General features: G+C 39.1%; 8 protein-coding genes and 1 non-coding gene across 17 annotated transcripts in view; 6 read left to right on the top strand and 3 right to left on the bottom strand.

Moving 5' to 3' along the window:
• The window catches only part of vcla (vinculin a), a 61,031-nt gene extending 2,608 nt beyond the window's left edge, over positions 1 to 58,423 (bottom strand). The window contains exons 1-20 of one of the 4 annotated variants that reach the window (XM_017696542.2): positions 58,033 to 58,423; positions 42,802 to 42,872; positions 34,558 to 34,708; positions 31,930 to 32,038; positions 30,230 to 30,352; positions 28,233 to 28,393; positions 18,864 to 18,957; positions 18,150 to 18,297; positions 15,363 to 15,516; positions 14,188 to 14,363; positions 13,715 to 13,905; positions 12,596 to 12,795; positions 10,765 to 10,893; positions 10,391 to 10,540; positions 9,981 to 10,089; positions 7,469 to 7,771; positions 7,149 to 7,273; positions 6,098 to 6,283; positions 2,530 to 2,721; positions 1,152 to 1,355 (exon numbers count right to left, since the gene is read on the bottom strand). In XM_017696542.2, the coding sequence (XP_017552031.1) occupies positions 1,152 to 1,355; positions 2,530 to 2,721; positions 6,098 to 6,283; positions 7,149 to 7,273; positions 7,469 to 7,771; positions 9,981 to 10,089; positions 10,391 to 10,540; positions 10,765 to 10,893; positions 12,596 to 12,795; positions 13,715 to 13,905; positions 14,188 to 14,363; positions 15,363 to 15,516; positions 18,150 to 18,297; positions 18,864 to 18,957; positions 28,233 to 28,393; positions 30,230 to 30,352; positions 31,930 to 32,038; positions 34,558 to 34,708; positions 42,802 to 42,872; positions 58,033 to 58,200 (3,144 nt within the window). In that variant the 5' untranslated portion in view covers positions 58,201 to 58,423. The remainder of the gene's footprint in view (positions 1 to 1,151; positions 1,356 to 2,529; positions 2,722 to 6,097; positions 6,284 to 7,148; positions 7,274 to 7,468; positions 7,772 to 9,980; positions 10,090 to 10,390; positions 10,541 to 10,764; positions 10,894 to 12,595; positions 12,796 to 13,714; positions 13,906 to 14,187; positions 14,364 to 15,362; positions 15,517 to 18,149; positions 18,298 to 18,863; positions 18,958 to 28,232; positions 28,394 to 30,229; positions 30,353 to 31,929; positions 32,039 to 34,557; positions 34,709 to 42,801; positions 42,873 to 58,032) is intronic. The other 3 variants (XM_017696543.2, XM_017696544.2, XM_017696545.2) reach the window with 3 other exon arrangements.
• Positions 4,022 to 4,204, top strand: LOC119263531. Its single transcript, XR_005130337.1, has one exon. It is a non-coding gene; the product is annotated as a U2 spliceosomal RNA (small nuclear RNA).
• Positions 58,424 to 66,407: 7,984 nt separating the features above from the next.
• plaua (plasminogen activator, urokinase a) lies at positions 66,408 to 73,247 on the bottom strand. Its single transcript, XM_017696481.2, has 11 exons — positions 73,133 to 73,247; positions 72,068 to 72,152; positions 71,876 to 71,942; positions 71,607 to 71,766; positions 70,542 to 70,639; positions 69,906 to 69,953; positions 68,995 to 69,175; positions 68,532 to 68,671; positions 68,275 to 68,418; positions 67,313 to 67,467; positions 66,408 to 67,113 (listed from the first exon to the last, which is right to left on the bottom strand). Exons 2-11 carry the CDS (start codon positions 72,113 to 72,115, stop codon positions 66,916 to 66,918), a joined length of 1,239 nt encoding a protein of 412 aa, XP_017551970.1. The 5' UTR covers positions 72,116 to 72,152; positions 73,133 to 73,247; the 3' UTR covers positions 66,408 to 66,915.
• Positions 73,248 to 82,552: 9,305 nt separating this feature from the next.
• On the top strand, positions 82,553 to 93,942 carry chuk (component of inhibitor of nuclear factor kappa B kinase complex). Of its 2 annotated transcripts, none has more exons than XM_017696540.2 (22): positions 82,553 to 83,107; positions 83,368 to 83,472; positions 83,803 to 83,897; positions 83,993 to 84,110; positions 84,225 to 84,294; positions 84,405 to 84,493; positions 84,575 to 84,664; positions 84,921 to 85,045; positions 87,032 to 87,139; positions 87,253 to 87,388; positions 87,502 to 87,696; positions 87,814 to 87,916; positions 88,168 to 88,291; positions 88,689 to 88,840; positions 88,930 to 88,991; positions 89,169 to 89,278; positions 89,372 to 89,421; positions 89,595 to 89,703; positions 90,191 to 90,338; positions 91,333 to 91,451; positions 91,522 to 91,633; positions 92,918 to 93,942. In XM_017696540.2, exons 2-22 carry the CDS (start codon positions 83,368 to 83,370, stop codon positions 92,975 to 92,977), a joined length of 2,280 nt encoding a protein of 759 aa, XP_017552029.1. In that variant the 5' UTR covers positions 82,553 to 83,107; the 3' UTR covers positions 92,978 to 93,942. The 2 variants fall into 2 exon arrangements, with proteins under 2 accessions (XP_017552029.1, XP_017552030.1); XM_017696541.2 differs by having other exon boundaries at positions 82,556 to 83,107; positions 91,534 to 91,633.
• A 2,082-nt stretch (positions 93,943 to 96,024) lies between these two features.
• On the top strand, positions 96,025 to 100,151 carry LOC108426760 (glutathione S-transferase omega-1). Its single transcript, XM_017696479.2, has 7 exons — positions 96,025 to 96,157; positions 96,400 to 96,445; positions 97,473 to 97,581; positions 97,724 to 97,946; positions 98,954 to 99,055; positions 99,237 to 99,343; positions 99,763 to 100,151. The coding sequence occupies exons 2-7, from the start codon at positions 96,415 to 96,417 to the stop codon at positions 99,911 to 99,913; spliced, it is 723 nt and encodes a 240-aa protein (XP_017551968.2). The 5' UTR covers positions 96,025 to 96,157; positions 96,400 to 96,414; the 3' UTR covers positions 99,914 to 100,151.
• Positions 100,152 to 100,563: 412 nt separating this feature from the next.
• On the bottom strand, positions 100,564 to 107,337 carry LOC108426799 (inositol 1,4,5-trisphosphate receptor interacting protein). The gene is made up of 2 exons (XM_017696538.2): positions 107,074 to 107,337; positions 100,564 to 104,511 (listed from the first exon to the last, which is right to left on the bottom strand). The coding sequence occupies exon 2, from the start codon at positions 104,495 to 104,497 to the stop codon at positions 102,884 to 102,886; it is 1,614 nt and encodes a 537-aa protein (XP_017552027.1). The 5' UTR covers positions 104,498 to 104,511; positions 107,074 to 107,337; the 3' UTR covers positions 100,564 to 102,883.
• A 5,589-nt stretch (positions 107,338 to 112,926) lies between these two features.
• calhm3 (calcium homeostasis modulator 3) lies at positions 112,927 to 115,006 on the top strand. The gene is made up of 3 exons (XM_017696478.1): positions 112,927 to 113,213; positions 113,363 to 113,618; positions 114,560 to 115,006. The coding sequence occupies exons 1-3, from the start codon at positions 112,927 to 112,929 to the stop codon at positions 115,004 to 115,006; spliced, it is 990 nt and encodes a 329-aa protein (XP_017551967.1).
• Positions 115,007 to 117,393: 2,387 nt separating this feature from the next.
• On the top strand, positions 117,394 to 130,929 carry LOC108426744. Its single transcript, XM_017696466.2, has 4 exons — positions 117,394 to 117,942; positions 125,643 to 126,137; positions 127,295 to 127,840; positions 129,631 to 130,929. Exons 1-4 carry the CDS (start codon positions 117,394 to 117,396, stop codon positions 130,045 to 130,047), a joined length of 2,007 nt encoding a protein of 668 aa, XP_017551955.2. The 3' UTR covers positions 130,048 to 130,929.
• A 1,973-nt stretch (positions 130,930 to 132,902) lies between these two features.
• Positions 132,903 to 140,102, top strand: si:dkey-51a16.9 (RING finger protein 122). Of its 5 annotated transcripts, none has more exons than XM_017696532.2 (7): positions 132,903 to 133,404; positions 133,982 to 134,052; positions 137,356 to 137,506; positions 137,719 to 137,761; positions 137,837 to 137,878; positions 138,076 to 138,158; positions 139,298 to 140,102. In XM_017696532.2, exons 2-7 carry the CDS (start codon positions 134,028 to 134,030, stop codon positions 139,416 to 139,418), a joined length of 465 nt encoding a protein of 154 aa, XP_017552021.1. In that variant the 5' UTR covers positions 132,903 to 133,404; positions 133,982 to 134,027; the 3' UTR covers positions 139,419 to 140,102. The 5 variants fall into 5 exon arrangements, with proteins under 5 accessions (XP_017552021.1, XP_017552020.1, XP_017552022.1 ...); XM_017696531.2 differs by having other exon boundaries at positions 133,881 to 134,052; XM_017696533.2 differs by lacking the exon at positions 133,982 to 134,052 and having other exon boundaries at positions 132,907 to 133,404.
• Positions 140,103 to 143,545: the final 3,443 nt, after the last annotated feature.

The raw sequence follows: 143,545 nt of genomic DNA, 5'->3' as shown, positions 1-143,545 counted from the left end.
GTAAAAAAGTACATGTAGTAAGTACATATGGCTGAAAAAATAATGCTGAAGCTTTTCAGCAAAAACTGATTTTATATAGCATTCTTTATCATTTTCGCCAGGACTGGATTGAGAACCACTGCTGTATAGTACCAAAAAAGGTTCCTTCATATGTAACATAGTGGGGCTATTCAGAGCCATTTTAAAAGAGATTCTTTAAATAACCAACACCTTTTCCATCACAGAGAAGAATCATTTTACAGTTCAAAGAATCATTTAAGCATTCAAATGGTTTTTGAGTGTTCATGGTTCCATATAGCTCCACAAAGTCAGAGGGGGGTGGGGCAAACACCTTTTGAAATGATGTGAGATCATTTTAGGGGGTATAAGATAGTTGTTGGAAAAATGTACATAGCTGAGTGGCAAAAGAGCTTTCAATTATAATGTAGCTGCCAAGTACATTTAATGACTTTAACTAAAACCAAAATAGATGTTATTTTGTTTATTTATAGCCGGTAATGACAAAAAGAAAATCGTTTCCACACTTTTTGACTGTACAGTGATTGTTGACTTATGGCCTATCAGTTATTAATAATCCTTCCCTTTTATTGTTAATTATTATCATAATTGTCATTGTTTGGGTATTTTGCACGACAGTATGCAGATTAAGATTAAGAACAGACAAAAATTCTGGTGACACAATGGAAAGGAATGACCCATGTAATAAGCAACATAACAATCTTCATACAGAATATGTATGGCTTAAGTCATAACTGTTTTTACCCAGTTTTGTTTAAATTGTTTTATGTAAGCAATAGAATCATTAGCAATAGAAGCATTGCTTCCTCCCCCATTTGTTAAAAATTCAGTACCCCCATGCAGCACCATTGAATAACCATTTTTAAGGGTGTGCTGCATGAATTGGCTGCCCAGATGAACTGACTAACACGTCTAGTCGTAGAAGACATACTAAACTGACTCAACGTCATGAAAGAGAAATCACTGAGAGTCGCTTAACTATAATAATAATAGTAATAAAACTAAGTTATAGAGATATTTGTTTCCTTAAAACTGTGCACTGAGCTTGATTGGATAACAGAAGGTGAAACTGAGTTCCACAGTTCAGAAGCATAGTGGCTAGTAACTAGGCCAGAAGATATGTACGAACTGACCTGGAGTAAGTTTGTGCGGATCCGTTTGTCAGTGCACTGCTTGGCCACTTCTTTAGCTAGCCGTGTGACTTCATCAGAGGCTTTAGCGATGTCTTTGGCACACTGGATCAGAGCGCGCTTGTTGCCGCTTCCTCCACGCACCAGACGGGACATCTCTGCCATCAGCAAGGCCATTCTCTTAGCTGCTGCAATAATGTCATTTCCCTGAAAAGAAAAAGACCCAAGCAAAAAAAAAAAAAAACAAGCATGGAGAGTGATCAAAGTATGTTTGGATGGATTTAGCCAATCTGATGATAGTAGATCTAATAATAGATAATAATTAGCATGATCATTTAAAGGCATATAATCTGTTTCTAGTATGCAGTCTTCAATAACAAGTTATGTAAGCCATATAGTTTGGGCATTAATGTAAAGGACCAAGGTGTCCTTTCATCTGCCTCAATTCTGGTCAATGGGGTTGGGTTAATCTTTAGGATTTTATTGTACACCAACAGTGCTGTGTTTGCAAATGGGTTAGACAAATCAACAAACAAAGTGTTAATTATCTCAGGTTCATCCATAGCAGTTCCATTCCTGCATCATGCCTTACGTGAAATTAGTATTAGAAACCAGGTGACGATGAGAACATTTCATAAGAGAGGATAAAGATCGCATTCTATACCCCATCACTTGTAAATCTTAACCTGCTTATTTCTCACCCTACATTTCCACGGAAGTTCTCCATTGTGAAAGAACCTCTTCTTCATATGATCAACACTTCATTTCTAACTACCTATGACCTGTTTGTCTGCAAAAAGTAATCATTATTACATATGCACATATGAAAGCATACATATATAAAAAGTGAAATTGTAGTGTTTTGCAGTGACGGTTGAATGATGACACTTTTCCTAAAGATAAGTCGCACACATGCTGACCTCCTTCTGTTGTGTTAATATAGGTCACTGTAATGTTGCAAATTTAGTTGGTTAGAAAAAAAGCAAGTGCACAAAAAGAAAAGCAGGCATGTGACATAACCTCATCACAGTGACCCTAAAGTCAGTGAGAAACTGTCATCCTTGGCTTCACAGGTTGGCAAAAGCAGATTGACTGACAGCAGACACTGAGTGAATGTTCCTCTTTCAAACCAGAGGCCAGAGGTGTGATAAGCAAAAATAAGCACAGGATGGACTTGTGAAGCCAGTTTCAGTTTGTCCAAGAAGTGCACAACAAACTCCAACAGCCATTCTAACAGCAACAGGTCATGGGCAACCTCAGCAGCCAAAAATTTACACTGAACCCAAGTGTGATGCAGCAGCAGCTGTTTTCAGCGTTCCTACAGTAACATCTGGATGCAGACGGGATGCTGCAGCCCGCGGGGGCCAGGAAGCAGAAGTACCTTACTGGACCACTTGCGAGCTTCCTGGTGCAAGGACTGCGCGGCAGCCAGAATGGGCTGGTTAACAGGCTGATTGGAGGGCATTAAGAGCAGCTCTGGCTCGTAATCGTCCTCGTTGTCTGTGAACTCGTCCTCATCGTCTATATCTACCTCCGCCTCAGCGGTCTCAAAACCCTCGTCTGTCACATCGGGCTGGGGGAGGGAGGACCAGGAGCGGGAGGAGGAGCAGAGGGAGGGAAAGAAAGGAAGCGGCATGGAGAAAGAAGGAGAGAGTTAGTATGAGAGGCACTGGTTGGAGATCTACAGGAGAGGAAAGGGTAACAGAAAGGGTTTAGGATAAGGAAGGAGAGGCAGCATTGTGGTTCTGTTTTTTTTGTCCAATCCAGATTCCAGGTCTGCTGGGTAAGCTAGCAGGATTGCTACTGGATACACGTTATTCCAAACTCAAGCTGCATAACCTGCGAAGCACTACTGGAAATCCATACTACTGCAGCAATATCATGTTTTCTATTCTTACATACACTATCAGGAAAATTCATGCTGTATGGATACATTTTTGTCTCCCAAGATACAATGTAAATGTACCCTTAATAAGGTGCAACATGGACATTATGATCCAATAGTGTAACCTTTAAAGGTACACTAAATTCACTTTCCCAGGGCAAAGGTGCAAAACTAACTTAAAGCCCAATGGTTATATTAAGCAAGATTCATCATATCAAACAATTTAAAAGACAAAATTCTTGATTTTCTCATATTCTGTATCAAAGTGCACCGATTTTTGCTTCTTAAACTTCACAACGATGTTTTAAAATAAGGATTCTCAAGGATGCTTTTGGGTTGGACTTAATGTTCTAGAACATCTAGGAGATCTTTAATTGCTCTTGAAACTTTACATTATTTGGAAGTGTTTTAAACATTTAAAAGTCATCTCAAATATAAAGGAGCTTATGACAAATCATACACTGAAAGGTGCTTTAGAGACCCAGAAGTGGTTCTTCTGTGGCATTGCGAGAACCCTTTTGGCACCTTTATTTATAAGAGTAGATACAGAAAACATGATAGTATTGATTTCCAGTGCATTTTCATGCACTTGAGGTTTCACTTGGTTTTAAAGGCGAATTCCAACAATTTTTCAAAATTTCTGCATAATTAAATAGATGTAAACAAAGTCATCAAAGTGGTTTGATGCAAAACGCTACATTCTAGAGAAACTTACAATCAGATTTGTTCACAGTGGTGGTGACAGGAACTGGTGATAGGAAGAGTTAAATGCCTCTAAAAGCTCCCTCACAGAAAGTTATTACACAAAATGATTATCAATATGCTGCCTGACTCATTTTTACATAAGACCTTGGCCTAAAATTATTTATTTTTAAATCCACTTATGACTGAGAGGTTCATGGTTGTTCTAAGGCAAAACAATCCCCATAGAAGCATATTTACCACTAATTTACTATTAGACTTTCACCAGTGGTTTTGGATAGTAAGTTTCGCTTCTCGGCTAAGATCAAGTGTAGTATCTGTTCTTATCAGTTTAATATCTGATACCTCCTCTATATGACGACTACATATTAAATAGATTTTTAGAACAGGGAGACGGAAGAGGGGCTTGCTCCGTCCGCTCCACGCATCGACCTGGTATTGCAGTACCTCCGGGAATGGTGCACCTCCTCAAAGTGAGGGCAGTTGTGGGCTTGAGGTTAGGGAACCAGCCCTGTGACCGGAAGGTTGCCGGTTCGATCCCCTTGGCTGACAGTCCATGACTGAAGTGCCCTTGAGCAAGGCACCTAACCCCCAATTGCTCCCCGGGCGCCGTGGATAGGGCTGCCCACTGCTCTGGGCAAGTGTGCTCACTGTCCCCTAGTGTGTGTGTTCACTAGTGTGCATGTATGTGGGTGTTTCACTGCACGGATGGGTTAAATGCAGAGGTCTAATTTCACAGTGACAAATGGATGTAAATTCTATTCTATTAAATGGTGTTGTGGTGAATAAAATGGATAGTAAATAAAATTTGTGTTGTAGACATTGTGACCTCTGGTTCCTATCACCACCACTGTTAAGAAGTCAGAGACAGATTCTCTACAATGAGCCACTTCACATAAAAATGTGGAAGTCCCCTTTAAGTTTGTTTGTTCCCAAGGTGCATTTCTATAGGGAAAAAAACAGCGTGCTAATAGCAAACTGGATACAATGATGAAACATTACAAACACATTAGTGACAAGTCACATTTAAAATGAGAACGATTTTAAAAGCATGCTGAAGCAATAACATTCATCAGCTTTTGATGTACATCTCCAGTTCATTCACAAGATCCTGGAGATGCCTAGTTCCATAGCCCCTTTCCAAAGATGTGACTGGGTGACTGTTGATTGCAAAGTGTTTATCTATTGTGGTCCAAGTGTCTTCAGAGGAGAGGATCAGCCCATAATAATCAAGTTTTAATCTTCACCATCCAAAAAGTGAATAAGTGATAAATTCTGCACCTGAGAACTGGAACATTCACTGAATTTCCAGAAGCACCCATGCTGTACTTCCACTGATCTTCATAAGAGAATTCCAATATTGATTCCATCTTGACTCATATCTTCTGTAAGTAGCGCAATCTGCTGTTCAGTTCTGTTAATAAAATTCGCCAATCAAGAATATTTGGTGTCTTCAAGGAAAAGGGCACATCTACATGATGAAACATCAGACATGACAATCAGTATCAGGACCACAGGAATGAGTCATGGACACAGGGACATGCATGACAAACAGGGAAAAGGCCCTGGACACACCAGCAGAAGCAATAAGCAAGATTCTGAACTGAGTCAGGGCTTGAAAAGGGAGAGGTGATACGAGTGGGAATACACAGAGGTAATTACCAACATGACAGGGTTTCTTGATTTTGTAAGTACATGTCGCTCAATGAAGATTCATGTACATAACTTCCTTTCGCCTGGAAGTACATTTTGTTTTGATGCATATTTGTTTAATACTAATGGAGTGTCTTTTCGTTTGTTCACAGACGAAACATGAAAACAGACTGGAATAAAAACAGTCAATAAAAACAAAAAGGTACCAGGCAATCCTCCCTCTCCCTGTGCTAGAAATAAAAATCCCTGAAGGTTATTAAGGTAAGAAAAGGTTAGACGTCGAGTCGTTAAAAGCATGCAAACATCTTTTGCAAATGACAGGTTCCATTTCTTTGCTGAAATTGGAACCATCCAAAAGATTTTCTTCATTGCAGGTCCACACATAAAAAAACAACTCGGTTTCAATTAATAAAAACGTCACTAGCTCACATCATTGCGTAAGTGTGCAATTCAGAACACAAACCACATCTCTTTCCAGTATCCTCAGTGCTGTATTATTGAAAATGCAAACAAGCTGTTGGGACCAGTGGATCTCCACAAATACTGTAAACATTGAGTTTTGAGGCATTTAAAGCACTAACCTGATAATTACTCATAAGTGATATTTCGTAAGGGTGTTTTAGCACTAGAAGTGCCATACAGCAGAAGTTTCTAATGACTATGTTTAAGAATCGTGAAATAGTGCAGTGCGGGTAGCAGAGGCACTCACCTTGCTGGACCACTTGCGGGCCTCGTCGTGTAGTTGCCTAGCAGCCACCATCATTGGCTCGCTCACCATCTCACCCGCCTTCTGCTCTGGGAACTCCTCGTCCTTCTCCTCAGGAGGAGGGGGTCTGGGAGGAGGCACCTCTCCCTCTGGCAGGGGTGGTTTAGGAGGTGCTTGCTCATCATTTACCTGACATAGAGACAGAAGTGTGATATGCAGAATGGCTCATATTTCAAAAGCAAGTAAGTTGACCAATTACCTAGAAATACTGAATAAATAATCTATTGGTGTCTGGTACACAATTTTTAAATATTTGTTTATATAAAACAGTGCTATAACACAGTAATAACACAAGTGACTCCAAACTTAAAAAGGCAGTGTATAAGCAGTATCTATGGCAGTTGTCATTGGTTTAATATTTTCATTCTGATGTTGGACTAGAAGGCCTGGATTGCAATCAACATTCCAGTTCTTCCCAAAAGTGTTCAGTGTTTAAAGGTCAGGGTTCTAGAGTCCCTCTACAACAAACCCATGCCATTATCCTCTACCAAACGTTACTGTTACCACTCTGCACCATTTTGTGGATAAGCTGCTGTTGCTCCTAAATGCTTCCATTTCACAATAATAGCACTTACAGTTGACAGGGGCAGATCTACCAGGGCAGAAAACTAATGACTTGACTTTAGGCAAAGGTGGTAGCCTATGACATTACCATGTTTAAAGTCACTGAGCTCTTCACTAAGACTCATTCTACTGCCAATGTTTGTCTATGGAGACTGCATGACTATGTGCTTGATTTTATACACCAGTTAGCTTTGGGTCTGGCTAAAACACTTGAATTCAATAATTAGGAAGTGGTCTACATGATTTTGGGCAAACAGTGTATGCTCTAACACTATAAATCTGGTCATCTGTCCTACCCTAATCTATCTATTAGGTCTAATATTCAGTCATATTAATTTTACATGACCTCCCTTTGTTAGCAAATACCAAAACTCTCAACCAAGCTGACACACTGATCGATCTGTATCACACAGGTAGCTGCAACACTAACATGCAGTTGATCCAGGTCTGGAGGAGGTGGAGGGAAGTCTGGCTCTTGAGGTTGAAAGGCTTCTCTCACTTTCCCCACAGCAGCCAGGATCCTGTAGCCTGAGTCCAAGAAGTTCTTCTGAAGACCTGTTCACCAAAAACATGATGAAAAATCAGGCTCAGAATGAGCTTATGCTTTGATCGAATGAGGTGAACATGTAACTGTATTCTATACATTTACATTTACAGCATTTAGCAGATGCTCTTATCCAGAATGACTTACAAGAAGTGCTTTGTCTGTCTAGAGAAAGTACATAAAGCTTACAGGTCTGTCTTCTTTACCTGGATCCTGGATGTTTCCTGCCACCGCTTTGGCATCCATAACCATAGGTGAGATAGTTTTGCTCAGTTCATCTGAGGCTGCTTTCACCATCTCCCTGAATTTCGGGTCTTCGGAGTTCTCCACCTCCCTTTTGGCCACCAGTAGCACCCGGTTAGCCCGCCTGGCAATGCTAGTGGCCCCAGCAACAAGCATCTGAGGCTGGACGTTCGCCATAGCCACACGGCATTTATCAATATCCTTTTTAATGGCCTCTTCAGAGGCATCCAGGAGAGATTTAGTGTCAATCGCCTCATCTACCAAACCTGTCACAGTGGGGTAGAGATACAGTTTGATAAGTAATAACCTCTGAGAGAGTCCTTTAACAAAGCAATGTGAACAGTTCATTATACTTCAGCACATGTTAGGTATTAGAATAATTGAGTAACACATTATTACACACTCTTAAAAAGATAGGGCTTCAAGGGTTCTTTAGTAAAGAAAATGGTTCTATATTGAATTATTAACACTCGAGGAACCCTTTGCATGATTAAAGGGTTCTTTGCATCATGAAAGGGTTCTTCAGTCTGATGCAGAATGTGTTGTTGATGGTTCTCTATAGAACCTTTTTGAAAATTGATCTATATAGCACCCAAAAGGGTTCTTCTATTGTTACAGTGTCAAGCTTCAAACAATAGAAGAACCCTTTTCAAAATGGTTCTATATAGAACTGTCTGTAGCACATTAATGCACGTTTTACATCAATCTGAAGAAACCTTTCATGAACCCTTTAAGCATCCAAAGGGTTATTTGAGTGTTCATGGTTCCATGTAGAACCATTTTCTTGAAGCACCATGTACAGTACTGTGAAAAAGGCAGCCATGAAATTAGTTTATAACTGTTTTTCTCAGCAGCTAGTTGCCTCTTTAAAAAATGTTTTAAAAAACAGTATAATATTACACACATTTTCTAAACCACGTATCCTTCTGGGTCACAGGGTAGAACAAATACATAAAAAGTATTTGGACACTTAAACCAAGTTCTTTAGGTTACATGATAAAATGCTAAACCTCTTTATATGTATATTTTGGTTTTTCCATGTGAATTTACATGACCAAATCATAAGGCAAATTATTCAGTAACTGCATGAAATAAATGCAATTTTTTATTTTTATTTTTTTTGTAAAAGCTCCCCTCAAATGAACAGAAAATGTGTTTTATGATCATACACATGCTTACAGTTCACTGCTGAAAGCCAAAAATCTTAAGACGCTCTTTGTATAAATTTTTTTATAAAAGTTTATCACTGAAGAGACACCATCTGTTTATAGTTTATAGCCCAGATTGTAAGTTCAGCTTCTTCTATTACAAGGGTTTAAAATTACATTACCAATCTATTTGACTGGAAAGAAGACATTTTGACTGTAGCTTATATATAAAAGTTATGAAGAATATGACAAAGTGCATTTTGGAACCACCAGTGGTTCCAGGAAGTTTAAGAGGCTGCACAATGTATTTCAGAAGAAAAACACTTTTAGTACATCATCAAACTGACGGGAGACTTTTTGTGTGGAAAAAGCCTGGAGAGGAATTCCAACCAGACTGCACTAAGAATACTGTAAACTCTGAGGCTGGTTTTCTAAAAATGAGCTTGTGTTCATTGATGGGATCAGAAATTTTAAAGTGTACAGACGCATTTTGGAAGCCACAGAAACAGTAACAATCTTAAATACACCAGCCAGAATACTTTGCTAAAAAAAAACTGGGACATAATACATTTTTAAGTGTGGCACAGATGTCCAGATACTTTATTGGCCCACTGTAAATATAATAAAACAAGACTGTTTAAACAGACAAAGTTATCCATACTGACTGGCATTGTCGCTCAACACTACCACTGGAGCCAGGTTGTTTATGTTGCCTGGGAGACGCCACTGTCAATCATTTTGTGTTTTTACATGCCCACATTTTATGAACAAGCAGCTTTGAATTTTTGGAACATTTGTCTATGATTAAATGGTATTTACTTATATATATTTCTTGAGTGCATATTGCTGATGATGCAGCTTATTTTTACTATTAAAACCAAAATGTAAACATTTGTGCCCTGCGATGGTCTGGCGACCTGTCTGGGGTTTATCCTGCGTTCAGCCCAGTGATACTTGGTTAGGCTCCAGCCCCCTCCCGCGACCCTGAGGGAGAAGCTGCTTAGAAAATGTGTGTATGTGTGTAAACATTTGAAACCATGTTGACAGGGGCTTTAAACAGGGTCTGATTTACTTTAATGAAGTATTGAGTAGCTCAAGCAGGTACTGGATAGTAACTGGAAATACTGGACTTTCTTGAAGAGAGATCTGGAAGCAGTTAAGTAAACATTCTCACACATCAAATTGCAATGTACTGTTTATTTTTATTCACTCTAATTTTTTTTCCTTCCCAGATAAATAGCTGTGCATATCAGTATCAGATGACCTAAGACTTTTGCACAATACTGTATATTAAACTAGAAAAAAGAAAGGCAAACGTTCTGCGTACCAGTCATTTTTTCAATGTTGTCAATCCACTGATTTTTCATGGTCTCAAAATGTTCATAAGCTGCCTGGTTGCCAGGGTTCTTAAGCAGAATACGTGCAGCAGAGGTGACCTGTGAAGAACAATAACAACACAAACACATTGAAAGACTGAACTCCCATATCACACCAGACAATGAACCAGTGTTCATCAAACTTTACATTTTTTTACAAACATATTTTATCATTTAATGATATAAAATTCTCTGTACACAAATCCAGTTCAAGCAAGAGACTTGATCACAGCTGTGCAGTCTCAGTAATGGCCACTGGTCAAACATCTCGTCCGGCTCTGTTGCACGTATACAAACACGTGCAAGGGCATGAAGGATTGCTGCCCCCGCACTTTGGCCCAGAAAGGACTCTCACATGTACCTGAGGTGTTAGCTCCCTGGACGACTTCACTGCAGCCTGGATTCCTTCTACTGTGCTCTTGTTGGCCGTCCCCACAGCAGCAGCTTTCTCCGCTGTAGCCCCCAGTCTGTTGGCGTGGTTCTCAAAATTAGAGGCTCTTTCTTCAAAAACCTGCAGAGCAACAAACAGAAACATTCTCCACTGGTTCTGCACCTTGTGTATTTTCTGGCTGTTGAGTAGTGAATTGCCAGTTGTTGAGTAACAGATTTAAAATAAATTGGATAATCATGTTTAATATGTCATTGAATGTAAGTTATATCCCCATAAATCTTCATAGTGCCCCCCCACCCCCCCCACCAAGTGTTATAGGCATGTGTTCAGCGTATTCTTTATACCTCCACCCGGTTTGGAGCATCAAGTGGAGCTGTAGCTGCCACAGCTAGAAGCTTGATGGGAGTTGTAGTGTCACTGAATACATCAGATACCTCCTGGGTCATTGCCTCCTGCATCCTTGCCTTCAAATCCTGAAAACAGAATAAAATTAGACACTATAATTTTTTTTTCCAACTCCTTCCCTCTGGCCGGTACTTCAGCCAGATGAGGATCAGGACATCCAGGCTACAAAGGAGCTTCTTCCCACAAGCCATTACTCTCTTGAACAGATAAAATATTACATATAAACAATATTCCAGCTTCATACTGCACTTCAAAAATACTGGTATATAGTATAAAGTTCAACTCCAATCCTCTGGAACTGCCGTCTCAAACCATTGTTTGTTCTAGCATCTTACTTACTTGCCATTTTACCCCACTTATCTGACTGTCACCTTATTGATCCCTTTGCCACTAGACACCCTTTAACTGCTGCTGCACTCAGCACTTTAACTTTAGACTCATACTTTGCACATTGTAAGGTTTACAGGTATGAATATGTGTGTGTGTCTGAGTGAGTGATGGTAGGAATGCACGTTTTATTTTATTTTATATTTATCTTATCTTATTCTCTACATGTGAATGTCTGTCTGATACTGGGCACTGTGAGTTCCTGTAACCAAAACGAAATTCCTTGTACGCGTAGCATACCTGGCCAAGAAAGCTTGATTCTGATTCTGATTATACAACAGTTAGTTCCGGCCACACAGGCTGATTGGTTGAGAAGCATTCGAACTGTGCCTTCACCTTCAACCCGTGACCAAATCACAGCCGTGATGTCATTTCGCACTAACACATTCCCTCTTGTGTTCTATTGCTTAAGTAAAACTGTAAAATATTATACAGTTGTGTGCAAAAGTTTGTCAAATTACATTTGTTGATTTTCTAACTGAAATTAAGTTTACCCATCCTATACAGAGAACTTTCGCACATGTACTTAAAAGAAGCACAGAATTCCACACAGAAGTAAAGAATTCCCCATAGAACCATTTACATTTATAGCATTTGGCAGACGCTCTTACCCAGAGTGACTTTACAATTTGATCATTTTTACACAGGTAGGCCAAGGTGGTGTTAGGAGTCTTGCCCAAGGACTCTTATTGGTATAGTGTAGGGCGCTTGAACCCCAGTCTACAGTGTGAAAGGCAAAGGTGTTAACCACTACACTAACCAACCAGAACCAGTTTTTAGCTCCTAGTACTTAGTTCTTAGTAAACCCATCATGTCATCTAACCCTAAGCTAAAAGTAAATTCTTTTCCTAACAGGCATAATTTATATGTAAAATTATTGTCAATTGACAATATTAGTAAGTACATTACAGTAAATGAAATCTATTAAAGTAAAATAAAATGTCTTGAGCTAAACTAAATAAGACGTTACTACTATAACTAGTTACTACCAACCTGTGTATATAAGTTGTGTTTTAAAGAACTTTAATTAAAAACAAAAAACAATGATTAAAAAAGTGTAATTTGCATAAAAATGAAATATTAGTGTCAATAGCAGCCAGGAGATGGCGCTGCTGGATCACAAAGTAAAACATTCTTCAGCAGACCATAGTCTGGTTTCTTTGAAACGAATTAAACTTAACCTTGAACTAAAATGCAACTCCAGCTGTCTTTCACCATTAAATATCCTGCTTAGTCTAAGGTCTAGGCTTAATCTGAGTCTGGGAAACCAGCCATTAGACCCTTCCAACAGCTAGTAGCTTTGCTGTGTTATTGTAGAGTGTATGGTAGGCTTCAGTGTCAAACCAAGCAGCACTCTCCTTTTCTCAAATGTGGGGATCTTACTTTGAGGGTATCCAGGAGCTGGGCAGCTACAGCTCGGGCCTGAGGACTTTCTCCTTCTCCCCGTGCTGCCAGGTCAGCCAGCTGCAGCATCAGCTGCTCCGCACGCTCACACTTAGCCAGCAGCTCCTGCCTGTATGGCCCTGGTAGAGAGTTAGCCAGTCTGCGGCCTTCAGCGATCAGCCCACGAATAGCGGCCTGGCCTGGGCAACCAGAGCAAGAGAGAGACGGAAAGCCAGAGATACAAACAGAGAGTCACAAAACTGTAGTGTCACTACATTAGTTGGGTATTACAGACTTACAGGCTCCACAGGAGTTAACATAATCATTTCTAAACACTGTTGTTGGAATGTAAAGACTTAAAAATAGTCTGGCATCTATGCAGTGTGGAATTTCTTTACTGCTAGCAAATAAATTTCCATCTCTCATGGCCAGCCAGCTTTGCAAGAAATTTATAAGTTAGTTTGAAACAAGTGGCACTTTTACAGTTTCATTTTGTTAACCACTTAAAAAGTAAATAATAGACTTTTAAACTGAAAGTGGTTATAAACAGAAGAGAATTGCATATAGAGCCTGATTCAAGTTATATAATCTTCCTTGGCATTTCTATAATTATATGCTGGGGGGTGGGGGTTGGGGGGGTTGAGGTTTACTCCATGGTTTACATACAAGAGGGTCAGGCAGTAATGTAATTTTGCTATAAATAGGACATAGGGCAGCTATTTACTGTTGAAGGGTAGTTAAGGTGGAATTGCATACAACAGAGACCCAAAGAATCAACCGTCCGTCATTTTTTTGAGAGACAAAGCGCTTGGGCTTGGTTTCTCACAGATGAAGAAGTAACTTGATATGCCAATGTTGTCCTCTGGGGCATGTGAATAGCCTCAAGTGATTGGTCGTTCATTATAGTCTAGCTGACCAACCATTACACAGGCACACATACACCCACATAGATCCCAAAGTACTGTTACATGACCTTAAAATGGCACTGATTAGATTCTCCCATTAAATAATATTTCCCCTTGCCTTATTACCTGTTCAAATGAATGTATATGAGAATGAAATACATACACTAAAATAGGCACTACTGTTCATTCTGTCAGGTTCAGTATGAGAGCTCACCCACTCCATGGTCATCCACACTGGGGTTATTTATCCAGCGCATGGCCTGCTCCATCTTTCCCTCCAGGGTCACCGCAGCCTTGGCTGGCCTCATGTTGGCCACAGCACGATTGGTCTTCGCTTGCAGGTTCTGCAGAGCGGTGCCAATCTGTTTGGCCAGCGACCTGGCTTCAGGAGTATCCCCTTTACCCCTGAGAGTGAAACGGGGGGGGGGGGTATTGGGTAGAACAAACATTTAACATTAACCAAGATGAAATAACCATCTAAAAAAAGGCTGAATGAACCAATAGCAATGCTCAAAAATCCCTTTCAATAAAGCCTCTTTACATCAGCCTACACTTAAAGTAAAGAACATTTTTGCCCTCTCCTGTGAAGTTGCTATTTGGAAAAAATAGAAAACAGGCAGAAGGAAAAAGCTTCATCTTCTTAGCCTTAAGAGAGAATTCCTAATAAAATGATTTTGGAATACATACTGTCTGCGGAGTTCGACAAGCTTTGCGGTGAGGCCAGCAATTTCAGCGATCGAGCGCAGAATGTCATCTCTCTCTTTGGGATCCTCACACAGGTCAGCAATGCGCTTGGCCTCAGCCAGCAGAGCTCGGATGTTCTCCTCCCCTTCAGGACCGCCATGAGGATCAGCCAGCCAGCTCTGTACAAACACAGCAGGCTTACACACCATCCAGACTAAACAGATCATCATCACAGTGCTGCAACAGGTGCTGCTACGGTACAGGACATCCTCACATGGAGTCACTTCATGATCTACACAGAGAAATATCCAAGCAGGCCCATCAATCATTTTTCTTTCATTAAAACTGTGCAAAGCACAGCACAACATCTGAAAGCTTCAAGAGAGATTAGACTGAGTTGTAGGGGGTAAATCAGTGACCATACAATGATTTCAATCAATACATCTTTAAATCTCAATTGTCTTCAGTTTGATGTGATAATATTGTACAACTCAGGACACGTGGAATTACGCACAGTAGTGTACACTCAATTTAATGTTATTATAATCAGTTCTAACATTCCAAAGTCAGTGCAGTTGAATCACCACCACTGCATAGATGCATTCTTCCCTAATCAACAGAAACTTTATTTTTAGGCTAAACAGAGGGTGGGTAGATTAATTAGAGGAAAATAAGGGCAGAAATCATATTTCAAACATCTCCACTATAGGAATTCACTGCAGGAAACAGTCTATCCTCAGCATCTGTCAGTTTAACTGTCTTCCCTCTCTTTGTGTTCAGATTGATGCATCTTCATGGTTCCATTTTTAGTCATATTGTTATTCAGTATGAAGAACATTACATAATCCTATGCTCTGCTGCAGTTTTGGTTGTTTTTCTGCTGTGGTTTGATGCGACTACATCACAACACGTCGCCTCTGACATAAATCTGTACTTCTGGAGCATTCAATCTCCCACTGCCCAGATACCCATAAGTCACAAAGCAAGCAAATTTAAAAACATTTATTATGGACTGTCAGCTCTGATCACCATTTGGAGTCTGCAATAATGAGTCGCTCTGTGTCCTCTGGGATTTGACTTAAACCTCATAAAGGATATCTTGTGGAACAACTGGCATCACCAGAGTGGAAAACAAATTCCAAATCCGTTTTCTTTGTATTGCTGGTTAACAGTCCCACCTGTGCAGCATCTATTCTCTTGGCGATGGCCTGCTTGGCGTTGGTCAGGATCTCCAGTTTGCGAGCAGCATTCTCCACTTTGCCCACTAGGATGTCCAACCCCTGAGCCACCTGCTGGGCCTTCTGCATGCCCATGGGTGTAGGTCCCTGACCTCTGGAAAGCAGCACAGAGGCAATGCCTTCTTACACAGTCAGATACAACGGCTTCAATAGCTTAACAAATCGTTGCTGTCCAAAAAAACATTAACATCCAAAATGTTAAAGATTTACTCTTAATATAGGTTAATCTATTTTATTCCAAAGGGTTGAAATGATGTGGGAAAAAAATAAAACAAAAATACACACACACACACACACACACACACACACACACACACACACACTATATTGCCAAGATTATTCACTCGTCTCCCTTCACATGCATATGAACTTGAGTGACATCCCATTCTTAATCCATAGGGTTTAATATGATGTCAGCCCACCCTTTGCGGCTATAACAGCTTCAACTCTTCTGGGACGGCTTTCCACAAGGGTTAGGAGTGTGTTTATGGGAATTTTTGACCATTCTTCCAGAAGCATTGCTGTGTAGTCATGTTGGAACAGGAACGGGCCATCTCCAAACTTTTACCACAAAGTCGGGAGCATGACATTTTTCAAAATCTCTTGGTGCTGACGCATTAAGAGTTCCTTTCACTGGAAATAAAAGGCCAAGCCCAACTCCTGAAAAACAACCCCACACCCTAATCCCCCCTCCACCAAACTTTACACTTGGCACAATGCAGTCTGACAAGTACCGTTCTCCTGGCAACTGCTAAACCCAGACTCATCCATCAGATTACCAGATGGAGAAGCATGATTCGTCACTCCAGAGAACACGTGTCCACTGCTCTGGAGTCCAGTGCTTTACACCACTTTACACCACTGCATTCGTTGCTTTGCATTGCGCTTGGTGATGTAAGGCTTGGATGCAGCTACTCGGCTATGGAAACCCATTCCATGAAGCACTCTACACTGTTCTTGGGCTAATCTAAAGGCCACATGAAGTTTGGAGGTCTGTAGTGATTGATTCTGCAGAAAGTTGGTGACCTCTACGCACTATGCACCTCAGCACTCTGTCCCCACTCTGTCATTTTACATGGCCTAACACTTTGTGGCTGAGTTTCTGTCATTCCCAATCGCTTCCACTTTGTTATAATACCACTGACAGATGACTGTGGAATATTTAGTAGCAAGGAAATTTCACGACTGCAAAGGTGCCTATCACGGTACCATGCTGGAATTCACTGAGCTCCTGAGAGTGACCCATTATTTCACAAATGTTTGTAGAAGCAGTCTGCATGCCTAGGTGCTTGGTTTCATACACCTTAGCCGTGGAAGTGATTGGAACAGCTGAATTCAATGATTTGCATGGGTGAGTGAATAGTTTTGGAAATATAGTGTGTGTATACACACACACACACACACACACACATATATATATATGATCTCACAAACACAGATGGTGTAGTGTGTGTGCATGATTGTGTAAGCATAAGCATTTTTCTGGTCTTTTGGCTGCAGTCTCTGCTGGGTGAACTGTATACAGGCAGTGGTCTAAAGCGATGGCTGATTACCCAGCGCTCAGCCTTTAATCTGCTTTACTCCAGTCCCTCTAATGAAGCCAGGGCCTCGCCTCTGATCTCAAGGCTATCATTTTCACTTCTGCAGCTCAGCCTCCACACACACATGCCTGCACTATTTTCACTCAGCATTTTAACACAGAATAATTTTTGAGAGTAGGTTTGTTCATCTATAATGTCTATAGTTTAGCTGAAGTAAATTCAAAGATGCAACACCTGCTATCTAGACTACTTATGAATCCAAATCCTACAAGGGATGTGCAAAATGTGCAAGTCATGTAAGTACAACCAACCGCATTAAGATACATAATGATATGCAAGATTCTGCAATTTATTTTACGTACAGTACTGAGCAACAGTAAGAGACGGTCGATGGTAAAATGATCTTTACATATAGGTTTTTTCATTTTTCAGCATCAGGACAAAAAAAACAACAAAAAAAACAGAAAACATATTTAACAGAAAATTATACCAAAGCCTCAAGAACTAAAAATAATTTCACCTTTTTATGTGAATTTCACATTTTGAAAAATAACACAGCATTTTTATCTTGTATGGACTGGACCTTCAAATCTTAGACAATTATAGGACCTCCTCTGATAAAACTAAAACTAATCCAGTTCGAATAGGTCTATATATGCCTGGTTTCAAAAGCTGGAGAAATTATATGAGGTGTAACACCACATGCAAAACCAGCCACCAATGTGGAATATCTCCACCCACAATCCTCCCATGTGTGGTGTGATCCTCCCTCAAGGGAGATATCTCTGTGTTTTTGATGCACACAGTCCATAAACTGCATGTTTAGGCCTACGCATAAGTATTATGCCTAAAATGGGTCTGATTTGTGTCTGAAACTGGCACGAAACATTTCGTTCAAGCCTCCTGAAGCTTAAAGGACATTCTGTGTTATCACAAATTTTTGCCAGACCACAAAAGCAGAACACAGAATCTTTGCATTGAAAATCTTTGTTACGTGGAGACATGACTGTCTGAAGATGTTGTTACTTCTGTTATGATGTGTGTTACACAGAATATGCTTCATAAAATGCTGTCTGATCATGTGCAGTCAGTGATACAATGTCTCTGTATGAAGGCTGGTGAGCTCTATCTCTAAGAGATTTGTGTAGAGATCTGATTCTCCTGTGTGTCCACTGCAGAGCCATACCTGGCACGCACGTCTGACACCTGATCCGTCATCTGGCCCAAAGTCTTGGCCGTTCCCAGGATCTCCCTACGCTCCTTTCCCGCACACAGCTCGCCCACTTTCCCCGCCTCATCCAGAATCTGGCGCAGAGCTTGCTCGCCTGCAGCCCCTGCACAAACACATCCACAGCACTCAAACCCCATCATACACTGTCCACCAAGGTGTGGATTTCCTGGATGTATTAATTCTATTACCTATACTTTATGCAGAAACACAGTTACCACTGATGTTCACAGGGAAGTTAGCAAAAATTTTCAAATTTCTTTATAATGAGTATTGCATTATGACAAAGTATGAATGACATATAAAAATCATCCAGTGTACTGTGCAGGTAGGAAAATAAAGATGGCATTAAACTGCTTGACAGTTTACTTTATTACCTTCCATGTAAAGACTGATAGCAGATAGCAGATACCATACCATATTTACTTTGCTTTTTCAGAATATACAATATTTCAGCCAGTATGGTATGATTATATATATATATATATATATATATATATATATATGTAGTAATGGATGATGTTGAGTTGACATCTCAGTAAACTTATTCCCGGTAACATGTTTCCCTGTTCTAGTTTGAGAAGCACTTGTTTAATCCACATTACTCCTAAGCTCCCAGGGTCACTTCATCCTCCAGCAGAAAGGCTTTTGTGTTTTGCCATGCTTGGTTACCTGGTAGGCCGTTAGGATCTTTGAGCCAGCCTTTAGCCAGATTCATCTTTGACTCAATCAGTGCCAGCGCTCTCTTCATAGCCTCTGTGTCCTTCAGAGACAGAAAGAGACAGAACAGAGGGAGAGAGAGAGGGAGAGAGAGAGAAGGTGAGAGAACAGAGATAATAGAGAGGCGACAGAGAGAGAGAGAGAGAGAGAGAGAGAGAGAGAGAGAACAGAGAGAGAGAGGTTGAGAGAAACAGAAAGAACAGAAAGGTAGAGAGAGAGAGAGAGAGAGAAGGTGAGAGAACAGAGGATAGAGAGGCAAGGAGAGAGGGGTGAGAGAGAGAGAAGGTGAGAGAAACAGAATAATAGGCAAGGAGAGGGGAGAGACAAAGACAGACAAAGTGAACAAGAGAGAGAGAAAACAGAACAGAAAGGTAGAGAAAAGGGGGTGAGAAAGAGAAAAAGAGAGAGAAAGACAGACAGTGAGAAAGAAGTCCATGCAAGAAAGACAGAGAGAGTGAGATAGAAAGAGAAAGAGTGAGAAATGAAGAGAATGAAGAGAAGGAGAGGTGCGAGTGGAGACACAGAACATAAAGCTATCTTCAGGATAATTTATCAGCACTGATGAAATGCAGTCAGATCACAGCTTTAGTTGTTATTATGAAGCAGTTTGTGTGTGTGATGTTTCTTTCGTGGGAAAGATAATGCTGACAGGGAGGGGCTTTGCAGTGTGAGGTGACCCTCACAGACTGAAGGACAGAGAGCTAGCAAGCTACTTTACACACATGCACAACCTCTCTCACAAACACACACACACACACACACACACACACAGGTGGAGGGGGCCACATAATCACCACTTCACACTCCATTGCACCCACTCACACATTTAGAGGAAATTTCAAGCCTGTCTGGCTCGCAGCCTCTGGCTCTCTGTTCCCTGCTGCACTGAACAGTCTGAACCTTCAGCACATACAGGGATGCAGCGTGATTTCAACTGAAGCAACCAAATTTGCTTTTATTCAGATAGATGAAAGAGACAATGAAGGCGGTATGAGGCATCAGAAATCACAGTGATTTAGTTCAGTTATCCACTTACTGCGTATTGTGAACATATTTAACATACAATGCTAATTCAGGTTAGGCTTCACGCAAACTACATGCGTATGAAGTATTCATGGCAAATTTGTGATCAGTTCATTGATAGTCCATTACAACTACAGAATCATTTTGAGACATTCTTTAAAAACATTCATTAATGAGTGATGAACATATAATGTAACAGATAGAAAACATATTCGGTGATGTTTAGTGTTCACAACATGATCATAAAATAAGATCTGTTCAGAGAATAAACAGCCTATGATACTATGAACATATTAAGGCTGCTCAAGAGAGATTCAAAACACATCCAGGACTCTTCAATGTGTTTTCATCATTGATTTATCAATTTATATGACATTCATGGAAATGCCTACAGTACCTACTCATACATGAAGTATTCCTGTATTTCTGTAGCATTACAGAAAAGTTGCTTTATCGCTCTGGTGGAAGCTTTCGTCTATCCCTATTCTGCAATAACAGTGCATAGAGGTAACAGTGTTTCAGCGAAATCTCAGTGATGGTACGATGCTAATGGCTCAGTATCCAGCTGGAAATATTACATTTATATTGAGCTCACAATGTGAGCTTTAGTCAGGAATAAACTGAGCAGTGAGCTGCCAAACGTTTGTGTAATGTAATGGATGCAATTGAAATCTTTTGAATGCCATGTGCTTAGAGGAATGTGTATTTTCATTTATTCATAATCATAACATTAAGTTTACATTAAAAATCACGTTTTCATTTTATTACATTATACTCCCACTACTCACTGATGAACGCATTTAACTGAATGTATAAATAAAAAGGTTACGCAACTGTAATGGGGTGTTACTGTATATGTTAATGAATATGCCATGAATGCTGCGTGTAAAACATTACTCTAATTCATTTTTTACTATGTATACAGTTATTTATACAGTGATGAGTGACACTGTTCTCATACACAATATTACTGTTCTATTGCAGCAACTGGGGGTGAGCAAAACATAACTATCATAATATTTGAAGATGTTTTACAAAATACACAATACACCATGATTTTCATGTACACACGTGACATATGATAAGCTGGAACCGACAGAGCAGCAGTGCCACATTTTATAACATGGTAATTAAAACGAACTGCACATGTTTGAGCAGCTTTAAATTTGCTCTTTCAAACTTCAAAATTCAAACTCACAATCTCCTGGCGACAGAGTGAAATCTTATAAATCTATAATGTGCTCAGAAGCAATTTGTGATAATATTATACTGTCATACTGCCCACACGTTAGTGCTGCTCCCACTAATCAATGCTATTAATTATACTGGTAATAAAAATAATTGGCAACAAATTTTGTTATCTATTTGTTGGTTTGTTGACCTTTTTACCCCCCTTTTACCTCTAATCAACTGGAATGAAAGAGGGCAAAAGACGGAGATGGAGACTATAGTACTAAGATGGCAGAGACTATAGTACAAGTTTATGCATGAAAAAAAATTAGGAATCATCATCTAAAAAGCTGATTTCTGATCATCTTCTTCTTTTGGCTGCTCCCTTTAGGGTTCGCCACAGTGGATCATCTGCCTCCATCTTGCCCTATCCACTGCCTCCTCTACTTTTACACCAACCATCTCCATGTCCACCTTCACTACATCCATAAACCTTCTCTGAGGTCTACCTCTTCTCCTTCTACCCGGCAGCTCCATCTCCAACATTCTTTGCCTAATTTATCACTCCCAATGAAAATCTCAGCATCTTCATCTCCGCCACCTCCAGCTCAGCCTCCTGTCTTTTAGACAGAGCCACAGTCTCCAAACCATACATCATAGCAGGACGCACTACTGTCTTGTAAACCTTCCCTTTCACTCTCGCTGCTATCCTTCTGTCACACATCAGCCCTGACACCCGTCTCCACCCACTCCATCCTGCCTGCACCCTCTTCCTCACCTCTTTTCTACACTGTCCATTGCTCTGGATGGTTGACCCAAGATATTTGAAGCCATCCAGCTTTACGACCTCTACTCCTTGCATCTTCACCTTTCCACCTGCCTCCCTCTCATTCCCACGCATGTATTCCGTCTTGTCTGTACTGACCTTCATTCCTCTCCTCTCCAGTGCAAACCTCCACCTCTCCAGATTCTCTTCCACCTGCTCTCTACTCTCACCACAGATTACAATGTCATCTGCAAACATCATGGTCCATGGAGCCTCCTGCCTGACCTTATCTGTCAACCATAAAACTAAGGTCAGCTTATGATGGCAGTGTGACTTCTGTTTACAAGGATCTAGGGAGAAAATATATATGACAGAAATTCTCAAAAGTTCCCCAGGGTATGGAAGTCCAGAGAGGCAATGGGGTAGTTATAATTTTCTGCACTGCGATCTTGAGACCATGGCTTAATTGTTTTGTGATGTCAAGATAACAAAAGCTGTTTTCTTGAGGTCACAGCTTATTTTTTCTGTGATCTCAAGACAACAAAAGTTGTTTTCTCAAGATCGCAACTTATTTTGAGATTACAAGAGATTACAAGACAAGTAAGGTGTGATCTCGAGAAAACGACTTTGATTTTCTGGACTGATCATCTTGACATCATGGCTTTATTGTGTGGTGATCTTAATATAACAAAGGTTGTTTTTTCAAGATCAAAACTTATCTTGAGATAACAAGACAAGTAATTTGTGATCTTGAGAAAACCACTTTGATTTTCTGGACTGCTATCTTCACATCATGACTTAATTGTCTTGTAATCTTGAGATAACACACACACACACACACACACACACAAACATTTTCTAAGCCGCTTCTCCCTCATGGTCATGGCGGGGGGGTTCTTGAGATAACAGTCCAGAAAATTATAACTACCTCCTGGCCTCTCTGGACGTCTGTACCATGATGAGTAAACTGACATAACACTGTAGTCAAAAGTTGAAAACAGTTTGTCATTGTCTGTTTTTCAGCGAGTTCTGTTTTGGTTTAGCAAAATCATCTGAGATTAGCTCCATTTTTATCTAAACTGTGCAGCTAAATAACAGGTATTCACCGTGGTGCATTAATACACACAGATATGCTTGTCCTCACAGATATGGATATTTCTGATATTTCCAGCTATGGAAAGCAGGCTTTCTTTCTCTATGTTTTGGCATCCCACCCACACAAAAACGGTTTATTAGGACACTGAAAATGGAGCTTTTGGAAAAGGCTCTCCAGAGTGGAGATTTTATAAACTCTCTTTTCTGTATTTTCATGTAGACGGATGTTTTTGAAAATGTTAATATGCATTATTATTACTGCCTCACAAGTGGCGGAAGAATCAAACTACTTCCGTAAAAGGACTTGTACTGCCACGTAAGATCTGTCCATGCTTTGTTCCTTTATTGTTTCTGTTTTTTTATCGTTTCTCCTTTCACACTGGGTAAGACAGCACATTTGAGGGCAATGCAGAAGGCACGTTGTGGCACTGCTCATCTTGAGAAACATATGATTTAGAAGAGAAGGTAGGTGTTATATCTGAATGACATAAAATATCTTGTTACTGACCGACTGCTGGCTGGATTTTTCCCTGATTTATTGATTATTCAATAAATCATATAATTAACCGATTAATCTGTTATGGAAATCATCATTAATGGCGGCTCTACTGAGCATTACAAACCTCATAACATTTTATTTCACAAAACAGCAGCATCCTTATTTTTACGCCATGTAAAGTTTCTTTTGTGTCATTTTAAAAGAAGAAAATGAAACAAAACAAGCTGTGCTAGGTTTGTAACGATGTAGCCTATAGTATTAGTACTCAGGAAGTTTGTGTATTCATGAAATTCATAAAATTTTACAACCTAGCAGTATTCTCTAGCAGTACAACCTAGCACTATTCTCACTTTAATTCATTCTTAGGTGCGGTTAAAAATTGAACATGGCCTGTAACGAGGGCATGAGCCCTAACCAGCAATTCCTCAATCTGCACCTGCCCCCTCTGGTCTGGTGTGATGCCCCCCTGAAACAGTCTATGTGCGTCCCACACAGAACTGCAAGCCAATGTTCAAAACAGTAAAAGAGCAAGAAGGCCTTTCTGCAAAGTAAAATGTGATGTGTGCCAAAATTCTCAACCAAACTGATAAAGCAAAAGGTGTGATGAGAACACATGAGCCTTCATTCGGCAAGAATGAATTTCATCCAGCCCCTCCATCTCCACCAGCTTCTTTTCCCTGTATCCAGTAGCAGCTGCATTCAAACCCTCAAAAGAAATGAGATCAGATTATTTGTTAGCTGATGAGTCATTTCCGTTAGTCTGCATTATTAGCTGGAGTCAGCTTGGAGTTGGGTTGCGTTTGGGAACTGCACAATCCAGTGTGATGCCTTATTAAGCATTAATACCAAAACACTTATGAATCAGCACTGCTTCAGTAACACACAGCCACCGGCAGGCAGTTACACTAAACACTCAAAACAGGGTGCTGATAATGTAGCTCTGGAACTAATGAGCCAGTCTTTTGCTTTATAAGGCAATCTGATGTGCAGTCTGCTTTCAACCACCCACATACACACACACAGTGTTTTCTGTATAAACCTAGCGTGGTGTTTAGAAGAAGGCACCCGATCAATTCTTTATGATGTGATCAGAGGACGCTTTGAACACTCACTCAGTGAATATGCAATGAGCTTCTGCTACAACCTGCTGACAAACACGACTGTCTACCTTTTCCAATTACTACGAGCAATGTGTGAGCAATAGGAAGCATCCAGTCTAGCACGCAGGCTGAAAACAGATGGAGACTAAAGCAGCTAGTAAAGATGCTATTAACTGCCTAAAATGTCCTTTTTCCAGGGAATCTAAAGTTACTCACAGATTGGTAGCAATGCCATATTTTCTTTGGCCACTTAGAATACACAGTATTATGCAGTTACTATAAACTAGTAGTTTCCTAGTACTAGCACTAGTAGGCTCTATATAATTCTCTTTTGATACATAGACTGTTCTAGAAGTACAGACAATACCCATGATATGCTCAGAAATGCACAATGCCATAATTTCTCGCAATACTGAGTAGGTATGCAAGATCAGAATTGGTCAAGATTTTAATTGGCTGTTTTTTCACTCCAAACACATCATCAGCTTGTTATCATTGTTATGTTATTTTTGGCTGATCTGTGTTGCAATTTTATGAAGTAAAAGTGTGAGTTAGATACACTCACTCTGGTTTCGAATTATGCTGCTACAACTGTACCAAACTGTCATAGTATTATTATGCAGGACTCACTGCTAGTCACCTCTTAAGTTAGATGTAGTGCTTTGTTATGATTCATTTAATTAGGCAACTTATTTTTCATTAAAAAATGTAAAAGCCATTTTGGCCCATAGACCAATTAACACTATACAAGTCAAAAAGCTAGCTAATAAAAATGTCCGGAAATGTGTTAGACCACATAAAGTTAAATAGGCTAAAAAATATTCCTCTACTGAAGGAAGATTGCTGGTTTGATCCCTTGTGATGCCACAGCCATCCGTGGCCAGAAACCCAAGAAAGCACAATTAGCCTCGCTCGTTCAGGGTGGGTACGATGGCCCTCCCTCTCCCCCATCTCTGCCAGCCAAGTGATTGGGAAGCCAATACAGACATCTGTTAGCTGACATAACAGAACTGGTAGTTTTTCTGTGCTTCCCCAAGCACAGTGAGCTGTCCAACGACATTGCGTAACTGGCACCAAGATGCAGTCTTGTAGGAAGCATGTGCTAGTCTCAGCCTCAGACGCCCCGCCCACATAGGAATGAAGTGTCTGATACCTTCTGAGCACATAGCTGGCCACACTGGAATTCTGTAAGTTAGATTCTGATTTCAAGCTGCATTTTTTTTCATTCAAACAGAAAATAAAGTTTTGCTAAATTCTAGACAGCAATAGTGAAGAATTGCCAGCACTGGAAGATATATATCTGAGATTTTTACAATAGCCTCTTCCTTCACGCCATGCCTAAACTGTGATTGGTCGGTTTGCATGTCAGGCCATCTTCCAGAAAAGGTAGGTGATTCTTGGCCACGTAATGCAGTGAAAAGCAACAGACTCTCAAGCCAGACGTCTGCTTGCTGGCAGAGAAACTAGCCTTCACCCTCCAAGATTGGTAGCATTGTGTGATAGGATAGGGGAGACCTAGACAGTGGGTGGAACCGGCCATGACTACAACTGTGGAAAAAAACGGTTAAAATCCAGAAACAAGCCCACTGGACAATTTTCTCAGACCTGGAATTGGGCTTTAAAATCCATGATTGGTGCATACTGATAACATACTGTGATATTGCCTTGCGCTTTTACAGGGTGACCAAAGGCTTGGGATTGTTAATTTAATTGTTCTTGAACAAATGTGAAGGCGTCTATCTGGGCAAAACAAGTCTGTAATTTTACACATTAGACAGCACGATAAATGATAAAACATTGTGGGCATTCCCTGACCTTTTCTCCATGATTTTTATTTTTGGGCTGGTCAAGGTCCAGATTTAAAGCCTTCAGAGAATATTTGGTCTAATATTATATTATATTATATATCGATCTAATATAATCTATCAATGCTCCATAGAACAACACTGTCTCTTCTTTCTGTAACAGGTTGTCTGCATATTACAAGCTTTCAACATTTATAGAAATCAAAGGGAAAAGCTCTCCCATACTAAGTTACTGAATCTATTTGTGGAATTACTAATTGTTCAGACGATTAAAAATGTAATGTTTTGCCTTTTGGGCTTAATGTATGTGTTGTATTGATGGCTGTTTGTGCAGGCTGGTGAAAACTCATCAATCCAGCTTTCAATGAGCTAATCAGCGTTCAATCATAGGCCACAGAGGAGGATGCAGCTGAGACCTAGGGAGTTTCACTCATGAAAACAATACCAAAAAGACCATAATATATCATTATCTTTGTATATAGGTAGGCTTTATATATTTATGTATATATGTATGTATATACTGGCTTTTTACCATTCAAATTGTCACACAGAACAGGCATCAAAAAAGACTTGCTGTGTTAGATAAGTGCTAGGAGAGCAGGCTGATCAGGAAAAACAGCATTCATTTGGGGTAAAGCTACACAGGCAGAATGAATTAATATAACAGATTCAGACGGAGAACAAGAGCTACACTGCCATTCACTTACAGAAACAAGTCAGTAAAGTGTAACGATAAGTTATGAGAAGACAAGACAAAAGAGTGAATGGATTAAAAAGAGAGACAGGGTACCAGTGAGGCTCAACGAGAGACAGCAGTGGACAGAGTGTTAAAGGAAGAAAAACATGGAACAATGTAATCATGGCATTCAAAAAGGCGAGGTATATGAAAAGCACAGAGATAGACAGATAAGTCCTGCCTGTTATCTCGCCCCCTTTAGGCTGCTTTTCTGAACTACAGAGCAACCATCCTCCACAGACACCAACATACAGTATGTTGACTGTGTCTGACATACGCTACAACCCACACAATGAATGCAATAAGGACAATCACATGTCCTACGTTATACAGACACACCACACGCACACACACACGCACAGTATGCAACAGCATGAAAGACTTGTCTGCCACATGCTAGAGCATTACAGTGGGAAAGAGGAAGCCTTACCTTCTACAAGGAGGAAAAGAACGGAAGAGTACAGAAAAGAAAGAGAACAAAAAGAAAGAAAATCCTGTGTTTACAGAAGGTTACATCAGGGTCAACAGAAAATCAGACGTGACAGAACAAATTAATACATGCTTCGGAAAAAAGTGTTCAGTGTAGAAAGTATGAGGAATAACCATGCTGAGGAGAAGGGAAGGTACAAACACAGCAAGTAATGAAATAGCTTTTATGTCCTCTAACTTAATTTGCACTTCTCTACCACATGACACATTTTGGCCATTAGTAATTTTCAGGCATTTTCCCCATGCAATAAACACTTGCATGTATGATCTGGAAGTGACTCCCAAGTGTTCAGACAGCATTTATTTATCATATAGCTGCAGCATTTTGACCCAGACCGTGAAATGGGAAATATGCGTGATAATCACGTTTGCAATTATAGCCATATTGATGCACCCTAGCAATGAACAAGCACTCTCCTACTTTATATACACTCTGCTTGAAGGAACTTAGTGTGTGACGATGATGAATAGAAGGAAAAAAAGAACAGAACGGCAGAGAGAGATGGTGGCTGTGTCAAGCCAAGGTGGTGCGGTGTATGTCATCATCCTGCTCACACTGTGCACTTTTTGGTCTACAGTATTCTTGCCTATTTGTATAATGAGAACATATCTGAAATGAATTGAAATGAGTGAAATACTTTGTTAGCCCAGGCATCCTCATCCCAGGAGGTGAGCTGCAGCACTCGGATGATTTCATTGATCTCAGCGCTCATCTTCTCGAAGGTGTAGTTCCTGTTCTTCAGAGCCTCCTCCACACCTTGGCTCTTGGCACACTTGGTGGTCACAAAAATTTTTATAGCTGAGGAATGGCAAAATAGCATTCAGCATTAAAAAATGTGCACAAAATCAGTAGTTTGTGTAGGAAAGGGATGGGTTCTAATGATCTACTGCAGTTTTAACCCAGTGATCATAACATTTCAAACCTGAATTATTCCAGTAGTGTACAATTACTGTCATTTAAATAGAAGTCTATGGCTGCTACATTCTCCACATATGTGCCAGGACAATGCAAGCGCAATATACAGTGTGTGTTCGGGAACCTGCTTGTTTTTAAAACCCATGGCAGAGAGAGTTGATTTTTTTCATGATTTGCGATATAAAATAAAAATCTTCCAATATAGTACAGAAGAGCAGGACAAACTCTAACATATGTTGAAGTGCAATGTGAACGTTTTTTGTAGTTTTTGTAGTTAAACAGATTCAAGAAGGACAGGGCAATACTTAACATCATTAGGGTGATAGTATGTCATAATACGCTTTTCTGAGCATATTGAGGATATTGACAGTACTTAATAGCTGCGTGTTTGATTACAAAGAGAGCATATGTTGAATATAAATCATAGTGTGACATATTGAACATTAATCATTGGATGCATAGTGTTTGATTGTATTTTTTAAAAATGTGGAAGCACTTTTTCTGATGCAACTTGTCCAATATCAGAAAAAATACATACATTGTGACATATTGAATTGCATGAAAACTTCTTAAAGTATCACGATATTACAATTTTGCCATATTGCCCTGTTCTAGGTCCAAGCAGAACATGCTTTTAGTTATCTTCTCATGTTCCTACAGCAATCACATCTGCAAATTTCTACAGCAAATGAGAGCTGTTTCTCGATTCATCCTGAACAATGTTAAGACCTTGAAAGTGAATTCTTTCATCTTAAATGTTTTTTTGATCTGAGCTGTGTGTGTAAGTCACAGAATTCACTCCTATACCATTTTATTTGCAGTGTATATATATATATTATATATATTAAAAATGGGCTACCCAAAGTATTATGAGAGCAATCCACCCATTTTTTTAGGAAGTTCTCATGAACATTATGAGCAAAAATGTACTATAGATGTCATATAGTCAAGCTAATGTTTTCTCTTCTACATTGTGGGTAAAAATAAATATGTCGGATACATATTGGATACATCTCTTTTCACTAATCATATTTATTTTGATGCATATTATTTTATGTATTTAGGTTGGAAAGCTTGTGTAGTTCAAACAATACAGAACTGAATTGAATGAATTGTGTTTGCACTGAGTTACCAGACTGTTACAACTAGCCCCTCCACCTGTCACTACTACATCTGCTACAAATAACCCTGGTATGGGGTAAGTTTGAACATTTGCATGCACGTTACTGGATAAACTGTTTACAGATGATACACACTCAAACTAAAGTCTATTTTCATTTGTAGCAGAGATGTGTAGGTTTCCAATCTTGCTCAAATCACGTTGGGTTGGGCCCCACTCTCCTCTACCCACTGGGAAATTATTTCAATGTATTTTATTGCTTTTAAACATCTTCAGTATATTTTAACAATACTGCCATAACATTGTAAATGTCATAGATTTGGTCTCTAACAGAGACATATTTCACTGTTCTGTTTAAAGAGTCTATGTCAGGGGACCACTCAAGGTCACATTGCATTAAACTGTCATTTCAAAGCCTCTCCACTTTTTCTTATCAGACTCTCAGCTGCTGGTTAAAGCTGCAGATAAAGAGAAAGTGAGGGAAAAGCTCACTAAGCAGCAGCAACTAAATGACTGCAATTATCAATGTTGCCATATCAACTGCTGGTGCCTGACCACAGCATACAGCTCATCTCTGCTGCCGGCTCGCTCTCGCTCACCTGATATCAGCACAGGCAGCAGCTCCTTCACTGTGTTCATGGAGTTGATCAGCATCAGGCGGTGCTCCTGGTGTGTCAGCTCCTGCTGCCGCTCATCAATCATCTTGGCCATCTTTGTCATTCCTAACGATAACGAGGGGACGTCCATATATCAGTATGCAGACGACACAGGGATCAGAAGCTCTGGCTCTGACGGATCTCGAAATTATATTCATTTTAAACATCTGAAGTAGAGATGGCACCAGTGTGATACTCAGTATCAGTACTGAGCTGATATTAATGAAATATGCTGGACTGAATATTGGAACAACACAAAGAATTCAATGCAATTCTGTAACAAATCAAGGCTAAAATATCTCAGAATTACATTTAGAGCAATCCAACATAAAACAAAGTGAAGTAGATAACATGACAACAACAGCAGCCACATGTAGCCCAATGCAAACGTAAGAACAACTAGCCAAGTACTTATTGTACTTATTATAACATAACTAGGATTAGAAATACACTGACTTTGTACACACTTGCACTGTAAGTGAGAGTTTAGCTGCTGTTTTGTATAACTCATGCGTCATTACCAGGCAAAAGTCAGAGGCCACGCTTCATCTGATTAACTTCAAGACCGAACAGTAGAATAGTAGTAAAGTACAAGTTATTCATTTCTCAGTGTCAGGATAAGAAACAGAAAACATATATTTAAGAAAACATTACTCAGAAGCCTCAACAACAAACTATAAAATATTTTTTTGTACTTAATGTGCCCACACATGCCCTTTTTTCACAGCTTTCATTCTTTACAGAAGACTATTTTATGCAAGACTCTTTGTCCACACCTCCAAAGTTTAGTCTTAGAAGCTGGTTATATTTACTGCTTCTCAAGATCCAAGTAATCCCAAACACATTTAATGATGATGGGGTGGTCAGTCAGTTGTTCTGAGATCACCAGCAGCTTTACTGTCTGATTTGCAAATTTTCTTTTCTCTAAGGGCTTCTTGACAGATACACATCCTTTCAGCCCCATACTATTGAGTTTTCTTATGTTGGAAGGATGGACAGAAACAGCTGTAGAATTTTTCAGGTCTGAAGTAAGAGTGGAGCTTGATTTTCTCCTCTGTCTCAAAGATGGAAGCTTTAAGCACTGTTTATGTGAGGTTGACAGTTCTGGTGGTCTACCAGGTCTTGAACGGTTGTTGGGAGTCACATGTTCTCTGTTAATATTTTTTGCACTTAGGAAACTCTTTGTCTCACTTATTTGCCTTGACCTTCCTCTTCAATATGCTTGTGGATTAGTTTTTCTCTGCTAAAAAAATCTCCTGAAATATGACTATCTTGTACTTACTGGCTTACTAACTGGAAGGTAAATAAACGAAGGATGGTCTCTGAAGTTTCACAGTACTCTGTTTCTTCACATTTCTTCTATTTTCTCCGTAGGTGGCTGTTTGAAGTAGTTCACTTAAAAAATCACTTATTTGAAAGCTTAGTCACTTTTTAAGAAAGAATATCAGGAACTATCAGTTTCAACATCAGCATCAGGGGAAGATTTTTTTTTGTTGTGTTTATGCCATGAGAGGTAACTGGGAAACTACAGTAGTTTTAGCTGTCATAATACAGTGTAACTGCCATTCCCTTTCTCAAAGCAACATAATGAACAGAGTAGCTGGTCGAAGCAAAATAAATGAGAAAAGCAGGAATAAAAGCACCTGGTCCCAGGTTTTTAGTGTACGTGATTAAGTCCTCCATGGTCTCCACAACTTCTGCTACTGTCAGGTACTCCAAGATGCCTTTACAGACACGGATGACTTTACGCACCTGAAAAGAAAATCAGACATACTGTATTTCAGTGGAAGAGCACGCAGCAACATCCTAAAGTATTTCAGAGCAAAGCCCTCTCATTTCCCCTCTCAAAAACTACAGGAAAAGGCTTAAATAGGACTGGGACTGCAGACTTTATAAAAACTTATTTTGTCACTTTTCATGGATGCTTCATACGTTACCAGCCAGCCATAGAAACCCACTTATTCTGAATAAGGTTGTGTTTCCACATAGATACAAAATGAAAAGCCTCCTGGTCTTTTTCTAAAAACTATAAGTAACCATATTACCAGTATGTCCAAAGTATCAGTACCTCTCATTCAAGAGTGTAAAGGGTGTCAAAATAACCACAAGTGAATATGACTCTGATTCTCTTTTCTCTTTTGGAGAGTAAATGTTTGAGATAATGTGTTCATAGTGTGGCCACAGGGTTGGGGAGTTTTTATCAGTTCCGTATCTTGTCTTGTGATAGAGTCTTGTGACCAGCTGAAGCTGTTCTTCCACTTCTAAAGTAGCTAAGGCTGATAAAAGACACAATGTGCACTCAGCAGCGTTTGCCTGAGATCATGCGCTCAGGGTGAATTCTATTACACTGGCACAGCACACATGCAGCACACAGTGAGGATTAGGATAATACAGAGCCCAGCAAAACACGAATGCTGAGAGGACACATCCTCTTTCATTTTGCTCATATGTCTGATAAGTCACAAAACTTTAAATCCTATTAGGACAGGATAGGACAAGAGCTAAGGAAAGTCAGTGTTATAGCACTGCAGTAAGAGGCACTACTGTTGCGATTAAATAGTGCAAATAGGGTAAACCGATGATAAAAGTGTTATTTAATGGATTTAATGAGAGATGCTAGGAATAGTTATGAGGAGATTCTTCAGAATTCCCAACCCATTCAACTTGGTCAAATATTATTATTATTCTTCTTCTTATTATTATTATTACATACAGGTGGTGGTCCCAAACCTAAATTTAACATATTTTCTTTATAGTAAAGTTAAAATATTTAGATTTATCATGAATTTTTAAATAATAAAAAAAAATAAAAAAAGATCATCTGTTACATCACCGGACCATTATGAAGAACAAGACCCGGACTCACACTAATATTCCTTGTGTGCACCCAATTTCTGAAACAGCGGATAAACCTGAGCCCATGCAGTGTGAATCTTTCCAACTCACCAATGAGGAAAGACAGTGGCGTATGAAAGAATATCTTCGTCTGTATTGTGGTAAAGAGGGACATCGCATCCGTGAATGCCATGTCAGACCACAAAATTTGAAGGCGCCGACCCCTGGACAGGCTAATGTGGTGAGTATTCCCACAAAGGGGTTGGTCTCTAAATCTCTCATCATACCTGTTACTGTGTACTTTCAGACTTGTTCTCTTGTCATTGCAGCCCTAATTGATTTAGAATAAATCTCGCTTCTCTCAGCATGTGCGTCTGCCTCATCATCACTCCCCCGCATTACAATCCCCACAACAAACCACAGAAAAACACCACCATACTTCACAGTGTTGATGGGGTACTTTTCTGCATGGCTGTCTTTGTGTCTGCACCAAATTCATCTCTGGTGTTCATTGCCCAAAACCCCTATTTTGGTTTTCATCTGACCATAGAACGCGGTCCCACTGAAAGTTCCAATAACAGTGGGCAAACTGTAGGAGCTTGAGTTTATTGGTCCTTTACAGAGATGCTTTCTTCTGGCAACCCTCATAAATAATTTGTGGTTATATACGTGGTGTTTGATTGTAGTTTGGCAGACATTGTGACCCCCTAACTAATGTCTGCAATTTCCAATCTGTGATCTTTGGAGTTTCTTTGTCCATCCTTCCATACTTCTAACTGTTCATGGGGTCAGCATAAACATACATTCTCTTCCCAGCAGATTCTTAACATCTCCAGTTCTTAACTACTGCCACCATAGTGGGAATGGGCATTTTCAACTGTTTAGCTATTTTCCTGTAGGCATTTTTTTATTTGTGCAGCTCAACAACAGTTTGTTGAACATTACTGCTGTTTTCTCTGGTGTGTCTCATATAGATGGATGACACAGGCAATTTGAAGCAATTTGGCCTATGTTGCATGTCATATATATTCCCTGGTGAATCAAGAAGTCATGGCTGACCATTTAAGTGTTCCTAATCGCTCAAGTGAACTTTAAATTATTAAATATGAATGAGAATTCAGTACCTTAAATAATGGTTAAATTTTTATTTTTGAACGAAGGATCAAAAAGAATAAGTAATTAAGAACAAATGGTTTCTTATCATCCAATTCAGCCGTCGGTTGTGTTAACCTTTCACAGATTTGCAGTATTACCACAGTAATGGCAGTAGATGTTGGCAAAGGCTTTCAAGCAAGGAGTCAACTAAAAGCATTACTTCTGAATGACCTCACACAATTACTCAAAAACTTTAAAAGCCATCCATAACTCTTAATAATAGACAGACTGCTGTTTACACCTGAAAGTTCTAGTGCAAGCACAGCTCATTGGCTGCGTACCTCTGCCTCATCAAAGGTCAGCAGCAGGTCTGATGTGCCTGAGAGGATGCCACGGGAGCCATCGATGAGGTAATCTCGGGCAGGGACCGAGTACGGGTCTGTCTTCAGCATCCGAGCTGCTTCCACCAGCTTCGCACAGGCATTCTCCACTCTGAGAAACAGGAAGAGGGAGAGAGAGAGAGAGAGAGAGAGAGAGAGATGGAGAGGAAGGAAGAAAGGAAGGGGGAGAGGAAGTGAGAGGAAGAGTGAGAGGGAGAGGGGGAGAGCGAGAGGGAGAGGAAGAAAGAAAAAGAGAGAGGGGGGGAGAAGAAAGAAAGGGAGAAGAAGAGAGAGAGAGGGAGAGAGAGTTAGAGGAAGAAAGAAAGAGAGGGGGACAGGAAGAGAGAGGGAGAGAAAGGGGAGCAAGGGAGAGGAAGAAAGATAGAGAGGGAGGGGAAGAGAGAGGTAGAGAGAGCAAGAGAAAGGGAGAGAGAGGAGGGAGAGGGAGCAGAAGCAAGAAAGAGATAGGGAGAGTGAGAGAGGGAGAGAGAGAGACAGAGGGAGAGAGAGAGGGAGAGGAAGAGAGAGAGGAGGGAGGAAGAAAGAAAGAGAGAGAAAGGAAGGGAGAGAGAAAAAGAGAGAGAGAGCGAGAGAGAGAGAGAGAGAGGGGAGGGGATGGAGAGGAAGAGAAAGAGGGAGGGGGAGAGGAAGAAAGAAAAAGAGAGGAAGAGGAAGAGAGAGAGGAGGGAGGAAGAAAGAAAGAGAGAAAGGAAGGGAGAGGGGGGGCGGAGAGGAAGAAAAAGAGGGAGGGGGAGAGGAAGAAAGAAAGAGAGAGGGAGAGGAAGAGAGAGAGAGGGAGAGAGAGATTCTTCATTGTAATTCAGAGACAGTGACTGGTATCAAAATCAATAATGGAGGCCTGCAGACAAAAATTGGACAATTACATCATTTTTGTTGTTTGTACTTCAATATAGTGAGTTTGAAATAAAACAGGGACAAAAAGGTTAAAACAAATGGGAAGGCCACAGTGGAATGGTTTCAGGCATAAGACTAACTCATAAGACTAACAGATCAAGAACACTGTCCACAGTGTAGTCACAGAGGTGTTAAAGAGAAGAACACAGCATAACAAGATGCAACCCTCAAGGACAGAAAGATTAGGTTGCAGCTTGCTAAAAAGTGCATAAAAAGCTGGTTTGAATCTCAAGAGAAACAGCTGCAGCTGTGCTGCTGGCCAGTTGTGAGAGTCTGCTGGTTCATGGACACTGAATTGGGCAGATATGCTACACAAAAAACAGATGCATAATATTGAAAAAGTCTGGGTACATAATGCACATTTGCGATTTAATTGCAGAATTTAACACTTTTTAAAGATAAATAGAACATAAAATGTGACCCATGCAAATGTAAGGAACATTTTATATTATGGCACATTACAATGTTTTATTATTACCATAATTTTTGCATATTACATTCTAAGTGTCCTATACAGCACCCCAAAAGGATTCAAGTATTGTTACGATATTAAACTGGTACCAACAGAAGAACACTTTTTGGGGCTATTTAGGACCTTTAGAGCGTACTATGCAAAGATAATGCATTTTAAAAAAAGGTTCCACCCAGAACCATATACAACACATTTCAGAATCAATCCGAGGAACCATTTAATAATATGAATGGTTCTTTGAGTACTCATGCTTCTAGAGAGAACCAGTATCTTTACTAAACAACCCTTGAAGATCCACCTTTTTCAACAATCTATGGAACCTTTTCGAAAAGGTTTCTATATGGTACCAAAAAAAAGGGACTTCTATTGTTACAAACTGATTATATGACAATAGCAGAACTCCTTTTGATGCTATATAGAATCATATACAACACACTCTCCATCAATCTAAAGAACCACTTATGCATGCAAATACATTCAAGGTTCTATACAAAACACTGTCTTTACTAAACAACCCTTGACGAACACTCTTAATCGTGAACTGTATGCCTCTCAGTGATTTTGTGTGAAATCTGTGAAAACTGTGTTGTTGTCCAATTAGGATCTTAAGAGTAGAGGAAACCTGTCAATTCAGAATGTAAATGGAATGTAAGTGTAACAATTGGATTATGCCATTTTTAGTTATTGATATAATATTGAAATAAATAATAATAACTGCATTACCCAAAATCAGAAACTTTAGAGAATAAACCTGCCACGCCTGCTTCCTCAGTGTTGCTAGTGTGGCATCCTCATGCGTAGGTGGTAATGTATTAATAGATAAAGAAGCATGTCTCAGTTCCTTCCCCCACCCACAGAAAGGGCAGGGGTGGAATGATGACATATGTGTGCGCATGAGAAAGCTTCTCTTCACCACAGTGCGTGAGGCGGAGGTCCACATTAACTCAGGCACCTCCCTATCTGACCTGAGGATCACTGAGCACCACACAGCCTATATATAGACAAGTTCACATTCCCTGTCACCAACCACGTGTGTGCTGATTGATGCGCTCAGAGCCAGCTTGTGTTTATGGTGCCAAATGTGTCAGCCTGGGCATTTCTGAATCCCAATGGACCTTTTGCTGCATTTAAGGGAAATCCTATACCTAGCCATTTTATGCCGGATCCAGATACTCATATGTGAGAGAAGTGACGGACCTATTTCTGCATGTTGGTGTCTTAACAACACCTTTTAAGACCTCCACTGCACAGCAATGCACACAAACTCAAACATGGTACGTGTTACTGTCTTTACTGAAAATTGTAATCAATTTCTTCATCAGTTCTGCTGACTTTTAACCATTCATCAGTGGTCAGTTTCTGCACACAGGACGTCTGTTGGCTGGATGTTTTTGGTTGACTATTCAGTAATATTTTAATATCCAAGATTTCACTTTTCAACCTAGTCTTTGGGCTTAATCTTAGAACTGGATACTATTACTAATAAAAAATAAAAAAATTACAGACATTTTTATGACTTTAATTTTGTATGACCTTAAAATCTATTTTAAGATTTTATAAGACTTTTTAAGGATCCACAGGAGATCTGGCTGATGCAGATCTCCACTTCATCTTAAAAGCTGTTTTAATGTCAACTGCATTCAAAAATCACTGCAGCCCTATGAATAGTCCACAGTGTTACCACATAGATATTCGCATATTCATTAGAAAGAAGATAAAAAGAGAAAACATTATTCTGCGCAGAGACTGCTCCATTCAGCCTGGCTTACAGCACTCTATAAGTGATGAGCTGACTGTAGAGCAGAAACTAATACGGTATGACTAATTATGACTCATTGGCCCCTTTTCCAGTCCTATGCTTTGGATCAACAGGGCTGGAGTCCAGCACAGTTTGGCGATTTCCCTCCTCGCGCATCTACTGCATCTGGTAAATTACAGATGAGTTGAACCAGGTGTGTCTGAGCAAAAAAGCTTTAATGCTGGACTCCAGCCCACCAGCACTGGAACTCTGGTCTACTTTATGAGAACCTCTACTTACTAATAAAGTCTTTATAGATACTTCATGAAAATATAAACCATATACCACATGCCAAGATGTCATCAGGAAACAGAACTTCTTTCTTAATGTTAGTCTGGAGGACCACATGAAAAAACAGCATTTTAATACATTTATACACTATAAAGACAAAATTATTGGGATTATAGAGTTATTAATTATAGAGTTCAGGTGTTTCAGCCACTCTCATTGCTAACAGGTGGATACATTTAAGCACATACCCTTGCAGACTCAATAAACAAGCACTGGCTGTTTAATACTGATGAGCTCAGTGACTTTAAACATGGCACTGTCATACACTGCCATCTTCTCCACAAGTCAGTATGTGAAAGTTCTGTCCTGCTAAATCTGCACCTGACAACTGTAAGTGCTATTATTGTGAAATGGAAGCATCTAGGAGAAACAGCAGCTTAGATATGAAGCAGTGAACCACAAAAACTCACTGTGTTGAAGCGCTTCTGTTGAATCACTCATTAACAAGTCCCAAATTGCCTTTGGAAGCAATATCAGATAAGATAAGATGCCTTTATTGTCATTGCACAGTGTACAATAACATTGAGCAGCAATCCAATGGCACTTCACATACAAAATAATTAAACATAATGCTAAAATACACTGCTCAAAAAAATAAAAGGAACACTCAAATAACACATCCTAGATCTGAATGAATGAAACATTATCATTGAATACTTTGTTCTGTACAAATCTGTTCTGTACAAACAAAGTTGAATGTGCTGACAAAGTTGAATGTACCCTCCTACGGCCTCCTCCACGTCTCCTGATGTACTGGCCTGTCTCCTGGTAGTGCCTCCAGCCTCTGGACACTACACTGACAGACACAGCAAACCCTCTTGCCACAGCTCGCATTGATGTGCCATCCTGGATGAGCTGCACTACCTGAGCCACTTGTGTGGGTTGTAGAGTCCATCTCATGCTACTATGAGTGTGAAAGCACCACCAACATTCAAAAGTGACCAAAACATCAGCCAGAAAGCAGAAAGGTACTGAGAAGTGGTCTGTGGTCCCCACCTGCACAACCACTCCTTTATTGAGTGTGTCTTGCTAATTGCCAATCATTTCCACCTGTTGTCTATTCCATTTGCACAACAGCATGTAAAATTGATTGGCGATCAGTGTTGCTTCCTAAGTGGACAGTTTGATTTCACAGAAGTTTGATTTGCTTGGAGTTACATTGTATTGTTTAAGTGTTCCCTTAATTTTTTTGAGCAGTGTATATATAAAATAGTATATACATGTATACACTTGCCTAAAACAATATAAAAGAGAATGACTATAAAACTATATATTATAAACAGACAATAGACAATAGACAAGTGAGGTAGCAGTTAGTTATTGCACATTCCTTGGACAGTTTATAGTTATATAATATTATGCATCTTAAGAATTATTGCACAGAAAGAATGTATATTGCACACTCGAAAACAAATAGTGCAGTGAATAATAAATAGAACAGAGGTGGAGTGGAACAATGGAACAGTGTACAGTGTCCTATGAAGTGCCAGTAAAGAGTTGTAGGGGTGTTCAGTTCACTTCTACTGAGCATAGTGTTCTATAAAAAGTCCTTGTCAGTGTGTGTGTACATTGTACCAACTGTAAAGTTTGGTGGAGGACGGATAATGTTATGGGTTGTTTTCAGGGGTTGGCCTAGACCCCTTAATTCCAGTGAAGTGAAATCTTAACGTTTCAGCATGCCCAGACATTTTGGATGATTATATGCTTCCAAGTTTGTGGGAACAGTTTGGGGAAGGCCCATTTATGTTCCAGTGTGACTGAGCCCCAGTCCACAAAGCAAGGTCCATAAAGGCATGGCTGGTTGAGTTGGGTGTGGAACTTGACTGGCCCACACAGAGCCCTGACGTCAACCCCATCGAACACCTTTTAGAATGAACTAGAATAGAGATTGTGAGCCAGACCCTCTTACCCAACATCAGTGTCTGATTTCACAAATGCTCTTCTGGATGAATGGGCAAAAATTCCTCCAGACACACTCAAGTCTTATGGAAAGCTTCCCAGAAAAATGGAAGCTGTTATAGCTGCAAAGAAGGACCACTCCATATTAATGCCTATAGATTTAGAATGGGAAGTCATAAATGCTCCTGTAGATGTCCCATTACGTTTTTGCCAAGGTGTAAGTAGATAAGAGATTTGTTTTTTTGCCTGTTTCTGGCAGCAGCATGTCCAACATTTTCATCTCAAAATAACGACTCATATTCTTTTTCCTTAATCTGTGGAAAATAATCCAAAATTTCCAAGAGGTCAAACCTAAGCCACAATTTGAGAAACTGCTGTATGAAACTTCAAGGGTTCTTTAGTAAAGACAGGGGTTCTATATAAAACCATAAACACTCAAATAACCCTTTGCATGCTTAAATGGTTCTTTGCATGTTCTCATTATTCAGATTGATGGGGAATGTGTTGTATATGGCTCTAAATAGGGCATTTGTAAAAAATGTTTTATATAGTTAGGATGTCAACCTTGTAACAACAGAAGAACCCTTTGCAAAAAGGTTCCATACACAACACATTCTCCATCAATCTGAAGAACCATTTGACCTTGCAAAGAACAGTTTAAGCATGCAAATGGCTCTTCGAGTGTTCATGATTCTATATAGAACCACTGTTTATACTAAAGAACTATGTTTTTTAAGAGTGTAGCTGGCTAGTGGGCTTCCACACTGTTATATGGGCATCAAAACAATGGCAGTGAAGTTAACAGCAAAAATAGCACACAAAATCAAGTCAGTATTGACTATCAACTTGACCCACTGGACGACTTTCCTCATTATAATAACAATGTTATCCCAAGATGTCGTACACTGATAGGAAAATTCGATAAATGCATATGCCTTGAGGTAAAAGCTCAAAAAAGCCCCCCTGATCTTATTACAGATGTTTAACGGTAGCTGCTTTGAAATAATAAATTGTGACAGTCACAATTTAATAGAAACATACAGTTTGTGACGGCACAGAAAGTTAGCAGATCTGCTCCTTGGTCATCTATTTGCTTTAGCCCACAGTCAGGGATTTCAGAACTAATGTTTTGATCTCTGCGAAAGATGTTTTACAGAGCATAACACCGTTCAGTGGTGTGTTCCTCAGTGAATTAAATGAAATAAAAAATAGATGCTAATTGTGTTTTTAACATTTAAGAAAACCACAAAATTTTCACAATTGGATTTGACAGTGGTGAATATGCTTAGCATGCTGGGCAAAAGTACTCAAATATTCAAGGGAATAAACAAAAAAAACCTTTAATACCTCAGCAATTCTGGACAGAATGTGTCAGTGAGTGAAAAAGGCAAACCTGTGGTAATGCAGATTAGTCTAGACTTGCACTGCTGTCTGCAGCTGCCAGTGAAAACACCTTTCCTCTGGGAAAGTGCCTATTAAAATAACCATTATCCATGCTGTTTGTTGTGAATCCAAGCCAGGAAAGTAATTACAGAGTCATAGGTGGTCATAACTACCACTTAAAGCGCAGTTTCAATGTTTTAATAGACCCAATAATTGACTCCAATTGTACCGAGAATGAGTTTTTAGGATGTAATAATGTAATACTAAATGTAATAGAACTTTGAGCTGTGAAGAACCCCTAGGGGTGGAGGGGTGAACTAACTTGAAATGTTGATCTGCAGGCTCTTTAAAACATTATTCCACTGGGACAATCATAGCAGAGAATAGTTCCCATATTTCCTATTCAGCTATAATGCCTTTGTAGTCAGTGCAAACATGGAAAGACGTAACAGCTTGAGCTCTAAGAGAGATTGAGGGGAGCGGGATGGTGAGAAACACACACACACACACACACACACACACACACACACACAGCATCAATATTAAATAAATTCAACACTAACTGCTGCTCTTCACACCACTTAAATCAGCTTTGCCTGTTGCCCAAGCTCCATTCCTCACAGTGGGAGGAACTCCAGGGAACACTTCAGCATGGTTTCTCTTTCTAGCCAGGGTTATCAATAATGCATCTGCAACTTCTCACAGCAGCATCTTCTAACGGCAGCAGTGTGGCGTCATCAGAGGGCATGAGTCAGCCGTGACAGCCAGAAGCCATTCCAGAGGAGAGAGTGCACCGTATTACAGCTCACCAGCATTATACCACTTATCAAACTCCTGCATCACTTTCAGCTCTTCAGGGAGCAAACTGATGAGAGATGCTGTACAGGGTAAAATATACAAACACAAAGCTCACACTTCTTAGTTCTTGTGATGTGAATTGACAGAGGAAGAAGGAATGTTACTTTAAATTCAGTCATGTTGTCGGGTGCTTTCTTCATGATTGTAAGCCACCAAAATAGAACAAATAAAAGACACTTTGTAGTGAATTCAATTTAAGAAAGGAATTCAAATGTCAAAACAGCTACTCTACAAAAGAATTTAGTATGCAGATGTGATTGTGCAAAAGTATCACAGATGCTATATGTTTAAAATGCTTGCATAAAAGAATACTTGGATTTATGTGGCACTAACATTGGGTGTTTAAAAATATGCTTGACCAAGAACAGAAACAATAAGGTACTTGGAAAATTCCGCCTAATTCATCACTATTTTCACCATTCAAGTGCATGGTCAACTTTATTAGCAGACATTCCTTCTAAACCTGGTGTGCAGTGTGTGTGTGTGTGTGTGTGTGTGTGTGTGTGTGTGTGTGTGTGTGAATGTGATTAAGTTTGATGTATGTTCTCATGATGAGCCCCTGGAGGGAGGCAGGAAGCGCAGGGCTTACTTAATGAAGGCCGGAGGCATGTCTCTCTTCATAATCTGGTCTTCTGTGGTCTGTACCGTCTCCTTCCCCACCTGAATACAACAGGAAAACAGCCTCAGTCAAAATGCAACCCGAAACACAAACACAAACAAAAGGACCGTTCCCTCGAAATGACAAGGCAGGACATTATTAGAATGACAAATTAAAATTCATTCATTTCAATCTGGAGGTTGTGATACTACATGTACCATAAATCTAATACACGTAGATTTTGAGCCATAAAAATATGATATCAGACACACTGATGTGAATTCAGTAATGCTTCAGTGTTCTATTAAAAACTCTTATTAAAGAAATTTCACTGCATGGCTTTCCTAACAGCGACAACCACAGAAGTTACAAATTAAGAAAAACATCCCTGCAGGACACCTGAAACTGATTTACTGACTCAAAAGAAAAAAAGGACACTAAAATGTGGTGTCCAGGAGCTGCTGCAAGTCACCCTATAAACCCTGAAATGATCATTTAAATGTCAGAGGTGCCGGATCGGATTTCGGGGGACTTTTTCGGACCATGTCATGTGTCTCTACATATTAGCTTCACACACAGGGCCTCAAAAAGAAGGAGTGATTCAATGTTTAGGTCTCAAATGCAAAATCAACACTGATGGAGATATGATGACAGCACATAATTCATTTATATCTTCAGAAGAGCTGTCCTTCACAAAGTTTTCTCTTTAAGTACTCTTTCAACATGATACCAGATTCATCCCCTCAGGGAATGGCTCTGAAACGCAGACATTACAAAATGCTCTTTCACACATGACATGCAGACAAATGCAAATCCTCAAATCTTACATAGTGCAGCTTTGCATGTATGTACATTTTTTATATTCTGGCAATTGAAACTAAAAAAATGTTCCCGAGTAACAAAAAAAATGTAAAAAATAAAAAAACATTGCAGTACAAAAAATACAATATACAGTGCAAGAAAAAAATCTATGTATTTTTTCAATCCTACAGAAATCTATTTGTTTTTAATATGACAGATTCAGCTCAAGGCTGTAGCAGTAAAGGCAAACCAGAGCCCTCCAGCACAGTTAAGTTAAACAGTGTCTTGTGGAAAGCCTTTAGTCCTCAAGCAGACGGACACCGCTTGTTAATGGGGTTGCGTGGAGTGGCCGTGGACAATAAGGTCCTGTGTCCTCCAGGATGGTTCCTCCACTGCTGCAGCCTAGGAGACTGCCAGCCAATCAACAAAGCCTGTTGGCTCTCAGTTCATCTGTGGGAAGCAGCTAATGCACCCACTTATTAAATACCTTTAGGGCAAAAACAGACAAATGAAGCAACGAAGCAAAGGCAAACTCTTTTGATTAACTGGAGCGTGAGAATATTAAATGTGGCCTTGCTACTGAAGTGCTATTCCTTACCACACACCATACAAGCAAAGACACTGACACTGTCGTATTAAAAACCTTAAAAATGGAACTATATAATTCAACAAAGGAAAGAAAAATTATTTTAACTTTAATATATGATAATGTAACAAGATTTTATTCCAAGTAATTCTGAGCCATTATTGGTCCATTCATCATTAAATGCTTACACAGTGTTAAGGGCAGCTGCTGTTGATTCATTTGGTCCAGCGTAAGCTGAGCAGCAGAGAGTTGTTTGCTGTGTATGACGACCACATGGCCTGATTACTGAGCTGCTCTTTCTGAATTACAGGAGGAAGGCACTTCTATCTCTCTGAACTTTTAACTGCCTGTCGAGCTCCAAAAGCTGGCAGAGCAAAGGGTCGCTGTGTACCCTCAGCAAATGACAGAGTGCTAAAGAAACAAGAATGCAATAAAAATAGACCTGAGTGTGCGCACTGCAATATACGAACAGGAACTGATGACCTACAATGGGCCATTGATTGCACTGGCACGTGATGCTGTTACGCCTGAGCGATTTAGCTCATCAAAGGCCAAAGAGGGCTTATAAATAATGTTATAAGTCTGGCTAGGCTAAAGAGGTAATGCAGGTCAGGTAGGCTCCTACCCCCTGGAGCATGCCAATCAGGGCACACACACCCACACCCACACACACACACACACACACACACACACACACACACAGTGCTAGTGAGTGAATGGGGATGGACAGAGGCCAATCCAAACAGTCATACAGGCCAAACACAAAAAGGAATGCTGCTCAACTTGCTTGGCAAAGAGACTCCACAGTATCAGCAAGACAAGATCATTCAGTTCAGGTGTCTATCAACTGGACGGGAAAAACTCAAATAAACACAAGTCCAGCACCTATTCCAGTTGTATCAGCATGAGATCAGGAAAAAATAGAAAGCTGATGAGTGTTTATTGTTTTCCCACTTCCAGCTTCTCCTACACCATATTCTTAAAAATAAAGATTCCTACTTGCTTACACTTTTAAAATGGTCTTCACACTCGATAGTCTTCTCTAAATGTTCCTTTAGAGGACACTTCTCAAGCTTGGTTAGCTTTAGCATTGGATCATCTGAAGGGGCAGTGTCTATCACTAAAACCTGTTTTATTAGACATGAAACACTGCCACTTTAATGTTGAGCAGTTAAACACGGTTTCCAGAATCTATTTTGTTCACTTTAAATTGGCGTACATGCATATTTTGTCAGTTCTCACTATATATCTTGTAAAGCCAGTATATTTCTGAATGAATATTGTTTCAAATGTATTCCTCTGTGTGTTTCTAGGTGTTCTATAGGAATGCAGCAATGTGGGAACTTTTTGACCGATGCTGATATCCATTTTTTACCATTTACATATCTGCTAATATCAATGCTGATACATAAACATTTAGAAAATGCAGAAATTAGGATTAAAATTACCTGGATTTAGCAATTCACAGAGATGTAACATTTATATCAAATGCAGCAAAACAAATAAAATACAGACATATATTAGCACAGAAGCCCAAACTCATCTAAATGTTCTGCTGTTCTAGGGTAGAATACATACTTTGTTAAACATCAGTCAAATCTAAACATCCGTCCAATCACGATTTTTTTAAAAGCTAATATCTGTCAATAATTGTATGATTCTGAGACGATCATGCATCACTAATTTTCTCTTGATAGTATGAAAAATGTAATCTGTTACCACAAGTGCTACTGATACTACAAGGTAGCCTAAACTGAAAGTTTGTCAGCTGTATCAATAATAACAAGAGAGGCGGGATCTTCTCAGAATTTTGTAAATGTTCAATTGATATTGCACAATTTCACTTTGCAATAGTGTTACTGAAAATAAGTGTAACTTTGTTGTGTGCTGTGAACGTCCTGACCAACCTGAGATGTTCCAGGTGGGTTTCTGTGGGATGCATGAGGGACATTACATGCTTCTATGTACATAAAGGCTAATCTTGTAGGCTAATCTTTTATCATGTAACATTAAGAGTTCAGCAATGTGTTTTAATACACAGCATGACAGCCATAATATGTAGCAGCAGATCTACAGTCAAGTATTTTGTGCACATGATGCAGCACTGCTGTCTGCCCAACTGCAGTATTCTAATCTGGAAAGACCCAGGAAGGCCCTGCTTAGGGCGCCTCCACCTTACCATCCCCAGAGACAGTGGAACCAGCGACCACATTCCGGACGGCTATTCTTAGCCTACTGTGCCCTGGGTCTGTGCACACCACCCATGGGACAGTTAGTATGGAGGTGACTATGAACCTAAGCCACCTTAGCTGGGCCTAATTTTAAAGTCACTAAAGAGAGTACAGTAGTTATCAAAGAGGAAAAAGCATGTAAACTAGAGAATGCTTTGCAGCACTGGTACAATAAAGCATACATGGCGCTGACTCTGTAGCTCATTCACTGTGACAGGAAACATTTCCAGAGGCCAAATACCCTGCAACAATGGAGACAAACAAGCAAGTGATGATCAAGCAGTCACACTAGTGATTACTCTCATTCTCTTCCTGTTGATTGATCTCCTCTCAGTGAGCATGTCTGTGTGGTGATGTGTTTTTGCGAGGCTCCGGTAATGAGGGGAGCAGATGTGCACTCCTGTTTAAGACCAGGACTGGCGTAGTGACAGGACCAGGCCATGTTTTACACACATCATCTCTGTGAGTGCCATTTGGCAGGTCATCTGTATTTATATGTAAGGCACTTAAAGGTTCCAGATGGAGCACTGATCCTGGCACTAATGATGGACTAACTGTAGATACTGACTACTGCACTAGGTGTAATATAGTCAGACTAATCATCCACAAGTGCATGGGAGTGCCCCATTAACATAAGTAAGTCTTTAAAATATCAATCTACATTTTCATTTCATGACAGAATTTACAATCAATAGGGGTGTAGGGCTTCTTGACATTGTAATACTGCAATGCAAAACTGTGACAATGCATATGTTAACCGCAATGTTTGCCAGTGATTGGCACCAATGAACAACAAGCTCTTCTCCTGCCTTCCTTATGGCTCTAGTGCTGTTAGTAAGCTGTGTAGTAACGTGATTATAGTCCTAAACTTTCTTGAACTTTTGTGCAGAATATTGTAAGAATGCTGAATCGTGATCGTTATCAAATTGTGGTCGTCTGTATTCCATCAAAAGTGAGATATTACAGAACCATAACTCATGACTGTGGTAAAACAATCAGGTCAGTAGCTGTGGTTACAGGCCCTCTCTCAAGATTTTGACATGTGCCTGGCCTGCTTAGATAGTGGAAAAGCAGCTAATCAGCACCGAAGCACATGAGCACTCATACATGAAGAGATTTGTTTTCACTGGAACAAAACCCTTTCAAGTGTCCTTACAAGTCCATGAGCACACACAACAGTGCAGAGTATGTACTAAACTCAGGGGGTTTGGCTATAATGATCTGATTTTGGATCAGCAGTTATGAGCAACTTCACCCAAGAGCTTCTGAGAATGATTACAACCAGACCCTTGAGTTAGACAAAAGGCTGTGACTGGACAGTGATTGCAGGCACCATTTTATACACTCTTGGTGGAAATGCAGTAAAGATTATGAGGTCATATGAAGTAATGCAATGATGTGTCTAGCATTTAGATGAAATGGCGAACTCACTTTGGATATAAATGCTGCATTTAACCTGATAATCAGCATAAGCAAATCCCCACTAATTGCTCTTATGCAAAGTGATCCATCAAAGTCAGAATGTAATGAAGGTAGGCATGTGCTGACATAATACCTTAATAGAATGTTAGTTACTGAACCCTTCATTTTAACAATAAATAGTCTGAAACGCTAACTGCTATATAACTGCTAATTCACCAACCTTTAACCCTGAAGGCTGGTGCACAGACTGCACCATAGCAATGCAGACAACAATCCCCCATACCTAGTGGCTAAGGAAAAGGCAAACAGAGAGATTTAAGATGAACATTGATCATTTGGAGACAAATGGACTTATTTGCATTTATAAGCACTCACCAGCTCGTTCACCAGCTCCTTGTTCGAATTTTCCTGTTCCACCTTAAATAGTTCAGCATTCATTTAAGGTGGAACTGGAAAATTCAAACAAGAAGAGAGCAACAAACATTTTACAAGAAACTATTCTACTTTTGAGGAAAGGTTTCCTGCTGGAGATGTGAGAAAAGTGTCTGTAGCTGAGCTAAAGCTTAAAGCAGAGTAAAGTAAGTTTGCATTTTCATCTATATTATATTTTTTAGACTATACTGGGACATTAGCTAGCATATATTAAGGCAAGCCAAGATGGTAAAATGTTACTTCAATAAAATGGAAATAAAATGTTGGGAATCTCAAGGTGGTTTGATTTTTTTGAAAGACAAAATGGCTCTTCCTAAAATTTGGGTAGCCAACTCCTGGTGTTGACCAGTGTGAAAGCTGTGAAGATGCTTGGACCAATAACACACTTAAACAGCCAACAAACATCAAATAAAACACGAAACCTCATATATGTCGTAGGACCTTGCATGCCACTCTGTATAGCAAAAATCTCTGCAACTACATCCATTTAACTCAAATGCAGTGATGGTAACAATAACAAGGCATGTGTTAAATGTAGCGCAGTATACCCTATTATTCACGATCGGCAGAGTCAGTTCGCCGCTTCTAAAACAAATTAAAGAAATCACTGCTAAGCTAAGCTGAAAAGATTCAGTTCTGAAAGCCATTCAAAGCAAAGTAGCACTCAGCTCCAAAATCACTCCAGTTCAGCACTGATGTGTTCCTAGGTATTACATTTAGTGGGGAAAGAGAGAGAGAATAATGTCAACAGCACACACAATGAAACACCTTTTGTCTAGTTTGTCACCTTTAAGGAAAATGGCATTTAAGCTGCCACACATGCCCCTGCTGCTTAGCATTCACTGAAAAACATGCTGTGTGATAAATACTACAAAGATGTGTTGGCCTTTGCTCTCCTTGATTGGTAGTTTGTTTGAGTAATGACTTCACTACAATGGGAGGTCATGATGAAACTACAATAAAACAAAAAGAGTGTTACAAAAATTGCTTGCAATAGAAAATAATCTTCTATTTAACAGTTCCTAAGAAAGCCTTAACAGTGTGAGCATGTACTGCATGAACTGTTCTGAACGAGTGCCCAGAATGCACCTGCTCCATCAGATAACTACAATTATGCAATTTATTCAAGACTTGCACGTACAAAGAGCCAGCAGGTTTTGTTTCCTTGATCTGAATGCGGTTGTGTGTGCAGTATATATGCATGCAGTGTCTGTGTTTGTGAGTAACATGAATGCCTCTCATTTCTGCTTGTACACACGCCCTAGTACCTGCATTAAGCAGTCACTGTGTGAGCTGACAGTGAAGCAGGCAGGGGGGAATTCTCTCTCAGCGATGGTTTCCATCACATGAGTTTGTCTTCTAGAACTCTCAGCGGCAGAATATCTGTTTACTCTAAAGCTGCAAAAAGCATTTCTCACTGATTACTCCAACCTCCCTGAAGATGCACAACACTTCCTTTAAAGGAAGACTCATTGTACATAACAGCAGACCATAAAAGGTTCTCCACAACTTTGCTTACAAGCCCTCTGCAGACAACTTTCTGGTAATAAAGAATAGGCTACAAAGAGACTGACACAAAGCGCAATGATAGATTGATTGTTTTTAATGCATAATTGATGTAAATGCACAAGCTGTAGCAAGTTGTAGCCTCACTAAAAGGTCGTTTGATCTGACGCTGTGCACTTGCTGTGCTGTGATAATGGATTCAGAGAGAGCAGTCGAGGTCACCAGCTGCTCCTTCCCCAGTCGATGGCACTCCTGTCAGATATCATTAAGCACCAATCAGACAGTTTCAGCCAGTGAAACCTAAGAGCAAAAGCCACACCTACTGTAACTGTACACACAAATGCAAGAGGTATGTAGCTGAATTAGTCTACACTGGCGACCTGTCCAGGGTGTATCTTGCCTTCTGCCCGAAGACTGCTGGGATAGGCTCCAGCACCCCCCCGCGACCCTGACGGAGAAGCTGCTTAGAAAATGGATGGTTGGATGGATGGATGGATAGTGCTGCATAGGTTCAATGTTTATTTCAATACTACAGTGTAGTAATCAGTTGAACACTCTAACTATCAATGTTTTCAACTCAAGACTGTGAGAGTAGTGGAAGTGACTGTATAGACCTCAGTAGTCATGTTAGTCAGTAACCAGTGACCTTGCAATGAAGAGAATCCAGTGACACCCTGGGGAAAAGTCTACAATCAGGCTTTTACATTGTGTGCAAAAGCTTGTGATGAAGGCACCAATAGAAATGCTTCAAAATTGCTTGGATTAAAAACTCTCTATATTGACTTACATTGTTTTTACCTTCTGCTGAAAAATTACCATGGAGTTGTTAAAGATATTTTGGAGACAACAATGAGATGACATACATAAAAGAATTATCACAATGAACAATGAATGATACATAAAAGAATTATCACAATGAACCAAAAGAAATGGCCCATGATGCTGAATGTGCATAATACAGAACATAATACTGAACAGTTTTTGCACTGATGATATAAAAGAGACTGAATTTGAAAATCAGTAATATGAGCCGCTCCAACAAAAATGTTTTACCACAGTTCCCTTTCAACATTGAAAACTGCTACCAGTGACAAAGTCTTGTTATTCTGATATCCTGACAATGCTAATCTGCATACAAATTCTGCATTTCATAATTTTAACCACTACCATAACACACTACAGGTGTTTCCTATAAATGGGGGGAAGCATGGGCTTGGTCGATCCCACCATCATCCTCAGATCTGCAGGTCAGCTCCTAGTACAAGCTCGTACTGATGAGGCCTGAATATCTCCCTCAGTTAGGAAGGGTGGAGTGCTCTTTATATCATTAAGATACTATTAGGATCCTTACTTTGAAACTGATCAAGCTTATGGCTCTATAATTGACCTCACTGGCCATTATGGAGGCCAAATCATGCACAATAAACCAGAGAGGAAATAATTCAATCAGATACAACCTATTTACAGTTAATGACGAATGCGCCATATACTGGTATTATGCAATTAGATATAATCAACTTTGGTCATCATTACATTACAACACACTGTGAACTTCAGTTCAGAAATTTACAATGTCTCTGACTCGCTGTAGCTGATGAGCGCTGAGCATAATTTAGATCTTCCTAATGCTCTTCTTAGAGACTGTTAACATGACACTGCATCTGTTCTTCATATTCCCTTCACACTGTCAGGATGTGAAAATAACAAGCATTGTCAAAATTGGCCTCATTCAGGCTTAGCCCTGTTTGGATTTGCTGAGCGGTTAGTAGAGCTCAGCAAAATGGAATGAATTGAAACAAAGTGCATGTGCTTGAGAATGTACACATAAAAGGTGAGAATTTAGACACAGAGGTGGTGAGAGCTCTGGGAGGAGTAAAGCTGATGAGATTTTGGCAGCGTTCACAGTGTAAAAAGAGCATGTTCATAAAACTCGTTCAGCACATGACAAGGTGTCTTGCAAATGGCAAACAATGGCCGATGAAACTATAAGTAAATCCAGCGCAATGTCAGCGTGGTTTTTAACAAGACATCAAAGAAGATCATGCTGCCCTCTTTTCTAAAGTTCAAAACATTTTAAGCAATTTTCTACTGCCAATCACTTTCATCAGTTCTATTTTTTTGCTCTTCTATGCACTTAAAAATACTGTTAGAACCTCTTAGCACAATTTAGGGATGCAAATAGCTAAGCAACGCTCAAACAAGTACCAATTAGGGTTTTAACAATTGTAGAATTATTGACGTCAAGATGAGGAAGCAGACTGAAGACGTTTGAGAGAAAAGAGAAAAATCAGCTTCACATACAGCTGCGGAGGCCCCAGAGCTAGAGCAGAATCATGATGAGCGAGGAGATGATGACACATCAGACGAGCACTTGGCAGTCACCCAGCCGCATGTTTAGAAGCCTGCAAACTACAGACACGTCCCGCTGGCATGAACTGGAGCTGGAAGTGTGATGATCTATTACTGATTTAGAGCAGATTTTAATGTCATGAACAAAACCCTCCAGGTAGCTGCCCACCTTTTCTGGCAAAACAAGGAATCAGTCTTTCTCAGTCAGCTCTACAGCTGGGTGTTAAAAAACGAGCTTGCGGTTGATTCTGGGTGTATCTTACTAAACTTTCTGTTCCTATTCTTTGTTAAACATCTGTATTCTCATGTTAATTTATTTGGAAATGCTGGACAATCTTACTAACATTGATCAATTCTATCCCTCTTACGACTGGTTGCTATTGTAGTGCACTGAGCACTCTGGTGATCATTGCAATCAGAATCATTTAGTACTTTTTTTATCTCCCTAAGCAACCACTTTGCTCTTTAAGTAACTGGAAGTGGACAGAAAGTGAGTAAACACTGGAGACTGTGTTATAAGTAATGTGTGACTCAATCGAATAGTAAGAGTTAAAAACAAACAAGCAACAGATCAGAAATAGTTTTGTGTTGCTGGCATGACCCCACGTGAATCAGACAGCTTAGCTGCCAATGATGTAAGCACCACTTTCGGGTTAAAAGAGGGGATGGGGCAGGTGTGGATTTTCACCCCAACACCCTGTCTTCAGGCTTTACCTCCTGGAACTTGTCGACAGACTTGGCGAAGGAGGCAGTCGGAGACACGTAGACCATGTTTCGTGCCAGAGCCCTGCTTGGCCCATGCGACTCTCTTCTTCATATGCCATAAAAAGCACACTTGGAGAAGACAGGATGGATGGGAGTCGGAGTTGCCCTGAAAAAACCCTTATGAAGCCATGAAGAGCATCTGGTTACCTGTTCCTCTGTGAGCACATACTGTCCTGTCCACATGGCTTGATAAACAGCAAATAGGACAATTGAAGAAAGCAACCTAGACAAAGGCTGAAAGAACAGTAAAATGAGGTTTCTAAGCATAAATATAAACATAAATATGTCTGAGTTTGGGTGCATGCTAGTTTTCTTTGACTAAATGGATCTACTTCTGATGTTAGATTGAATGAGTAGAGCAGAGAGCAGGGTACAACCACTTAGGTTTTTATTTGGTATTTGAGTAAAATGAATCATATTTAATACAAGCAACCTACACATCGCTGCCTCAAATGAATAGGTAAACTTTTTTCCAACGCCTAACGTCTACAAGCAGCTCAGCCGAAAGTGCCGGGAGCACAGATATCACCCCATACACAAGGTTAATTGTAACAGATTGAGGGGTTAGTTGTAACCATCACTAAAAAGTCTGTTTAAAATTTAATACAATTATATGATTTTTGAACCTGACAAGCTTTTTTTTTACCTAAATATTTTTTTAAAAATTCATCAAAATAAACAGGATTAGTGAAAGGTAGTGTGCCAAGCATTTTTAGGGATCATTAAGTAGAAGAGCAAATATCAGCTCAAAAATTTGAAATATATTTGATTTACAGTTTTTGAAACATAAAAACCTCCAAAATGAACAGTTCTGAATGTGTATATGAGTATATGTGCTTCAAAAAGGGGCTCACCAGGTATCAAGGAGATTACAGTAATGTAGGTATGAAATTTTGTGAGGTATACACACAACTTAGTAATAAAAACAAAGCTTAGGATAAAGTTACTTTTGTGGTAGAAAAACAGGTCTTCAGGGTGAATCTGGAAAAAAATCAGTCCTGTTGCTGTGAAAATTTACAGATAAAACTGCTAGAAGGATACAAGAGCATGAACCAAACCCTGTTTGACTACATAAAATATCCATGAAACATTTTACCCCATGTTACCCTGCGCTCTCCCCTACCTCTACTACTGAAATTTGCCAGAGAAACCAAAGAAAACCTGCCAAACAAGGAATTATGTACTCAGCAGGTACAAAGCCTGGACACTCTGCCTTGTTTTCAAATGCTTGGCCGATATACAGAACGCTTCAGCGTCAGCCGGAACAGGTGCCCCGAGAGGGGGAAGGGGTATTCTGAAGTGCGTCTCCAATGAAGACGCTGACGCCTGAGACTTTCTCTCTCAGGCAGGGAGTCACTTTCCCTGCGCCATGAACGTCCTTCCCCAACCAGTCACCATGAGACTGTGTTACTTCCCAGTCAAGCAGGCCTATTTATTCCCCCTCAAAAAATACCCGCTCTCTATGTGTGACTTAGACATCTAAATTAAGTAGATTTTCTCCTCGTTACTTCATAATTGACAGGAGCTAATTATGCTGTTGTAAAGCACCAAGGAGCAACAAGAACTAGATCCTCTGGGCCAGTTAAACCTGTGCAGTCACAACCTGAATGAAGCAGAACAGCGGCATCCAATATCATTCATTCTTTCTCACAGTGAGACATTCTGTTAATCTCAATTATACATAAGCTACAGCCTGACAGATTCTGATGGCTTTGGACACTGTAGCAGTTTAGTAATTCTGAAATCTGCATTTGATACTTTGATCTTATTTTAAGCAGCTCTCAATACCTCTTATACATCCTCCAACCTGAAGTGCATTATGTATCAATCCAGCTATATCTAGAAGTATTTTCATGACGTACTTCATTTTACAACGAAAACAGTACATTATTGTATTTACATAATCATAAAATTGATCAAGAACCACAACATGAACACAGTACTTGAACACAGTGAGGAACATGTAATTACAGAAGTTATAGCATAACAGGTGCAGAAGAGGAATAACAACATTTAGCGCTCAGTGAGGAGATGTGGAAGCCTTCCTAAAAGAGCACTGAGGCAGAGAGGAGAAGAAAGCTCAACAGTCATTACCTAGGAATCTGTTTATGAAGAGCTGCTTCAGAAATAACAGTAAGAGCTGTGTTGATAAATGGCACTTAGTGAGTCTTATGTAATGATTCCTTATTAGTGCTTGACAGGCCTCTTAAAGCTTAAAGAACACAATCTGACCCCCTACATCGTTAATTAACATGTATCAGCTTTTTAAGTCCTGCATTATTTGTAACTTTTCCAGTAATGACTATACTGCCTGCTATGTAATCATATTGTACTGTTATATTCATTATTTCATTTTTCTCATGTTCTTTGATTTAGACTTATATGTATTCAACTCGATAAAACTACACAGTTAAACAAACCATAATGAAGTTGATAAAGCAATACAATAAAGCACTGTTACTTTTTGATATCGCAGTGCTAAACTGTGCAACATGGAGATCAGGCAATGCATTGTTGGAACATCAAAATTTGCAAACGATCAACATCAATCAGCAGCTCACTCACAGCTGTGCAACAACATGACCACAGTCATTGTTTTTTTTCATTCAAATTTTGTTCAGAATATAGTCAGAATACAAATCAAAATGTGGGTGTATCGTCAAACCTCTACTACACAGGGAGAAAAGAGTCTGTACTCATTCTCAGATTATACCTGAAACCTGTCAACGCATAATTTTTGAACATCTGCCTAGGCAGCACTGTCGAGCACCTCAATATGCTCAGGGGAAATCGTTCATTGCAAGGCTCCAGATTCCACACCAGCTGGAGCGTGTGTTGCCAGCGCTGGAGAGTCGGACTCTGCCATCCTTCACTCCCTCTGAGAACAGAGCTCTTTCTCTCAGCATTAAAACATGAGCCACGCATATACCTGAACTATTTAAATGTCTTAGCTTTATTAAATAACATAAGTAAAGAAATATATAGCAGTTGCATGTTGTTTTAAGTCTGCCTACATTTCATTCACTGCCTGTTTTTCATGAGCCTATCTTCATGAATTGGGGACGTTACTATGAACTGCCGCAAAGCTCGGCTGGAGGACTGCATTTCGATGCAGATCTGTAGGAACCCTTACTTATTTGTATAATAAAACAAAAGTAACCCTGTCAATTGTGGTTGCAATACTTTTACTGTTCAAAATACCTCACAAATCAAACAGAAAAATGGATTCATGCCTAAATATCCATTTTTTTTGGCAGTAATTGCCAACTTGGAAGCAAACGACCCAAAAAGTAATTTATTCTATCATGAACTTCTGCTAAGCAAAGAGCAATTAAGAAACTGATCAACTGGACCTGAAACAGCCAACACAAAGATGTCAATAAGGATCACTCCCTGGATCTACATTCTAATGAAGTGGCTTATCTGCTCACTTCATAACATAAAATGAATAAATTCAATGAATTTTATCTAGAAATTGTAGTTGTCAAACAACTGAACTTATAAACCCAATCCATAGGTAGCTTTTCTCATCTCTGGTTCTGGACGTTCCCTGCTCTACACATTTAGGTGTTTCTCTGCTGCCAACACAGCTGATCTAGCTAATCTTCTCATTATTAACTCCTTACTGAGCTGGAGTGGACATGTTAAAGCAGAGAAAGCACTAAAATGTGCTGGACAGGGGGCCTCCATGACCAGGACAGGGTTGGGAAACTTACTGATGTAAGACATTAATCTGAAAAATAAATAACATCTCCCACTTTCAGTGTAAAGTAGTCACAGTAAGCCTCACTGTGTTTAGAGAGAGGGAAGCATACCAGCAAGAGTGTTTCTTGTTGCTGTGGACACAGAGAGCAAATAAAGAAAAGCAGTCTTGAAGTTTGTGGGATTAATGAGCTTGTTTTTGAAGTTGAAGCTGTGATGAGATACCTTGTGTGGCCCTGGTGTGTCACAGCACGTACTATAACCCACCTTCAGACGGTAGAAGCATGATCAGCCTTGAACTGTATGATGATAACATGATGGCGCTCTTCAGACACGCCATGCATTGACTGTTTTAGCCCAGCTAAAGGGCTTAAGCTATTACAGCCACCAGTGCAACTCTAAACTCGTGCTATTACATGGGCGTCTCATTCCACCGTCCTGCAGCTTTTTCACCCACTTTAGATCAGACCATTGATCTCTTTAATGACATTATACCCCACATAGCAAGAGGATAGTGGGCCACTGTTGGCCCGCTGATGGCAAAGCCTGAGGGTCACCTGAGGGTTTTGCTCAGCATTGTTAGACAACATGCACCTTTTAATCGCTCATTTTCCACTCATAACCAATTTATTTATCTTTCCTAAAGTTTTATCTCACATATTTATAATATTTGTCTTAAAATAAAAGGCTAAGAGCACTTACAATCTGTTTGAGTTGATTAAAAACCATTTAGATTTTGCATGCAGGACAGTAATCTGGGTGCTCCAAGAGTGGATAAGGGTGCTGACCTTATCAAGCCAGTGGACTGACATATGACTGCTATCTGGAAAACTGTAAAAAAGCACGAGGTTACTGTGGCACCATTGGAGGCAGGGTGTTCTAAAGCGGGTATCGCTTCACTCTGAATAGACAGTGAATCCCTGGGAATCTCTAGGCTATTGTCCTCCTCTCCAAACAAGAGGGAACCCCTGACAGAATGCAACACCAACGTCTGCCATCCACTCTGACACCACGGCTGCCCGTTCACACAACACTATTTCTCCCCTACATTGTCAATGACATTTTCATTTATTTAGTTAGGAAGACTCTTTCTCTGACAATCACTTAAGAAGATGATGGTTATTTTTTGGAGTAAGACTGTTTAATGATGCTGGACAGGCAGTAGACAGGTGTAGCCAATGACTGTCATTTGTTTTTGAACATAACTTGTACATAAGCCACCACACCTGACCCACTCAGTGACTTGAAGTGATCAAAAAGTTCCCCCCAGAGAAGTCTAACTGGACATTTCTGAAGGTAAACAAGAAGAAATGACACAAAATGAAGACTAACCACGCACATGCGCGCGCACACACACACACACACACACACACACACACACACACAGATACTGAGTCAACCACGATGCAGTTCAGCAGAGACTCTCACCCGGACCAGGTTGCTGACGGCAGCTTGCACGGCAGCCACGGGGGCGCTCAGGTCAGGGATCGCTTTACCGTCAACTTCGCCTTCCTCGTGCATGATGACCAGGTGGGATATCTGCTGAGCCACCGGCTCCAGAATGCTCTCTATCGTCTTCGTGTGGAACACCGGCATCGCGGAGTCTGAATGTCCTCAGCTCAAGCGGCAAAAAAGATGGGGGGCACGTGTTCGCACCGTAGCAGTCCCTCACTCTCTCGTACTTCCCTCGTTATTTCTTTAAGGCTGACCAATCCGAGCTGCAAGTCCCACAGCTGATCCACCTCATGCGGGGAAGTCCCAGGGGCGCTCTCCCACCGAGCCTCGGCTGTCTGAGACGAGCCGCCCGGCGAGCGGAGGGCCAACGCACCGCTGAGCAGCACCAGCGCTGCTCAGCCAATCAGGGCTCAGGGTGACACCCGGGAGCCATTCTGATTGGTCCGCGCTTCTCCAGCGACGTCATGAATGTTTCTGCCCAAACATGGAGTGGAGTTCTGGAGTGAGGAGTCACGGATTAAAGGCACTAAAGTGGAGAGTCTGAGGAAAGAAAGCACTAGCCCTTCGATACCCGACTGCGACAGTGTCCACTGACCAAGTCCACATGCGGAGATTAAGCTGCAAAACAGCCCGTTTTCGTCAGATAAAAAACAATACATTTGTATCTGCCTGTTCAATTAGCGGCAGTTAAGCCCCGCCCATTCTCGCAGAAGTTATAAGAAGCATTTCAGCCTACAACAAAAAGTTGTTATCTAGTAATAAGGAATTCATTTTCTAGTCATCTTAAGAAAGCAAAAGTTGTTATCTTGAGATAACGAGGTTATTATCTTGTTATCTCAAGATCACAAAGTTAACAGCAAAGTTATTGTCTTGAGACCACAAGATAATTAACTCATCATCTTAAAATAACAATCTAGAAAATTATAGCAAGAGCTCATGGCCTCTTCGGACTTCTGTACTTAAAGGCACAGTAAACAGCTGGTTTAATTCTAAGGCACTAAGACACAGTCTAAAACACAACGGGCTAGTGTGGTAGCTGGTTTTATTTAAATGCAGACCCAATTCCACTTGTTTAATCACTTAGTCCGTTAAAAACAGCTGATAGTTAAATAAGGGCTCCTGCTTGGTTAGAACCTGCAGCCACGACAGCCTTGACAGCGAATAATATTGGTGACCCCTGTTCTAATGAGATGCTAGAAAGTGATGATGTAAAAATCAATCAGAGAAGTCCTAAGTGGACTTTAGAGGGAAAAATACAATGAAAGAAAACAGATACGGGCTCTGAGTGTCAGTGTTTTGGGTCTTCTCACAGTATGGAAGAATTCAGTGAAATGTGGATAAATTAGGCCTGTTATTTAAAGGCCACATTGTTTTAAAGCACGTTTTCTGTCGTCGGTGATGGATTTTTTTTGTACTGACATTTTTAAGGCACAACCAAAGATACATTGGCCTGTTCTTTATCTTATTAGACATTTGATGAAGACCCGTGTCACTGATCATTTGTTTTTACATGTGCTCATTCTATTGTACTTTAAAGCCTATATGTTCATACAGGCTGTTCAGTGCAGCAGTTTTGGACAGAAGCACTGACTTTAGTAACAATGTGGTGAGGTATTCACAAAACTTTCATTTTTGCAAATTTGATGATTATTCTTATCATTTTGCTCTCAGCAGCTTGCGTGTTCTACAAGACGTTTGTGTTGGCATTGCAACATCTAGGAGAGTGCTGTAACTCTATCCAGAGCAGTGTATTTTTAAAGCTCCATGCACAAGCATGCCCTCCCAGTTTCAACATGGGACATGAATACAAACTGTGCATAACTAAAAATTTGAGGCTGGTTATGGGCACAATTTATGTTTATTCTATTCATCAAAACACAATGTAATTCATAGCCATGCAAAGCACGTTGTTTTGTAGGATTTGTGGTTAACATCCAATTTTGAGCCTAAGCTTAACGTGCATTCTTGGGTGCGGCTGAATAAGTGCACACATAATATGTAAAACAAAACAAGGGAACAATTTTAAACCTGTACACAAGTCATAAACTTCATCATTTCCACCAGCCCAGTTCAGTGGTTCAGTTAATCAACAGGACCCTGTAGACCCATGAATGCATGATGATTTTATAGGATGTTACTAAAAAAAAGCTAGATCACAGCATGGCCCGACATAGTTCAAATGACCAACTCGACCAACTGGTCAATCATGTACACTGTATGACCAAAAGTATGTGGACATCCTGAGGTTGTTCAGAGCTCTGTGTAGGCGACTGGAATAATTCAACCCCAGACTGTCTATGTGGACCTCGCCCTGTACATAAGGTAGAATCATGCAGTCAAAGTTGGAAACATATAATTGTCTAAAATGTCTTTGTTGCTGTGGCATTAACTATACTCTTCACAGGAACTAAGAGGTAGAGCCCAAACACTGAAAAACAGCTCCACACCATCATCCCACCCCCACCAAATTTTACAGTTGGCCCTATGCATTCTGGTAGGTAACATTGTTTCTGCCAAACTCAGATTCATCAATCAGACTGCCAGATAGTAAAGCATATCATCACTCCAGTCCATTGATGGTCAACTCTTATCATTGTTCATAGTGATATTAGGCTTGGCCATGGAAACCCAATATATGAATCTACCGACACACACTTATTGTGCTGATATTGCTTCCAGAGGCAGTTTGGAACTGTGATGAGTGATGCAACAGGATAATAATAGCACATACAGCTGAGTGTGACAGGTCTAATAGAGCAAAACTTCACAAAGTATTTATGAAAGTGTCACATTTAATCACTGTGGTCTTCAGAACGACTTATACTACAGCCAATGTTTGTCAATGAAGACTGCAAGGCTATGCACTTGATTTTATACATCTTTTAGTAAAACGTAAGGAGGAATGTCCACATACTACACTGCAGTAAATGTGAAATGACGACACAGAGCGCAATAACACCAACTTGCAGCCTACATTGAGCTCAGGTTTCCCAGCAGGCCTGCATGGTGACATTTTCTGCTATCATCGAGCACACTGTCCCGGCTAGCAAGGACAAAGCAAAGGCTGACTTCCTAATAAGGTCTGAAGGAGCAAAGGGTGTAACTTCCAATTCTAATGTAAATTGTTTATGGTAAGCTCAGCATCTTCCACAGGAGCTGTGAAGTGCAGATTCATTGGGAAGCCTCGGAGTAAAAGTGCTACTGAAAGAACTTCTGGCTTCTGTGATCGCACATTCAGTTTGCAATCTGTATATTATTTTACAAAAAACATGCTTTGTACTTACTTTTGGTAATTCCTTCTGAAATATGTACTGTATTTCTGTTCTGGCACCGAATATTATTTGGTAGTATATCACGCTACATGAATCAATGAAGTGAATTCTGTGGAATTCCTGTTCAAATCTCGTTAGCACAAAACACAACATGAATAGAAGCAGCAGAATGCCATTGTAAGCTTGAGTTGATTTGAGTTGAGTTGAGAAGGCTTCTCTTTGGAAAGTGTTTTTGTGTGAACTGAAAGATGCAAAAACAGCTCCACAGGAATCAGAGCGAGTGATGCTGCATTCAGCGTTTTTTTCCCTCCCACTCTCTCGCTCTGCGTCCAGGTCTTCCAGTGGCCTGCTGCTGACATGACCATATTTGAAGCGTTTGTAAATGCACCCCAAAGGATGATTTATGGTGATCGCACTGCTCTACCACCACCTCCCCCCCACCCCACCCCTTTCTCTCTCCCGCTCTCCTCCAGATGCAATTAAGAAGAGAATAAAGATGACAAGAGGAGTCGTTTGGTGAAATTGACCATTCACATTTGTTTTGCCTTATACGGTATGTACACTCTAGGTGTTCTTTGACTCTCTACAGTTGCCAGAAAGTCAAAGAATTTGTTTGGCTGATTTTTGTTTGACTGTCAGTCCAGACGCACTGTCTTTGCTAACATGTAACCTAATCATATTGTTTACGTGGGACTTTCAGAGGCCTAATCATATTGTTTACGTGGGACTTTCAGAGGCCTTCTTTTAAAAAGGTACTTTATGTTTAGCAGATCAAAGTAGGTCATTTGTTAAGTTAATGTGCTGGTTACACCACTCTGGTTGCGTGTGCTTCCTGGGGTTGTCTCAGTATCCAGCAGTAGAGTAATTAGAGAGGGCCTTCTCCACAGCCATGTCTCCCCCTCAAACCACATGCATCCAAAAATAATTGCAATGGAGTGATTTGAAACCGTCTTCAACCATTGTTCAACTACATGAGCGTCACACTTTCAGAAAAGACATTAGGTATCTCTGGCGCTCCCTTAGTAAAGCAAAAGCCACAGGCTACAACTCCATATCAGGAGATATACTTTATAGAACTAAAACTCCTTGTGTTATTCAGCTCTGCAGGATATTGGTGGTAAGGCACAGCATTTCTGTATAATGAGAGTACTTTTTTCAGTTGTTCACAGTTATCATAGAAAAACTCAGTTTATATAATATACAAATTAATGTTCCAGTATCTTTGCTGTTCATCTGGATTGGGTTTAACAAGGCACACATTTATAGATCTGTAATAATGCTTGTGAAACAGCTGATGTATGAATTGAAATGGCTGAAACTGGGAGCTTGTTTTAAGGCAGCCCTTATTCTTCTTTGATCAATCTGTTGTATAATTTGCCTAAATGTTGTGCAATGATGAATTAATGAATGACGAATTGCTGAATCCTTCTTGAAAAAAATGATAAAAGATGGTCTACAATCTATCTTTCAGGAGTATACTCATTGAATAACATAGTGGTGCCCTCTGGTGGAGCATTAGACTCACTAAAAATGCTCAGCATCTTTTACAGAATTTAATGGGGAATTACGCGGAATTTTCAAAAATCTTGCATAACACAATGGCTACAACGTAAAGAGATTCATTCAGAGTGGTTTGATGTGAACTGTGCTGCTTCAGTCCAAATTGTTCCCAGTGGTGCTGATAGGAACTGGACACCTGACGAGTTTAATGCCCCATGAATCTACGTTACAGAAAATTATACATGAAATGGTCAGAACCCTGTCTCTTAACACATTGTTTTATGATAGCAGTGGTACATGCAGGTTTTTGTAAGGCAAAATAGTACTCAAAGTAAAAAATAAAATATAGACATTTTATTTACAATTCAAAATGACCAATTTCTGAGTTTTTATATGTAATGTTTATAAGGGGAAAATAGTGGTGAATAAGTTTTTTATTCACCACTATTTTATCCTTATAAACATTACACATAAAAACTCAGAAATTGGTCATTTTGAATTGTAAATAAAATGTCTATATTTGCATGCTAGTCATTGTGACCCCTGATTCCTGTCACCACCACTGAAAGGTGGTTGGGATAGTGTAGTGGTTAACACCTCTGCCTTCTACACTGTAGACTGGGGTTCAATCCCCACCTGGGTAAGCACCCTACACTATACCAATAAGAGTCCTTGGGCAAGACTCCTAATGCCACCTTGGCCTGCCTGTGTAAAATGATCAAATTGTAAGTCGCTCTGGATAAGAGCGTCAGCCAAATGCCATAAATGTAAATGAAAGGAAATCTGTGTTTCTCTACAATGAATTTCACTGACTTTGTCTCATCCACTGAATTATGCAATTAAAAATCAAGAGAGTCCCCTTCAAATATATCTCAATATCATGTTACTTTTTACTTCTTCTTTTCTATCTTCTAGAATTGCTTCTTTTTTACTTAAAGCAATGGTGAAAAGTACTTTAAAGGCATGTGTGCTTTCCCATGATGAGATGGGATTACGAACCATTTTCCATAATTGAGTAAAATGCAAAATCCCCAGGGACACAGTCACTGCTCTACTGCTGTACTGAAACACAACTGATGAAATATCATCACTGTCCCAAAAACACCACATACTTTTTTTGTCAATATTTTATTTTTCTATCTCATTTGAACATGGTAGCTGTCCTTTGTATTGTTTAAAATTTTCATGATGATTGGACCAATAGAAATGCCCTAAAATCAACTTTGAATAAAACCTTTTTATATTAACTTAAATTAAAGGTAAGAAAGTGTTTAACTTTTCATGAAAAGCTACTGTTTTGGAGACACTTGTGTTTCTGTAGACTGTGACAGCACATGAAAACATTCAAAAAAAATTTCCTGTAATTTATAAAATCTTTCAGATGTTTCTACATTTATGTTAATCCCTTAAAATCACAGGCTTATGACATATTAATTATCATTATTATTCAGTTACTAAAGAGAAAACAACGCAAACTAGCAGATTTAGGCCTAATCCCATATCACCCCTTACCCCTACCACTTAGCCTTTACCCTTGTGTTGTACGTTCATGACTAGGGGTAGGGTGTCCTGATTTTTGTTGAGATAGAGGGGTAGGATGAAGTGTTAGGAGGTTTTTCAGAGGAGTTAGGAGAAAAAAACAAGAAAAACTGGCAAGTGAATATTTTTTCAGTTGAAAAAGTACAATAAACATTGTTTTATCATAGTCTTATGTTGTTTCAATGTATTATGACTTTCTTCATAAAAAGCACTGAAAATTGTTCATAGTATGCTAATGTCTCGGTAGCTAGCTAGCTAAAAGTCCTGTTGCTCCTTAAATCAGTTGTGATGCCTGCGGCGCCAGAATGTAATTGCTGCTTCATTTAAGGTAGAATGGGAAAATTCGAATAAGAAGCTGGCAAATAGCTGACTTCAGCTTCATATCACAAATGAATTAGGAGTGGGTGACAATAAATAATTGATACCCCCGCAAGGCATATGATGTCCTAAATTTGACTAAAGACCAGCAACGAGGTTGCTGAGGTTCACCATCCTCTGTTATCACTGCAGACTGGATGAGCAGTCTACAAAGCACTAATAGTAGCCTTAATAAAGCAATGTTCTTTTTTATTTGAGGCTTGTCCAATTTTGTGGGGAAGATTTCAGCCACTACCCCTTGTAACTCAGTTCCAAGGCAAGAGGGGAGACTTGAAAACAAGGGGTATGGGTAAAAATAAGAAATGGGATTCAGCTTTATTCTTTGGTTATTGAATTGTGTAGTAAAACATTGAGTTTGCTGGTGTGCACTGGTCATTTAGAGGTTTAGAAAGAAATCCCAGACTCATGTTGTCCAGCAAACAATACTTGTGTCTATTAGTTTTTAATTATATAATTTTAAAGTTATTAGGCCAAAGTGCAATTCCTCATGGAACTTCATGGAAGTTCTGTCTGCTGAGTCATTGATGTCATCACCACCTCCATATTATCACCCACACATTTATTTCTCATCTTCCTTATCTGGCCTAATATCTTTGCCAGGCTTGTGTGATTAGTTCTTCATTTTCCCACAAATACAGACTCATGACATAACCTGTGAACAAGTCTGCAGCTGCCACTGAGTCAGTCTTGGGTGAAGCCTGGCATGCACTAATCCAGGATTTCTTTTTTTAGGAGCCCCTTTCCCCTCTCTGAACCAACAGGCTGGGAAATCCTCTCTGCTCCTACTTCCAGTCACCACTAACAAGCGGATGTGATGAAGCACCCACCCACCAACACACGCAGCTGTGCACAGAGGACATGACAGCATGCTGGATGCGTTCAGCCCATGAGAAAATTCCTGCACCTTCCCTTCTTGAGGAATGAAAATGAACACAGAAAGGAATGAACAGAGATCAGTTACATAACAGCACAAGCTGTGAGACTGTAAGCAACGGAAAGAAGACAGTACAAAGCAGTTGTGACTTAGTGATCATTTTAATGATCTAGGATTCCATGCGAAAGCCAGTAGGTACAGTGATGGCAAAGAATCAATTAACACACACACATTAATACTTCAGCATTACATAATACAGGACATCAAGATAAAAAGAAATGAAAACAAACAAAAAAAGGATCCAGCCTGTTATATTTATATACATATATGAATAAATATATTATAATAACATAAATACAATACAAATATTAGAAGTGCTGCTAATAAATTAAATAGCAAACATGATTTAAAAAATTCTCCTGAAAAATGAGAATGCTACACCTCGCCGTTCAATACTGATTCATTGTTAATATTCTGTGTATAGTACGAAAAAGAGAATTAGAATGTCAACAGTTATTTCACATAACTGTTATGGAATGCAGCGGCATGGTGGCACGGTGGGTAGCGCTGTCGCCTCACAGCGAGGAGGGCCTGGGTTCGATTCCCCTGCCGGGCGACCGGGGTCCTCTCTGTTTGGAGTTTGCATGTTTCTGCGTGGGTTTTCTCTGGTTTCCTCCCAAAGACATGCAGTCAGGCCAATTGGACATGTTACATTGCCCCTAGGTGTGAGTGTGTGAGTGACTGTCTGTGTCTGTCTGTCTGCCTTGCGATGGACTGGCGACCTGTCCAGGGTGTATCCTGCCTTCCGTCCGATGACTGCTGGGATAGGCTCCAGCACCCCCCCGTGACCCTGACGGAGAAGCGGCTTAGAAAATGGACGGATGGATGGATGTTGTGGAATGCACAATCGCCTCCTAAAAGAGCTTAAACTACATGGACGGCAGCATTTGAACTTGGATGACTTGGATTTACAATCAAAACATATTAACCATATACTATACAGCATTATCATTTTTATATAACTCAGTTACTACACAGCAAACAGTTGCATGTTTCAAATTGTCCAAGTTGATTTCAGCTCATCAAACAATCCTTATGAAAGACTAAAAGGGTTGTTTAAATGTGCCCGATTCAACCTGCCTAAAGTATTTATAGGAAGATCATTAAAGGGCATCAGCGCATGAGGTTCTAATGGCAACGTTCATTGCTTTGTACTTTCTTGAGGCCAAAGCCAGTGTCCCAGATTCTAAGATGCAAAGCAACATTTGTGCAGACACAAAGCAAGCAGCACATCTAATCCTTCTGTGGGTACATGATGCCAGTGGTGAAGGAATGCAGGCCCGTGTGCTTTGCAATCCACTTGTTATAGTTGGTGACTTTTGTGTAGACACCTGGTTTCAATTCAGTGGCACACTGATCTCCCCAGCTGATGATTCCAAAGAGGAACATTCGGCCATTCTGTTCATACACTAGAGGGCCTCCTGAGTCTCCCTGCAGAGGTCAAACAGGAATTCATTAAGGGAGAGGAGAAGTTGTATATAACTTATAAATATTATAATAATAATAGTTTCTAACAACAACAACAACAACATAAATAATAATTATTATTGTTGTTGTTGTTATTAGAAAATTGTTAATACTTCCAATGTCATAACAGTCACTAACATAGACAGATTTTTGCCTGATTTACCTGACAAGCGTCTTCTTTCCAGGTTGGGCTGGCTGCGCAGAACATATTATCAGTGAGTGGAATCTCATGTTTCCCGTAGTAGTCTCTGTCACAAGCAATCTGTGAGATGGCATTTACGTAAGTCTCCTTCAGGTACTGGGAATATTTCAACTCAGCTTTAAAAAAAAGGGAAATTAAAATACAGTGATTAGATGTTCATGCTACTTTAGAACACATTAATGGTCTATTATATGATTTTGTATTTTTTATCTTAGATTAACCCAGAGGAGACAATCAAAGAAATGAGAGAAAACATTCATTAAATGTTACATAAAAATGGTCCCTTTTACAGTAGCAATGTGCTGGTCAAATATTGCAGCTGTGCTATCTCAATGATTTAACCCTGGAATATCTCAATGATTTAACCCATGAGCTTCATTCAAAATACACAGAACAGGAGAACAGGTGCCAAAACTCAAAGGACAAGCACCCTGAAGTGTATCATCTGATTTAAGATACTGTATGAAAATTGTTCACAGATGAAGTGAATGATGTGTAATGTACTTAGCATGCTAAATGACTGTCCACAGCATCAAAATGTCTCATAACTGACCAAACGGACTATGTTGTCAGTTAAAATAAAAAAAACTACAAAAATACAACTGTATTTTATATTTATTGTTATATGTTGCTCTCATTACATTACGTTACTTATCTTTGCTGTCAAAACAAAATCTTGTATCTCCAATATATTAACTTTACAGGAAAAGGAAAAACATGTTTGTAATGGAAGTCAATGTAAAAAATATTTTTACCAAATAATTAATTAAATTGGATTTATTCCCATTTCTATTAAACCAGTCATTGTGATTTTTAAAATCTGATTCTAAAGGTAACTTGAGAAGTAAAAAAAAAAATAGAACTAATAGAGATTTCCATAATTACAGAGTAGTTAGGACATTTAAAAAGTGAGTAACACTTACAACTCAACGACACTCTGCCATAGCCAGAAATTTTGCAGGCCGCTCCATAGGGCATCATCTGTTTTGCAGGCGGGAGGCACACCGTCCTCACCGAACTTGTCCTCTGTGCACACTGCCCCTTGCTGTTCACTATCTGCAGCAAAGCTGTAAATAATAATCAGAAATCAGTTCTTCTGTTTGCATACTGTGAAATCTGTCACATTTACGCTGATTGTGTTCCTCTAGTGTGTAGTATATAAACCCATAAAAACACATACCTATATCATTGTTATAATTCTCGCTCTCATAGCGCTCATGAATCATAAGTTTGGTCACTGTAAACATCTGCTCTTTCGAGAGGTCAGTCTCATTAATTGCATTCTTCCCCAGATAGACAGTGTAGTCCTCTTTTCTTTGGCTGTTTAAGACAAAGCATGTTTCAGATTGTACTGCAGTGCATTCATTTTTTGTAAGCGATACATGATTGTACATCAACACTGAATAAAAAATATCATAGCCTCACAGCAAAGCTTTATGTACATTAACATAATAATGAGATTTTATTTTTCTTTAGTCTTACTGGACCATTTCTACTGATTCATTCCTGATATGCATAAAGAAAAGCTAGCATTTTAAACAGTGATGTAACAAGTAATGTAAAAAAAATGACAAAATGGAGATATGATGATTTGATATGACAGCAATGAAATGTAATCTCAGAATTTCAGAAGCATCAAGTACCTGTACAAGAAGCAGTGAGCCGCAGTGAGGACCCAGCAGGGAGCGATAAGTGTTCCTCCACAATCGAAGCCCCTTTTTTTTCTGAAGATGGATGCAACCCAAGGCTGAGACTCTATTGGAGACCTGTATCCTCCTATGATCTTATTCAATACGTTTAGAGATTGTTCGCCACATGTAGTTTCTGTAAAAGTAGAACATAGACACACAGAGCAGTGGGTTACAAACTGCAACCATGACATTTACTGCACATGCTAAACATGTTATGAAATGGCCAAAAAGCTTTATTACACATTTCTATAACATAGGAATAGCTCATCCAGTTTGCACTGGAGTCCTTGTATTTACTGAATATTAAACCATTGTATGTAATAATCCTGGGATTATTAATGGGCCTATATTTTTGAATTTTTCATATATTTTATTTTTTCCCCCCAAAGGTCCACTGTGACGTTTATGTACCAAAAACAGTCCTAATTGATTTTTACATGACCACTTTTCAACCTCTGTTCAGCATTTGGAATTACCCAGGCTGTTTTTGTTACTGTGACTTTAAGAGTATATGTAAAAAACCTCAAGTGTGACTGACTGCCCTGTATTATGCGCCTTTTCAATAGAAGTCCAAGCTGAAACATTTCTTAGAACTTAGTAAGTGTGAACAGGCGGGGCTAAACTGTTGTAGACAGAATAGGAAGATATATTTTATTGTGTTGATTTTCCCGACATCACAAAAATAATGAATTCAAATGTGTCTTTCTTGCAGTTCGGCTTCTGTATGTGGATTGTATGGATTTAGTGGCGAGCATCATGTTTTGAAACTTTAAAAATGAAACATCAAATTCTTTTTTGTTATAAAATTGAGTAAATGTGTTTTTCTATGATTTGGGCCATTTAAGTAATTTAAACTTTCTTACCAGTATCTTGATATGATGCTTCAGGTCCTTTTGGTCTTTGGTCAGGTTCTAACAAATAAGAAGAATAAAAAGCAATGTATCACTGTTGTCTGAACAAAAGCTTGTATCTACAAAATGGTAACTTTACAAGAGAAGGCAAGAGCATCCTAAACTTTGGAAGAAAGTTAATGAAGCAAAATATTATTTAAAGTCATTTTGGACCATTACTATTGGCCAATTCATCATGAACACAATGTAAAATGTAAAAAATAATAAATAAATAATAATAATAACATTTTTTTTTCCAAAAGCAACAATATGGAAGCACAAATTCATGAAAGAAAACATAAAAAGAAATGATGATGTAATGGCTGTAGCGATAGTTATCAATGATTTGGTATGTGCTGTATTTACACAAATAATGGCCTAAAGCAGGCATATCGATGTGGGGACCTTCCAGGCCAAAGTGCTGAGGAGATCAGCCTTAACCCACTTATACTTCTCACTCTTCAGTTCATGAAGGCCTTGCTAATTAGCTGCTGAGCTGAATCAGGTGTGTTTAATGAAACATTGTACAAAAGCCTGCAAACTTTTGGCCCCTTAGGACTGGAGCTTGACGCGTGAATTAAAAGCTTGCGACCATAGTTTGCAACTCACCTGGCCTCGTTTCACACTGTGGAATATTACAGAATTCACGAACGATCCGGGTGCCTCTCTTCACCCCGCACCATGGCATGAGGCTGTTATCTGGATTCCTGCAAAGATGGGTCCGTCCCAGTCAGTGAAACACGCAAATTTTGGAACTTCTCCTTATTAAAAACATTCTCACGCAGAAATGAATCATGAAATGACTAAGCTGATTCTCAGCCATGGGAACCACAACACTTCCCTCTACTAGTTCCCTAATGCAGATATAGTTTCAACAGATAAAAGAAGAAAACTTCTAAAAGCAACTATTCTCCAAATTAATATTGGTTTTCATGAAATAAGTTTGGCTACATATGTATAGACCATTCTAGTGAATTAGTTCAAACTGAATTAGTTCAGACCTTAGATATTTACAAGGATTATGTTATGATCTATATAAACACAAGGCATTAATAGATTAATAAGCTAAACATATGCAAAATCATAATTTATAGAGTACTTCCTAGACTCTTTTGAGATCTTTTTGATTTCTTTAGCAGAGAAGTGAAAAGATTCAGACTGTGATTTAGTTTAATATTTACTATCAAAATCTGGGAATCAGGAAATTTTTTCTGCAATCCTACAAAGTTGTTTGTGTTTTAATGAAAAATATTATGATTTTGTGTGTACAACTGTTCATCTGTGTGTTTGCTTGTTATGTACTGGCTAGTATTTTTGCTTTACATGAACAAAAATTGTCACTACATTTGGTAAAGTAGCTTCAGTAGTGTTATGAATGTTTTTCACAACAAAATGGAATGTTCAATCATTTATTTTAATAAAATAAACAGAATTAAGGTATAGGATCACCTAAAGCAAAAGAGTTTAGTCTGAAGTCCAAGTCAGTTAACTGTCTGAAATGTGTTGGAACTCTGACCTTTAACAAATTCAGCAGAATGGCTCATATAACTAAATGATGCTGTTTGTTATCTTAAATTATTTCAGTTAATCTTACTGGGGGAACTGATCTTTCTAAAGGCATTCTGCAGTGCATGCATGCAAGCACAGCGTTAAAGGAATGTTCTTGAGGTCCACCTGCAGTAATTATGGTGTCCAAGCCCTCTGGAAGCAACTATTCTGTCCAGTGATTGGATTCTGCTCCATCTGAGACATCTGTTTCCTCTGGCTGTTACTGAGACAGTCCCTCTATACTGACTCCCATCACTCCCCTTAGGCACACACCCTGCAGATTCAGCTACAAGAAAAAAAGACCTACATCACCACCCACACACATACATACATAATGATAGCAATCAGGTTTGTACTGTTCCAGAGTTCAGTGATGAGACTGAAACTAGGCTTACCATAGTCTCCATCATTTACTGACAGAATGCCATTCTCTCTCCATGACTTGTGTCTCAGTGTGGATGACTATGGGACAAAAGAAAGAAGCCAGACAGAAGAACATAAATAACACTTCTGTTTTTTTTGGTTTTGTTGCTGTCTATAAATATATAAGGAAGTAACAATGAACAGTTCTGCTTTTATCTTCTTACCGCAGCAAAACAGCACGTTATTAAAAATGCCATCACCAGCTGCTTCATCTTGACTGCAAACTACTGTTTTCCTTATATGGAGTTTCTGAAAAGCAACATTGTGGAGCAGTGAAAAAATAATATATGCATACAGTTCTACACACTGAGAAACACACACACATTGTTTTTCTATTTATATAAATATTACTGTGGCCACAATGTCTATACCTAATAGTAACCTAATCTTAACATAAAGAAAACTAACTGGCTTTTTTGTCTTCTTCAAATTGAAGCTTGTAAATAACATTTTTTCATGAGTACCTGCAAAATGCCCCCACACTGCCCCTCATTCAAACCAGTGAGGATTCTAAATGTCTAAAAATCTGCTCAGCAATCTGGTTTTCTCAATTCAGTTTCAGAATTTCAGAGTTCAGAAAAAGAACACGCACGCACGCACGCACACACACACACACACACACACACACACACACACACACACACACACACACACACACACACACACACACACACACACAAGCCCTCTTGTGTTATTGTCTTTACTGAAATTTCCATTTATTTATTAATTATAAATTTTACTGTAGTTAAAGGCCACAAAGTCTATAGATAACCCTAACCCTAGTCTTAAACTAAAGAACATTTAAGACAATTGGCTCTTTTTTTCAAAACAAAGCTTGTAAACAAAACCTGTTCATAAGGACCTGATAAATGCAGTGTTGGAATTTTGAGCCCACAAAGACTACAACAGACACACACACACACACACACACACACAAGATATTACATAAGTGTTCTTAAGGGCTTATGTTTAAATCATATAGATGACATGAATCCACTTATGAACATCACTGTGATTTCACTTCTGCTCACTAGTAAAAGTCTTTAGTATGAAGTAAAATTGAAAGTGAATAAAACTGTAAACAAACCTGAAATAATGCATAACCCTTAAAATGTTCTCATTCAGGTAGATCTGACTTAATTATGCATTAATGCTAAACAAGCTGACTGTTATATAGTAAATATTTCAGAAATCTTGAATGTGGATTAAATCATAAAAACAGTTTTTACCTTTCAGAAATCTGTGTAATATCTGTTCTCACAGTTGGTATCTTTTGCTATTCTTGCTCTTGTCCCCCTCTGTGAACACCAGAACACCTCTTTGAGCCCCGTTGGATCTGAAATGCTGCTCCCATGCTTTTTATAGCTGTATTGTCCAACCTGATTGGCTGTGAGAGGCGGGCCTATGTAAGACAAAGAAAGGTTCTGTAGAATATGAGGAAGGCATATGGGATATTTTCAGAACATGATGTCATGATTCATGAAATGTGACTCAAGAGCCGTACTACTTTCAACACATTGAAGTGTAAGAGGAAATGTTCCTAATATGGTATTTGTTTCATCTTTATTATTGACAACTGGTCTCAATACTTCTCTATATCATATAAGTTACAGGTTTTGTCACAGAGATTCAATGGAATTCAACAAATACCACATAAAACATGTGCGCTCAAGCACAGAGGGCTGGACAACTGCCTTAAAACACAAAACAGCAATGTGTAAATAGGAGGTGCTACACTAACTCATAAGAAAAGTGTGCCTACAGGGGAAAAGCCCCTAACAAGCCCACATACCATAGAAACCCATTTTAACAATTGGACTACTTAAAAAATCCAGTAAACAGATATCTTCTATGTCTGTTACTGTGAGGTTTGTGGCAAAATATTTCTGTATGGTTAAGATTTGTGTGTAAAAGTGGAGGGATTGTCCTGAACACAGGTTACCATAGTCACCATAATACTTTGCTTTAAAATGTAGTCTTAAAAAAAAAGACTTACAAAAGTCTTTTACAATCTTTAGAGATTGAAGAGTAGATATATTGCGTGTACGACACTGTTCCTCCAAATTTAGACACATTACTTCCTATTTCAAAAGACAGCTTCTCTAATACGCAAGAGTGAGCAATAGCAGTCTGAACAGTTTGGGCTATAACTTAAAACCAAGTACTAAAAAGCTCGATATAATGATTTACAATCATAGCACTCCAGTTCTGTAATTACTGATTCATCAAACTATTATTTCTGTGTGTGTTGTTTGCTTTTATGCTTTAATGTATTTGTGCATTGTCACAGCTAAACTGTATAAACTAATACTAATTCTACCTCTGGGAAAAAAACAACTTTTTATCAATGTAAGTCTAAGTCTGTGTTTTTAATAATATAGGCAAACAATACGATTTCTTAACTTATTGATTCATTTTTGTATGTAATTAAAGAAAACGCTTCAATTTCTATTTGACACTACAGACCCTAATAAGCCAGCTAGCCCATACATTTAATGCATGGCAGCATGACCACACCTCAAACCCATTTTTAAGTGCTAGGCTTGCATCAAATTTAAATTTAAACTTGTACTGTATGTAAAACACCACAAGCAGAGTTTACATTCCAGCTTCTGAGAATCATAGAAGTAGAAGTGCACCCTAATTTTTTCATGTTGCATCTGCTTTGCTTTACAGTACTCAACACATTCGGCGCAGCAGAACAATGACTAAACTTATTCAGAGACTCGCTATCTACAGGCTTCATCTTCTGTTTGCTGAAATACCAACAGCTTTGTAAAAATAAACAAATAAGTGAATATATGACTAACAGAGTAAATGTAATTAGTAGATTGACACAGTCTTATTTCATTGAAGACAGCACAATAAGTCAGCTAGTGGACACTTTGAGGGAGTAGCTCTGACTTAAAATGTTGTGACACATAAAATGTTTAAAATATTTCTTATTATTGGCTCCCCAGTTTTAATGTTTGTTATTAATAATATATTATAATATATTATAATAGTGCCTCTGTTGTTCATAAGCTTATGAATGACTGAAATGAATATATTTCTTCTATTAAAACATTGACAGGCCTTATTAAGAACACAAATGGATTTCAACTTTTCTTTATCTCGTTATTTTTTTAATAAATAATATGAAAGAGTGCTCAAGCCACCAAAATCATATGATTATTATAAAAGAGAGCTTAATCTTCGGTTTCAGTATAAGACTTAAATGTAATCACTGTAATCACTAAATGTAATCAAATGTAATAAGTAAAATGTAAATAAACTGAATAAGGGGCATTGTTTGTCCCCAGTAAATTCCAATTTATTGGACACAAATCAAAATGTTTCAGCCATTGCAGTGGCCTTCATCAGATAAAACATCCACATTTGTAGAAATCAGTCATGCCACAATCAATTTTCATACTGCTTTAGAGCAACACTGCATTAAAATATCTGTGAGCAAATCTTCACTTCTAGTTCTGAACTGTTAAGGGCACTAAACGATCATTTCCCGCTTTTCTTTGTCAGCAGTCCCTTCTTAATCACATAAATAGAAAGGGAGTGCCATTTACTACACTAGCTAAAGCTAATCAGTTTCAGAGAAACAGCTGCTGAGGCACCAAAGGACTTTTCTGATTTATTCTTCAGCGCCTTCGCTTTGAACTGGTGTAAATGGCGTGAGTTGTTCTTGTTTACAAAGGTACGATGCATCAATCAGCGATGTGGGGATTTTTAGTTCAGTCGGATCCTGAAGCTGAATGACATCATCATGCAGACTGTAGGAAACGTGTAGGTGCTTGCAAAGACTTCCTGTTTAATGTATCAGAAAACTTCCCAGTGTTACATTTAAACAGATCTCTTTTTTGTTTAAGTTATGCATCTCCCCTTATGGTTCTAATAACGGAGATGAAATTTAACTGGACAGACACACTGGGCTTGTTAATGGAGTAATAATAATCTTCCTATAAACATTTTTGCTTAAAAATGTTAATAATTCATAACGCCTTCTGAGAAAAGAGAATCTGGCCACATAATTATCAACGTGTCAGAGGGAAATTACATTTATTTTTAGGACTATTGCGGTAACAAACCTCTAGACCACATTTAGTCCCCATACCCATTACCATTACTTAATGTATAGAAAGCAAGCATTAAAAAGCCTGAAGTACACAGCAATATATTTTATCATAGTATTATTTCATGTGTGTTCACTTTCGTGTGTTTTGTCATCTATCCATCCTTTTTAAATTGATTTCCTGTCTATTTTAGGTATGTCTCTTTAGTGTTCAGTAAAAATGGATAAAACAAGGCATTTGCTATAAAATGCTTAATCTGACAATGCCAATGTTGCCAATGTTGCCAATAGATTAAAATAATTCTAACTACTTTTGAGTTTCATCACAGTTTGACTGTATTCCTTTGAAGTGACCAAACACCTTGTCTGTGACATGATGTCATCTGTGTCATCCTGTCTGAGTGGACATCCTTTTCACTGTGAAATAGGGTATGGTATATGTACCAAAGAAATGCAGATTAAGAAAAATAGTCCTACAAGATTAAACTAAGCCTACATTAGTCACCATTGTTACATTATAATTGTTATATTGTATATACAATAATGTCACAATTCACAATTAATACATCACCTGATCCCAGTTATTTGTGCTGATTACAATTATTTTACATGGTCAATCATTTTCACAATCACGTTAACTTCACAACAAACAGATTATAATTGAGGCTAACTGAGGTCATATTTATAGAGACAAGTCTGACAGGTGCTATAACACAGTTAGAGGACAGTGGTTAGCAATGCTTTTTTTGTCAGGTTTGTTAACACCTTTAGATGTTTGTTTATTTGTTTATTTGAGCTCAAGTTGTGTCTGTGATCAGGAGCTACTTAGTCGCTAATTAGCTAATGTGGTTGCTTTAGGCTTGTACTTAAATGGCTTCATATGATGAACAAAAAAGACAATTCAATGGTTATTTGCAATTATTTAGATGTCAACTTATCACCAAGCAAAATTTCATGATCGTGACAAAAAAAGCCTGGCAAATACCGACAATTTTAACCGCAGAATAAAGCTAACATTTCACCTCTTTGATTAATATTTTGCTATTTCCAAAGCATATGGACCTAGTCTAAACATAAACATAGAAATGTATCTTTAACAGAACCAGAAATAGCACCAAACAGACAGATGTACCAGATTAAAATGTTTTACAGTAATAAATAAAATGTTGAAAACATTATATATATATATATATATAATATTTAAACTTGTACTTCACAGCTGTTGGCATGTAATGACAAATTCATTTAGGGATCTTGGGTTAGCTGAACACAGCTTTTGCCTGCGTGTCTTGTTTTTCTCATGTGAATTCGTAGGAATTTACTGATGTCACTCAACTGTGTAATATCTAATTAATTGCAGAATTGCACATGGTGGTTGGAGTTAACAAAGCTGGTCAGCCTTTCAAAGGAAAATTCAGAGGAACTACAGCTGTATGTGCTAAATGTTTGTAGTCAATTTTGGTAAATGCACAACAGCATTTTAGACAAAGGTTTAGTGATTAATTTTCCCCTGAAAGACACAACACTGGAGTACAGACTTAAAACACATAACAGAGCTAAAAACACTGTAACAAAGATTTAAACAGATATGTCAAACAAGGACCTCAACAGCAAGGATAATATATTATTATTAGAATATCAGCAGATTTTTTGTTGAGAATTCTCACTCAACAATCTCTTCTGTGCAGATTAGGCAGTAGGGGACATTTGTGAGAGTGTAAAATGTAGCGAGGCCTATTGAGATTTTGTGATTTGTATATGATTATTTTTATTTTCAACTTTTCGACTTCAGTGATTAGATTTTTGCTGTGTTTGGAACTCATGAGAGATCTGTACAAACCAGATGTTTACTAGTAAATATGACTTTGCTCGTTCAGTGGCCTGTCTCTTAATGTAACGTGGAGTGAGGAGGCAGACGCATATGCTAAGATAAGTGACTTTTATTGAGGGCAAATCCAGAGTCGTGGTCATGACAGTCCAGGTTCAAAAAGCCATCATGGAGAGATTGGGGTTCAGACATGGCGAAAGAAACACTGAATCAAACAACACCAACAAACAATCAGAACATCTGACATCAAAAAAAGACCAACAAGAAACTCAGGAAATACAGGGCTTAAAAACAAACAGGGATAACGAGGGATAACCAGATGCAGGAGGAAAACAGGTGGGAACAATCAGGGGCTCCATGGCCCGCCCTCCACAATTAGAGTCCTTAGCAAATAAACCCAGTGAATAAATGCTAACAAACATTGACCTAAAACTAAATATTTTGTGAACACATTACAGTATGTAGAAAGTAATTATAATGACAAAACTTACTGTTGCCAAGGTGACCATGTTAACAGTGGGATTTTTATTAAGAACCTTACAATGTTCATATTTCTTTCTCCTTTGCTGACGAGGAATATTTTTAAAATAATTGGCTGCTCATCCAATATGTTAGGAAGGGGTAGCTAAGTGGTTGCTGCATTCTTTTTTTACTGTTAATTGCAAATGCACTACAAAACATTTTTCCAGCTGATGACTTGCAGCTGTAATTTGCGAACAAGAGACCTGAAAAGGACCAAAGTGCCTCCACCAGACTGGTCAGAATGGTGGCCCAGATTAGGTTAGGAGTTGTTTAATTTCTACCCACTTAGAAATACAATTTCAGTATAGGTAAATGGCCAAAGAGGATGAGCAGTCAATGTTCTGAGTCAGCTCACCAAATCAAATCAAATCAAATTTATTTGTATAGCGCTTTTTACAACGGATGTTGTCACAAAGCAGCTTTACAGAATTTTTGGAAAAGACAAAGTTTCAACAGGACTGTAAGAATGTACAGAAACCCCCTGGTGGGCAAGCCAGGGGCAACAGTGGCAAGGAAAAACTTCCTCAGAACTGAGGAAGAAACCTTGGGAGGAACCAGGCTCACCAGGGGGGACCCATCCTACCTACAAAACTACCTACAAGTGATTATACTACTAATATTAATAGCAGTAATATTGGTATTAGGAATAACTAGGAGTCTATGAGAACATCAGCGTAGGGTGGGCAGCTTGTCCAAGGTAGGTGGTGGTAGCTGGGGCGTGAGCAGCTGGTCTGAAGTGGGTAGCAGGAGGGCTCAGCAGTCAGTCATCCTTCAGTGTCCAGCCAGACATATGGGTGAATTGTATACTCGGAAAGAAAGCAGCCAGCCAGTCAACATTCAGTAGCAGGTACGCTACTGCCTATTTGCTGTACAAAAATTAACATCATAGGTCATTCTGCTTTCCCCAAATTAAAGGAGGGTCCTGAATGAACAACTAGAAACATATTAAATATTTGCAGACTCTTTTAGTGCTTAAAATTGTTTATTGTTTCTCCTGTGCAATAACTCAGAAGGACACTAACTTAATTTAAATAATTGTAACTGCTTTATACCTGATGTTTCTTATTACTATCACAATCACTGCCACCTTACTATACTCATAAGTACTTAAATCCTGTGTACATACTGTAAATTTCTCTATATTGTTTTATTTTATTAGTAAAGTGTTTATTCTTTTACATAAATGGCTGCACTGTAACAACTGCAATTTCCCTCTGGGATCAATAAAGGAATCTGAATCTGAATTTACAGACAGTAAGTCTGAAATTAGACATTTCCGCGGGGGGCTAGAGGCCTTACTTCGGTAAGTCAAATGTAGTAAACAAGCTGTGTCTGTTGTTTTCATGGAGTGGTATTTCTCTGTATTTCACAAACGGATGCTGGGTCGTTAAATGGTATTTCTATGTTTGTGAACATAGATGTTTGTGAACGTAGCAATACTAAATGTCATTGCCTGAGATGTTACAAGTTTAATTAAATACCAGTGGTCAATTCAGCACATATTCTTTGACATTCATTTTCTTATACAGTGTTTTAGATCGTTACACCTCACCAACCAGCAGAATAAGAGTTAATGGGCATCTAATGAAAAAGATTCAACTCAAGAAAGGAACATTCTGACTTCTGATACTCTGGTGCCAGGAGAACAACCTCTTTCGCAATGTCAGCAAGACCAAGGAGCTCATAGTGGACGTAAAAGAAGCAAGAAAGCGTGCACACCCTCATCACCATCAACAGAGCCACGTTAGAGAGGGTCAGCAGCTTCAAGTTCCTCTGTGTTCACATCTCAGAGGAACTGACATGGAGTGAACACACCACACAGGTGGTAAAGAAGGCACAACAGCGCCTCTTCCACCTCAGGCGGCTGAAGAGGTATAAACACCCACATCCTCAGAAGATTCTACACATGTACTGTGGAGAGCGTTCTAACAGGCTCCATCACCACCTGGTATGGAAACTACACTGCCATTTAGCGGAAAACTCTGCAGAGGGTGGTGCGGACAGCCCAGCACATCACCGGGGTCCAGCTCCCAAATCTTTTTGATCTATTCACCAGCCGCTGGCTGAGGAAGACGAGGAGGATTCTGAAGGATTCCACCCACCCAAGCCATTGTCTTTTCTCACAGCTGCCGAACGGGAGGAGGTACCCAAGCATAAAGTCCAGAACCAGTTGGTTCCGAGACAGTTTCTCCCTCCAGGCCATCAGGCTGCTGAACAGCCAGGAGTGCCTGTCACTGCACCTCTGAGTAATCATCTCCATGGACAATCTAAACCTCATCTACACCAACAGACTCACTCTGATCTTACTGCACCTTCAATCTAGCAAATCTGTACTTACACATATAGACTGACATATTATATCTTCTGTCTATATCCTGTACAGTCTGGAAGATTTCTATATCAGTATTCTATCCCCTGTGTACCTGCATCTCATTTATTATCTATCTCAGACTGTCTGCACATACGGAATGTGTACAACAGCACATTTCATAGTTTTATGTCAGAACAACTGTACATTGGAATAGTGCTAGTGCATATGTGTATATTCAGAGTCGGTATATATATATATATATTTATATATATAATTTTTTCGTTTTAGACATTTATATATTTATTTGTATTTGAACGCTATAAGGGGGCTATGCACCTAAGATTTTCACTCACTTTCCACCTGTGTAAACGTGACGTGACAATAAATGTGATTTGATCTTGATTTGATTTGAACATACCAGGGATGCCCATTGTCTCAAGCTTTGTTCTCTCTTTTAATAGAATGTTTGGCTCAGATTGTGGGGAAAAACAATAAAAATGGGACAGTAATTGGAAGGGAGGATTATAACACTTGTTAGGAGGCCGATGATGTGCTTATATCCCTGACAACAGTATTCCAGACCATTTTTCACTTCTAAGACTTCTACTTTCTTCAACAAGATGCTGAAAGATTTGCTCGTGTGAACAGAGAAAAGAGGGTGGCCCCTTCTCAATACAGCTGTTGCTTGAATGTGTCGTTGGGAGGTTTTCACACTTGCAAGTTTATAGATCTCTTTGTGGAAGATCTAATCTAGCACATGTGTGCTTGAAACTACAAAACCACACCAGCCTTTCAGAGGATATGATCTGTACGACGCAGAGCAAAAGAAAGCTGCACCGTTTTTCTCACAGACTCTACTGTCCAAAGTGTCCTAAAGGTTTTTGCTAAATCAACAGGAAGCAAGAGGGCATTTCAGGCACCTGTTTAAAAAAGTTTCATTTACGTGACAACAGACCTCCTCTTAACCCGAAAGACACAACATTCTTAAAATTGATAAAAGAGATCAAAATAAAGCAACTGTGATTTTAAAAAGAATGACGGTAGTAGCCCAGGAGGTTCTACAGGATTCCTAAAAGACTCTTATAGTGCATTTGGACAATTAAAGCATACTACAGGGTACTACAGTCTTATAGATTACTAATGACAGTACTGCAGAAATATTATATGGTGCAAACACTATTATTATTAACATTTATTATTATGAAACAGGCTGTAAGAAATCTTTTGCTTTCCTATAATACGACTTTATTTTTGTTATTAGGGTTTTTATTAGTCCTAGTGTGTATAAGAAAGCTTAAACATGTATCAGTTCTACTTCACATTGCAGCAAAGTTAATAAGGTGTAAAATCCAGCCACAAGACCAGCCCATTACAAGACACCCCATTGCCACATACTCCCCCTACTAGAAACAACCAGCACTACAACCTTCTCACGTTGTACAGAACTAAGACTCAAACCATTAATAACACGTTATTGTTACCTTTATATCCACATTTATCCTTGTACAGTGGTGACGAACAAACTCGCCCAAGCGCACAAATATTACAGCGAATTAAAAATACTGGATGGCAAAAGGTTAACCAGAAGATGACCCGCGCTAAGAAGGGCAGCAAGGGCAGCCAGAAGGGCAGCAAGTCCCTGAACCTCTGCATTCGAATTTCAGAAGACGGTCAGTTGCAGTTAAAACCCTTTTCATAGCAACGAAAACATTTATTTACTCCCAAAAAAATGAAACGCAAAGGAGCTCTAAAACTTCCCCACCAACCCTCCGTAGGAGTGTCGACGTGGTGGGCGTATCTTGTCTTCTACCTGGGCGTGTCTTCCTTCCAGTGGGCGTGTTTTGTGGTCCCGAGAGGCGCAGAGAATTTGTTCATGTTGCTGATTTGACATCGGCTCAGTTTCTACAATGGCGAGGCGGAAGGTTCATGTTTGGCGGAGAGAGGCTGGTCCCTGATCAGCTCCACCGCAGCTCAGCGGTCCGCCTACAGAGCGCCTGCGCCCTGAGCTTGTTTCGATTTCGAGGCTAACGCTAACCAGCTAGCTGTCTGTAGGGTGTTTATCAACACCGCTTGTTCTTCACATCTTTGTAGAGATTCTTTATTTTTAGCCTCGTAATACATCACATTGTTTTTTAGCCGATCACCATCTGCCACTGTTTTCGTTTTTTTCGCGACAAGCGCGGGTATGAAGTTAATTTTTGTAAGCTAGCTAGCTTTACGTTGCTAACTGGAGTTACCTAATTCACTGCTGCATCACATCAAGTTGTTTACGTACAGCTGGCTAACGTAGCTAGCTAGCTAACTAGTTTGTCGTTTAGCAAAGCAATTTTCGCAAGGGTTCGACATCATGAAATGGATATCGCCGTTTTTCTTTGTAAACTGACGTATTCCGATCTTCAAATCTCCGCATCACATGAGGTTGTTTCCATCAAGCTATCGACACAGATTGGTGAATTAACCTAAGCTAAAAAAAAAGGGTAAGATAACGTTAGCTTGTTTTGGCTAAGTAGCAATGATATCGAGCTTTAGGCTTAATAAAACATACGGTATTAGAACGAGATTAATTCATTGGTTGTTGGTAGCATCTCAATGAGACATAAACTTTAAAACATTCAGTTAATGCCATGTTTGTTGACGTGTATCTTGGACGGTTAACTGAAGTCATACGTAGCCAAAGCTGAAAGATAAGTTAGCCTATGTGTTAGAAAAATATTTTAAACATTAAGTGTTCTTGTAGATGGAGAAACCCCCTTTCAAACAGACTCAAGTTTGTGGACTTTGGACGATGAAGGAGAGGCTTGGAACCGGAGGTTTTGGTCATGTCTATCTGTATCAACATCAGGTGTGGTGTGGATTTTAATGTTTCAGTACATGTACTTAGTCACTCAAGGCCCATTTTCCCCCAAAAGCTTTATAATGTGGGGATCATCTTACCTGGTTGAGAGAGTGTTTAATGTTTAATGTGATGATTGCTCTACCATTTAACGCATGATCTTGGTGCTGAGGTGCTTTGGGGAAACCCAGTGCTCCAGCCAGCCTGCTTTCTTCCTCTCTTGTGATAATACATTAAACTGTGTATAATATAGTTGTTGATCATCCATTGTGTAGCTGTATTTAGTTTATTTTGTCGCTGATGAAATCATTCAAAATGTTGTGTTTACATTTCGTGCAGGAAACATCTGAGAAAATTGCTCTGAAGCTTTGTCGGCTTGAACTCAACGTTAAGAACAAAGACAGATGGAGTAGGGAGATTCAGATAATGAAAAAGTGAGTTGCTCTGTAAAGAAGAATTTGGCCTTTTTATTTGCTTATTTAACTGGTTAATTAATGAAGCACACTCCGATATTTGATCAACTTTCTAGATTGAACCACCTTAATGTGGTGACGGCAAGGGACGTACCTGAAGAGATGAAACACATTTCATTGAATGACTTACCTCTTTTAGCCATGGAGTACTGTTCCAGGGGAGATCTTCGTAAGGTAGTCAAAAGCATTATCTAATTTTCCCTGCCCTCTCTATCATACTTCAGGTACTTATTTCCTGCTTTGAGGAAGGCAGTTTTGTGTTTACTCTCGTTATCCATTTTATTGTAGTTGTTAAGCAAACCTGAAAATTGCTGTGGCTTGAAAGAAAGCGAGGTGCTGTCCTTACTCAACGATGTCGGTAATGTATCACATCTGTAGCAATGCACTTATGTTTCGCTTCTTATTTGAACATTTCATCTTTCAGTGATGGTGTTCAGCTTTTGAAAGCATTTCTGTATATGCTAACAGGTTCAGGAATTCAGTATCTCCATGCAAACAAAATCATTCACAGAGATTTAAAGCCAGAGAATATTGTACTCCAAGACATTAATGGAAAGGTACCTGGATTATTTTGTATATATTATTATTCTGTTTCTTTGTATTATAACTTCCCTAATTTGAGTAATTTGTGACCCCAGCTGGTCCACAAGATAATAGACCTGGGCTATGCGAAAGATTTGGATCAAGGGAGCCTTTGCACTTCGTTTGTGGGCACTCTTCAGTATCTGGTGAGTCTTGTGACTGAATAGTGTGGACAAAATGAAGAATTGAGAGTATATTAAGAATTCAGCATTGCTTAATTGAACAGAAACTACAGTGATAATAGATGAAGTTTCAATGCCACTTCTGTTCCTAATAAGAAAAGCTCGTTGATGTCTGTAACCTCAGTGTATGACTGTGACGTGTTTTGCCTTTTTTTGGTTTGGGTTTTCCATTTATTAAAGAAATGACATTTAGACAACTGTTGTTTCTGTTTTTCTTAAGGCCCCAGAGCTATTTGAGAGCAAGCCGTACACAGTCACTGTGGACTACTGGAGCTTTGGCACAATGGTCTTCGAGTGTAGCTGTGGTTTTCGTCCTTTTCTACACAACCTACAGCCTGTGCAGTGGTATGTCCAATTGCAACTGAAAAGACTGAATGTGTTACAGTGCCGCCTCTGGGAATGAAGTAGTTCCAATATTCTTGATTTTAGTTTTGAATCTCTTATTGTAGTAACTTTATATGTTGGTGACAAATTGAAGGGAAGAAATAGAGTAAAGGAGTGGAGAATCATAATTATTGAGGGGGTATATGGCTCTGTTGAGCTATGGGGCTTTTTGCTGGCATGGTTTGGGTCCACTTGTCTCCTTAGAGGGAAGGGTCACTGCAAATCTATACAAAGGTATTTTGGCAGATCACCTTTGTCCTATGATGAAACCTTTCTATTTTGGTGGGAGTCGTCTCCTCAAGGATGATGAAGCCCCCATCCACAGGGCATGAGGGTTACTGAATGATTTGATGAGTGTGAAAATGATGCAAGTTTAACTATGGTTACCTGGCTTAAGCCTAATTTTTGTGGCTTATGAAATGTTAGTCACCAGGTCTGAGTATGACTGTGAATTGGCAATGTAGAGACATTTACTACAAGGAGAATTACCTGGGTTAGCGGTGTGCGTGGCTAATTACTCTGTCCACTACGCCAGTTCTCGTTTGGGTATTTGTTACATTTCATCACAGGACATCAAGGAGACAATGTGCCGTCAAAATAGAATTGTCACATTAGGTAATTCTTTGTTGCAGACAGCAAAACTGTTGTGGTGTGCACGTTAGGCAATATCAGGCTTGTCTACAATAGTGCAACCAGCCCAAAGCAGAATTACTTTAGGATGATGTGTGATGCAGAAGCACCAGGTGCCTCAGCATTTGCCCAATGTCCTCTTTTTCCTCTTTCCCCCAAAACATGCTGTTGTTTTGTGAATTGTGATTTTAATGTGAAAATGAAATACATTACAGCTATAGATTCTCAGTGCATATTCTTATGTTCCATACACTCACACTTACCATTTTTGATGTCTGTGTTAACTGAAAATGGAGAGGCTTAGTTATATTAATAATGATTATGATAATTACAAAAAAATAGGGTCAGGTAGGTTTTAAAAAATATAGTTTAGTTTTAAGGCCTGTACCAATATCACTGTTAAAGCCATTACTGTTTATGTACATATTTAATTTGTACACATGCCTAATTTTATACAATTTTATATTTGGATGCAAAATTTGGGCACCCAAGGAGAGGAATGAAGGTCAGTAGAGACAAGACGGAATACATGTGTGTGAATGAGAGGGTGGCAGGTGGAAAGGTGAAGATGCAAGGAGTAGAGGTCGTAAAGCTGGATGACTTCAAATATCTTGGGTCAACCATCCAGAGCAATGGACAGTGTAGAAAAGAGGTGAAGAAGAGGGTGCAGGCAGGATGGAGTGGGTGGAGACGGATGTCAGGGCTGATGTGTGACAGAAGGATAGCAGCAAGAGTGAAAGGGTAGGTTTACAAGACAGTAGTGCGTCCTGCTATGATGTATGGTTTGGAGACTGTGGCTCTGTCTAAAAGACAGGAGGCTGAGCTGGAGGTGGTGGAGATGAAGGAGCTGAGATTTTCATTGGGAGTGACAAGGATGTACAAGATTAGAAATGAGCAGATCAGAGGGACAGTGAAGGTAGAGCAGTTTGGAGATAAAGCCAGAGAGGCCAGGTTGAGATGGTTTGTACATGTGTTGAGGAGGAATAGTGGATATATTGGTCAAAGAATGTTGGAGATGGAGCTGCCGGGTAGAAGGAGAAGAGGTAGACCTCAGAGAAGGTTTATGGATGTAGTGACGGTGGACATGGAGATGGTTGGTGTGAAAGTAGAGGAGGCAGTGGATAGGGCAAGATAGAGGCAGATGATCCGCTGTGGCGACCCCTAAACGGAGCAGCCGAAAGAAGAAGATTTACTGTGGAGGATGTGTGAAATTATTTTCACTTCAACAAATCAACAAAACATGTCATGTAACCAGGGTATCCACACTTTGTATACAACTATATTTTGTATTATGTCTAATAAAATATATTTGTGTAGGACAAGCAAAGTGCGTAACAAGGGCCCAAAAGACATCATGGCTGTAGAGGACATGAATGGAGAAGTCAGATTCAGCACTCATCTTCCTTATCCCAATAATCTCAGCAGGTAATAAGAGGGAAAAGTATTCTCTGTGAAGTGTTTAGATTTGCTGAACATGCTGTACATCTTTCATGTATGAATATATGAAAGAAGTTCAGTGACAGTTTCTCTACCATTAGGACGCTATTGGAGCCCTTGGAGAGTTTGCTGCAGTTGATGCTGAAGTGGGACCCAGTGCAGAGGGGAGGGGCAGCGAACCCTGACACTAAACAGCCGCAATGCTTTGCACTGCTTGATCAAATACTTAACATGAAGGTTAGTCATTCTGAAGTTGCTAAAAAACAATATGTTGTATAAGAATTGTTTTAGTGCACGACCCTAGAGGAAGACATTGTTGTAGGTGTTTGATGTGCATTCCTTTGTTGTAGGTTGTGCACATCTTGAACATGACCACAACTCAGGTTCACTCTTTCCTGCTGAGCCCTGAGGAAGGCCTCCACTCTCTTCAGCAGAGGATTGAGGTTGAGACAAAAATTGAACATCTGAATCAAGAGCTTCTGCAGGAGACAGGAGTGATGTTGGACCCCAGGAAGCCTGCTGCTCAATGTGTCCTGGATGGAGTTGTAAGAGTATCATAGTTTGACTTTCTTCTTGCTCTTAGCATAATTTGGATCTCTTAAAACTAACCCATTGCTCTTTGTTTTTTTTTGTTTTGTTTTTTTTTTACCTTCGGTCAACAGAGAGGATGGGACAGCTATATAGTGTATCTGTTTGATAAGAGCCTAACCAAGTACTCTGGACCCTTTACTGCCAGGGCACTCCCAGAGAGTGTCAACTTTATTGGTGCGTATAACCAATTTTTTTGCTATATGATATATTCCAAATGTTTGGAAATATGTTTAATTTTAATACTAATGAAATGAAAAAACAGTACACTGCTATGGAGTGTTCACACATCCAACTCTGAACTGTCTTCATTATAATGTCATCACTTGACATGGTTTCTATGTGTCAGCATTTATTCACATAAACAAAGAGTGTAGGCACTGAAATACTTCTACTTCATCCCAGTCTCCTCATTTAATTTTATTTAGTCCGTGAGACCAAGACTCAGCTCCCCTTGAGTGCCCTTAAGAAGGTTTGGGGCGAGGCAGTGAGCTACATCTGTGGCCTTCGAGAGGACTACAGCCGCCTTTTCCAAGGCCAAAGAGCCGCCATGTATGTCCATCATATGATATGTTTCATAGTGTGTTGTATACAAAAGTTTGGCCTCCCCTGGTCAAATTACGTGTTTTGTTGATTTTCCTAAGTAAAATATATTAACACAGTCCCTACAGAGACCATACTTCTGCACATTTTAAAGTACAATTACAGTTTATTTGCTGAATTTAACATACTGTTTTTTTTTGTCTGTGTATTACACTCAAATGGATAAAATTGTGCACTAAAATTGCCAAAAGCACCATATTTACATCCCATGTATAGGATGTGTGAACTTATTTTTACTTTCAAAATCAACATGTAATTTGACCAGTGATATTCAAACTTTACATATGACTGTAAGCTCTGGCATTCTGATATCACATTTTGACTGTGTGTGTGTGTTATTTTATAGGCTGAGCCTTCTTCGGTACAACACAAACCTCACCAGATACAAGAATCTGATGTTTTCATGTTCTCAGCAGTTGAAAGCCAAGCTTGACTTCTTTAAGAGTAGCATCCAATATGACCTGGAGAAGTACAGTGATCAGATGCAGTATGGAATATGTAAGTTTCTTTCCTATTTGATTTCCTTTGGACAAACTAGTTTTTATTTACTTATTTACTTATCTAGAATTGCTTTTTGTTTTCTATAGCCTCTGAAAAAATGTTGAAGGCATGGCAAGACAATGAAGAAAAGGCTGCTGCATTTGTGCAGGTATAGTTTCCAACCTGGTTCTGAGTTCTTATAACTAACTCATATCTGTGTTTTCTAGGCATTGCAGTTTAGGGACCATGTAAGCGTATGTGCGCTATTAAGTTTTCTGTTGTTTTAGAAGCTGGAATGGAAAGTGGCAACATTTTTCAGGTGGTATTTTTGTCCTTTTTCTTAAAGGTTGCGGAGGTCGGCCACCTAGATGAAGAGATTATGGCTTTGCACTCAGAGATTGTTGAACTTCAGAGAAGTCCCTATGCCCGGCGCCAAGCAGATGTGATGGAGCAACTGTAAATATTCACTACACTAAATATTTTCTATAAACTAACATCACCTGTGTAAACATTGTTAAAATAAACTTAATTGCATTTGTTTTATTACAGTGAGGAAAAAGCTATTGAGCTCTACAAACAACTAAAGGCAAAATGCAAAAGTAAGCAATGTTATTACAATGTTTGACTAACTTTGACTGCCATAAATAAGCTGTTTTTATTCATATACACTCAGCTGCCTCTAATTATGCAGGAGACTGGTGAAAACTTTAGGATGAAAAACAGCTAATGGATAGAGTGATAGGATTATTCTGCTTATACTTGTCCTCCACAGTGAATGACCCTCAGCATGGCTACAGTGACAGCTCTGAGATGGTGAAAGTTATTGTCCAGACTGTCCAGAATCAAGACAGAGTACTTAAAGACCTCTATGCACATCTCAGGTAAAGATTTAAAACCATTACATTAAAATTCAGATATGACCTTGACCTAATTGCTTTTGCTCTGTTTCTGTCCATATTTAACATTTTCAGTGTTATGGCTCTCACTGGTATTAAACTCAAAGAAGTATTGAACGTGATTTTGAATGGGTAAATTGTTGTTGTAGATTGTTGTTTATATAAAAAAATATATACAATTTTTGAATAATGTCACTAATAACCTACACTTCTTTGTAATAATGGCCTTTAAATCAGCTTTTCAAAAGTCACATGTAAGTTTTTGAAATTAGTAAAATTTCTGTAGATGTATTTTGTATATTTTGTTACAAACCCCACTGTGAGCACCGGTAATAGAAGATAGGATGTGATTGAGCTGACTCAAAACACGTAGAAGTGAAGAATTTAACTCTGAATACAAGCTCAGTGTAAGTTCAACTAATGACTTTCCATTTTCAAAGTTTAACATATTGCCTTTAATATTTTTTGACAGCAAAATTCTGCTGAGCAAACAGAAGATTATTGACTTGTTCCCCAAGATAGAGAAAACTCTGGAGAATATTAAGGAGGCAGACGGAACTGTCATGCAAATGCAGATGAAGAGACAAAGAGAGTTCTGGCACTTACTGAAGATTGCCTGTGTGAGTTTAGCCCTTTTCAAGCTGGATTCTTCTACTTCTTCTTTCGGCTGCTCCCTTTAGGGGTCGCCACACCGGATCATCTGCCTCCATCTTGCCCTATCCACTGCCTCCTCTACTTTCACACCAACCATCTCCATGTCCACCTTCACTACATCCATAAACCTTCTCTGAGGTCTACCTCTTCTCCTTCTACCCCGCAGCTCCATCTCCAACATTCTTTGCCCAATATATACACTATATTCAAGCTGGATTAATGTGACTAATTTATAAGAGATTTGACCGACCATTTCAAACGGGATAAAGTATCTGTGTATTTTAAAGTTTAAAGTATTTCTTAAATTACCAGTCACCAGATAGTATGGATCACGTAGCCCAGACATTTACCTCAGTGTTCAGATTAGAATTAAACAGATCCAAACTAACAGGCGAACTTCCAGTTAATACCTGATAGAATAGTAACTGGACTTGTTCAACCAAGGAAATCCAACAGGACGGAAACTGCACTACCATATGATATTTCTTTCTTTCTACTCCTTCGTTATTCTAATTACCCATCACCAAAAATGTTTTTGATTACAGTGGGCTGGTTTTAAACTTGAGGATGTAGAAACTCTCAAACAGGGGACGAAGTCTATAACCATGATTTGTTATCACATTACTGTTAGGTCATTTTGGCCAGGACTCACATTACTAACGGAGCTCCATGCTTGACAAAGCAATTTGGCCTGGAATTATTATTTAACAGACTTGTAATAACTATGAACATGCCAGATTGACACTGGATTAAAATCATGGATCACCTCTGTAATCAATCGAATAACAGTTCTTTCAGCTAAAACTAATCCAGCTCAACTAAGGCTTATTATGTCTTTAGGAAAAATAGCTATAAATTCTTTTACTGGCAGTTTATAAAAGAAATTCATTACATTACTGTAATTCATGACAGTGCTTACAACAGTTATGTGTTTACAATAAAGGAAATGTATGGTTACAGGCACAAAACACCACACGCAGCCACAGCGCAGAGATGTCCTCTTCTCTGTCCGCCTGGTCCCATCCTCAGCCCTCTTGCTCACCGCGTCTGCCCTTGTCCCTGCATGCAGCAAACGACAGGTAATGCTTCTAGAACATGTTTCAGGAAATGCACAAGATTACTTTCATGCCACCACTGAACTCAAATCAGTCTGTTTTCCAGTGAAACTGTCAACCATCTTCTGGAGGAGAACCAGAAATACTTAAGCCAGCTTACAAGTCTGCTGCAAGAGACAACCGAGGAGAAATCAGAGAGTATAATGGTGATTGATATCTTTAATATAACTTGTCATATATTTGCAGTTTTCAGATCATCAAATCCATCATGAGTGGCAGTATCACTGTTTACTGTGATATCAGGCAAAAAATATCCAGTTTTTAAAATATGAAAAATTATATGGACAGAAGTATTGGGGCACCTACACATTACACATACAGGAGCTTTTATGACATCCTATTCTAAATCCACAGGCATTAATATGGAGTTGGTCCCTCTTTTGCAGCTGTAACAGCTCTTCTGGGAAGCTTTCCATAAGATTTTGGAGTATGTCTGTAGGACCTTCTGGCATTCACCAAACCCAGACTCGTCCATCAGATTGCCAGACAGTACCATGATTGGTCAAACACTTAGCAGTGTGCTTGGTGGTGTAGTGCTTGCATGTGGTTGCTCAGCCATCCGAACCCTTGCCATAAAGCTCCCGGTGCAGGTTTTGTGTTGATGTTAATGCCACGGAAGGTTTGGAACACTGCAGTTATTGAGGCAGCAGAGTGTTGGAGACTTTGTGCCTCATCACTCGGCGACCCACTCTGTAACTCAGAGTTGCTGTGGTTCCTAAATACTTCAACTTTTCAGTAATACCACTCACAGTTGATGGAATATCTAGGAGGGAATAAATTTTGTGAACTGACTTGTTGAAATGGTGGCATCCTATTACAGTACCACACTTAGTGAGCTCTTTAGAATGACCCATACTTTCACAAATGTTTGTAAAGTCAGAATGCATGGCTAGATGCTTGATTTTATACACCTGTGGCAATAGGACTAAATGAAACATGAATTCAGTCATTAAGAGGTGTGTCCCAATACTTTTGTCCATATAGTTATGTACACACACACACACACACACACACACACACACACACACACAATAAAGCCTTAAAAACAATGAAGATTTAAATAATTTAACTACTAAATACTCTGAACTACGTGTTTTACATTTTTGATTTAAAAATTCAAATATTTGGCAGCCATAAGGAGTTCAGGGATAATACGCTGTAATTATAATATACTGTAATTATTTATGAATATGTATTTGTCCGAGACAAGTTATCTGTCTCAAGATGTGCTTATTGCTTTTTAAATAGAGTATTGTGGTTAATAATTTAAATATTTGAAATATTTTCAGCACTTCAGTCTGGACACAACAAAATTTCTACATGTTTTATTGATTTATTTAATATATATTGTAATATGCATGACATAAGAAATGTTAGTTTAAATGTATCTTTAATATTGTATGTCCTTTTTGTGTCTTTGTTCTATCAAGGATCAAGACTGGAGCTGGACTAGATATGAATCCCTAATTGGAAAATCACAACGTTTATAGGTTTATTCCTAATATTCTAATGACTGGTGACCAGTTATTCCCTGATGTATTATTCATAAGCTTCACGTGATTGGATTTCCTTTGGCATATGTTTCTTTTTTCAACATTAGTAACCTGTTTAATTCACGTTTTGCAGTGTTGTAAGAGCATAATGCCATTTATATAATGTATTTTTAACTGGCACAGCACCACTAACTGCAGGCAAAGCGTGTAGATACAGTTTAAATACACGAGTATTTATTTATTATTATAAACCAAATTAATCTACTATGTATGGGCTGATTTTTATTTGAGGTTGTAGAGTTACTCTTGGATTTGGTTTACTGTTGATCAGCAGCAGCACTTTAGGGGCTCACTGTGAATGTTTGATGAGCGTCAGGCCCACAGATGTTCTGCATTGAAAGAGTGATGGCTTGTGAAAATACATTCACAGAATAGAAACTCGACACAAGCAAGTTTGTTTAGTATGGCATATGGATATCTGTCTGTTCATGAATTCCGAAGGCATAAAAGACCAGGAAAGACCATTGCTGGTCTTGTTATGGAGTGTAAGACTAAAGGTGCTAAAGTTGGTGTTTTTCCCCCCTCAAATAAATGGAGAAGTGTCATACAGTCATCAGTGCAATGTCAGGCCTGAGAGACTGCCTGGGCCATGTGAATCTGGAGTTACAAAGACACCACTAAATTTATATAAAGGACTAATGTTAGTCCTTCTGGGTTTTTTTTTCTCAATCATAGTCACGATTGATTTTCTTCCTGTCCAAAGATAATCAGCTCTACACAAACATTTATTATTCAGTACAAATGATAGTTTCAGAATTCATTATATTTCTTTCATCCTTTCATCTGATGTTTTAGATACAATCATCCGATGTTTTAGAGTTGATACATTGTCAGCTGTTCATAATTGAAGAAATACACTGGTTTACTGTACATCATAAATAAAGGTAATTGTTCTCCATACATTGTGCAGTGTGGAAAGATTAATATGGAAAAGGTCCTGAAATGTATGGGAGTTGATCATGAGGAAAGAGCAAGAACCCGCACTAAATTAGACCCTTAATAATGATTTAATTTTCCAACTGTGCATGAACCCCACCTGGACGTGGTTTTGCAGTCATATTGTGCACAGGAGCACTAATAGGGGAAAAGACTTCTACATTTCCATGTGATGCTGACTGTCTATTGAGACCAGACTTACCACATTAGATTAGTCATGTTAGGCATGACTTAAGCAATGGCTTAGTCCAGTGGTCACCATCCCTGCTTCTGTAGATTTACTTTGCTGTAAAGTGTATCTCTGGCTCTAAGCAGCCACACATGTTTGTATTCAAAGTCCTTGATTAGGTTTGTTGGATTTGGGTTGGAGCTGAATCATGCAGGAAGGTAGATCTCCAGTGGAAAAGTTGGTGACCACTGGCTTAGACTATTACTAGACTTAGACTTTTAACTTGGGTCATATAAGATAAGATAAGATAAGATAAGATGCCTTTATTGTCATTGCACAGTGTACAACGAAATTGAGCAGCAATCCAACGGCACTTTCTGCACACAAAGCAATTAAACATAAGGCTAAAATATATAAAGTGCAGATTTAAGGAAAAAAAAGTATAAAAAAATATTAAATATAAAGAAAAAGGATGGCTCTGATGTGATGCAGAACCAGTCTCTCAAAACACTTCACTGTGACCGGTGTGAGTGCGACCGGACGGTAGTCATTGAGGTCAGTGATGGTAGTCTTTTTTGGCAGTGGAATAATGGCGGCAGACTTCAGACAAGGTGGGATGATGGATTTGGACAGGGACAGGTTGAAGATTTTTGTTAAGACCACAGAGAGCTGGTCTGCACATACCTTCAGCACCTTTCCTGTCACACCCTCAGGACCAGCAGCTTTTCTGGGGTTCACTGCCCTGAGTACATGTCTCACTTCATGCTGATGCATGTATCTTTAATATTGTATGTCCTTTTTGTGTCTTTGTTCGATCAAGGATCAAGACTGGAGCTGGACTAAATATGAATCCCTAATTGGAAAATCACAACGTTTATAGGTTTATTCCTAATATTCTAACAACTGGTGACCAGTTATTCCCTGATGTATTATTCATAAGCTTCACGTGATTGGACATGCAATTGCAAGGAATTGAGGGATTTCATCATCTACAGTCCATAATATCATCAAAAGAATCTGGAGAAATCTCTGCAAGTAAGCGGCAAGGCAGAAAACCAACATTGAATGCCCGTGACCTTCGATCCTTCAGGCGGCACTGCATTAAAAACCGACATGCAAAGCGAAAGCCATATATTAACAACACCTAGAAACGCCGGCGGAGACCCTGGGCTGTTGAGCGACTGAAGTTGTACATCAAGCAAGAATGGGAAAGAATTCCACCTACAAAGCTTCAACAATTAGTGTCCTCACTTCCCAAACGCTTTTTGAGTGTTGTTGAAAGGAAAGGTGATGTATCACAGTGGTAAACATGCCCCTGTCCCAACTTCTTTGGAACGTGTTGCATGCATCAAATTCAAAATGAGTGAATATTTGCAAAAAACATCCGTTTATCCATGTGAACATTAAATATCTTGTCTTTGTAGTGTATTCAATTGAATATAGGTTGAAAAGAATTTGCAAATCATCGTGTTCTGTTTTTAATTATGTTTTACACAATGTCCCAACTTCATTGGAATTGGGGTTGTAGCAGAGTACAGATGATGTGTATTCCTCCAAGTCCTGATCCTCAAAGACATCCCAGTTGGTCCTTTCAAAGCAGTCCTGCAGCTGTGAGGAAGCTTCTTCAGGCCATGTTTTGATAGTCTTTGTGATGGGCTGAGATTTGTAGTTTATATAGCCAATGCTATTCAAGACTTTTACTTTGAAATAAAAGGCAGTGCCTTGGCCGTGTGAGGCCAGAAAAGCCCAACATCTCATGTTTTTTCCTCCAACCCTATCGCCAAAAACCCCGCCTCCTCCGCGGCGATTGGCTGGTAGTTTGTTTTCGCGAGTAGTCATCCTGCGCTACGATTGGCTAATAGTCCATATTCGCGCGCAGTCTGCCCGTTGGAGGAGGCGGGGCTTGTCGGAATGTGAATAACGCCCCTCTGGCCTGTGGCTCGATGTACTGACACTTCCTCTTAGTGTTAGTTACCCAACCGAAGGTGTTTACGCTCCTCTCCGGTCTTCAGGTGAGTCCTGCATTACATTCCTAAACTCATTATCAGCTCTGCTTTTCGGGACGATTCATGGAAAATATAATTGCTTCGAATATCCGAGATGGAGAACAACAGACTCCCTTTTTCCTTTCGATAAAGGAGTTAGTTATCGCTGTTTCTGCCGTTTGCATACAGTTTCTTGCAGGATCGAGCTTTTTTGTTATGTTGTGCTGTAACTACTCACTTTCCGTTAAATGTTCGCTTTCATCTTCCAGATCCTGACAGGAATTATGGCTGCGGCTCAGAAATGCCACGCTAAAGGTAAAAGAAAGTGCAGAATAGTGAACTTCTTCTCTCCCTCTCGCACACACACACACACACACACACACACAAAACTTTCCACTTTCCATGCGGGATTGAAAGCAGTTGTGCTAGGCGCTGGAAGTCTGGAAGTGCAGCATAAGGCTGCGATGGGTGCAAGTCTGCGGAGAGTGTGGGATTTAAAAGCACTCACCGTTCATTTTTAAGACCTGTAAGAAGTGGCAGTGTAGAAAATGTTCTGAGAAATGTGTGGATATTCTGTCAAACACAGACTCAAGATAACAACTATGACAATCTAGTAAAAGTTAATGTTTTATATAAATCTAGTTAATATCAGTGAATTTGTCTGAGTTCTGCAGACTGAAGAGTCTGCAGGACTTGGACAAAGAGTCAAAGTCAGCAGAGCGTGAAGAAGAAGAGTGCTGCCAGCTCGGTGGATACCATTAAAATGACTTGGCTGTTTGAATCAACCTTACTTGTTGCTGAAGTGTGGATCACTGACAGTTAGAAAGTAAATATAACTCATAAGGTTATGCAGGATTTTTTTTAAAGTAAAATGAACTATTTGAAGTTTACAGTGTACAGCAAAAAAAAAACGAACATAGAAAGTATGTAAAAATGAAAAAAGTAGTCTTTGAAATGTGTTGAAGCGATTCTAACTGTAAAGGATGCATATTGTGCACGTGTCAAAATTGCTTTCATAATGTTAGATGACTTTTTCATCATGACTCAGCTGAATAGCTCAGGTGCATGGAGAAACACCAGCTGGGTGGGGTTATTCTGCAGAGTCATAGTGTACGTATAGCAGTGGCCTACATGATTTAAGCCTCCAGGGAGTCTTTCTGTTGATAAGTGTGATCAGGCTTATTGCACAGTCACTACACTGGCTGATGATTCAATCTAAGTCAAGTAAAAAATCTGAACAGCTTCATATAGTTCAAGGTATATTTAGTGTTCAAGAGTTCAGTGTTATTTGGCCCAGTGTGAGGAAGGTTATTCAGTTCTTATATTGATTTTGGTTCTACAGGAAGCTGCGCTCCTGGTCCTGTACCCCAGGGCCAAATTCGCATCTACAGCATGAGATTCTGCCCTTTTGCCCAGAGAACCAGGCTGGTGCTCAAAGCAAAGGGTATTAAGTAAGTTCACATGTATTTGTAAAAGAAAGAGTACATAATATTTGGTGTCTGTTAGACGCTAATAAATAGATCTGAACAGATATTTGTGGAGGAAGGAGGACTTACCTGTTTTTTATATTAACTGTCCATAATTTCAATCCAGCCATGAAACAGTGAACATCCATTTGAAAGAGAAACCTGAGTGGTACCTGAAGAAGAACCCTCTTGGTTTGGTGCCGACATTGGAGCTCCCCAGTGGTCAAGTGATCTATGAATCGCCAATCACATGCGAATACCTGGATGAAGTGTATCCTGGGAAAAAGCTGACACCCTCTGACCCTTTTGAGAAAGCCCAGCAGAAGATGCTGCTGGAGGAGTACTCAAAGGTAAGCCCACTGATACAACCATGCGGGTTGACTAGCAGGCATAGACAAAACAATGACAAGCACATAAAAAAAGTTACTATATTTTGATTTTTGTGATTTCAATGTTCTTTCCTGCTGATTTACAAAGTGTTTCACTTGTCAAATTTTCCTCCTATGAATTAAGCTGCAATGTATACTTAAAGCAAGCTTAAAGTTGACTACAGTTGCAATATATCACCACCAGATGTCACATCATTTATGTGATTAATCTACTATCATTCTCAAAGAAATTCACAATTAATATAAGCAGCGTGAACAGAAAGAATTATAGACGAGTAAAATCACTGCAGGGCCAGATGTGATTCTGACTGAGGCACAGAAACTGAGAGAAACGGTTTTGTTCTAAAATGTACACAGGCACAGCGCAGCCTTATTATACAGAAGTTTAAAATGAATGCATTTTGGAAGGAAATTGTACAACTGGAAGTGCTGAAGATGAAATCACTTTATCATCCATTATCTATACGTTGGCTAAAGGGTGTTGCATTGTGATAATTACTCACAAAGCCAAATTAGGGTGCAAAAAGACACAGGTAATCATTTAGGATAAAAAAAAATGTTACAAAAAGGGTCAATCCTGCCCCTTTTAACACACCCTACGTCATATGTGGCACCAGCTATAATGGCAAATGCGTCCAGAAACCACGATACTCCACCAGGGAGTCAAAAATTAAATTTAGTTTATTAACACTTGAGAGAACAATTTACCTTTCTCCTTCAGTGATCTTAAAAAATGTACATTGAAAAAAACAGTACATTCATGAATAAATTAGAAGCTCCTGTTTTAATCATATGACTAACTTATCATACACTGTAATTATAAAATACAAAGAATAGTCTTATTTCATCCTCCTTTCATATTTTTTAAATATATCTGTTAAGGCTGATAAAAATGAAACCATTAGAGATGAATATGAAATGTTATAAACAGAAACAGATGCCTGTCTCACCCATTCTGATTGTTTCAGATCATTCCATTGTTCTACAAGATCCCTGGAAGCAGGAAAAGTGGTGAGGATGTGTCTGCATTGGAGGCAGAACTGATGGAGAAACTCTCCAAACTGAATAAGGTAACTTGCAATATTCAAACTATTACAAATGACACCATTTTATGAAAGACAAATGTCAGATGTTCATCTTGTTAATTGTCTCTTTCTCACATTAGCGAAAGCTACAGATGTGTATGTTTGGTTTGCACCAACAAGGAAAATGAAATCTAACCTGTGGGTTGTGTCTCTCTAACTTTGCCAGGTTTTTGTGGACAAGAAAACCACGTACTTTGGCGGTGACTCTGTCACGATGATTGACTACCTGATCTGGCCGTGGTTTGAGAGGGCTGAGGCATGGCAGCTGAATCAGTATGTTTTCTTTACAAGACTTAAACGAAAAGCTGACGTTTGCATTGCAAGACTTTAATACAAGAGGACAAAGAGCAAACAAGCTCCTTTCATAAAAGAACTACTGTGATCTAAAGCACAGCCGTTATATTCCCTTGACAGTGGCAGTTATAGGGCAGGTCTCTTATTCAGAAATAGTGCAAAGTCATCACTGTAGTGCTAATTTGAAAAGTCAACATGGTCATAGACTCACCTAGGGTTGGCTTCAGTCCATAAGGGTGGTGTAGCATATATGCGCCTTAACTCGGCACCTTTTCACTTTTGTAAATATGTGCTGCTCCTGCATTTAGAAGGTATATAGGCTTGTTTGTACAGTACATGACAGTACTTGCTTGTGGTTTCTGAAAGCTGTGCATATAAAGACACTCCTCTTTTTCCAGGTGCCTGGACAGCACTCCGGAGTTGAAGAAATGGATTTTGCTCATGCAAGAGGATCCAACAGTGAAAGCCATCATGTTTGACGCAGAAACACACAAAGCCTTTTTCAACTCATTCATGGCTGGAAATCCCAATTATGACTATGGTTTATAGATTTACGCACATACTGTAGTTGATGTGGCCATCATATTAATTTTGTAGTCAAATTTTTCCTTTTTCCTGTCATATTGAGGATGAGCAATAATGGAATGGCAATATTGCTTGTTTTGCTTTTTGGAGGTTTGGGAATGTTTTATCCTTTCAAACATCAACATATTCTGGGCTTAATGCAAATAAATTTTGTATAACTACTGTGGGCAATGTTAAATAAATGATCTTTCCATAAATATTATTTATTGTATTGCATTGAATGGCACAGAGTTCTGTGTTCAACTCTGTTTCTTTTTCTCTTGGTGTCTGCAGTGACATTCTGTTTCTAGCAGTATCTGAGCTCAGGACTGTCTTTTTCTCTAAGCTATTTCTAGCAAAGATGCTTTCTCTAGATTGACAAAGCACTTCTTGTAAGTCGCTCTGGATAAGAGCATCTGCTAAATGCTGTAGATGTAAAATATAGGTAGAAGTATTTTGGCTGAACTTATAATCCTTTTATAACATTCGTCACAAAAAGTGCAATAGATTTTTTATTACACTAAGAAGGGAGAAAAAAGAAAGCAACTTCATTATTTTTGCATTACTAATTATGCAGTAAGTGGCATGTGTGCAGCATTTGGAGAAACTAGACAAAAATGAAGAAAACATGTATATATGCTGTATTCAAAAACATTCAAATTTAATGTTTTGTACATTTTATGGCAAATGACAGACATTCTTGTAACCTCAACAAGTTTAATGTTGAATTTTCTTGTCATCTGCATACTTTCTCAAGGCAAGTTCTTCATTCCTTAAATCTTAGTCATGTGTTTGGTTTTATCTCTTCCTTTTTTGGTTCATGGCTACTGACAGGAAAGAAAGATAAAACAAAGACTCTTTACCATACCCCTAACTGAAGAAGCAGTTTCTTGATATAGTTTTGCTTGTATATATTTTTAAAAATCACTGCAATTCTAAATCTAAATTTACAAGCTTTGTTTGGTATGCACCCATGAATGATGCCAAGCACTGTGCATCACTTTATCTCAAGCATTATGTCATGAGACAGAATTGGTATGACTGGAATGTGGTGAGAGGAGTCTTAGTATGCTTAGATAAGAAGGACTCAATGCCCTCCATGTCGCCTTCTAAACTTCTTCTGGCCCATAGGTCCTTATGAAAGAATACTGCTAGCCATAGCCAAAAACACATGAACACGTTCAAGCTTGTAAAGTCTGGTCACATTTTAACATATATTCTCTCTCTCTCTCTCTCTCTCTCTCTCTCTCTCTCTCTCTCTCTCTCTCTCTCTCTCTATATATATATATATATATATGTATTTGCCTTTAATCTGGCTTAATTTAAAGTCTATTTGTTCAGCTCTTCTAATACTGTCATTTTTTATACTACCTATATGTATACAATATCTTATAGCTACAATACCTTAAGTCCACCACATCTAGTGAAATAGGTTCATAATTGTAAGGCAGTGTTTATTTTTATTTGATCATGATCATTCCTCCCCCTCAGTTTCTACAGTCAAGATCAGGGCTAAAAGAGATGGGCAAACATCAGTGTCGACTGTTTCAGCCAGGCTCCTTTTTACCTTATTATCCATTGGGGAAATACTGTTGATGTTCTAAACGGAGGTTAACATCACTGAGGCTGGGTGTTAAAATTCAAAACTATTATGGTACTGTCATTTTTCCTTATTACTTCAACAATACCAACTACTAGAAAACTCCATGTTGTGCAATACTAAATTTCAATACCTAATTAGTCAGTCTTATCAGCATCTGTGAGGGTTGAGTAATCCATCATGGTCAGTAAATACACCCATTTTCAGTTTGTAATTATTTTTAAAAAATCATTAGCAAAAGAAATGTTCAGAAACTGGCATCGTTATCGGTATTGTTAGAGGCATTAAAGATTCTGAATGAAACCCAGCCCTACTTATCACTTGTGCATGTGTGACACTCATACTACAATACTGCACACCACAAAGGCAGATACATTCTAACATGGTTCTGTGTTGATTCTGACCCCTCTTACTAGCCTTTCAAGGTGGCAGTAGCTGTCCACTCTGGACATATAAGATCCAGCTATAGTGTACAAGTGCACTATCCAATGGTAGACATGGGCATGCACAAACTCTCTCTTCTGAATTTTGGATCCTCTCAAGGTTTCCTCCTCATCTTGCGAGTTCCTGCCTGTTATTGCCACTAACTTCTAGCTAGTCAATGGTTTATCCTCTGATTCTATGCTTTATTCTTATTTTTGTAAACTTCATATGTGATTCTAATTTCTGTCCACTGTCCTCCTCATGGCCTAATGTGATTTTTTAGTTTGGTGTTGGTGAAGCTCCTCCCCTTCAGCTGTACTGGATCAGGGATTTATAATGTTAAAATAAAGCTCTGATGTTCACCCATGTTGGTCTCTGTGATTGTATTCCTGGGACCCTGCTAGGAGCGACAGTCAGGGCTTGGTCTGGGGCTGCTTTGTGCCAATGTCTGTAGTAAAAAGCTCTATACAAATAAAAGTGACTTGACTTGCTCAATGGGTGTGGCAGGCCTGGACCTCTGTAAACTTTCTAGAAAGCTCTTTATAAATACATCTGTACATCATGTGTTGGTCAAAATGAATGTTCCTATACAGAAGTTATAAATGCAGTTTAAAACTGCTTAATAACCTGTATGCTGATGACGTACTGTAAAATTAATTTTCAAATTCATTACTGCATGTTTAATGTGACTCCACATCTAAATATGCATTTGCCTTATATATGTGCATGTGGTTCATTAGATACAAACTCACATTAAAAGCTGCCTAACAGTAAATGGAATGCCATCTTAATGTAGAAACTAATTCTTTCAGTGCCAAAAAAAGCTATTTACACACAGGAAAAAAATCACTCTGCAATTATGGTCTGAAAGTCCCCAGGACTGAACAGTGAGCTATTGAGCCTGGTGATTTCCATCAGTGCAGTGCGTCAGTCTATGACTCAGTTGGAGAGTTGAGTTCATGATAGATGTCTCCATTAGGGAAGTGAGGGGTGTACTCTTGAATAAGCACTGGTGCATTTCTCAGCATCTCCTGAAAATGCTCCACCATCTTTGCATATATTTGCCTCTGCAACACCAGAGGTCTGAAAAGATTTATAGATTCTGTGGTCAGGAATATTGTAGGAACTCCAATGGCAGCTGGGATGAGATGATTCCCGATGATAATATGACTAAGTCTCTTTTCTTGCAAGCTTTTTTGTAGGAAGCCCAACAAGTCCTGCAGCCGCTGGTCCAGACACTGTGGTTTCCATGATGAAGGTGATTTGCGCAGCAGCAGATGCAAGAGAGCAGTTTTCAAATGGTAGTTTGTGAGAGCACTTCTGCCAGTCAGACCTGTCTGCTTCCTGTGCAAAAAAGATGCAAGCTGAAGGCACCGGAGGTGGCAAGAGTTGTCTGGAAGTCTCTTTGCCATGTGCTTAAGCAGGTTCCTCTCATAAACGGTGAATGAAAGATGCCAATGTATGTCTGACATATTGGCAGTATCTGAAGGACAATGAGAGATGAAGTATGCGTCGGTGTCCTCAAGCTGAATAGCAGGTGTAATGTTTAGAACAATAACCTTTCCTGACCTGAACCTGACCTTCAGCGCCCCAGGGAAGTCTAGATTGCGGAAAGTGAGCTCAAACTCATACTTGTGAGAGATCTGTCCCCATGCTTTGGTCACCGAGATCTGGAACCACTTCATGACCTGATCTTTAGATAGATAAGGAGTGTTTCTTGAGCACAGCAGCTCCTCCAAGGCATGGTCGTCAACTTCGCTGCTTTCGTTTCTGTTGTGAAGCAGGCACAGCATATCCTCGCCAAGGTTGGTTGTACCACAGAGGCAGTCCGGGCAATTTCCATTCATTTTTGTCAACTTAATCCTGCCACAACCTTGCAGGTCCAGTGGAATGTCAGAAGATGCAAGACACCACAGCTGGAACTGGAAAGAGTAAGGCTCTGGGGTTGCAAAAGGCACGATGAGATCACACATGAGAGGCTTACATATTCTCCAAGACTCAAACATGCTGCCCACTCCAACAAAGTCCTCAAGCTCCATATCAACCTCACGGTCACAAAAGCTCCTCAAAGCCTCCAGCAGGTCATCTGCAAAGCCCTCAACAAACTCCCGCACCCTCCCGCTCTCATGGATAAAAGGATGGAAGCTGGTCTCGCAGAAGTTGCTTAAGACACCTTTATCTAAAGTTACAACCTTTGCACCCGCATTGGTGTACCCTTCTTCATCTTCTGAGGGGTCAGAAGTTTCTCCAGGGATCAGATCCTGCCTACAAACCTCAATAGTGAAGAAAATGACAAGAGAAAGGGCACTCCAGAAATACCAGCCATAACAGTCAAAGCTTGAGTCCAGGACTTCTTTATCTGCCTTAAAGAGCTCCTGCTCAAGCCTCTCCCGCTCAGCCTCCAGCCTCTCCTCATGCTCCTTCATCCGGGCCAAAATGTCTTCATCCTGTTCTGGGATGGTAGTGTTTTCCTTGGGGAAAAGTAGCGGGTGGTTGAGAATGGCAGCTACCACCACCATACAGACCCTTGTTATTGCACCCTGCATCACTAATTACGGATCTGTGGAAAAAGTAACAACATTACAAGATGTGTAAATTTTTGTTCACTTGTGTGAAATCATTAATCCTCACGCCATCATACTGCTGTGAAAGTGAGTGTGAGGCACTAATGGCTGAAGACATGGCAGAAATCTGTATTTTTTGAACAGCTTAGACAGACCACATCACAATTTGAAACTTGTCAAAAGCGCAGCACAAACTATACTGATGATGATCTTTTTGCTACAATGCTTTCTGTAGAAGCTGTGCTCATATTAGATCAAGAGCTATACTAAAAATAGAGATAGCTCTGAGTCCTGAGATGCACAGGCCTGTCTGCAGCCACACAGTGTGGAAGGAAGTCAGATAACCCCTGTAGAGAATTTTAAGACACCTAACCAGATATCATTAACATGCACTGATACCACTGTTTCCCTGTCTCAATGGGTTATAAACTAAAATAACTCTTTATCTGCTGAGGAATGTTAAGCCTATTCCTTGTTGAAAACGTATTTTTTAACTTAATTATTTTCTTAAGCATAAGCACAGTTAAGTCTTACAGTCTTATAATATACTCTTCAGTGATAGTGTGATAGGCCAGTGAATAGCATGCCATTTAACCCTGGGCTGCTTCTGAAGCTTGTCAAAAGAACTACAACACAGGAAGGAACCCAATATAAACACTAAAGGAAGTTATGTAATTTGCAGAGCTCTATCCCTGAGAAACAGTTGAACTATTGCATAAGAAATGTACAATAGTTGGCATTAGTTTCACAATGGATGTCACTTAAATACAAAAATAAAAGAACATGAAGGAACACTGAACAACTATGAACAATTACCACTCTGAAACATTGTAACTGAGGCCTTCTCAGTGCTTCCTATCTATATCTACCCGTACCCAGTGCAAAGTGTCGTGCAGCAGCGAACATTTAACAGCATTAAATAAAGACCACCTGTCTAAACTTTCATTAGGTAGTTGCAAGTGTAATGTTTTTAATGGTTTTGTCTTTTTATCATAAGTTGAAAGTTAACCACTTTTGCAATGTATTATCTTGTGATGATTAGGGCAAGAAATCAACTCTTAGAAATGAGGAGACGGCAATACTCTAAATAACTTTCTGTGCTCTTGTTTCCATAATATAATAACAGAAACTGTGTTTGAATGCCAATGTAAACAGATGACTGTGGAGCACCCTCTGTAAATTAAACTGTATAAACTGTTCTCTTTTACACATTGTCAAGAAGCCAGGTTGAATCACACTGCCCTCCACATAACAAAGCCAACTGGAAATTTTGCCTTCGCATGCGAAGACTTAGACTCTCTTTTAGTGGGAGCATCAAGAGGAAGCCAAAAGCCAGTCTGCAACACTGCGGGAAGCTCCAGCCCTGGAGGCAGAGGTGGGCAATATGACAAAAACAGCACATACTTCAAGAAATTTTCACAAAGGCACAGTATTTATTTTTTCAGATATATGATCAGGTGGAACACTGGAAAAAGAACCAGTAGTGATACATAAAAAAATACTATCAAAAACTAAACACAATGATTTTCATTCAATATCTGACATACTTTGTTGCACTAAATCCAGTCAAACTCACAAAATTTGCTGTATTTAAAATGAATCATGCACTTTGTCAGTGACCTACAAGCACTGATGATATGCAGGATATGTTCAGAAAAGCATACCAAAGTGTAGCATGTAGAATATATAACATTATATACATCTTGCTGCCTGGCCGTACCTAGAGGCTCACAGCACTGCTCAGTTGTCACTCCTTCCTGTTTTAACACACTTTAGACCTTTCAGGTCTTTAAACTTTCAGGCTTGATTTTTTTGCACCGCAGGCTTTTTAGACTTGACTCATGATGGACTCTTTTGGTCTCTTTCATATGAAGAATCAGTTTCTGACAGCTGAGCAGATGTCAGCCAGATGTTTTGCACATTTATACATAAATACTTAATATGCCAACTTTTACTATTTTAAGTAGAAAGTGTTTTCTGCACGTTTTGGACAGGCCTCTTCTGAACACACCTCAAAACAGGTCTAAAGTGTGTTAGTCTGAGTCTTTAACCAGTCATGCAGGAAGAAGCTGAATGACGTTCATTTACCTCTAGAGTGATGGAGTTTCACATAATGCTGAAAACAGACAGAGGATGCTGACTTATGTGCTCTTAAATGTTACTAGCACTTCCTACGTTCAGCAAATATGAGATTAGTGTAAAATCGTGCCTACGATTTCACCATGACGCATAGGGGGCTAATAATGGTCCTGAACAACTTCCCCATTTTAGTCTCCGCTAGTAAACAGTGTTGAGCTAGGATCCTAAAAATTAACTTAAAAATAAGCTACAAAGCTCGTGTTTCTTCTTGCACGGTAGATGATCATGATGTGCGAGAAAGATGGAGGGGAGGGTTAAATGAAAGCCATCCAGCTTCTTCTTGAGTAGCTACACTGATGTATGGCTGATGTTACACAGCGTAGTACAGACAGACGTACCGAGTTTTAGACTAGCACGATTCAGGCAGGAGACAGAAAACAGAGAAGAGGTGAAATGCATGTAAGAAAACACAAACTTGCCTTTTAGTACGAGAGTTTGGTCCTTGAGCGGTCCATTGTGCCGGAACAAGAAAAAGAAAGTGGCGCCATGTAACAGCGGAATGAGACTTGGCTGTTTCCTCTTACTCTGTTTGTGACTCGAGGTGGAGAAGCATGATGGTCATTTCCTGAAACGTCGGTTCATGAAGCCAGTTTTCCCTCTGCTATAAAAAGATCACGGGCTGGGCCGGCACAGTTTACTCAGCCTGGGCTCCATGTGACTCACGTGTATCAACCTCATCATAACGCAACACAGCACAACTGCTGAACACAACACAACACAGCACAACTGCTGAACACAGCACAACACAACTACTGAACACGCAACACAACTACTGAACACAACACAGCACAACCGCTGAACACACAGCACAGCACAACTACTGAACACGCAACACAACTACTGAACACAGCACAACCGCTGAACACACAGCACAGCACAACTACTGAAAACAACACAACTACTGAACACAACACAACTGCTGAGCATAGCACAACTGCTGAACACAACACAGCACAACTGCTGAACACACAGCACAGCACAACTGCTGAACACACAACACAACTACTGAACACAACACAGCACAACTGCTGAACACAACACAGCACAACTGCTGAACACACAACACAACTGCTGAACATAACACAGCACAACACAGCACGACTGCTGAACACACAACACAGCACAACTGCTGAACACAACACAGCACAACTGCTGAACACACAACACAACTGCTGAACACACAACACAACTGCTGAACACAACACAACTGCTGAACACACAACACAGCACAACTGCTGAACACACAACACAACTGCTGAACACACAACACAGCATGACTGCTGAACACAACACAACACAGCACAACTGCTGAACACACAACACAGCACAATTACTGAACACAACACAGCACAATTGCTGAACACACAATACAACTGCTGAACACAACACAGCACAACTGCTGAACACACAACACAACTGCTGAACACAACGCAACACAGCACACCTGCTGAACATAACGCAACACAACACAATTGCTGAATACAACACAACGCAACTGCTGAACACAATGCAACATAGCATAACTGCTGAACACAACAGCACAACTGCTGAACAGAACACAACACAATTGCTGAACACAACACAACTGCTAAACACTACACAACTGCTGAACACAATGCAACACAGCAGAACTGCTGAACACGATGTAACACAACACAACTGCTGAACACAGTACACCACAACTGCTGAACACACAACACAGAACACAACTGCCGAACACAACTTCTGAACACAGAACACAACTGCTGAACACACAACGCAGAACATAATTGTTATTTATCTCAGTGTTACTAAATTCTGCTAAATCCTGAATAGACTGATAAATCAACGTGATGATCAGTTATTAATCTCAGTGTTACTGAGCTCTGCTAAAGCCTGAGTAGACTGATAAATCAATGTGATAACTAGCTACTAATCTCAGTGTTACTGAGCTCTGCTAAAGCCTGAGTAGACTGATAAATCAATATGATGATCAGTTATTAATCTCGGTGTTACTGAGCTCTGCTAAAGCCTGAGTAGACTGATAAATCAATGTGATAACTAGCTACTAATCTCAGTGTTACTGAGCTCTGCTAAAGCCTGAGTAGACTGATAAATCAATATGATGATCAGTTATTAATCTCAGTGTTACTGAGCTCTGCTAAAGCCTGAGTAGACTGATAAATCAATGTGATAACTAGCTACTAATCTCAGTGTTACTGAGCTCTGCTAAAGCCTGAGTAGACTGATAAATCAATATGATGATCAGTTATTAATCTCAGTGTTACTGAGCTCTGCTAAAGCCTGAGTAGACTGATAAATCAATGTGATAACTAGCTACTAATCTCAGTGTTACTGAGCTCTGCTAAAGTCTGAGTAGACCGATAAATCAAAGTGATTATCGGTTATTAATCTCAGTGTTACTTCTTCTTCTTCTTTCGTCTGCTCCCTTTAGGGGTCGCCACAGCGAATCATCTGCCTCCATCTTGCCCTATCCACTGCCTCCTCTACTTTTACACCAACCATCTCCATGTCCAACTTCACTACATCCATAAACCTTCTCTGAGGTCTACCTCTTCGCCTTCTACCCGGCAGCTCCATCTCCAAAATTCTTTGACCAATATATCCACTATTCCTCCTCAACACATGTCCAAACCATCTCAACCTGGCCTCTCTGGCTTTATCTCCAAACTGCTCCACCTTCACTGTCCCTCTGATCTGCTCATTTCTAATCTTGACCATCCTTATCACTCCCAATGAAAATCTCAGCATCTTCATCTCCGCCACCTCCAGCTCAGCCTCCTGTCTTTTAGACAGAGCCACAGTCTCCAAACCATACATCATAGCATGACGCACTACTGTCTTGTAAACCTTCCCTTTCACTCTCGCTGCTATCTGTCACACATCAGACCTTGACACCCGTCTCCACCCACTCCATCCTGCCTGCACCCTCTTCTTCACCTCTTTTATACACTGCACATACTGGATGGTTGACCCAAGATATTTTAAGTCATTCACCTTTGCGACCTCTACTCCTTGCATCTTCACCTTTCCACCAGCCTCCCTCTCATTCACACACATGTATTCCGTCTTGTCTCTACTGACCTACATTCCTCTCCTCTCCAGTGCAAACCTCCACCTCTCCAGATTCTCTTCCACCTGCTCTCTACTCTCACCACAGATTACAATGTCATCTGCAAACATCATGGTCCATGGAGCCTCCTGCCTGACCTCATCTGTCAACCTTTCCATCACCATTGCAAACAAGAAGGGGCTCAAAGCTGATCCCTGATGTAACCCTACCTTCACCTTGAAACCATTTGTCACTCCAACTGCACACCTCACTACTGTCTCACTATCCTCATACATGCATCATCTGCAGGTACAGTATAGTCCTCTACAACTCATGTATGGAAAAAGCAGAAAATTTGTTAGTCAGGCTATTTTGCACAGAAACTGTTATTTTGGCTAGCAAGCCTCTGTTTAGTGTTGTTTGTTGAGGAAAATTATGTTATGACCTATTGAAAGTGTTGAATTCTGTAGCATCCCGGTTTGTTCTGCCATGGCCGGGCGGAGTGGCGATCGCAGAGAACCACGGGTACCGCTGTGGCAATGGTGAGAGACTTAAATCTTGTAACTAAGTTGTTAATGTGCTGTTACTCTAAGGTAAGCTGTGTTGGTTACTGCATCTGCAAAAAATCTTTTTAATGTGATAATACATAGTGCTATAGAACAATGTAAAAACTACTTAGCTATCTCACTAAACAGGACCGTGCAGTGCTCAAATTTGCTAAAACATTATATAAAGATAAATGATATGCATACTATTGCATGATTTCAGTACGTCTGCTAAAGAACCTTGTGCAGAAGACGAGAGGTCCTCCTCAAAATATTTTATCTCACACCATCAAACATTAGCTTTAGCATCAGCTCAACTGAAGGAGTAACATCTGTTGCTCAAACCTCCTCATTAAACATGAAAACCACTTTAACAGTCAGAGGCAAAAAAAACATTCCCAAGTTTGATTAATGCAAACATGGTCATCAAAGTCCCCTTTTTGCTTTAATTAGCTTAAATATTTAAAATATTTTCAAATGTCACAAAACCAGTAAAATGGCATGTTTGAATTTTTCGTCTTAAAATGAACTGATATTTAAAAATGAAAACATTCTAAAATGTAAGTTATAATTTTACCCATCAAATTTGATAGTTTTTTTTTTCTTAAATGGTGCCAAATATATCATTTTGTGTTCTCAGTTTCTCACCCTTGAGGCACGTGACTCAGTAAATCACCTCATTTCACTATAAAGAGCATGCAAAGATGGCAGTACTTTCCTTGGCACCTTTTCAATCATGTCTTTATGCATTTGACACTTATGGACAAATAGAACTCGTCAAGCTTGTTGCACTTATATCATGCTGAAAAGAGTAAAATAATATGTATGAAAATGTTATTCAAGTCGTATTTGAGTAGATGAACTGCTTGAGCCCATAGCTAAACACTGCAGTAGCATGCTAATAACTCTGTTATTAGCAAACCTGTTAGTGCGCTTTTGTTACAGACTTGACACTATTACACTGTGTCCAGTGCTGGGACACAAAAGCATAGTTCTATCCACATTGATTACAAAGAATTCACAATTGGATTCTTGAATATTTTTTTAATAGATTTAGTGCATTTGACTTCAGTTTACAGGGTGATTAAAAAAGATTCATCCGATTTCAAAATGATGTACTTCACTTCTAAATCAATACAGAACAATGCAGTTAATTGTAAACGGTTTAATTGAGCATGAAGTGAGCAAAAATTTATTATGCAATTTTACAAGTGCTCAGTGTTAGCTCCTGTATGGACAACATCAACACGATAGTCAAATTCATCCCATACTCGACTGAGCATGTCGGGTGTCACTGCACTCTCGGCTCTTTCTATGAGATTTTGGAGATCATCCAGTGTTGGTGGTGGTGGCACATAAACAGAATCCTTAAAGTTCTACCCCAAAAAAGTCACACAGCGTGAGATCTGGTGATGCTGGTGATCTGTTTCTTGGAACTGTTGGTTGCAACTACAAATGCTCTGAGCTGCTGGAGGTTCACTGCCATACTGACAGTCAGAAACTCTATGACCCCCTCTTTCAACTGGTATGTGATGGGTTACTAGGCACCTCACGGTTGTGAAAACATGATTTGAAGTCAGATGAATCTTTTTGAATCACCCTGTATATACATTTCACTGTTTTTTTGGAAGAACACTGTTCCTACCCTCTAGCACAATTTTAGAGATTTGGAGAATTTATACCAAGCTGCGCTGAAGCTGTTCTGGTTGCTCCTGGTGGTCCTACACCTCACTAGTTTTTATATACATATATAATTCACGTAATTAGAAAATGTCAATTTCAGTCTGGTTCCATTTTCTTACATTAAAAATAAAGTATGTTTTCCCTTCTCCTGTAAAGTTACCATTTTGGAGAGGTTTTGTTCCGACAGCAGCAAGATATATGTATATATACTGACTATCAGGAAAGCACTTTACTTCAAACATTCACTAAAAACTGGCCAATTGGTTTCAGCTTCACAGGTTTCAGCCTTAATTAGTGCTGTGTATCAGCTATACTATGTGTTAATACTTTACTGTAAACAATTTTTACATATTTTTTTCAGTTTTTTTAATGAAGAAACTGTTTATGACTAATTGCTGAGTTAACAATTGTGCCCTATCTGGTTCACAAAGTTGATGGTCATTATAAGATGAGATAAATATGAGAGTATTTTCTGTGAGCTGTCAGTAAATGTTTTCCTTTTGTTTTGAAAAGTATCCAATGGTTTTTTTGTGTTTTTGTATGTGAGCTATGTTAATTGTTCTGTAAATATATGTGAAAACGACTGAAAGCACCACTGTTTTGTCCACTGTTTTGACGGCGCCATCTTTGCTGCTGGGCAGCTCTGCACCTGTTGGGTGTGGCAGATCAAGCAAAGTAGAAGCATTTTGTTCTGTGGTCAAAGTAATCAGCATGTGAACACACTAGGAGGAGTCAGCACGATGGACTTACTCCTGTGACTTAAATTACATTCTCACTGGAAGAGCCATTGCGCACGGATTCTCTAAAAGCAGGTCAAATCGATTAAAAACGCATCTTCTCAGTCTAATCTAATCTCTCCACAGAGGATTAGCTCTTTTTTCTTTTTCATTAAACCAGGTGCTGGCATTTAACCTGTTTACATAGACAATCTTCTTGAATTAGGGCTCTATATAGTGTCTGTATACGGCTGTCTACGAGGCTCAAGCTTTATTATGGATCGCCTGAAGCTGGTTCTGCAATATTTCCAGTCAAATTCTGAGTCCATCTCTAATGGAATCTGTGTGATCTTAGCGCTAATAAGTGTGAAGCTCTACACTAGTTTTGATTTCAACTGCCCGTGTATACCTCAGTATAATAAACTGTACGCCCTGGGCGTCATGTTTGTGCCTCCTGTGATACTCTTCTTATTGGGAGTTATGATTAATCGACATACTGGAGTGATGATGGAGGAATGGGCCAGACCTCCAGGCAAGAGGACCAAAAACCCAGCTGTAATAAAGTAAGCTTTTCTCTTTTAAGCAGAGGTCCTTTCCTATTCACGGCTTTTATCAGGTTGTAGCTGTGTATTTGTATACTTTGAAATAGTTACTCCATCAATTTAGGTGCACTACACAAGTTCATTTTTTTAAAAAATCAACTCTTCTGCAGGTACTTGTTTTCAGCTATGATGCAGCGGGCCCTGCTAGCTCCCATGGTGTGGATCCTAGTGACCCTGCTGGATGGAAAATGTTTCATCTGTGCATTCAGTATGAGTGTGGATCCCAAACATTTCACTGGCTTACCCAACAACACGGGTCTGGATCTGGTCAAGATCATGGCCAAGGTGCCCTGCAAGGAAGACATCATCTTCAGAAATACCACTTTCCGTAAAGCAGTCACACGCTATGTGCGCTGTTACTCCCAAGTAAGTAAAGTGTAAAATTAAGAGAACTTTTTAATGTTCATATCTCAGAACCTATTAAGGGAATCCAACTCTGTATGAAGCTGTCTTATCTTTCCTTTTTTGGACTTGAGTGTGAAACATAATTAGTAGTGTATAATTAGCCATACATCTTTGGAAGAACTGATGGGGCTTAAATTCTCTTGAATATACCAAGAGGTATAAACTAATTGTTGATTGAAGATATTGAAGATATTACCAGTATACTGTAGACCTATGCTGTTGCAAATTGTATTCTTATAATCATTAAGTTTTCTAGTATTACTATTAATATTACACTCTTTAAAAGATGGTTCCTCAGGGATTTTTTACTAAAGGGAAGTTTAGTAGAGTTCTATGTAGAACCAAATAATGCTTAAATGGTACCCTTTTCAAAAGGGTTCTATATAGAACCATATATAGCACATTCTCCATCAGTCTGAAGAATGATTTCACTGATGCAAAATATTATTTAAGTATGTAAATTGTTCTTAGAGTGTTCATAGTTCTATACTGTACATTTTTCATTCATCAAGGTACAAACAATGTAAATGTTCCCTCAAAGATACAACAGTGAGTTTAATGTCCAGTCGTTTACCTTAAATGTGTTTTTTCAGATGAAAAGTACATATTTGTATCTTTTCATAACCTAATGTTTTGAAACAGAACAATAATATATAAAGTCTGGAGACGAGACGGGGTGTGTGGAGAATTTAATGGATTATGGTACAATTATGTTCCCTGACTAAAGGTGCTGAGATGTCCCCTTGAGGGTACCACCCCATTGACAAGAGGGGTACTGCCCCAGTGACAGTTTTGTGCCTTCATTTCTGAGAGTGTATATACCACTGCCTTTACTAAAGAACCATTGAAGAACCATCTTTTTAAGAGTGTACATCTAATCCTTGCATTCTGCTTTCTGCTAGGCCATAGGATGGTCCATCCTCCTCCTCCTCATTCTTGTGGGTGCTGTGGCTCGAGTCATTAAACCATGCTTCAATCATGCCATTTTCCTCCAGACACGTTACTGGAGCAACTACCTGGACATTGAGCAGAAGCTCTTTGATGAGACTTGTGTCCTTCATGCCAGAGAATTTGCCAGAAAATGTGTAGTGCAGTTCTTTGAGGGTATGCAAGATGATGCAGTTCTAAGGCTGCCTCTCTCACACACACTCCCATCCAGAAAAACTCAAGACGAATATGAGGAAGAGGAGCGACTCCATGGTATAACTAGAAAGGAGCAGGTGGATCACTTGCTCCAAACCTGGTACCAGTGCAGACCCGAGCTAGATGTAACCAAAATAGCCCATAGGCCCACTCTGTGCATTACCTGGGAGGACTATAAGGGACGCACAATTTACTCAGATGTATGAAATGACAATAAAAGGGGAAAAAAATGCACATCTGTTTGAAAGTTTCAATTTAAAACATTAAGTTGGTAAAACTAGAAAAAAAATGAATGTGATCATTAGTGTTTTCTGGGAATGACAACAGGAATCAACTAGATGGACATTTATATCCTACTTGTTTAAATATTGTTTTTAAAAGGTTTAATAAACCTTCACCTGAAAAAAAAATGCTACCTCAAGATAACCTTAAGATTATTAACCTTTGTGTGATGGTCATGACAGTCAGCTGAAAAGCAACCTTAATTAACTGATTAATTTTGTTAAAGTTATGAATCTCAACAAATAAATATGTCAAACCCTTCAAGGAGTGTAAAATTAAGAAACATTCAAAAGAGTGAAAGGTGTAGGGTCCCCAGGACTAGGACTGAGACACTGTAACTGCACAGCATTTCCAGTTTCCTCAAAGTGAGTACTGTTGCAGAAGGCCTTAACTACTTCATCATGCCATTTTAATTATTTTTGCGTGATTTTGCATGATTACCAATTTTGGAGTAACAGTTATGGGGTTATAACACATGATGCATGAAACTCCATGTAAACAATATTAACAGCTTACCAACAGTTTACAAATAACCAAACGTGCCCTTACAAATTCCCACTGATTTTCAACATTTCTGCATCATTTAATTATTAAGATGTAAACAAAGCCATTCAGAGTGGTCTGATGTGAAACGGTGCCTTGAAGGGAAATTTACAAACTCAAATTCCTTTACAACAGTAGGGATAGGAACCAAGAGTTGTGATGTCAAATATATACTCATTTTATTTAGTATTCAGTTTCTTCAGTCAACCTACACGTGTCTTCTGAGTTTTATATGGTGACTGTGTTGATTATGGTGAAATAGTGATGAATCAGAAAAAATGAGTTTTGGTGGCTATTTTGCCTTACAGTGCCCTGCATGTACCTCTCTGACATAAACGTATGTAAGAAAAAATACACTTTAGGCCAAAACCTCATCTAAGTACTATAACAAAACAATGTCTTAGGCATCAGGCAGCATACTCATAACCATTTCGTGTAACATCTGTATTATGTAACTTTTAGAGGCATCAAACTCTTCAGATATCTGGTTCCTGTAACCACCACTGTCAGCTCTGTCTCAGTGAGTTCTTCTAAAACAGTGTATTTCACCTCAAACCTTTAACCAAGGTCATGCAAGGTCATGTTTGTTGTGCAATGAAATGAAACTTAAAAATACGTTTTAAAAAGATACAATAACTAAGCTTAAAACTAAGCAGCGTCTTGCCTTTTGTGGGAACTTTTTACAGTATATAAAAGAGATTAAATACAATTTTCCTTGACATTTAAGGGAATGAATGAAACACAAAACTGCTGGCGATCTGCTGGATTGTTTTAGCCAATCAAAATAGCAAATTTGCATGCTGAGATTTGAATTCCCCAGGATTTCATTTGTTTAGTTTTGCATGTCTCTCTACAGAGCCATTACTCAGCATTGTGGACATGGCTATGATGCAAATGACACTGGATGTTCTTCATTCAATAAACACAGTGGAAAAACTTAAATGCCTAACATAATCATATATTTTGACATGCTATTTTATTTGAGATGGCCTTTTTTTATTTCAATGCTGATCTACATCTGTGTGCTGTGTGTACAGTTACATTATTTAAGTTTTGTTCAACTCTTACAGTCTTGAGGATGTAAACAAAATGATACATGTGAGTTCGTGTTACAGGTTGTGGGTCTGCAAGGTGTGTCGTTTTGAATTCGGTCTTACCCTCCACACACAGGAATACGTTGTGCACTAAAGCATACTACTGTACTTTAAACCATATTAAATGTGTCTGTTTACACTGACATCAAAGCAGAAATCTGAGAGCTGCCAATACTTCAAACAGCAGTTAAACAAAGGCCAAACATCTGGATAAGGCCAGTAAAGGAAAAAAGAGAGGAGGGGCCAGAGCTGTGGTCCTTAGTATGTGTGCCATCCTGCATAGCTCATTCCTGGTCAAAGGCAGCTGCCCATCCACACCAGCTTTCTTTCATCTACTCTGGTATGCTATGTGCTGTAAACGATTCTCTAACTTTAGCAATAATGTACTGCATTTGAGCCAGTCTGGGAAATATTTACAGTGCAGGCATATTATACTATTAAATTATAGTACTCTTCCATGTCCTAATATGTGTGTGCAAATATTTTAAAAAGGGATACTTTTGATTACAGTAATAGATAGTTGAATGTAAATTTTCTTACTTTTAAATTACAGTCGAACATCACTTTTCTTTGCAAAGGTTACAGTAAGTTATTGTAAATTTACAGTATTTTACTGTACTAAGCCTTTCTTTCTGGGACCGTCTCCGGGCTTGAAACAGGTCCTTCTGGGAATAATGGATAAGTTTCGGATGATGTTCCAGTTCTTGCAGGCCAACCAGGAGTCGTTCATGAACGGTATCTGTGGTATAATGGCCTTGGCCAGCGTTCAGCTTTACTCCTCTTTCGAGTTCACCTGCCCGTGTCTCCCGGAGTACAACCTCGCCTACGGCCTGGGGATCCTGCTCGTTCCGGCTGTGTGGTTCTTCATGCTGGGCTTCGTGCTCAATAACAATATTTCGATGGTGACGGAGGAGTGGAGGAGGCCCGCGGGAGCGCGCAGGAAAGAGCCGCGCGTGCTGCGCTACATGCTGTGCTCGATGACGCAGCGCGCGCTCATCGCGCCCTCCGTGTGGATCGCTGTGAGTCTGATGCACGGGGAGAGTCTGCTGTGCGCGTGCAGCGCCGCCGCCGACCTGCGCCGCTTCTTCAACCGGAGCCGCGCCGCGCCGCCCGAGCGAGAGCTCGCGAGACTACTGGCGCGAATTCCCTGCGAGAACGTGTTCGACGGGCACGAGCTTATCTCCCGCGAGGCGGCGAGCAGGTACATCCGGTGCATGTCACAGGTAATGAATGATCCGCGAGCGCGCGCGTACACACACACACACACACACACACACACACACTCTCTCTCTCTCTCTCTCTCTCTCTCTCTCTCTCTCTCTCTCTCTCTCTCTCTCTCTCTCTCTCTCTCTTCTTTATGTTTCTCTTTATTTAATATTTTTAATATTTCTCTCTATTGAGGTGGTTATTACACACTTTGAAAAGAAATATAATAGTTCCTGTATGTATATGTATATGTAACCTATATATGTAAACATATAGACCATTTTCAACAAGATTCGATGCCTAACCATAAACCTAGCTGATGGGTTCTTTAGTAAAGAGGGCGAAATGGTTCTTTATATTGTGAAAGGGATCTTTAGATTAACGGAGAATGTGCTTTATATGGTTCTATGTAGGACCTTTTTGAAAAGGGTTCTATACAGCACCAGAAGCTTGACATTGTAACAATAGAAGAACCCTTTTGGTGCAATATGGAACCCTTTTCAAAAGGTTCTTTATAGAACCACTACAAAAGCTTAATTTGAAGAACCTTTCATGATGCAAAGAACCCTTTAATCATACAAAGTGTTCTTTGAGTGTTCATGGTTCTATATATAACCAACAAACCCTTGAAGAACCATCATTTTTAATGAAAGCCTAACCTTAAAATAGCCCTACACTACGAAGATGGTTCATCCAGAGATCTTTAGGGAAAAACTCTTTTGTAAAAGTGTTCTTCAGATTAATGGAGAGTGTGCTTTATATGGCTCTATATACAAACCTTTTGAAAAGGGTTCTATATAGCACCTAAAGGCTTCTTTTATTGTTACAAGCTTGACATTGTAACTGTAGAAGAGCCCTTTTTGGTGCTATTTACCATTTTCATCTACAGCACATTCTCTATCAGTCTGAAGAACCCTTTAATGATGCAAAGAACCCTTTCATGCAAAGGGTTCTTTGAGTGTTCATGATCCTATATAGAACTATTTTTTTTACTAAAGAACTCTTGAAGAACCAGCTTGTTTAAGAGTGTAACTTTAATCTCAGTAACCAAAAAGAAGTGGTTCGAAAGTGTCCAGAAATTCCTTCTAATGGTAATTTCAGCTGTTTTAAGATGCACCAATTGCTGACACAGCTGTTCACTTGTGCATACTTAGCTGCTTATACAGTATAATCTCTATAGACAAATACTGACCGATAGAATGGCTCTCTGGAGCAGCCACACATGAGCCTAAGCTCGCCATTCCTAATGCCAAGCATCAGTTAGAGTATAAAAGAGTGTAGGGTTAGGGTTAGAGTATCAAAAGCCCCGCAAGCACTAGAACATAGTGGAACAGTGCTCTCTTGGGTGATGTGGCTCCATCGACCTTTGGAATGAGTTCTAGTGGTATTTCTGATCCAGAATCTGTACCTGGCCTCACTAACGCTCTTGTGGCTGAATGCAATCAAATTAAATCCCCACAAAAGATTATCACTGTGTTCCAACATCTAGTATAAATCCATTCATGTAAATCCAGGAGAGTAGAGGCTCTTTATTCAGCGAAGGGGGACAAGCTGTCTGTTATTACCCTTGATTACAGAAGAAACGCTGAATGAGGAGTCCTCTACAAACTTTTGTTGAAGAGCATGTTCCTCCGCCTGAAAGGGAGGAAAGCATAAAGCGGTGATGTATAGATATGCACCACTACCCACAGCATTAAAATAAACATGCAATGCTAAAATACCCTGAGTTGAGTAAGATTATGCACAATGAACAAACATTATGATGAGGTAAGATAAAAGAGAACATAACAGTTTGATAATAAAGTTGTTTCTAAGAACACTCTTATTATCTTGTTTAATACACTGTGGAAACATTAGGTACACATTTCTGCACTATGTCTTACTTTTGAAGCATTCATTTCACAAAAAAAGGGCTGAGCATGGAGATGTAGGCAGGTCGCCATTCCCTGGAATGTTAAATAACCAACAGAAATATTTGGATGACACTTAGATCCAATCCCATGTCTTTACTCTTGTTTTTGAGAGAAGGAAGTTCAGCAACAGTGCCTCTGGGCTTTAGTTACATGATACTTTTTGAATCCCACCTCCACATTTAACCCATCCATGAAGTGAAAGACCACATACACACTAATGAATACACACACACTAGGGGGCAGTGAGCACACTTGCCTGGAGTGGTGGGAGGCCCTATCCACAGAGCCCAGGGAGCAGTTGGGGGTTAGGTGTCTTGCTCAAGGATACCTCAGTCATGAACTGTTGGCACTGGGGATCGAACCGGAAACCTTCAAAGAGGGGGTATAAAACAATTATTTAATATCACCTACCATACTGTTAATTAATTGGTGACACGAAGCTGAAATCAGCTATTTTTGTTCAAATTTTTCCATTTTACCTTAAATGGTGCAGCAGTTACATTCTAGCACTTCAGGCGTCAATACTGCTGGACTATTTAAGGTGGAATGGGAAAGATAGCTAGCTGGCTAACAAGACATTAGCATATTTTAGCAAGATTTTTTGTGCTTGTTATGAAGAAAACGACCATACTATATTGAAACAACATTAAACTAAGATAATCCAATCATATCATAATTTTCTAACGGAGAAAATATGTACATTTGTTGGTTTATTTGTTCTCTCATGCAGCTGTCTTGCCGGTTTTTCTTTTTTTCTCATAACACTGTTTGAGTGTGCCTCTGAAAAACCATTTGGAGGGCCATATAGTCATAATACTTCGCCCTACCCCTCCATCAAAACAGAGGGCTAAGGGGTAAATGGTAGGGACAAGGGGTGAAACGGATTGGGCCTTAGTCTTTCTGTCAGTGCCTCATCCAAATTCTGGAGCTTCTGGTGCTCAGTCCTGAATGGCACCCTAAGCCTTGCAGTCCCCATTTAGGTGACATGAACAATGTACATTCCTGTAGGGTGAGAGCCTTTGAGAGTGCTTGGTATAAATTGGTGCATTTGGAACAGATTTGTGTGATGTGCCTTCTCTGCATGTGCTGCACACCGTGTTCAGATTACAGGCGTAACGAATGACATATTAACATATAAATGCATTCAGCACTCTGCACTGCTTTGAATAGCAAAGTGACAACTGGAACACCCTAGAGCAGGAGTTCTTAACCTGAGTCACAACGTTTGTCTACAGAAAAAAATTGTTTTGATGAGCGCCTACAAGCTCTACTACATTATAAGCCATGGAAAATATGTTGATGAGGAATTTTCTACTGGGTGAGCTTGTTACTGATGGATGGTCTTGGTTCATCGCTGAACTAGGGACTGGGCTCTGGTTCAATTTGTGCTGTTTTAGAGCCTGTTATTTTGTGACTCTAATCTATTACTTGATAGGACCGTGCAAAAAAGAGGTGAGGTAGAGAGTGCAGGCAGGATGGAGTGGGTGGAGACGGATGTCAGGGCTGATGTGTGACAGAAGGATAGCAGCAAGAGTGAAAGAGAAGGTTTACAAGACAGTAGTACGTCCTACTATGATGTATGGTTTGGAGACTGTGGCTCTGTCTAAAAGACGGGAGGCTGAGCTGGAGGTGGTGGAGATGAAGATGCTGAGATTTTCGTTGGGAGTGACAAGGCTGGACAAGATTAGAAATGAGCAGATCAGAGGGACAGTGAAGGTGGAGCAGTTTGGAGATAAAGCCAGAGAGGCCAGGTTGAGATGGTTTAGACATGTGTTGAGGAGGAATAGTGGATATATTGGTCAAAGAATGTTGGAGATGGAGCTGCCGGGTAGAAGGTGAAGAGGTAGACCTCAGAGAAGGTTTATGGATGTAGTGAAGGTGGACATGGAGATGGTTGGTGTGAAAGTAGAGGAGGCAATGGATAGGGCAAGATGGAAGCAGATGATCCGCTGTGGCGACCCCTAAAGGGAGCAGCCGAAAGAAGAAGAAGAATCTATTACTTGATAACACTAGAGAAAAACATACTGAACATACAGTGGTAGTTACATACATTATATTCTAGCAAAATGCACTTAATTAACTTTTTATCCTCAATTATCATTTGTAGGATTGGTATTACTTGTTGTGTTTGCTTAAATGCTGTAATACTTAAAAACAACAAAGACACTGCTTTCTTTTACTTATGCAACTGTCCACATTTCTACTTTGTTTTGACATTATAAAATATTTCACATTATTTTGTTTTTTAGGAATGTCAGTTGCATTTTGTATGCAGCGGGTTTTGTTCAGCAACATCTGACCAATAGATGTCACTGTGTTGCACTGTTTCAAAATGTTTTAATTTGAATTTTGTTCAGTTCTTTCAGTCCCTCAGAAGTCTGCTTTAAGCCTGGGCCATCGTGACCAGATATCAAAACACATGACATACTCAGATACAGTTTCAACTCTCCAGCCATCATCTGTTCCTTTTCTGGGGTCCATTATGTATCTAATGTTGACACATAGGACCAAGACTGCCCGTATGACATGAGAGGTTATCATTCAGTAAATCCAGTGGTGCTATATTGGTGTGGGTAGTGTTATTTTCTACTCTTGCACTTCATTTGTGACCTGAATACACTGCTATACACTGTCAGAAAAAAGGTACGACACTGTCACTGGGGCAGTACTCCTCTTGTCACTGTGGTGGAACCCTCAGGGGTGCATCCCAGTACCTTTAGTCAGGGAACATAATTGTACCAGAATCCACTGAAATGATATTTCCTAAGCTGTACTGACTCCACACACCCAATCTCGCCTCCAGGCTTTTTATTGTACTTTTCTGTTTTAAAACATTTGGTTATGAAAAGGTACAAATATCTACTTTTCCACTAGGAAAACTCATGCAAGGTACACCACTGGACCTTTAAACCACTGCTGTACCTTTGACAGGACACTTACATTGTTTGTACCTTGATGAATGAATCATGTACTTGCATAGTATGTCTATTTCTAACAGTGTAGAGGCCTGTTTTGTGTTTGGGAGTGAAAGGAGAAAACATAATATGTTTATCAATGAATCATTGACATTTACATATAGCTACACTTTCAGAATATAATGAACAGAGAACATTTCTTGTCTTGTTTTTGTTGAGCTGCTTTTCTACACAGTTTTGCAGTTTTGATTCAGGGACTAAATTAAGAATGTGACTTTGTCTTAGATCTACTTGCATGTTCCTGCATTTGAATATGCAAAAATGTATTATGTAGATATTTTAATTCATATTCCAGCAAATGCTTCAAGCAATCTCACCACATAAATATCTGAAGACTAAGCTATGCAGTTAATACAGTTTTGCGTAAAAATACAGTACTGTGTGAAAGTTTTAGGCATCTAAGCAAATTTTTAAACAATTGACCTCAGCAGTGAGTTTATCACAATGTACATTAGAATAAAGCCATATTCATAATTCAAATAAACATAAAAACAATAAAAAGTAACAAGAATTTCTCGGGTCCGTATTTCTCCTTGACACCTTCACAGCCGCCACAGAGACTTGTTAATATCATCAATTACATCACAAGCACAATTTTCTGAAGCACTGATTGGTCAAACCAGGAGTTGCTTTTTAACTACATATAATACTGGACTTCCTCGAAGAGAGGTTAGAAAATGGTTAAACAAACACACACACATATATATATATATATATATATATATATATATATAAAATATATATATATATACACAAAATAATTATTCATTAATATTCTATAAATGTTGTTTATTAAAATGTTAACACTTTTCTCAGAAAATAAAGGCATACTACACAAATAAATAGATTTTGGGTGCCTAAGACTTTCGTACAGTAGTGCAGCTGTTACTTTGCTTTGTACATTTGTGAAGACACCTGAAATATAAAGAGTCAAGTATGAACTGATAATTATAATATGATGCTGATTTGTTCTTTTACTCCTTAAACTCTAGACTTGTTATTCATGTATAAATTTTAAGGCTTATTATCCAGTAACTACTATGAGTTATTCAGTAAGCTAGGCGATTACTGCAGAGTGAGTAAGGTAAGGCTGGATAAGTTGACGGGTCCTTAGAGTTTAAAACCCTTAAAGGAATTTGTGACGCAAAATGCTGTTTTCTGGAAACCTTCTAAAATGATTTCAAGCCTTGTAATGTGCCTTGCACATATTATCCAAATATCATAACATCCACAAAATCAAAATTCTGCATGAAGGGGTTAAATTTTTAGCTTGTATGGAGGGAGATCAGTTACTTTACCATTTGTTTTGATACTTAAACCCAAATATTTTAAATTTCAAGTCCAAAATATATTACTTTGTATGTTCATTTACTGATGTACATTGTATGTTCAAAAACTTGTAGGCAAATGCTCAACCAATGTTTCTTTCGAAGTTAAGGGTAGGTTAATAAGTGCGTGGTGTCCTTAGGCTCATGTACAGCTACTTTAGAGTATCCCATTCTATACAAGCTGTGTATCCACAATTAAACACCTGTGTCAGGAGTGGCACCTTAAATTAGCGAAATTCACTAATGAGAAGTAGAGTCTGGATACTTGTGGAAATAGAGTATACTTATATTTATTCAGATTTTCTCTTGAGTGCCAGATACCAACACTGCTAAAATAAAAAGAATGAAAAATTATACAATAACTGGTAACTCTGCATTTCTTGAGTTAACTCATCTTGAGGATACTCAAGTTCACCCAGCTTAAACTTCTTAGTTTAGTCAAAAGTTCTCCTGACTATTTTTGTTATCTCCTTACTCTTACTATTATTTTTTTTTTAGTTCTTCATCTCAGTTACGTAAACAATGCATATGGCTGTTCTCACAAAAATCTCCATTTTTTTGTTTTTGAGTTTTTGACATAATTTGAAAATGTCTTTTTCCCTTTACATTATGTGTCAATTTCATGAAGAATGGACCAAAAGAAATGGCACAAATTGATTCGGAAAAATGTCTGGTTCCATTGACTTACATTAAAAGTAAAGTAGATTTTTTCCTTTTCCTGAAAAGTTATCATTTAATTTGGAAGATACAAAGTTTTCTTCTAAAAACAGCAATATATACCTTATTCTGTTTCCCTTCTAGGTGGGACACCTTCCCTCAGACAGTACCACCAGGCATTTTCTCCCCTTAGACTTCCAGTTATGTGCTTCAAACTCATAACTGCTTGAAGGGAGTGAATGCTTAGTCTGTTGCACCATATGAAAGCTCCTGAACTTACTCAGATTTCTGTCTCCTTAAATGTTTAATAAACTGTAGAAAATATCTGCTTTAACCTCAAAAAATAATGTTGTAATATGATGCAATGGGCTAAGAATTCTCCCCAAAATCAGGAGATTGTGAATGTGAACTGCAATGATGCCACAGCTTTTTATATCTGAAAGCCCAAGAGGACTAAATGGTGGGATTGTGGGATAGTTTAAGTCCGAGCTAGAGCGGGACTGAGTAGAAAGCAAATTCTGTGTTTACTACACTGAGAAACTACAAATGAGAGTTGGGAGAACTTTTGACCTAACAGTTTGAGTCTGAATGACAGCAGTGTATAAAAAGTAATATATAAATAAACTTGCCTTGCCTGGAGTTGGGTGAATTCTAGAGTTTACTCGAGTTGAGTTAACCCAAGAAAAGCAATGACAATTAGTTACCTTCAAATTTTTCACAATGAAAATGTCTGCATTTTACTTGTTATTGGTAATTGCATTTGAATGCCCACCTGCTGTAATTCTAAGCAGAATGTTCACATGTTCTGAGTGCAAACTGACTCCAGGTATCTTTCTTCCCTCAGGCCTGTGGATGGACATTTTTGCTGATTATCACTTTAGTGGCCTTTATGGTAAGGGGGATCAGACCATGTTTTACACAAGCTGCCTTCTTGAAAAGCAAGTACTGGTCCCATTATATTGATACGGAGCGCAGGCTATTTGACGAGACGTGCAGGGAGCACGCCAAGAGCTTTGCCAAGGTCTGTATACAGCAGTATTTTGAAAGCATTAGTGGTGAAATTATGGTATTTCACAACCATCACTCACAAAAGGGAGAAAACCTGAAACACAATAAAGAAGAAACACACACAAGTGAAGAAGAAAAGCTCCTAGGCATCCGTGAAAAGGACTACATGAATAAAGTTCTGTGGAACTGGCATACGTGTAAACCCCCGCTACACCTTCACAAACGAGGAAAAGAAGAAAGCGTGAGTGAACACTCAGGTGTTCATGCTCACAGTAACGACTCTCATAGTCAGAAATCAGTAAAGAATGGATATGTTGCATATTATTCCAAAATCTAAGGCTATAGCAAGACATCATAGTTATGCAGATTTTTTTACAGAGAGTTTAATATTATTTATGTTACTTTTAAGATTAGGAGTACGATACAAATGTTTATTTTCCCCTCCTCGACATTTCTTTGTATAATACTTGCCTCACTATTTTTTGCTTTACTAAGATTTGTATTTGTATTTGTTTGTAAACAGATAACCTTTACAGAGTTTCTGCCCATCCACAGTGATTTAGAATTAGTGCGGTGAGCTTAGCAGCCATGTTGGGCTTTGACTTGTCTCTCCACATGTTTTGAATACTCTTTTTTTTCCACTGGGGAGGAAACCAGACTCCAGTTCCTGCTGATGATTCAGAGCTTGTGCCCATAACAGACTTATATGGACGCTTTCTATTTTCTTTTCCAACTTGGGCACGGCATTGTAGAGGTGCTTACAGAACCAGTTTTTGTGCATTAGACTCCTTTTATTTAATGCCAACCTCAGTGCTCTGTTTGAAACTCTGGATTTACAGCACAGAGAGAGTTGTACCCCTTAGCCATGGAACGTAAGTCTGCATGACATTTTTTTTCCAGTCACTTATCTTTGTTTTAGCAGCTTTATCGTAGAGTTACATGAATACACTAACTGTTGTTTTGAACTTTCAAAGTGCTAACTTTGTGGTTACTCTGTACAGCTGCTCACCAAAATATTCCTCAGTGAAACCTGAGCTGCCTCCAGTGAGCACACTTTTTTGTGGCTGCTGCACAATGAAGTAAAGGCTTCTGTGTATGTCACTTCTGTAAAGCCTGGATTTGCGTGCCGTCATCAGCAATTTTCCTTCATTGCTCAGGACTGTCTTCTGTCACGTGTTGCATCTGTACCCAGATTTCGCATACCTTTTCTTCAGGTTCTGTCACCAGGTTCCTCTGTGATGTCCATGTTTTCACTTGCCTTGGGCATTACATGTTAGAGCTTGTCTAGGGTGGCTTTGAGGACATGTTAACGTGGAGATTCAGCTGCATTGCCTTTTCTGGATTTTGTCCATTACTGGAACCTGCAGAGTCTTGTCCACAGATGTGTGTTTGAGACTTTTTTTGTTTAGTATTAAGAATCCTTAAAACTCCTGGTCATCACCAGAGTGCAGACACTGAGAGACTGGCTTAAAGCAAGAGCAGGATTAAATGGCTGCGCTTATTTCAGAAAACTTCAAATTTGCTGCTCTCTTCTTCAAAAGCAAGGATGTAGTGATCTTCAATGGCCTCATTGCTTTGGGAACAGTGGCCAGTCAGACGGCGTACAACATTTTTGCCTTTGAGTGCCCATGTTCTTCAGAGAGAAATTACCTGTATGGGCTAGCTGCTATTGGTGTTCCTGCACTGGTTTTTTTTATCATTGGGATTATGCTTAATCGGAACACATGGGACCTTGTTTCTGAGTGTCGCATCAGAAAATGCCGGAAGCTCTCCGTGGCTGCTGCCTTTGCTCTACTGGGGTCAATAGTGGGCCGAGCGGTAGTGGCCCCTATTACCTGGTCTGTCCTCTCACTCCTCAGAGGAGAGGCCTATGTCTGCGCTCTCAGTGAGTTTGTGGACCCTCTGTCTTTGGAAAACTTCCCCTCTACTCCTCAGGGCCCGAATGTCATGGCCCGCTTTCCATGCAAAGATGTACCCTTAGAGTTGCTGCACTTCTGGGGAGAAATTCAACGTCGCCTCAAGTATGAATCTCAGGTACTTAGCACCTTTACCTTAAAGCATTTAGTGTCTGACAATTTTTTTTAAAAATGCATTTACCATTAAAATAAAAGATTTTCTTAAGTGTCATAGAAGTCAGTACTCCTTATTTAGGTGGTGAAATGCATGTAGAACCTTTTGCTTACAACTAAAGTTGTAAGTTGTCATGTTGACATTGTATTAAAATAGGTCTTTGAATAAATCAAACATCGTGCTATTCACATTTCATTCCTTGAAATGTTCTGTAATTATACACAAGGTACATTTTATAGAGTGATTACTGGACAAAGAGTAGATTCAGGTATAGATTCATGAATCCAGATTTACACATGTCAGAAAACCTAGAGGTCAACAACTTTTTCTTGTGCCTCACAGTTTTATGCCAAAGTTTGGACAACTTACATATGTCTTTGCTTTTCTGATTTTTGAAGTGAAAAGAAGTGAAACATCTCCAACAAACTATTTTAAAAAGTAATATTTTTCTGCCATGTTAATCCATCGTTACATTAAATTCGCTGAATAGAAACAAGAAGTAAATACATTAAAATAAAACAGTAATTGGGGCATGTGCAAAATTTGGACAAACTTCCAGTTCCAGTCTCAGAAACGAACTCATTAGGCCTTAATAGTGTCGCTAAGACCAGTTACAAAGTGGCATCTGATGACAATTCCAGAGCATAAATATTGTGACTTTTCAGGCCTTATATTAACACTCAACAACCATGGGCTCCTCTAAGCATCTGACAGATCTGAAAATGAAGCAAATTGATGCCAGCCAAGCAGGGGAGGCTAAAAAAATACCATTTCCAGCTCACAATTTCCTATCTGAAATGTCAAATGTCTAGCTGACACATGAATGGCAGTACAGCCTACTAGTTTGATAACATTATTTGCACAAACATGATCTGCATGGAAGAGTCATCAGATCTAAACTTTACTGGTGACTTCATCACCAATATCAGTGTCTACAGTATGTAAAACAGCATCTAGTCAAGCCAGAAGCATTTTGGAAGTGAGTACCACAGCCTGATGAGGTAAAAATGCCATAATCACCAAATGTCTGGAGAAAAAAGGAGCAGTGAAAAGAACACCTTGTCAAATGTTAAGCATGGGGGTTGGTCTGTTATGCTTTGGGGTTGTGTGGCAACCAGTGGCAAACATTGCATGGGTAGATGGAAGAACAGATTCCACTTAGTTTCAACAAATTCTGGAAGTAAATGTGACACAATCAGTCAAGAAACTAAAGGGGAAAAGAGACTGGCTTCCATAACAGGTCAATCACCCAAAAATACCTTAAAATCCACTATTAACTACTTCATTGAATGCAAGCTGAAGATTTTGAAATGGCCCTCATAGACTTGAACATCATTGTAATTCTGAGGGTAGATCTTAAACATGTCCAGGAATATCACAAATATTAAGGTTTTACACATGCTGCAATTAGTTCATTGTCTTCCTGTTTTTCAAGTTGATCAAATATATAGTTCAGGTGCTTTAACTCTTGCAGATATGTACATATATATGTATATATACAATATCAATTTTTTTTCCTTTTCATTTCACAAATCTGAAAAATGTAGTTTAGTGGACCCAAACATTTACATACGACTATATGTATTTGCTGTAATATGTTGAAAGGACTTCATCATAAATACATTTTTATAATCAACATCATCGTTAGTGTTTTCCACTCAGTATTTTTAAGTAATTGTGGCATGTACAAGATGCATGCTTCACTTGCTTGCTACTTATCATTTGTACTTTCCCTTTCTGCTGTTTGTCTCCAGCTGCTGGGCTGGCTGATCGTTGCTGTCATCTCACTTGGTGTTTTCCTGATACTGTGTCTGAAGCGCTGCTGCTCTCCCCTGGGCTACCAGCAGGAGGCGTACTGGTCCAGCTACCGCTCCAATGAGCATTTTCTCTTCCAGCGCACTGCTGATGCTCATGCTAGGATCCATGCTGCTGAGAATGTCAAGAGCTTCTTTGGGTTCGTGGCCCTGGAGAAAGAGGAAAAAGAGCTTCTGGCAGAGTGCCAGAGAGCTAGAAGTGATATATCCAGCCTGGAGTGGAACCGTGTAACAGGTGTTTACTTATACAGAGAGAACAAAGGAACACCGCTGTATAGTCGCCTCAATAAATGGTCCCATTACACTGAGGAGGACAACCATGAGGGCATTGCGAAAGAGATGGACATGTTATGTTAGGGTGGTAAATCTCACTGACCATAGTAGTCTGTTTTTTTTTTTTTTATAACAGTTCATTGAACAACTAGGACATGGTGTGTATTAACCAAAATGCTATGTAATTATAAAATGTTATTTTGGCCTTGCTGTGGAACTGGATATTCTTTTTTTTGCCATTTGCTTTGATGTGATGATGTGATAACTTATTTTTGGAGATCCTTAGCGATGGCCTAGTGATGGTATGCTGTTTTTAGATGCAGTGATTGTACTTTAAGGCTTAAATACCATCAGCAGTTTCTTAAAGGCACCGAAAAACATTTAATTTATTACTTTAAAGATGGGCTAGTTACTGACAATGTTTCCAGTTTGATTAATGGCTGTGCTGTGTGTTAAGCCATATTTTTATTAGGCTTTAGGTATATCTCAAGGATGTTAGGCTGTGGTGTCTACTTGTCTACTTGTCAGCTATTCTCTCAGGGCTAACTGAGTGTAAAATACACATAAGTTGTTGCAATAAACTGACTTTTCAACAGTGGATGTTTGTTGGTGGTAGAGCTGTATCATAATTCTCACTATGTAATAAATGCTTCTGAAAAAAAGAGTTATAAAAGCATTGACAGAAAGTCTGGTAATGTTAGATTTGGAACTGTTAATTAGGTTTCCATTCACATTGCTGGTAAAGCAGCTCCAGATGGCTCTTGCATTTTATCACTTGAAACACTGGCAGGGGGTAAAACTGTGGCAAACACAACATGAGCAGGCTGCTAAAAATAGCTTCTACAAGCCTCCAGTTCACCTTGGTTTTTAGACACCTCTTTTCAAACATACTTTTTTTTCAATCTGTGTAAATATAAGTTGCAAAATGGCATAAATAAAATGGAATAAAATGTTTTAACAGTCAAATGCTTGGTATTATTTATAAAATGACACAACAGCTGCAAAAGTAATGCTAAATGCAATCATTCAGGAGGGCCTGTATAAGATAAGCTCTGACGTAGCCACAGATCCACTATCACATGCTTTTTATTTGCCTCCTTCAGTTTTTCAAAGAGCTCTCCAACTCTAGATTTTACCCACATGATTGTACTATATTGTGCGATTCTTACCCTTAATGGACATCCAATACACTGGCCACTGAATCAAGGAGCTGTTGTTTTTAAAACTGTTAAGCTACATGTTCACTGGCCATAATGGGCATTCTCTTTTCAGGTTTTTAGTATTAAAGCTCATACTGAAAGCTATTTTCAATGGACAATGACAGAAACATGGTCTGAAAAATATCTGAGTTTATCCCTTTGAATTATAGGCTTATTATTCTGCTATTACCATAGAGATGTACCATTGGGTAACTACTGTGGATTTTCAATAGATCTTATGAATCTAATGTAAGATATGTAGATATGAGATGGAAAAACACGTGAAGTATATCTTAACACAACACTACACAAGTATCTCATAAATACATAACTTGTATTCTTGTAACATACTATCTCAAAAATAATGAGATACTATCTCATAATCATAATAATATCTAACAATAATGAGATAGTGTCTGATACTGGCTTACAATGCCAGAATGAGCAACATGTGAAGTGTTTCTCAAGTATCTCACAATTGTATACAGTGTCTTAAAGACATGACATCTCTTAATTGAAACTTATTAGTTTTAGTTTCATTATAATGAGAAACTAACTCATAATAATCATCATAATAAAATTTCATAATAAGATTTCATAATATTGAAATATACACTCAATATTAATGAGATACTGTCTGATATTTATGTCCTACAATGTTAGCTTGAGTAACACATGTATCTTAATGCAAGATACCATTGTGTAATCACATAAGGTCTCTTAAAGATTTTATCTCATAATTCATCATTCGTAAGATGTATCATTATTCATAATTCATATCTCAAAATTATAACTTACTATCTCATAGTAATGAGATACTAACCCAACTCATAATGATGAGATACTGTCTGGTAACCGTGTGATGTGTATCTCATATATACACTCATATACAGTATCTCATACTTGCATAGAGTATCTTAAAAATACTCAGATCTCATAATTATGAGATACTAAGTTATAATAAACATAATAATGATAACCTATAATGCTATCTCATAATACTGAGATATTAACTCATAGCTCATGATAATGAAAATCTTTCTGATAATTATGCTTTATAACTATTATGGCTTACTATCTGATACTTTTAGTATTTTCATAGCTGTGAAGTACTTACTATATCATAATAAAGAGCTAGCATCTCAGAAGTATGAGTATGTAATAAGTACATATTTCCTAATGATGTTACAATAGTGTTATAATAATGTATGTTAGCTCACTTTATGATTTGTTATCTCATAATGATGAGATGGTAACTCATCATTATGAGAAGGTTTTTTACTTTGATGACTTAGTAAATGCATTTATTTTTAAAGTCTCAGAAATTGGCTTCCAAAGTTCTGTTTTGATTACTCTCTCCCTCTCTTTGTATCTTTTTCCTTATCTCTCTCTGTCTTACTCACTCTTTGTCACTGTGACTGATCTCTGTTTATATATTGTGTAAGTCAACAACTAATCGACCCCCATTCCTTTCACAGCCTTGCAGAATAGACCCTGTGTGTGTGTGTCTGTCTGCCTGCCTGGCCACTGTCACCTCTTAATAGCCTGCAGCTGGAGAGGGGTAGGAGGGCGAGAGAGCATGAGCCAGGGTGGGAGTGAGTGTGTGTATGTGTGCGAGAGAGAGAGAGAGAGAGAGAGAGAGAGAGAGAGAGAGAGAGAGAGAGAGAGAGAGAGAGAATGTGCGACAGGGGGAGAGAAAGAAGGGAGGGGGTGGGTGAAAGGAGAGCTGTGATGCAGGCAGCAAATCACATGAGCAGAGATATGTTTACAAACTGAGAAGGAGAGGAGTGTTCGGCACCATTATGAGCAGCCAGGGCTGGGGCAGAAGACTGGTAAAGAACTAGAGCTGAACAACACACACAGAGGGTGGACCTTTTCTTCTCAGGGCAATCTTTTTTTTCCTGTTTCTCCTCTCCTCTGTGCTTTTTGGAGGACAGGGAGAGAGAGAGAGAGAGAGAGAGAGAGAGAGCAGGGCAGATGGTGAAGAGGAGAAGAGGAGACAGAGCCGTCACCAGCACAATGCCACTCACAGCTTGAAGGAGCTACATTCACAGCTCCATTTACACTGAGACTGCACTGAGTCTCAGCTCCTCTCCTGTTTTGGAAAGAAAAGGGTGATTAGAATGAGAAGACTGTTCTGAAGGACAAGAAAAGCAGGTGGGCTTCAGAAAGGTGAGACAAGGCAACACAGGGACTGGGAGAACCTCGTGACAATGTTTTGGAGGTAGACAAAGCAAAGCAAGTGAGTCCATTTCCATGACCTATATATATGCTCAGACTGAAAAGCATTAGACTATTGGTGTTATTGTAACTGTGATTCCAATGAAAAGAACTATTTTTAACTGCCAATAATAATAAGCTCTTAATGCAGTCTAACCTGTGTGAAAGGTACCCTACAAAGCAGGCTTCGTGAAGTACCAAAATCTGCACTTTTTATTTGTTTTGTTTTTGGACAATGACTCTGGATAAAAGAAAAAGTCAAAGCAACAATATTTCTTAGGTGTCGTTCTGCCTGTATTTTGTAAATCACAAAAGGAGCGCTAAATGATTTGATACCTATGCCAATCTTGAAGTGGACATTGACCGACTTTATAAGTGTTTCAACCAAGAAAACAAAGTCGTCCTGCGTCTGCACAAACACTAAGGGGAATGTGGTGGGTGCTTGCAATGTGTTAACCAGAGGCTGTGAAGACTTCTTCAGCTGTGGTATTGTTGTAGGAGTTTTACCAGTGAGGACAAAGCCCAGATTATTTATCTGACATTGTTTGGGAGGATCAACCTAGCTTGCTGACCCATTTTAACACAGCCTTGTGGAACAGATCACTGATTGACTGGGTCTATTGGAGCAGCTTGACACTTAGTTTCATGAACCCTCTCCAGTGGTGTAACGGTGAGTATGAATCATAACACCCTCCCCACATCTATACAGCTGAACCCCAGTGACCTATTCTACGTGTTTTGCTAGCTGCGAGGCACTCTTCCCTAAAACATGTGTTATTCACAGTGTCTCCAGCCTTCTCCATGGCTTTCTATCAATGATTCACTAACATCCTCCTAAGATTACAAGCGCCCCTGCCTTAACCCAAACAAGTGAAAGCCCTTTACCTTTCTCCTTCCAGAGACAATCTCCTGCATGGTCTGAACTTGTGCACAGACTGGAGAGAAACTTATTGTCTGTGTATCACTCTGTGTTCTGTTGTGTGAATCAAATGTATGCTGTTTGGCAGAGTATGACCCCTGATGTCAGCCACCATTGTATTCCAAATGGTGCTTCCTTCCCAGGTTGGTGAGGCCCACAAATGAACAGCATGGATTGGAAGTGCCCCATGCCCTTGCCTCCCCCTCTACCCCCCATTAGACCGAGCAGATGGTGGCTTCATGGCAGAGGGGGCTGCGGCTGCAGCCACTTGTGTTTGCCTTTGTGCACGGACAATTGCCCAGGCTTCACCCAGGCTCTGCCAACTGCTCTACCTTTCTCTCCATCTCTCTCTCCTTGTTTGTCTCCTCCCCTGCACCCTTTTGCCTCACTCCTTTGTTTCATGCTGTTCCCATTAAGGCAAAGCCACTCTTATTTTGTTCTATTTCTCTCCCCTTTCGTATTGTTGCTGTGGTAACAAAACTTTGTATCTCCAAAGAATTAAGCTTTACAGGAAAAGGAAAAAGCATTCTGGACTATGGATGGTTGATACAGCAGTACTTTATTCTAAGCAATTTTAAACCATTTTCATTGTGCTTGTAACGCAATGTAAACAACAGCTGGCATTTTCTAATCAAAAATGAAAAATGGCAGTGCATCCCAGGTTTTTTGTCTTTTGTAAGTCAGCAGCCCAAAACGTATACAGGATATTTGACAACTGCTTATGCATTTGATTGACCTGACAAAAATACCGACACAAATTCTGTCAGCTCACAGCCAATACATATGGAATATTTATTGCATAGCGCTGTTGTACATGGCCCCACGACCCTGAGGGAGAAGCGGCTTAGAAAATGTGTGTGTGTGTGTGTGTGTGTGTGTGTGTTGTACATGGGAAATGTTGTTCACTAAATGCTGTCTGTGTTAGAGGAATTCACAAAGTGCTCTTGTCATAAACAAAATAATTCAAAGATAATAAGGTAATCCATCTTAAAAACATTGGAGCAGATACTTAGCGGCATGTGTGACCAATACTTACAGAATGTGGAACTGGGGAAAGCTAAAACTTGTTGAGTTCATTTTTGGCATACTGCTCAACCTGCCAAGAATGCTCCAATGCAGTTTAATAGAGAACATGTATCTTTTCTAGGAGTGAATAACAGAAAGTCTATCCAAAGAATTTGCTCTCTATCTTAAATCACAAATGAATCAATAGAGGGGAGTGAGGATGAATACACAATAAACAGTGTAGCATGGTAGAGGTCATTGTTTTGGGAACAAAGAGAGGGCCACAACTTTTCCCTATACAATTTATTCCTTCTCATTTAGTAGTTAATGTGAGTAGTTTATTGTACAGTAGGAGTCAGACAGCACTGCAGAGATTTCACTCAGTCTGCCTTCTTTATGGCTTCCCACAGTGGTGGGTTTCTGTTCAGCCTTTTGTCTCACCCACATGCAGAATGCTCAAGAGATGTCCACGGCAGCGCTGGCCCAGTCATTACACTCACCAAGTTGCAGTCAAACATAATAGGAATGCATTCACCGTTTTCTCTAGTGATAATGCTTTCTGTTTAATAGATTATTTCAGTTTTGATTACAAAATTCTTCATTCTTCATATTGCCAGCTGCCTCTAATGATATATTGAGTATAGAAGACCATAGGCTCATATTTCATTACACCAAAAAACGGACAGCTAGACAGTGAAATTATGTAATAATTATAATTGTGCTGTTATTGTCCAAGTAAAACCAGCAAGAGTTTGAAACTTTTTTTAATGTTCAGATTTTTTAATGACAGTTAAGGTTGAACATTATTTTCAAAATAAAGATAAACAACTTAAAAAAATAACTGGGAATTCTTACAATGAAAAAAAAAGTTGACAACTTGACCAAAATAAATGGCCAAAAAAGACTTGGAAAAAAGTCTGTCAATGAAAAACAAGTACCTCCAAAATATTAATTTTACAGGAGAAGGAAAAAACACTTACCTTTTAATGTAAGTCAGTGTGAAGAGATTTTGTTCCAAGTGATTTTAGAACATTTCTATTGATCCATTCATTATACAATGTAAAGGACATGAAATGCAGAAAACTAAAAATCAACAGAAATGGAGATACATGGTTTTATATGTACATTACAGATAAAAATGTTTTTTTTTATCTCTGTCTTATACTGTTACCATTTGGAGATACAATGTTTTGATGTGTCAGCAACTACATAAATATTAAATTGTCTTTCAATTGTATATCACCATTAATTAAGCATCAAAAGCAAAGGTGACTGAAGTAGTTTTCAAAACAAGTTGTGAAAATGTGATCAATGTGGTATGTGTGTTTTTTTTATGCTGCAAACCCACAGTCCAAACAGGAAAGGCTTATCATACAGTCTCAACTGTTAGCTCTTCACAAATTTGGCCTACAGACAACAACGTCATAGTCTGAAAGGAAAGTCCCATCACTTCTGCTGTTTCTCTGTAGTGCTTTGCAGAGCTGTTGAAATCGACTAAGACACCGCAGTGACATACTTTTCTTGTTTTTCAGTTTGAGTAGATGTATTACAGTGAAAAGTTCATGCAGCTCAGTGAAGTCCAACAGTGAGTGCACTGTTACGGCAATATGAGAAACATGCAGACGCTCCACAGGCAGAGTGTATGCAATATGCATGCTGGGGCCACAGCAAACTGTACACATGAGAGTCATAATGGAGTGTGTGGGCTGCCAAGGGCCTCGTAAAGGCGAATATGTGATCCACTCACTCAGTTGAGAAATGCCTATTTGTGATTTATGCTCAGGCTGAAACTATTTGGAAAAAAATATGAATGTTATGTGCCATAGACCTTGAACTTCACCCATTTCAGCCATTCCATTTCAGTCAAGCTCCAATCAGGAGGTGGTATAACAGTGAAACAGCCACCAACAAGTTAACACTAAGCATGACAAGCATATTGTGTCTTAATATGGGCACTGTTACTACTTAAATTACTTTGTTGCATGAAAAACAGATTGTGGCTTTGAATGTGTCTGAATTTAAATGAGTCTTGTCTTTGTGGTCACGCAGGATGTCTGTGTGACTTGGGATCGCAGATTTCAGACTGCAAAATGAGCACCGACACCACATACCGCCTTCCACTGAATGTCTACGTCATCATCCTTGGGATTGGCCTCTTCATCTTCATGTTGAGCATGATCTTCTGTTGTTACCTGTTCAGGTAATCTTGTAGTGTTAAGCCAAAGTTCAAAATCAGAATATAGAAAATAGTGAAAGTTTTGAGTGAAGCATGGAGACTAGAGAAGGTCAATGGAATGCTTGGATTTGTATACAATAATTCAATTTATACAACATATGAAATTTATGCAGACATACATTTGTTCTTTTCTGGATGTAATCATGTAAAGTGAAACATACTGTATTCATCTGCAGCCTGAGGCGACAGGGCACACGGGAGCAGTATGGATACAATGAGGTATAGTTCATTTTAGTTTTAAGCTTTTGAAAAATATGTTCCTTCAGTGTGCATTAACTTGTTGTCTCTTTGCAGGTGGTTCTAAAAGGAGCAGGGAAGAAGCTCAGTCTGCTTGGAGTAAGTAATCTTAACATCTATAACAAGCATTACTCAAAAATCTTGATGCTCAAAGAGAAACTGCAAATAAGCTTTGTTGTTATGAAACACAGAAATTAACTGGAATGAACTGCAAGAACTTGTTTGCCTCAAATTATGTTCAAATTGTAGCAGAACCAGGAGATACAAGCTGTCTCTTTATGTCTCTCGCCATGCAGCAGACCTGTGCAGTTTGCCTAGAAGAGTTCAGGAGTAGGGATGAGCTCGGAGTCTGTCCTTGCTCTCATGCATTCCACAAGAAGTAAGACTACTTTGCATGCTGCCCACCATAAACACCCATACATACATAAATCTCTCGGCAGAAATTTGGCAGGCTTCTTTATAAAATGTACTATTCAGTATATATAATGTACTGTTATAATACATGAAACCACATACTGTTAAAAAGAATATGAAGAATAACTTTTGGTTCCCTAAAGAACCTTGCAGTTCTTGATAGAACCATTTTTGTAAAAGCGAGGTGTGAGTGTAAAAAAACTTTATGTGAAGTTTAAAGAAGCTCCACATAGGGTAAATTTTCTAGGAAGAACCTTTAAATTGGAATAGACCTTGTACATTACCTGTTCCCAGCACAACCAAATTTCTTTTTTAAACATGGCTGTTGAGGGAACCAAAAGTTTGTCCTCCATGGAATTGCTCAAAGAACCTTTTGTGGCACCTTGTTTTAGGGGTGTAGAGGAAAAAAATCATTTACAGTAGAAAAAATCTCTACCTATGATACATTAAAGGGAATATCACAAGCACAATGAAGGAGGTGCAAAATGTGAATAACAAGCTTTCAAAATATAAAAACAACTACAAAACATGTGTTCCATTACTGACTGTATTTAAATAAGGGAGCTGGTGTTGAGCACTAGACAGAACATTTCACGGATCAAAGTAACCTCAGCCAGCAAGTCATGTTCTGTTTTGTGAGTGCAGAAATGTATATACTGAGAACATTTGGTTTTGCTCTTATTTTGCAGAAGTTTGATAAAAAAAAATCCAGGATTTTTAAAAATTGGGTTATGCTGCTACAAGTGGTCACAATTGTGTTTAACAACCAACTTTGTTTTTGTGGAGTTTAAATAAAATTGTTTTAGTAAGTGTTTTATATTTTGGTTCAGTATAGCTTATAGATTATAGCTTATAGATTTTAGCTTATAGAACTATATATCATCACTGTAGGAACAACTTCAGTCTCCAAAATGGACAAGAAAAAATGTTCTTGACTATTCTGATTAGATTTTAATCAAAGTTATTTTGGACTATTTCCAAAAAAGTGGTGTTTTTACAACAGTGACTAATATATTCTCTCTCTCTCTCTGTCTCTCTGTCTCTCTGCTTCTCTCTCTCTCTCTCTCTCTCTCTCTCTCTCTCTCTCTCTATGTGTGTGTGCAGGTGTTTGGTGAAATGGCTGGAAATCCGAAGTGTTTGCCCCATGTGTAATAAACCCATCTGTAGGCTCCAGCCTGACCCTCCACAGGGGGCCGAGGGGCCGCAGAACCCCCTGGAGGTGTGAGCGAAGAAAGCTGGTGTCAGTAAGAGAAAGAGGAGACTCTCACTGTGTGGAGCTTGCTCAGCTTCACTCGAGAACAATTCAAAAAACACATGTAGCCCACTCCCATATCCAGCTGACCCTCATTCAACCACTAATACAATCCTCTAGTGCAGCAACGAGGAGCTTTCACATTGACACGATAATGTTTTGAAGTTCTGATTTAATGCGCTCTGCATTCAGCCTTAATAAAAGGCATCGTGTAGATGCCCTATGCCGAGAAAGAGAGATTTTGGCTATTAAAAAAGACTTGCACAGAACCTGAATAAATTGTGTAGGCACTGCGCAATATATGTGCACACTAATGCCATCAGAGTGGCAGAGGACATCATAGTACCACAGACCAGTAAAGGACGATTATATGACAGAAGCGTCAGAATGGAGCATTCGGTGTCCTGTGAAGGCCTATGATCATGGGACCTTGCCAAAATGTTTTCAGATTTGTTAAGTAAATCAAATGTATCAGTGGATCACAGAGACGTTCCTGGATTTGAAGAACCTAAACGATTTTTAACGCCTGCCCTCCCAGCACTCCCAGGCCAGGGTTGGGTGAACTGGAGTTTTAGGTAATCTTTAAGTTATTTTGAAGTTGTTATTTTATATTGTAAAGACCTCTCAATAAAGTGTAACATTTCTTTGATGGCTTAACATCTGTAGTCATGGTTTGTTTACTGGACCACAAAGTTTCTTCCTATTTAGGATCATAAGTTAGACTTGCAAATAAGACATGCTTGTCTGTGTAATGCAATGATGTCATGTACCGTATGAATTACATTCATTTTTGTCAGAGCAAACACTAGATCCTTTCCTAGTGAACCTGCACTTGTGAAAGGCTGAATTACAATTCCAACAAAAGCTCTTTTCATGGCTAAACTCAACAAATTCCTGTGGCAATGCTTGCTATTTTACATGGCAGTGCTTGCTATCTGTGTTAATGGGCCAGCCTTATGACTGTAGTCAACAGTGCATTCCACTAAGTTTATGTCAGTGTGGGCTCTGTACGGCTGCCTGAGAGATGTTTTTGTTAAGAAAGAATTGATATCTGTGCTTTACCTTTGCTAGAGGATATCTTAGTATGAATTGAGCCCCGACAGACACAAGAGAATGTTGTGTGGGAAACACTGTATAGGCATGCATTAAAAACACTGTGACCCCCACAGGCATGCTACTATCAAAACACACAATGTCTCTTACGAACAACAAAAACACTTATAATGGGTCACACAAGGCATTTAGAGGTATAGGTATGATGATATAGTAAAATAACAAAGTGCATGATACACTTCACCTCATTTGCATTTATCCACTTGTGTGGTTATGCCACTCATGGTGTTTCACCATGCTAGGAGGAGAATGTGAACTGTTCCCCTATCGTACATATCCAGAATTAGACCAGACTGACCTGTACACAGATAGTGAAGCTTACGCCATCTTGCAGATCCCATATCATTTTGAATTGGAGGACATTACAGTGACTTACAAGTAGCTGTGCCCACCTCTGTCTCAGAGTTTTGGTGGGAAGGCCTAAAAGGTGCCAAAACTCACCTTTTACCCACTTGCTCTAACATTTAACTGATGCAATAGTTCATTACCTTGGCCCTTGTCTTGGAAATCCAAATTTCCCTCAGGTTTTAAAATAAAAGAGTTTGATGAGGTGTGTAAACACTGCTAAAGTTTCCACTCATTTCAAATTTCACTTTGTCATCTATACAGTCCATTTAAGACCAACCTGCAAAACCAGCTTGATTTGAATTCATTGTTTTTCTTATGTCACCAAAACCAACACATATTTGTATTACGTAACCTTTTCAGCCAACACCACTTTAGCACCACCCAATCACATTAAGATAGAAAGTGTTTCAGTTTCAGCTTTGTGCACAGTGCACAATCAGAACATAACATGTTCATACATCAGTCTTAAAGTCTGTTTAATTTTAAGTGATGAAGAACAGTTGGAAAATGGTCATGTAAAAATTTGGGGATATTCAAATAAGACAAAAAAGTGAAAAATAACAGGAATGAAGACACAAGGTCAGCAACAGTAACAATATGCTGCTAAATTCTATTTTGTTGAAGTATATTTTGGGACAAAGTTAATGTAGGTTATGTTTCAGTGTGACTGTAGAAATGTAGAAAGTTAAGCATTAAGAAAAAGTAGCCACCCTCTTAATTATACTTGTCACTCAGAATAATAGCTGAGTAGAATCAGTATGGCACATGTTTCATTTCATCCTCAGGTCACGACCTGAGGCCTAATCGACCAAAAACATGAATTAGAGGGCATTTGTAAATGCTTGACCATAGTTTAAAACAGATAAGTGCCTGACATTTAAATATGATACATAATGATTTGGCTCTTTCAGCTTTGAGATAAAAATAGAAATGTTTCTCTGGAGCACGACTTACATGAGTGGCAGAGACTCTTAAACTTTTGGGGCCTGTATGTGGGTCCCACACTTTAGTTCCACACTCTCATGCTCACGTAATGTACAAATTACTTTCACAGTAGCTACAGGATTAACCATAGTAGGTACTCAATAATGGCAAGATTCATATCTATGTATGTATGTTAAGCCAAGGGTCCAACAGATATTTTCTTTGGAGATGTTCTGGCATCTGTGTGAGCTGCATGGTGAGATATGATGTGTGGTCAGAAATGAGATTGCTGCAGCATGTTGAAACTCATGCCAGGTATCTAACAACTTTCTGAGCAGAAATTAGAGAGAGGCAGAGTGGAGAGAAGATTACAGCACAAGCATGAAAAGGCTTATAAATTATAGAACCATAAAGTATTTCTGCTTCTATCTATCTATCTATCTATCTATCTATCTATCTATCTATCTATCTATCTATCTATCTATCTATCTATCTATCTATCTATCTATCTATCTATCTATCTATCTATCTATCTATCTATCTATCTATCTATCTATCTATCTATCTATCTGACCAGACAACTACTTAAAACCTTGGACATCACAAACATTTAACTCAAGTTGTTTGCTTCATTTGCATGACATTAAGCAACACACTCTCTGCTGACCAAAAGCATTCAATACAACTTCACCATCATCCCAAACAGGCAAAATGAGCACCATCTAGGGAAGAGGAGAGGAACTAGCACTGTCCAAAATGCTTTAAAAGGGAAGGGGAGTGAGAGGGCCTATTTCCAGAAAACAAATGGGGTTAGTAACTAGTTGCATTGACTCAATGAATGTAAGTAAAATTTTGATGGAGTCGTACTTCTGAAGTCAATTTTTTCCTACATTTAATCATTAACATTTAATTACTAATGACTTTTTTGTGTTTATTTTCATTACATTATGCCGGCTACCGAATCTGTCCTGCATCGTGACTGGTCACCACAGTCTCTCTGGAGCAAATGTGTGAAAAAAGAACATACTTTCTGCATCGAGACGTTCCATTGTAGTTCTATAAATTCCATGTTTTTGAGTTATTTCTTTTGTACTCCTGCTCAAAATGTTTTTGGGAAACACTTTCACTCAGTCATTATTTCACTGAAGTAACAAGACTTTTGCTTAAATAAGGGTTATTTTGCTCACCTCCGGGATAAAAACTATGGTTTAGGTGGCACAGAGGAGAAGTACAAATAAAGATGATAATTATAATATGTACTACAATGGGACAGTTTAGAAAACATTTGCCTGGTAATGTAGTGAATAAATAATCAATTAAACCCTTTTTTTTTGCTTGTTGCTGCATATAATTAATATGTCATATTGAGTGTGTTATTACACTTTGTTACTATGCCTTGTGTCAATTATGTAACAAAGGTCTAATGATTCCCCTTATTAAATATTTGACCTCCCAGAAAACGTTGCTATATGTTTTTTGCCCATATTGAAATCTGATACAAGGCAGTGTATGGATTTTAAATATATGGAATATAGTAGCATATAGAGAGTTCCTTTTATCTCATATATGTCACATACAGACATACATGGCAATGGGCCATTTTCAAATACAGGGAATATGTTTTATCATAGATCACCATAAATAAACATATATATGTGACACATATTTAACAATATGTGATAGAACACATCTATTTAACATATGACAGAAAACAT

Source organism: Pygocentrus nattereri, chromosome 5 (genome assembly GCF_015220715.1).
Source record: "Pygocentrus nattereri isolate fPygNat1 chromosome 5, fPygNat1.pri, whole genome shotgun sequence".
NCBI classification, from domain to species: domain Eukaryota; kingdom Metazoa; phylum Chordata; class Actinopteri; order Characiformes; family Serrasalmidae; genus Pygocentrus; species Pygocentrus nattereri.
This window is presented reverse-complemented; position numbering and strand designations above follow the sequence as displayed.

What these genes read in the sequence shown, in the direction of transcription:
- plaua (XM_017696481.2), bottom strand. Translation starts at nt 72,115, where the DNA reads ATGAAGCAGCTGGTGATGGCATTTTTAATAACGTGCTGTTTTGCTGCG. An exon ending in GCTCACTGCTTCTTGTACAG is followed by an intron (nt 68,672 to 68,994) that starts GTACTTGATGCT and finishes TGTCTTAAACAG; the next exon opens with CCAAAGAAAAGAGGACTACA. An exon ending in GGAAAGAAGACGCTTGTCAG is followed by an intron (nt 67,114 to 67,312) that starts GTAAATCAGGCA and finishes TGACCTCTGCAG; the next exon opens with GGAGACTCAGGAGGCCCTCT.
- chuk (XM_017696540.2), top strand. Translation starts at nt 83,368, where the DNA reads ATGGAGAAACCCCCTTTCAAACAGACTCAAGTTTGTGGACTTTGGACG. An exon ending in ATCAAATACTTAACATGAAG is followed by an intron (nt 87,389 to 87,501) that starts GTTAGTCATTCT and finishes CCTTTGTTGTAG; the next exon opens with GTTGTGCACATCTTGAACAT. An exon ending in CAAGGCCAAAGAGCCGCCAT is followed by an intron (nt 88,292 to 88,688) that starts GTATGTCCATCA and finishes GTTATTTTATAG; the next exon opens with GCTGAGCCTTCTTCGGTACA.
- LOC108426760 (XM_017696479.2), top strand. Translation starts at nt 96,415, where the DNA reads ATGGCTGCGGCTCAGAAATGCCACGCTAAAG. An exon ending in TGCTGGAGGAGTACTCAAAG is followed by an intron (nt 97,947 to 98,953) that starts GTAAGCCCACTG and finishes TGATTGTTTCAG; the next exon opens with ATCATTCCATTGTTCTACAA. An exon ending in AACTCTCCAAACTGAATAAG is followed by an intron (nt 99,056 to 99,236) that starts GTAACTTGCAAT and finishes TAACTTTGCCAG; the next exon opens with GTTTTTGTGGACAAGAAAAC.
- LOC108426799 (XM_017696538.2), bottom strand. Translation starts at nt 104,497, where the DNA reads ATGCAGGGTGCAATAACAAGGGTCTGTATGGTGGTGGTAGCTGCCATT.
- calhm3 (XM_017696478.1), top strand. Translation starts at nt 112,927, where the DNA reads ATGGATCGCCTGAAGCTGGTTCTGCAATATTTCCAGTCAAATTCTGAG. An exon ending in AAAAACCCAGCTGTAATAAA is followed by an intron (nt 113,214 to 113,362) that starts GTAAGCTTTTCT and finishes ACTCTTCTGCAG; the next exon opens with GTACTTGTTTTCAGCTATGA. An exon ending in ATGTGCGCTGTTACTCCCAA is followed by an intron (nt 113,619 to 114,559) that starts GTAAGTAAAGTG and finishes GCTTTCTGCTAG; the next exon opens with GCCATAGGATGGTCCATCCT.
- LOC108426744 (XM_017696466.2), top strand. Translation starts at nt 117,394, where the DNA reads ATGGATAAGTTTCGGATGATGTTCCAGTTCTTGCAGGCCAACCAGGAG. An exon ending in ACATCCGGTGCATGTCACAG is followed by an intron (nt 117,943 to 125,642) that starts GTAATGAATGAT and finishes TTCTTCCCTCAG; the next exon opens with GCCTGTGGATGGACATTTTT. An exon ending in GCCTCAAGTATGAATCTCAG is followed by an intron (nt 127,841 to 129,630) that starts GTACTTAGCACC and finishes GTTTGTCTCCAG; the next exon opens with CTGCTGGGCTGGCTGATCGT.
- si:dkey-51a16.9 (XM_017696528.2), top strand. Translation starts at nt 137,313, where the DNA reads ATGTGTCTGAATTTAAATGAGTCTTGTCTTTGTGGTCACGCAGGATGT. An exon ending in TTCTGTTGTTACCTGTTCAG is followed by an intron (nt 137,507 to 137,718) that starts GTAATCTTGTAG and finishes ATTCATCTGCAG; the next exon opens with CCTGAGGCGACAGGGCACAC. An exon ending in TCTCATGCATTCCACAAGAA is followed by an intron (nt 138,159 to 139,297) that starts GTAAGACTACTT and finishes GTGTGTGTGCAG; the next exon opens with GTGTTTGGTGAAATGGCTGG.